We start from the raw sequence: 144,179 nt of genomic DNA on the forward strand, positions 1-144,179 counted from the left end.
AGCATACGCTTCCCAACATGTATTAGAAAGACATTTTAATACTTGGTCATTGCTTATATATGTTTTAAAAACTGCCAATCAGGGAGTACAAGCAGCAAAAATACTGAAGAGTAGGGAAAAGAAATCAACTGCTTCCAGACAACCACTACATCCTACAAGATTAAGTGAATTTGAAGCACATAGTATGAAATGGCACATTCATTATGCTCTAAAATTTTCTGTTGCTTGCCTTTATAATACCCTGAAGTATTGGTAGTATTGTCATAGGACTGGCCTTTACACTTAGAAAAACTAATTTTCCAAACTTCACTTAAATAGTGAAGTACCTGATTTGCAATTTCTTCACTGGTATGACTTTTTAAGTTAGTAAATGTGATAAAATGCTTCCATCTGTTGGAGATATGTATCTTAAAACAATATTTAGCTGATCTGCATGAGAAGTATCAGAACTGGAATCTACAGACAAACTGAAATATTGAGCTATCATTATTTCACTGAAAATAATTGATCAAATTTTATCACTTAAGTTTATTAATTCTTCACGTTATTTTAAACATATACAATGGGTTGCTCTTTCCTGTGTTACCATATTTTGAAATGTGACCTACTAAAAACGGATCAAACTGAACAACAAGTTCAAGTAAACCCCAGAAATTTCCATTTTGTGGGGACCCAAACATTTCATTTCTTCCTCAAAAAGGTAGTTGACATTCAGCAATTGTTATAATGACAGCAAAACGTATTGCAAACGCTTTCAAATACTGATGTTCTTCATTAATTCTTGTTTCCAGTTCACTGGGCATGTGATTATAGTGCTGCTGCTGCATTCTTATATGGTCAGTGAGAGGGAACTGAATGTGAGATTATACTCAATAGGTCCAAAATGAAAAGGAAAATACAGTTGTTGTCGTATGCAAAATTTATAAAATGTTATCAGTTTCATTTAGTGCCCTGCCAGTTCCCTTCCATCGTGGCACTTGCTTTTCCTGTGTCCTGTCTTCTTGGCATCTATGGGTCTTTGCTTTGGACTACTGGTGCCCCTGTTTTGTTGATTCCCTAAGCACATGTTTACCTTGCTTATTGGGTAATCCATCCTTATTGTGGAGCAAAGCCGGTCTCTTAGTACCTAATGCTACTGTATCAGAAGTATCACAAATGGGTGGCTTTAAAGAACAGAAATTTGTTTCCTCATAGCTAAGGAGGATAGAAGTTGGAATTCAGGGCACCAGCCCTAAGGGAATGTTCTCTGTTGGCTCTGGTGGAAAGTCTTTGTCTCTTTTAGCTTCAGTAGCCTCACTGTTTCTTGGTTCCCTGGTGATCTTCCCATGGCATCTATTTTTTCCCTTGTTCTTTCTTGTTTCTGTGTCTAATCTGCTCTTTTTATCACTCAACTGATTAGGTTTAGGATACACCCTATAATGGTATGGCTTTAGTAACATAACAAAGAAAACCTTATTTCCACATAGGATTACATCCACATATACAGGAGTTAGGATTCCAACACATATTTTGGGGGAACACATCTGATCCATAACAGCTGGTAAGGGAATAATTCTGCAGTTTGGCAAGTACCCTAAAATCCACCCACCATAAGCCTAGTAATCTGTGAAGACCATCCAGCATTCTGCATTTTACATGTGATAGCACATCTATGTCCTGGAGCCAAGTGCAAGGTGCTGCCATGGGCACCTCTATAGCCATTGGTATCTAATACTTCAGAGAGCAATTTACTAGTTACCCCCTGTCTCAATTACCTAGTTGCAGTGCAAGGGGTTTCTCATATATATGGCCTTCCTGGCCTTGAGTTTGTAGTTCTGCCAAGATGATTTGCTAAGGCCACAATCTTGCAGGGATTGGATAGTTTGCTATGCAAATAAGGTATGTAAAACCCTTGTAGGGATTGGACAGTTTACTATGCAAATAAGGTACATAAAACCCTTGCAGGGGTTGACTGATTACTAAGCAAATTAAGCGGCTGTGGCCTGGAGAGGGTAGTGGCCAGTTCTTGGTCTTGGTGGGAGGAGTAGGCTTATAAAAGAGTCAATCTCACAGAAGTTGAGGGGGGCCTCAGTACCATAAGAAGAAGAACCTGGAGTGGAACGCATCCTTTGGACCCAGGATTCCTGCCCTGAGAACCTCCTAGAACTCAGAAGCAGAGAGAACTGTAACACTGGAAAAGGTACAAGAAGTCTCGAGACAGTGGTAGCGTTATGAGCAGCAAGAACCAGGAAACCAGGGCAAGACAGCTGCAGTGCCGAATGCCTTTGGGCTGAAGGCTTGCTAACAGAGTAGGGTACCTCTGGGCACTTGTTGGGAGAGCTAAAGAGCTGTAATACTTGTCTAAGTAGGACAGAGGCCGAGAGAAGGCTAGTCTGGTCCAGAGGAGGCTACCCAGCACAGCCCACCTGTGGACACAGCCAAGAAGAAGCTGAGAGCTGTCCTGGTTGAAAGCTATCCTGACTGACAAACAGTATTGTATCCTGAGTTGTCCCTGTTACTTACAAGTTGATTCTGATCCTAAGTTATAATCTATTACTTCTCTAAAAAACCCCATAACTGTGAGTATGATCTATGAGTTCTGCGTGGCCACTGGAATGAGTTATCAAATCCAGCAAAGAAATACAGAATGCCTTAGGAGGGACAGCTGGTGTCAGAATTGGTAAAAATGTTGGAGAGTGGAGGTGTGTCTGACCTTCACCTCATAGAATCAGCTTTGGGCCGATGGTAATTCTTATCTCTCCCGAAGTTACATGAGTTCTGATGCCACTAGTTAGTACTAGTTCTGTGGTAACACAAATACCACAAGTGGGTGACTGTAAAGAACAGAAATGCATTTTCCCACAGTTCTGGATTCTGGAAGTCCAAATGAAAGTCTTGGTCCTGTCATTTCCTTCTGTGAGCCTCGCTCCTAGTTTCTGGTTTCTCCTAGCAACCCTTGGAGTTTCATTGCTTCTAGATGGGTTCTCACATGTCATCTGTCTTCTCCATGTACGTACTTGTGTCTATTTTGTTCTTTTTATAACTCAGAAGGGATTAGGATTACAACCCACCCTATACTGGTACGACCTCATTAATATAACAAAAGAAAAATCCTATTTCCAAACAGGATCACATCCACAGGTACAGGGGCCAGGATTGAATACACCTCATAGTACTCCCTAATGTATATATAAGGTCCCTAGGTGACACAAATAGTTTGTGTTCAACTGCTAACATAAAGGTTGGCAGTTCGAATGCACCCAGTTGTACTGCAGAAGAAAAGGCCTGGCAATCTGCTTCCATAAACAATACAGCCAATACAACCAATGACTGCCCTGACAGGGAACACAACACAGAATTCCTGAAGGAGCAGGAAAACAGTGGGATGCAGATCTCAAATTCTCATACAAAGACCAGACTTAATGGTCTGACTGAGACTAGAAGGACCCCGGAGGTCGTGGTCCCCAGACCTTCTGTTAGCCCAAGACAGGAATCATTCCCAAAGCCAACTCTTCAGACAGGGATTGGACTGGACTATAAGATAGAAAACGATACTGGTGAAGAGTGAGCTTTTTGGATCAAGTAGACTACATAAGACTATATGGGCAGCTCCTGTCTAGAGGGGAGATGAGAGGGCAGATGGGGACAGAAGCTGACTGAATGGGCACAGAAATACAGGGTAGAGAGGAGTGTGCTGTCTCATTAGGGTGAGAGCAACTAGCAGCATATAGCAAGGTGTGTATAAATTTTTGTGTGAAAGACTGACTTGATTTGTAAACTATCACTTAAAGCACAATAAAAAAAATTTAAATTAACTATGGCAAAAAAAAAAAAAAAATTACAGCCAAGAAGACCCTGTGGAGCAGTTCTACTCTGTAACACATGGGGTCACCATGAGCTATGATTGACTCAGTGGCAACTAATAACAACAATGTAGGTGTTAGGACCGTCTTTGTCTTTCAAATGAAGAAAAGAAAACACGCACACACAAGGTCACTGTAGGATGAGTACATTGGACTTCATATTGATGCTCATGGTAGAGGATGGTTTGCAGTGCTGTTGAAGAGGCTCCTTTTTTGATAAAAGACAAGCAAACAGTGGTGAGCAGGTGAAGGAGTCCCAGGTCTCCATCTAGAGTGAAAGTCCCATTTACCAGACATGTAACCGGTGGCACATTCCCCACTGACACAAGCCAGAGTAGAATGGCACTGGGAGGCAAAGAGGCTTGCCTCTTTGCCTCCCAGTGCCATTCTACTCTGGCTTGTGTCAGTGGGGAATGTGCCTCTGTCCCCATCTGCCCTCTCATCTCCCCTCTAGACAGGAGCTGCCCATATAGTCTTATGTTGTCTACTTGATCCAAAAAGCTCACTCTTCACCAGTATCGTTTTCTATCTTATAGTCCATCAACAGCTGCCTGAGATTTCAGAGGTGATCACAGACATATTCAAAGGGTGGGTCAGAGAGCAGCTGGCTCCGCTGCAAGGGTGCCAGGGTGACTGTGGCTTATAGATTCAGCAAGGACAGTGAAGGGAGGCTTGCAATGTTTACACACCATAGAGGCCTCTGTGGGAGATAGACTCACATTTTCTCAAAGATTTGCTATTTTTACCAGATGAACTCAGTGTCAAATGTGAAAGGGCATCTTTACAAGCATAAATACGAGTCTCATCTGATACTGTAAACAAGAACAGAAGGCAGCAAAGCCAGAATACCATCATTCTTTGTCTTCTTAACGTTCAACTAGACCTCATTGTTCTCTTCGTATTATCATCATTATTATACCATTGATTGGATCATCCAGTGAAACATGAAAGCTTATGGTAAAGACTGAATTTTCCAAAAGTGGAGCTGCAACAGTATTTGAGTTTCCTACTCCTTGATTTTCTGAAGTTCCCTCAGGGATGAACCCAGCGATCTGAGTTGTAGGTACAAGGATTTAGAGATGGCTTGTCCAAGACTCTAGCTAGTTGAAAATCTTACTGTTACAAATTCTATAGACACTTATTTTGGAATATTCTTGGCATGGCTTCTCTGACTGGCTGTCTGGGTTTCAGACAGCTTCCCTGCCTACCATGTGATTAAAAAAAAAAAAAAACCATGTGATTAGGAGTAAATATTTTCCCCACGGGTCAAGGGGTAACAAGACTCCCTCGCCAGCTCTGGAGGATCACGGAGATCAACACTGGAGAAGACCTGGTCTTTACCTGAGGTCATCATAGAAGCAAGGAGTTCCTCTGATCGTTCTCTGACAGATGATTTCCTGGGCTAATTATTTTCTCTTTTAAACAACATCTGTACAAGATATCAGGTCCCTGGGTGGTACAAACGGTTTGTGCTTGACTACTAACCTAAAGGTTGGCAGTTCGAATCCATCCAGTGGCACCACGGAAGAAAGGTCTGCTAATCTGTTTCCATAAAGATTACAGCCAAGAAAACCCTATGGAAAAAGAAGAATAAAGTGGGAGGCCTCACCTTACCTGACTTCAGAACCTATTATACAGCCACAGTAGTCAAAACAGCCTGGTATTGGTACAACAACAGACACATAGACCAATGGAACAGAATTGAGAACCCAGACATAGATCCATCCACGTATGAGCAGCTGATATTTGACAAAGGACCAGTGTCAATTAACTGGGGAAAAGATAGCCTTTTTAACAAATGGTGCTGGCATAACTGGATATCCATTTGCAAAAAAATGAAACAGGACCCATACCTCACACCATGCACAAAAACTAACTCCAAGTGGATCAAAGACCTAAACATAAAGACTAAAACGATAAAGATCATGGAAGAAAAAATTGGGACAACCCTAGGAGCCCTAATACAAGGTATAAACAGAATACAAAACATTACCAAAAATGATGAAGAGAAACCCGATAACTGGGAGCTCCTAAAAATCAAACACCTATGCTCATCTAAAGACTTCACCAAAAGAGTAAAAAGACCACCTACAGATTGGGAAAGAATTTTCAGCTATGACATCTCCGACCAGCGCCTGATCTCTAAAATCTACATGATTCTGTCAAAACTCAACCACAAAAAGACAAACAACCCAATCAAGAAGTGGGCAAAGGATATGAACACACATTTCTCTAAAGAAGATATTCAGGCAGCCAACAGATACATGAGAAAATGCTCTCGATCATTAGCCATTAGAGAAATGCAAATTAAAACTACGATGAGATTCCATCTCACACCAGCAAGGCTGGCATTAATCCAAAAAACACAAAATAATAAATGTTGGAGAGGCTGCGGAGAGATTGGAACTCTCATACACTGCTGATGGGAATGTAAAATGGTACAACCACTTTGGAAATCTATCTGGCGTTATCTTAAACAGTTAGAAATAGAACTACCATACAACCCAGAAATCCCACTCCTAGGAATATACCCTAGAGATACAAGAGCCTTCATACAAACAGATATATGCACACCCATGTTTATTGCAGCTCTGTTTACAATAGCAAAAAGTTGGAAGCAACCAAGGTGTCCATCAACGGATGAATGGGTAAATAAATTGTGGTATATTCACACAATGGAATACTACGCATCGATAAAGAACAGTGACGAATCTCTGAAACATTTCATAACATGGAGGAACCTGGAAGGCATTATGCTGAGCGAAATGAGTCAGAGGCAAAAGGACAAATATTGTATAAGACCACTATTATAAGATCTTGAGAAATAGTAAACCTGAGAAGAACACATACTTTTGTGGTTACGAGGGGGGGAGGGAGGGAGGGTGGGAGAGGGTTTTTTATTGATTAATCAGTAGATAAGAACTGCTTTAGGTGAAGGGAAAGACAACACTCAATACATGGAAGGTCAGCTCAATTGGACTGGACCAAAAGCAAAGAAGTTTCCGGGATAAAATGAATGCTTCAAAGCTCAGCGGAGCAAGCGCGGGGGTCTGGGGAACATGGTTTGCGGGGACTTCTAAGTCAATTGGCAAAATAATTCTATTATGAAAACATTCTGCATCCCACTTTGAAATGTGGCGTCTGGGGTCTTAAATGCTAACAAGCAGCCATCTAAGATGCAGCAATTGGTCTCAACCCACCTGGAGCAAAGGAAAATGAAGAACACCAAGCCCACATGACAACTAAGAGCCCAAGAGACAGAAAGGGCCACATGAACCAGAGACCTACATCATCCTGAGACCAGAAGAACTAGTTGGTGCCCGGCCACAATCGATGACTGCCCTGACAGGGAGCTCAGCAGAGGACCCCTGAGGGAGCAGGAGATCAGTGGGATGCAGACCCCAAATTCTCATAAGAAGACCAAACTTAATGGTCTGACTGAGACTGGAGGAATCCCGGCGGCCATGCTCCCCAGACCTTCTGTTGACACAGGACAGGAACCATCCCCGAAGACAACTCATCAGAAATGAAAGGGACTGGTCAGTGGGTGGGAGAGAGATGCTGATGAAGAGTGAGCTAATTATATCAGGTGGACACTTGAGATTGTGTTGGCAACTCTTGCCTGGAGAGGGGATGGGAGGATAGAGAGAGAGGGAAGCCGGCAAAATTGTCAAGAAAGGAGAGACTGAAAGGGCTGACTCAAGACGGGGAGAGTAAGTGGGAGTAGGGAGTGAGATGTATGTAAACTTATATGTGACAGACTGATTGGATTTGTAAACGTTCACTTGAAGCTTAATAAAAGTTATTATAAAAAAAAAAAAAAAGAAAACCCTATGGAGCAGTTTTACTCTGTAACACATGGGGTCACCATGAGTCAGAATTAACTCGCCAGCAATGGGTTTGATTTTGGTTTGGTACAAGATACTACAGGAAACGCGTTTTAGAATCTCTCCCATCATGGATCTCTTCAATTGCTTTTCAGTGAAATTTACATGTTTTACAATTTGTGGCACTTTTCCAAGGTCTAGTTTATATTTTTTCACATGCCCTTCTGGTCATTTGAGAAACTGTTTTCGGGGGATTGCCAATCTGCTATGAGGCCTGTGTCTACTCCTGTTAGAAGAATTATATTCCAAGGAAGTAAGGTCCTGGGTGTTTAATTTGGAGGGATTCATTGCTGTTCATCCTATTGAGGTCCTCCTCAAGACAGGTATCAAGCACCTTGATGTGATTTTATGACTCTCCCACCTAAGTACTAACATAGGCATCAGTAATCATTTTATCAAATAAACTGATTCAGAGCTATAATAAAGACTAATCCAAGTATGTTAAGACCTGAATTTACTATTTCTAATTTATTTGTTAATTATTTTTCCCAGCACCCATCTGTTGATATGTCATACTGTGGCGGCTTGTGTGTTGCTGTGATGCTGAAAGCTATGCCACTGGTATTTCAAATACCAGCAGGGTCACCCACGGTGGATGAATTTCAAAGGAGCTTCCAGACTAAGACTAGGAAGAAAGGCCTCATGATCTACTTCCAAAAATTAGCAGACGAAAACCATATGGGTCACAACAGAACACTGTTCAACTCACTTAACATTGCACAGAGGGATCAATCCCTAGAGGAGGACATCAAGTTTGGTGAAGTAGAGGGCCAGTGAGGGCAAGAGAGTCTTTCCGTGAGATTGGCACAATAGCTGCAATAATGGGCTTGAATACGCTGACGATCATGAGAATGACACAGAACTGGGCAACGTTTCTTTCTGTTGTACATAATATCAAAATGAATCTGAATTAATTTGATGACAGCTATCATCACCATCATTCTGTTTTTTGGAGTTTTTTTTAGCAATTACTAATTTATAGTCGAAAAGAAATACACCTACTCCTTATCTACCAACTTTCTCATTATCTGATATTTTGCATTTATGACAATAGTAAAAAATCTACTGACTGTTTTGTGAATTAAGGACATATGGCAGGCAGTAAAGAATACCGAGGTGTGAGGCAAGAATAATGCTGGCTGTGATGATTAAGGTTATGTGTAAACTTGTTGGGGCCATGATTCTCAGTAGTTTGGAAGTTATAAAATGATGTAATTTGGCAGCTATGTAACGATGTAGTCATTCTCCATTTTGTGATCTGATGTCATCATCCTCCATTTTCTCATAATGCCAATTTTCACATAACAACCTAGTCTTTGAAACCTAACCATATTGATAAGTGAGAAGTGGGTGTATGTGGTTGGATAATAAAGGTGGCTAAATTCTGGCACAAGAAACCCTCTAAGTAAGCTTTTTAAAGGAGCATAGATTATGGTTGGAAAAATGTAGGGAAGCAACCAGCTTTTAATTCTGTGACAAGTTTTCATCTCTCCCATTATTTACTCTTTTGGGTTCTTAATAGAAGATTTTTCTCTTCCTCTCCAATTCTCGCTCACCTGTAATTTAATAATAGTTAAGTCAGAAATATCTTAAATGAGATTTCCAGAAAATTTGAGTTCCATATGATTTGAGATTGCTTTAGGAGTCCTCTAATACCCACTGCCCTGAGTCTTCTCTAATCTCTAGCAGTGATTTATGTTTGATAAAGGGTTAACCTAATCACAACAGGTCATAAGCACAAAAAGCCAACTTGTTTGTCAGGATCTGTAGAACTTCAAATAATAAAAACCTACATTAAAGGGTGGAAAAGAGTGCTCTAACCAGTTCAATGGACTGTGGATGTGCGTACCAAAAACTAAATGACAATTTACCCCAGGAAGTGTGTTACAGGTCTACCCAATACCACATGTAGCCCACATAACCAAAATAAATAAATAAATAACCCAGGACCCCTGAGACAAGAGACCGAGTTGTTAGAAAAGAAAATAAGAAAAGGTCACCCATAATTTTAGTTATTTGTCTTTACTTTAACCAACCATGGCCTGTAAGTAACTTACTCATAAGTACGTGTTTCAATGATTGTAAAGGATGTGCTGAAAGGCCCTTACAATGAATCGGTACATGTATAAAATTGTATAAAAAGCACCTGAAAATTGTATGCTTTTGCATTTTGGTCTGTTTATAGCCTGACTGCTTACAGCCAATTTCTCTTTGTTTTCTAACATGTCACAATAAAGATCTCTGTTGCAGAAGGCTTTGGTAAATGTTCTTAATATACAACATGTTCTTATTCTACAGAGTTCCTTGATCGTTTTAATATAAATCCACCAAGTAATAAGCCAAAGTATTGGGGCCTTTGGACGATTTAGTGTCAGTTTATAATCTCTTCTGATAAAATTTTAGGTACTCCACTAGCGGAAATGAACCAGAACTTGAGACGATTTAGCTGCAGGGCTGTGCCTGCCTTGGAGGAGGTCTTATTGCCAAACTCTGTGGGGCGGGGAGGTACAGGCCATGCCTGTCTGAGGAGAGTCTGTCTGCTTCCTGGAAATGAGTGCTCCACAGCAAAAAAAAAGATGTCACTCTCTCTGCTTTTACTGTGGGGTCAAACCCAGTATATACAAATAATGTGTTGTCCTCTTCTGCTTTAATTTTAAAAACACTAAGGGATCAGTTAATGGTATCTGCCCTCCTTTCTCCTCAAACTTATTCCACGATACACTAGTAACTGTGAAACTGCTACTGAGGACAGAAGGGGTAGGACCTTTGAACTAGGAAGTAATAACGAGTCATGTGAAGCCTGCCTCTCCTGGTGAGGACCCTCTTTCAGAGAACATGTGGTCCTGCTCTGATGTTACTGTCTACTCTCTCGTAGCATCATACCACACCATGGCAAGAAATGGTTGAATCTTTGCAAATTTCCTTTTTTCAGAAAATGAGTAATAGCTATGTTTGAACACAGGGCTGCCGTAACAAAGCACCACAAACTGCATGGCTTAAAACATCAGAAATCCATTGTCTCACAGTTCTGGAAGCTAAGAGTCTGAATTCAGGGTTTCAGCAGGGCCTTGTTCTCTCAGAGGGCTCGAAGGGAAGATCATTTCTTGTTTCTGGTTTGTTGTCACATGGCTGTCTTCCCTTAGTCTGTCTCTCTGTGTCTCTTATATAAGGATGCTGCTCAAATTGGATTAGGACCCACCCTACTCCAGTATGGCCTCATGTTAACCTAACTGATAACATTTTCAAAGACACTATTTGCAAACAAGGTCACAGTCACAGGGGTTAGAACTTCAACATACCCTTTTGGGTGACATAATTCAACCCATAACACTGGAATCACAGTTCATAATGCAGTTGGGCTAAAAAAGGCTGGAGGAAAAAAAAAATCGAACACTATTCCTTGTTCTTGTTGTTAGTTGCTGTTCAGTCAATTCCTGCTTATGGTAACCCTATATGTGCAGAGTAGAACTGCTCCATAGGGTTTCCAAGGCTGTGACCTTTTGGAAGCAGACCGCCAGGACTATCTTCCAAGGTGCCTCTGGGTGGGTTTGAATTGCCAACCTTTTGGCAAGTAGTTGAGCACTTCACCATTTGCACCACCTAGGGACTTCTTTGAACATCATTCCTACCAACAATGAAGTGAAGATATTCAAATCAGCAGGAACATTTTGAACCTCTTCAGAAACAACTAGAAATTATTTAATTCTCCAAATAATTAGAAATTAACCAGGAGGTCTATGCAAAAAACTCACACTCTTAATTAGAAAATAAAATCACCAGCTGTTGCCTTTGCTGGGGAGGAGGAAAGGAAGTACAGAAGGACTCTACTGTGGACGCTGGGCTCTGGAGACAGGCAATACTTCCACTGTCAACACTGCCCCCACCCATGGCCTCTGCCTTCCCAACACGCTCTCTGTCACCAGGATGCCTGCCCTTCATTAAACACACACATGGTCAAGAGCCCTGGTGGCCCAGTGGTTAAGAGCTTGGCTGCTAACCAAAAGGTCAGCAGTTTGAATCCACCAGCTGATCCTTGGAAATCTTATGGGGCAATTCTACTCTGGGGTTGCTATGAGTTGGAATCGACTCAATGGCAACGGGTTTTATGGTCAGACATTTCAGTGTCTTTCCTCTACCCCCAGCACTCTACCTCCTCTACCTTCACAAACTCCTGCCTGAGCTCCTCCCCAGGGTCGCCATTGGCTGCTCCATGTCTCTGGGCAACCCACCAAGTGGCCCCCAGCACAAGCCCACACAGACCATATGCTCAGCAAAAGTTGGTGACTAAGGGCCCCCAGGAGGAGCCAGGGCTCCTCTGTCTTTTTCATGTACTGATGCTCAGCACCTGCTCTTGACCTTTTGCTCTGAAACCTTCTGTGTTACAATGTCCTCAGGTCCTGGATCCAAGCCAGGAGTCAAGCATCATTTTCAAGAGGTTTGTTCCAGCCCCTCTGCTCCGAGGGGGCCTTGAGTCAGAGGCTCTTAACCCTGACTGCTCCTAGCATCAGCTGGGGGAACTATTGAAACGTACCTTTGCCCTTGTCCCACTTCAGACCTATTAAATCAGGGCATCTGGAGGTGAGGCCCAGGCGTCAGTATTTTTAATACTGCCAAGGTCGAACGACCCAAATGTCCTTCGATAAATGAATGGATAAACAAAATGTGGTATATTCATACAGCAGGATATTATTAATCCTTAAAGAGAAATGAAGTTGTGATACATGCTACAACATGGATGAACCTTGAAAACATTATGCCAGGTAAAATAAGTCAGTTGCAAAAGAGAAATATTGTAAGATCCTACTTATAAGAACTAGTGAATAGGCAACTGTATAGAGAGAAAATAAATTAGTGATTACCAGAGGCTGGGGGAGAGGAGCATGGCGAGTGACTGCTAATGGGTATGGAGTTTTTGTCTGAGGTGATTACAAAGTTTTGCATGCAACCAGTAGTAATGGTTGCACAACATTGTGAATATAATTAATGCCGCTGAACTGTACACTTAAAAACGGTTAAAATGCAAATTTTTTATATATATTTTACTATGGTTAAAAAAAAAGATTATACAAGTGTAAAAAATAAGTGTCTAGGTGATTTAATGAGCAATCAGGGATGGAGAACCTTGGTCTTACGTGGATTGCAAGCAGGGGTGGATTACCCAATAGGCAAGTAAGCATGGTGCTACCTCACTAAATCATTGCAGTGAACAATTTCAAAGATTCTGCTTCTAGGTATGGCTGACATCTGTCTCTCTCCAATCCCACAGCACCTTTCTACAGAATCAAAGCCTCTTTTCAAATTTATAATCCCTGGTGGAAACCCTGGTGGTATAGTGGTTAAGAGCTATGGCTGTTAACCAAAAGGTCAGCGGTTCGAAACTGCCAGGTACTCCTTGGAAACTCTGTGGGGCAGTTCTACTCTGTCCTATAGGGTCGCTATGAGTCGGAATCGACTCTACGGCAGTGGGTTTGGTTTTTTTTTTTTTTTTTGGTTTGGACAGGTTTTATAAGCAAGGTAAGCACAAGCTTACTTGTGCTTACTTTCTAATCTGTAGTGAACAATTTTACATGTTTTTCACCACATGATGTGAAGAATTGTTCACTACAGCTTAGTAAATATACAAGAGTTTAACTACAGTAGAGTATTTCTCTCAATTTTCCTACCATGACTACCTATTAAAACATCCCTGAAAGGGGACATTATGCATTAAAATAAAATTTGCAAGACTTCAGACTTCTCTTCATTTTCGAGCCCTAGTGGCACAGGTTAAGAGCCATGGCTTCTAACCAAAAGGTTGGCAGTTTAAATTCATCAGCCGCTCCTTGGAAACCCTATGGGGCAGCTCTACTCTGTACTATAGGGTCGCTATGAGTTGGAATGGACTTGACGGCAAAGAGTTAGTTGATTCTCTTCATTATTGTGGGAGAAGAATGAGTTGGCTAGTACAACAGTTCAGTGCTCTCCTGGGGACAGGTGTTTTCTGGACTTGACACTATGTATCTTCAGGAAAATGTGACTATAAATACCATAGAGTATAAACCAGAATATCTAACATGTCAGCAATGAAAACATTGATTCCGGAAGAAAACTAAAGATACAAGGGAAAGATCAGTCCAAAGGACTAATGGACCACATCTACCACGGCCTCCAGGAGACTGAGTCCAGTACAAAGAGATGGTGCCCAGCTACCACCTACTGCTCTGACAGGGATCACAATAGAGGGTCCTGGACAAAGCTGGAAAAAAATGTAGAACAAAATTCTAGTTCACAAAAAAAGACCAGACTTACTGACCTGACAGAGACGGCAGAAACCCTCAAAGTATAGCTCCTGTATACCCTTTTAGCTCAGTAATGAAGTCACTCCTGAGGTTCACCCTTCAGCCAAAGATTAGACAGGCCCATAAAACAAAATGAGACTAAATGGGCACACTAGCCTAGGGCCAAGGAAGAGAAGGCAGGAGCAGACAGGAAAGCTGATAATGGGGAGCCCAAGGTAGAGAAAGGAAGAGTGTTAATGTGTCATGAGGTTGTTAACTAATGTCATAAAACAATATGTATACTAACTGTTTAATGAGAAACTAGCTTGCTCTGTAAAACTTCATCTAAAGTACAATAGAAAAAAAATTTAGCTACTTTCCCTATTTAAAAAAAAAAAAGAAAAGATTGATTCCCAACAAATATCACTAGCAGAACTTCCACAAGATTAACAAGGGGTTACCTCCCTGTTTTAACTTTTGGATATCCACAGTGTTCAGCACTGAATGCTTGGAAACCCTGACAAACAGATCTGTAGTTGGTGTTTCAGCAGCAACACAAACATCACAAGGAGTGGGTTTTCCCAGGGCCCAAACTGCTTTTTGGTTTGGACGAGCCTTTCTCATGTATGTCTTGTTAAATGACATATTCTGGAGTCCAGTGATAAAAATTTTAACCAAGATTTTATTTGGGTTTAAACAAAATTGCTGCATCTAGGAAGCCTGGCATTCAAGAGGAGATACCGAGGACTTTGAGAAAGATAGCAGTCCCATTTTATAATAATCTTTGAGGTAGTTGAGAAAAAGGGATAGGTTCTGGAAAGATGTCATTTAAGCCAAGGCAGGTCCTTTTGAAGCGGGCAAGTTTGTGACTGGGCCACACGTTCTCTTCATTCATTTGTAATAGGTATAAGGTTCTTGGCTTTACTATGAAGACGTCTCAAGAGCATGTGGGTTTGGAAAGTCCCAGTTAAGTAAGATTTGTAATTTTAAGTGGAAGCGTTACTGGAATAAGGTTCTTGCCTCTCACTGGTCAAGAATGAGCAGGTAAGGCACGTAGTTTTCCACACCAGCAAAGTTTTATTGAAAAGGCTTGCAAGAGGAGACAAGGAGGGCCTAGAGCTGCGCTTACCCCTGTCTCACAAAACAAAAGACTGGCCCAGGTTTTTAAAAGTTCTTGGGCGGGAAAAGATTCATGTTTATTCATAGACACAGGTGAGCATATGTTAACTATATTGCACACGCAGCAGCTTTCCAAGATGGCTCCTGTCCCAGAGGCCTCTGGGATTTGTAGCAGGACTTATTACGGGGTGTCGCGCCTGCGCAGTCTCTCACTCCCTGGGTTTGATTCTCCAGCTGGGGCTGTAGCCCCTCACTGCCCCTGGTGGAAGGTTACACAGTGGTCACAGGTGGATGTTCTGTGCATGTCCCTGGGTCTGGTTTTCTCCAGCTGCTTCTGAAAGGCAACTTTAAAGAAGTTTGCGGACTACTTTTTAGATACCCTGCCCCATTGTTCTGGGGAATGGCTTTGTTTCTGCACCCTGCCCCATTTCTGGTTACTTTGTTTGCAGATTTGGGGGCCCCTCTGTTCTCTGTCTTTCTAAGTCTCTAGGTTCCACACTCAACCCCCTATTACCTCCAATATTTTAAAATTATCTGAGCTGTCTTTTAGCAAGATTATAACTTTGATTCTTAAGTGGTAATTTCAGAAAAGTCTCCCTTATTTGCCCTTCATAATGATAAAATAAACTAACATTTCCTCTCTGCAGGCTTTACATGAATTATCATTTAATCCTCATAACTCCATGGTAGTATCCTCATTTTACAAATAAGGAAAAATGAGTCTTAAAAGAAGTGAAGAACTTGCCCCAAAATCTCAGTTAATAACTGATGGAGCCCATATCTGAACCTACAAAGTCAGCCTCCAGAGCTTGTACTCTTAGCAACAACCATATTTCCGACTTCTTCCCTATTTCCCAGCAAAGTTATTTATTCCTTCCTCTGCATTCCTCCAGAAGCTCTGCCATAACATATTGTGTACTATATTGTAGTTATCATTCTATGCGTGTGTCCCCTAATTGTGAGTTTTTTGTAGATAAGGGCCACATCATTTTTATCTTTATGATTCTAGTACAGGCCTGCCTTCATTTTTCCATTCATTCATTCAACAAATATTTATTGATCATTCTTTGGGAATAGTATAGCCTATTTCTCTTTTACTTGCTTCTCCTCTAACCACACCAGTCTCTTCACTATTTCTCAAACAGGCACCCTCCGATCTCAGGGCCTTTGCTCCCGGTCTTAGAAGCACCTAGGCTGGTCTCAACTGGTTATGGTCGTTTCTGGTAGAGAGTCTCTAGAGCAGTTTTGGTTGTCACAACTGCAAAGGTGCTCTAGTGAGTACAGGCCAGGGAGGCTGTTTAACATCCTATAATACACAGCACAGCTCCCCACTGCAAAGAATTACCTGGCCCAAAATGTCAGCAGTACCAAAGTTGAGACACCCTGGTCTAGAGTATCCTGGGTATTGTGATAGGTCTCCTTAGCAGTAACTTATGAGTTAATGCATATTACAAATTTCTGTACCAAGCCCCAGAATCTGACTTATGATTGAGCTCATTTTTCCCTTACCTTCATTATAAAAAGAGAGAGGTTTGCTTGGAGCCAAGAACCTGTGGCACTACATGCCCCATGCCTCCCATCACCCTTCTAAAAGAGCTTCCCTGAACTACCCTGAAACCAAGTAAGGCACTAATTGAAAAAAGAAGCCAAAGCTGCCCTATTCAGCATGGTATGAGGCTGGCTCATCCCAACCTTGGCCACATCCTCTTTTGATTCCTTCATGCAGTATAGTGATGTGATCAGAGCAACATACTATAATTTACCTAGGGTCCAGGATGGGTCTAGGGAGCTGGGTATGTGAAGCAGAACAGACACGAGGAGCACAGGGTATTCACTGCATAACACATTCACTCTCTGGGCCACTTGTTTAAGCACAGAAGGGGCTGTTTATGATATACCCAGAACCAGCAGTAGTATTATTACGTATTATAGAATTTTAAGATTATTTTTACATAAAAACAAGCATGGGTATACTTTTAGGCCAGTCCCCATTTGTGGCAGCTCCAGCTCCAACCTCAGTCTCCCTGGGCCCCCTGGCTCTTCTTTTAGATAAGACACTGAGGTATTCCATTTCTTCTCTCCTCTGTGGTAGAGTCACAATGCACACTGTGTTTAAAATACAGTGAAGAAATTTATTGAGAGAAAACACAACTATAGCCTGGGATGCAGTGACTCCCACAAAGTGAAAGTCAGAGCTCTGGAGAGCAGCAATCACATGGCCATGGTTATAGGGCTAAGCCAGGAACTTGTGTTACAACATTCTGATTGAAGTAGCAAAAACGCATTTTTTTTAGTGTTTTAATATTAGAGAGAATATATTTTCTCATTTGTTTTAGTATAGCTATATAAGCTGTGATTAATCTCTAGTCCTTGGAAAATGGTGCAGGGTCTGTTCAAAATATAGCTGAGCAGCCTGTTCCACTCTTAAAACATAACAAACCCCCTAATACCTTACAACAGGTTTTCCCCTACTCAAAATAGGTGATTGAGAGCTTGACATAACTAACGCCGTAACGATGCTCTAAGTAATCTCTAAACATTTTTTTATTGTACCAGCTGCACCGGTCTCTTCCAAAGGGGTGCGGAGCTCTCTCAGCTCCTGTGGCCTTGGTCTTTCTTCTTCTTTTTTTGTTCTCTTGAGAAATGGCCTTCACCCTGCAAACTGACAAGAAGGCTCTTTGGCATTTTTAGTCTGCAACTTTCTTTCTTGCTCCCTATCTCAGCCACAGTGGACTTGGCAAAACAGTTCCACTAGCCAAGAGATTCTTATGTGAGTTTTCAGCCTGTTACAAATATACTGATTAGAGTCCGCATACCTGATATGCACATCTTTAGCTTAATAAAGAGTTTTTTTTTGTAGTTGTTTGGTGACGTATAAGACCATCTGTGGACTACGTGCTCAAAACATTAGGTAACCCTGATCCTCCCCATATAAAACCCTCCCATCAACCCTTCAGGGTAGACAGAATTTGGGAGAAATTTAACCCCTCTGTCTCTTGAATACCAGTATTCAATAAAGCCCTCTTACTGCTTACCTCCTCCTGTGTCAGTATTGGCTTTGCGGCAGGCAGCTCGAACCTGCGATTTGAGGTAATATGATTGGGGTTTGGTGAGGTAAGATGGTCCAAGGTAAGAGCAGCAATCACATGGTCATGGCTATAGGGCTAAGCCAGGAACTTATGTTACAATATTTTGATTGGGACTTGGTGAGGTAAGGTAGTCCAGGGAGAAACATTTGGGAGGGGGGTGCGGGGGGAGGACTTCTGTGATTTGTTCAAAGGCTAGATGTGGGTTTAGTTGATTGGCTACTATGTGGTTTCTCTGGGAACATACTGACATTCTTTTTTTAACTGGGTTACAAAGACAAACATTTCCTTTAGATACCTTAACTTGGTTACAGAATATATGTTTAGACCAAACCAACAAAACCAAACCCAGTGCCATCGAGTTGATTCCAACTCATAGCAACCCTATAGGACAGAGTAGAACTGCCCCATAGAGTTTCCAAGGAGCACCTGGTGGATTCAAACTGCTGACCCTTTGGTTAGCAGCCATAGAACTTAACCAGTACGCCACCAGGGTTTCCAGGGGATTAGATACAGCACGTAATTGCAGAAGTACCTAAGGCAAAGGGGGTCACAAAATGGTCACAAACGATTGCATGATGGTTTTTCTGAGAACAGAGTGTAAAGATTAATTTGGTTAAGGCAAAGTTCTTTTTGAGAATATTTTACACAAATGGTTTAGATATTCTCCCTTCCCCTGGTTTTACATGATGTACTTTTGACATTCAGCAGCCTAGCTACAGAGAAAAACATTTCCTTGGCTGCATGATTAAGTCTGTACAAAGCTTAACTGTTGCTAAGACAAGAGTGGAAGTTACATGATAGAGTCAGACCCAAACCTTAACCAACCGTTTCAGATATGCCAGGCACCTCAATTTTAAAAGATCCTGCACACTTCTAAACTATGGCACTGAGAGGAATCTTTCCACTGTAAGGTGATATCTCCTGGGTCTACAAATTAACTCAGAGGAGAAAACATGGCATCTGATACTAATGCGAACACTTTGTGGCTTGGGAATTTTAGGAATCAGGAGAGGTCACCATACCACCTTTATAACTAACTGTGCAGTAAGGATCAATATGAATCCAATTCCCACCTGGAAGTGAATCCAGACTTTACCTCCCCACTGCTCCATTTCTCATCTCTAGTTGCTTCTGTGATACTTCCTGTCTCTGATCCTAAGCACCCAGAGTTAGGTCAGACTTCATCCCTGGTTACCCTGAGCCATGTCAAAACATCCCTGGTCACCCTGGGCCAGGTCATCAGGTACCAGCCGTAGGTCCAGGAGTCCACTCAGCTCCCTGCATTTCAGGTCAGCTGGCTCCTCTCTTTAGCCACATGGGGCTAGGACACAAGCTATAAGGACTCTATCCTCAGCTTTTCTCATTCACCCTGTCACCCAGAGCTGGGTCTTCACAAACTGACTGTCTGTGTAGCCGTTCTCTAACTTAGCCACCCCGAGCTAAGTCAGAGTCTCATTGCCTGGTTCATTAATTCTTTGTAACAGCTCACAGTCTACTAACCAATAGGTCATCAGTTTGAGTCCACCAGCCTGCTCCTTGGAAACCCTACGGGGCAGTTCAACTCTGTCCTATAGAGTCACAATGAGTCGGAATTGACTCCATGGCAACGGGTATTACCTATACTTACAATTACCTGTTTATTATATCCAGAGAGGATACAAGCTAAGAGATGCATTGGGCAAGGTCTAGGAGAGGTCCCACCTTCAGCCTTCTACTATCCCCAGGGACATGCCACCTTCTCTCAGGCATGAATGTTCTCAACACTCCAGGTAGCCCCAAAAGAAAGCTCCAAGGTCCAAGGTCCCTTGTAATAGTGCATATGCATGGATGGGCCTTAATGCATATGCATTAATTAATGAATATGTATGATCGGTTGCACCATGCCCCCTCCCTTCCTGAGATTTGCTGCCAGGGTGGGCCTGTGTAGCCCCAAGCTCATTTGCACAAGTTTAAGTGTTTCTTGGAGGCCTTGTGGCACAGAGGTTAAGAATTCAGTTGCTAACCAGTTTCTTGACTGTTTTATAAAAAAAAAAAGACACCTTGATTGTTCCAGAAATTCAGAAGGCTTTTTTCCAGAAACCGGGGACAAAGGCCAGAGTTCTTTGTCCCACACAGTCACACAGGCTTCTCACTGAGAAGCGGCATAGCAATGCTTCCAGAAGCCTTCAATGGCCCCAGCCTTGAAAGTCAAAGGAAAATGGGGGGCAGGGGGAGGGGAGGGAGGTGGTGGGTAGAAGGTAGAATGCGAAGTAGGAATCAATCTAGCCCACTATTGGGTAATGAGAGACACAAATCTGAGTGTTACTCAAGGTCCCAGGAAGTAGATTTATGGGTGTTCCCTCTCCACAGACTTCTGTGAATAGACACAGTGGCTGGAAAGAAAAGTAAGATGCTACAGAATCCCCAAGAGGTGATGACTGACCCACTTGTCCATTGAGGCTTTTCATGCACAGATAAAGCTGTGGCATAAAGTTAGGTCAGCAAGAATTTGAAAGAATTTAGTATCTATTACAGGTAGTAACATATGGTTCATTTATTACTGATACTGACTACAACATTTTATCAATATTATTAGGATATCATTGATTTGTTCATATTATATTAGAATACTATATTGTTTCTCTAGCACAATAAAATTTGAGTAAAGTTGTTAGAAAATTGTGAACTAGAGTTTGTTTTCCACATCTTAAGGTTTACACATAGAGAAAGCTTACTATACCATTAATTCGCAACCATTAATATTTCTGCAATTATTCAGTTCTTTGACATCCTCTTACTTGCAAAATTTTCTATCTAGGATCAAAATAAGCATATAAACCTCAACTACAGGATAATGCTTTACTATATTGTAAAGTCTTTTATACTTTTTTCAAAATGACTCTAAAATTTTTATTTGCTGCTCTAAACAGCTCAGTGAAATAAGCACCCTTATGTTGCCAGGTGGAAACCCCAGGTACTGCTCGGCATGACTTGTATGGGCCAATAAATGAGAGACCGAGGTGGGAGAGCAGAAAAGACACCTTTATTTCATTGCGCAAGGAAAGGAAGCAGTCAGAGCTGCTGCTGCCAAAACTGCTTCCCAAGGGCGAGGGGAATGGTTACTTTTAAGAGGTTTACAAGTAGGAAGTTCATAAAAGTTACAACAGCAACATTCTTAATCACACTATGAGGGCACAACGCGGTTTACATATGACTTCACGCATCACCAGGATTTTAATGTAAAATTACAGGTCATGCCAAGCAGGATTCTATGAAAAGCTGTAGGGGGAACTTAGCAAAGAAAACAGGATTCTGATGCAAAGCTGCTTGAGGCAATTTTCCACAGCCTAGGGATTTCTACCTTACTTACACTTGAAATAAATGTACCACAGGAATAGAAGATGTTAATAATAGGGGAAGCTAGGGGTCAGGGTGGGCATCAAGGAGCATATGGAAACTCTTTGTACTTTCTGCTCAATTTTCTGTAAACCAGAAACTTTTCTAAAAAATAAAGTCTATAAATATATATATATATATATATATATATATATATATATATATATATATATATATATATATATATATATATATATATATATATATATATATATATATATATATATATATATAAAACAAGCCCTTGTGTTAAGTTCCTCTTGTCTGCTCAGAATGTCCTAAACTACACTCAGAACCAAGGGGCTTCTTCTTCAGAATCCAAGCTCCCGGCAGTATGACGGGGGTGACCCTGAGATATAATAGTGTCCTAGGGTAAAGTCACCATAAAGTTACAGTGAAGAAGAAGAAGCATTTTATTGGGCATAGTTCCAAGAGACAAAAGTGGGAAGCAGACAACCATGCTGCCAGAGCTATGTCTGACTGAGTCCGAGGAATGTTACAGAATCACCAGTATATATTGACATTGCAAATGGATAAAACGGTTAAAGGTTTCACCTTTTCACAGATCAGCTAAATTACTGTGATTCTTGTCTCAGAACTAGACAACTTTAGTGCAGTAGGCATAATATTCTGACCATGCTATCTAATTTTAATCCAGATTTCTAGACTAACGGCTGTATTTTTTTTAAGAAAAACATGTTTTTCCTCAGTGGTCAGAACAAAGATGTGAAACCACGTGCCCCAAGAGGTCTTAACCAAGGGACAACCTGTACCCCTCAAAATATACGGACTCAGGAAGAGTGCGGTGTGCTGCTGCCAAGAAGATATTTTTGCAAGACAGACAAAGAAAATACATGTAAACATCTCATGACCATGATCGGAGCGTTCTGTGAGACTCTCTGTAATCACTAATTATGCTATTAATAATCAGTAACCAGAGTGTGATTATTACAATATTCATTGATTGTCCTGTAATTGCATTCCCATGGTTTGGTTCCTCTTTTACACCAGAAGAATACTTGTTTAGATGAAACTGCCTCTGGACCGCCTGGTTCCATTTCCATGGGCTACGCAGTCCCCCAGCTGCAGTTGTTTTAAACCCTTAATAAACCTCTCCGTTTTAACTTGAAACATTGTTCAAGTTTTTCTCTACAACATTCTACATTTTGAATTACCTTTCTTAATAATTATTGGTACAAATTTCAGTAACAACAGTCAGGAAGGTCTTCACTGGACCCACAAATCTTACTATTTACTAATTTGCTAATCGAAAAAGGTAACAGTGGAAAACACGTTGGTCCTTTGTGCTCTATCTAAGATTTCCTAAAAGACGTTTTCCAAGATTGTCTTTATACCTCAGCGCCCAGTCAATGTGTCCTTGTGAGTCCAGCTCCAGTTGGGTCACATTCTTTATACTCAAGAACAGAGAGTAATGGCTACAGTTTAACTCCTAAGTCAATAGGAAGACATGTTTTAGATGTAGTCAGTGCTCAGGTGGTGGTTGCTTTATCTGATAACTGTTAATCTCTCTGTCTCTTTTAACAGTAAATATTGCTGCAGAAACCCTGGTGGTGTAGTGGTTAAGAGCCACAGCTGCTTACTGAAAGGTCAGCAGTTTGAATCCACCAGGTGCTCCTTGGAAATCCTATGGGGCAGTTCTACTCTGTCCTATAGGATAGCTATGAGTGAGAATTGACTCGAGAATGAGTTTTTTGGGTTTTTTTGCTATTGCTGTTCAAGTCCAATGTTAATAAAAAATAACTGTTTAATTAATTTGTTTGGCTTTTGTCTTCTAAGTCTTTAGGAGGTTTTCCGTAACTGAAATTCTGCCACATTAAACATGGTCAGTGTTTGAAATTAGCTTCGTTTGTGAGAAAATGAAGCTCTTAAGTATGGTTAAGTGAACACTTCCTAGAGTCAATCTGCCTGGGCTGAGTTCTGGCTCCATCACTTCCTACCTGTATGACTTTGGGTAGTTCCTTCATTCTCTATTATAAAAAAGAAAAAGAAGGAGAAGATCACGGTGATTCCTCCTGAGGTTGAACATCTTGACGCATGGTTTTTGGCTATTCGTGTTTCCTTTGTTGTAAAATGTTTGTCCATTTCTTTTGTCCATATTTTTCTATCACATTGATTCTCATTTATTTATGGAAGCCATTTAAAGCTTTAGATAGTAATTCTTTGATGGTAATATATGTTGTAAATATATTCTCCTATTTTATGGCTTGTCATTGCTCTTGTGTTCCTACTACATATATTGATGGTCTTAATTATTAGCGCATAACATCAGATTGATTTCTCCTTCATATACTGTAAAATAGACAGGAACTCACAAATCCAGGATTATAGCAATGCATAAAATCAGCAAAAGGATCTTGACCCCTAAGCAAGGGGCCCCCTTCCTTTTACCAATTTACTTGCAAATTTAAATGCAAATGTTTTCACTCAAGATCAAAATAAGCACATAAATTCTAACTATAGGATAATACCTTATTATATTGTAGTCTTTTATACTTTTTCAAAATAACTTTAAAGGTTTTATTTGCTACTCTACAAAAAAAAAAAAAAAAAGAAGAAAACTGTGGACACTATGACCAGAAATTCCAATCTTAGGTATATACCCGATAGAAATTGTAATAGGTTCACCAGATGACGTGCACAAAAATGTTCATGGCAGCACTATACAGCCTCAAACTAGAAGCAACCAACTGTCTACCTTCAGTTGAATAAATAAATAAATGTAGTAATTCACACAGTGGATTATTGTTGTTGTTAGGTGCCGTCTTGTCAGTTCCGACTCATAGCGACCCTATACATGAGAGAACAAAACACTGCCTGGTCCTGAACCATCCTTACAATCATTGTTATGCTTGAATTCATTGTTGCAGCCACCATGTCAATCCACCTCGTTGAGGGTCTTCCTCTTTTCCGTTGACCCTGTACTCTGCCAAGCAAGATGTCCTTCTTAGGGGCTGATCCCTCCTGACAACGTGTCCAAAGTATGTAAGACGCAGTCTCACCATCCTTGCCTCCAAGGAGCATTCTGGTTGTACTTCTTCTAAGACAGGTTTGTTCGTTCATTTGACAGTCCATAGCATATTCAATATTCTTCTCCAACACCACAATTCAAAGGCATCAACTCTTCTTCGATCTTTCTTATTCATTGTCCATCTTTCACATGCATATGATGTGATTGAAAATACCGTGGCTTGGGTCAGGCGTGCCTTAGTCTTCAAGGCGACATTTTTGCTCTTCAACACTTTGAAGAGGTTCTTTGAAGCAGATTTGCCCAATGCAATGCGTCTTTTGGTTTCTTGACTGCTGCTTCCATGGCTGTTGATTGTGGATGCAAGTAAAATGAAATCCTTGACAACTTCAATCTTTTCTCCGTTTATCATGATGTTGCTCATTGCTCCAGTTGTGAAGGATTTTTGTTTTCTTTATGTTGAGGTGTAATCCATACTGAAGTCTGTGGTCTTTGATCTTCACCAGTAAGTGCTTCAAGTCCTTTTCACTTTCAGCAAGCAAGGTTGTGTCATCTGCGTAACACGGGTTGTTAATGAGTTTTCCTCCAATCCTGATGCCCCGTTCTTCTTCATATAGTCCAGCTTCTTGGATTATTTGCTCAGCATACGGATTGAATAGGTATGGTGAAAGAATACAACCCTGATGCACACCTTTCCTGACTATAAACCAATCAGTATCCCCTTGTTCTGTCCGAACAACTGCTTCTTGATCTCTGTAAAGGTTCCTCATGAGCACAATTAAGTGTTCTGGAATTCCCATTCTTCACAATGTTATCCATAATTTATTATGATCCACAGAGTCAAATGCTTTTGCATAGTCAATAAAACACAGGTAAACTTCCTTCTGGTGTTCTCTGCTTTCAGCCAGGATCCGTCTAACATCAGCAATGATATCCCTGGTTCCACGTCCTCTTCTGAAACCGGCCTGAATTTCTGGCAGTTCCTTGTCGATATACTGCTGCAGCTGTTTTTGAATGATCTTCAGCAAAAATTTGCTAGCGTGTGATATTAATGATATTGTTCTATAATTTCCACATTCGGTTGGATCATCTTTCTTGGGAATAGGCATAAATATGGATCTCTTCCAGTCAGTTGGCCAGGAAAGCCATCTTCCAAATTTCTTGGCATAGATGAGTGAGCACCTCCAGCACTGCATCTGTTTGTTGAAACATCTCAATTAATATTCCATCAATTCCTGGAGCCTTGTTTTTCGCCAATACCGTCAGAGCAGCTTGGACTTCTTCCTTCAGTGCCATCGGTATCTGATCATATGCTACCTCTTGAAATGGTTGAATATCGACTAATTCTTTTTGGTATAATGACTCTGTATTCCTTCCATCTTCTTTTGATGCTTCCTGCATCATTTAATATTTTCCCCATAGTGGATTACAATACAGCAATTAGAATGAACAAACTATAACAACACCCTGTTTCTACCTGAAAGAAAATTGCAAATGAATTTCCATCCACCATTTATTTGTTTGGATTCTGACAAGTATTTCTTCTTCTGTTGCAGAACCTGGAAGAGTTTTTACTTTCTTTGTTTTGTTTTTTAATGAAGCATATTATGCATGAAGCTAAGTGCATAAAAGATATAATTTTAAGTATGCACTCAATGAAATTTTACACATGTGTACACCCACCACAATCCAGATCAAGACATAGAACATTTTCAAAGATAACCACTCTTCTGACTTCTATCATCATTGATTAGTTTTGCCTGTTCTTGAACTTCATATAAATGAAATTATATAGTATGTAGTCTCTTGTGTCTGCTTTTTGTTTTGCTCTTTTTTGTTCTACTAGAATGTCTGGGAGATTCATCCAAGTTGTTGCACATAAGTATCAGCAGTTTTTTTTTTTTTATATCACTACGTAGTATTCTTGAAACCCTGGCGGAGTAGTGGTTAAGTGCTACAGCTGCTAACTAAAAGGTCAGCAGTTTGCATCCACCAAGTGTGCCTTGGAAACTGTATGGGGCAGTTCTACTCTGTCCTGTTGGGTCACTATGAGTTGGAATCAACTCGCTGGCAATGTTTTTTTGTTTGTTTGTTTTTTAATGTAATAGTCTACTATATGAATACGCCACGATTTAGTTGCTATGGCTGCTAACCAAAAGGTCAGCAGTTCGAGTCCTCCAGCTGGTCCTTTGGAAACCCTATGGAACAGTTCTATTTTGTCCTATAGGGATGCTATGAGTCGGAATTGACTCGACAGCAATGGGTTTGTGCTTTTAATATTGATGAACACTTGAGCTGTTTCCAGTTTCTGACCTTTATGAATAAAGTTGGAATGAATATTCCTGTATTTGTCTTTTGTTGATCTCATTTCTTCTGGGTATGTACCTTGCATTAATAGCAGCAGTCAAGCCCAGCTACAACCGATGACTGCCCTGACAGGGAACAAAACAGAGAACCCCTGAGGGAGCAGGAGAGTAGTGGGATGCAGACCCCAAATTCTCATAAAAAGACCAGACTTAATGGTCTGACTGAGACTGGAAGGACCCCAGTGGTCATGGCCCCCAGACCTTCTGTCAGCCCAGCACAGGAACCATTCCCGAAGCCAACTCTTCAGACATGGAATGGACTGGACAATGGGTTGGAGAGCGATGCTGGTGAGGAGTGAGCTTCTTGGATCAGGTGGACACTTGAGACTATGTTGGCATCTCTTGGCTGGAGGGTAGATGAGAGGGTAGAGGGGGTTAGAAGCTGGTGAAATGGACATGAAAAGAGAGAGTGGAGAGAGAGAGTGGGCTTTCTTTTTAAAAAAAAAAAAAAATTTTTTTTTTTCTTTTTATGGGGAGAGTAATTGGGAGTATGTAGCAAGGTGTATATAAGTTTTTATGTGAGAGACTGACTTGATTTGTAAACTTTCACTTAAAGCACAATAAAAATTATTTAAAAAAAAATAGTGGCAGTCAAGCAGAGTGTGATTGCTAAAGAAGACTCACAGGACCCAAAATGACCACGCTTACAAATCAGCTACAGCCTTAAAGTAAGAATTTGCATAGTAGTCAAAAGCTGCCTCCCACTAAGGGGTCCCGAGTCGTCAGGTACAGGCTTTTACTGTCCTCCCTCTGTCAGAGCCATGGCAGGATGCCTTTCTCAGGTCAGGAATCACCGATGTGCACATGGGACACCTCAGAACCTGGGCACCCCAGGAGGAATCAATCTCTGGTAGGCTTTTTTTTATATCTTACTGGCCACGTACTCTTATACTTGTTATCTAACCAGCTCCAATGGCAGAGAGAAAACATAGCCCATCCTCACCCCTCCAGGATTTTTTTCCAAGTTGAGTCACTAAGACTTCCAGAGCCTTACTCTAAGTAGCCTCCCTAAAAACGAGTAAAGACATCGGCAAAAGACCTTGATGCAGAGGGGCGCTGGAGCAGCCAAGAGAGGGAACTCGAGTTGTTTTGATTCAGTCTCGCTGCTATGAATTTTTAACTACCCCCTGCATGTACATAAAATGGCACATTATTTTCTCTAAATCAAATGAAATTCCACTCTGAGTCCCTTCCCACCAGGCCTGAAGGAAATCAGTCATTACTGGGACAAACATCTCACTCCCTTCTTAGAGCTGAGAGAAAACCCCAGGAGTCTGAATCATGTACAAGAACACACGCACACACACATACACGTATTTGAGGGTGACTTAGAAAAATTAGATCATACTATATGCATTTTGGAAACCCTGGTGAGAAGTGGTTAAGTGCTACGGCTGCTAACCAAAGGGTTGGCAGTTCGAATCCACCAGGCGCTCCTTGGAAACTCTATGGGGCAGTTGTACTCTGTCCTATAGGGTCGTTATGAGCTGGAATCGATGGCATTGGGTTTGGTTTTTGGTATATGCATTTTGTATAAAATGCCCATTTTTAACTTAAAATGCGTCATGCACAAGATATGACCTCAGTGAAGCATGGGTGGCACAGCTGTCAGAAGCAGGCAGAGGTAAATAAGGGGCATCAAGGTCAAAATGCCTTTGTCAAACTTACATGAGTGAAGCTCAGAGAGTGTGACAATTGCATGGGCTTTTCCATGAAACTTGAATCCTGGCTCCGTCACTTTCAAAATATACATTTAGGCCTTCGTTTTCACAGGTCAAAATGGGAATAATAATAGTTCCACATCATCTGGTTGTTTCGAGTATTAAATAAGGAGACGAATGTGAAATATCTGCAACAATGTCAGTACGAATAAATGTCAGTGCCTGTCCCTCGTGCTCAGGGTGGTTTTGATACGTCAAAAACTGGGGTGTTTATGGGGACCATGGATCAGCCTATGAGAAGTCAGAGCTCTTCGGGAATATTCAAGACCGCTAGGTGTTCTTTATGCTTTCTCCTCTCTTTGCATAAACCCTCTCTCCCAAGCCCTCATTCTTTTACCTGCATAATTTCAATGCGTATCTTTTTTTTTTATCTTACTTCTCTGTACAATCTGCTCATCAAAGAGGAGCCTGTTGCAAATATCACCAGCTTAAAACATGTCCAACATGTGATGTCCTGGGCTGTGTATCATACAACGAACTTAACTCCCTCCCTGAGATCACTAGCACGTTCAATCACTTGAACCTCATATTCACGATCACCCTCCTCAACTCTCTGTGCTGCTGCAAATTGCAGTTCTGAAAGACACTCTCCAAATTGCTGTTTAAAATACAGTGCGCAAAATAAACATATGAATGCTGAACGCTATCACCTTAAATTCCTCAACCACTGAGTGAAGAGCTAATTTTCATTTGTCTCGGAAAAAGATTTTTTTTTAATTACTTTTAAAAAATTTTTTATTATACTTTAGACGAAGGTTTACAGAACAAACTAGTTTCTCATTAAACAGTTAGTATGCGTATTGTTTTATGACACTGGTTAGCAACCCCACAACATGTCCATACTCTCCCTTCCTAACTTGGGTTCCCTATTACCAGCTTTCCTGTCCCTTCATGCCTTGTCCTTGTCCCTGGCTGTTGTATCCCTTTAGTTTCATTTTGTTTTATGGGCGTGCCTAATCTTTGGCTAAAGGGTGAACCTTGGTAGTGACTTCATTACTGAGCTAAAAGGGTGTTCAGGGGCCCGACTTTCAGGATTTCTCCAGTCTCTGTCAGGCCAGTAAGTCTGGTCCTTCTTTCTGAGTTAGAATTTTGTTCTACATTTTGCTCCAGCTCTGTCTGGGACCCTCTATTGTGATCCCTGTCAGAGCAGTCAGTGGTGGTAGCAGGGCACCATCCAGTTTTACTGGACTCAGTGTGGTGGAAGCTGTGGTAGATGTGTCCATTAGTCCCTTAGACAAATCTTTCCCTTGTATCTTTAGTTTTCTTCATTCTTCCTTGCTCCCGAAGGGGTGAGACCAGTGGAGTATGGCCGCTCACAGGCTTTTAAGACCCCAGACGCTACTCACCAAAGTAGAATGTAGAACATATTCTTTATGAACTATGTTATGCCAATTGAGCTAGATATTCCCTGAGACCATGGTCCTTCTCCACAGCCCTTAGGCCAGCGTTTGGGTCCCTCAGGGAGTTTGGATGTGTCTACGGAGCTACGATGACCTTGCCTTGTACAGGTTGTGCTGGCTCCCCCAGTATTGTGTACTGCCTTACCCTTCACCAAAGTTTCCCCTTATCTATTGTCTATTAAGTCTTTTTCCACCCCCACCCCTTCCCTCCCTTGTAACCATCAGAGATTGTTTCTTTTTGTATGTAAGTCTTTTCATGAGTTTTTACAGTAGTGGTCTCATACAATATTTGTCCTTTTGGGATTGACTTATTTCACTCAGCATAATGCCCTCCAGATTCATCCATTTTATGAGATGCTTCACAGATTCTTCGTTGTTCTTTATTGTTGCATAATACTCCATTGTGCGTATGTACCACAGTTTTTTTATCCATTCATCTGTTGATAGGCATCTAGGTTGTTTCCGTCTTTTTGCTATGGTGAACAACGCTGCAGTGAACATGGGTGTGCATATGTCTATTCATGTGAAGATTCTTATTTCTCTAGGATGTATTCCTAGGAGTGGGATTGCTGGATCATATGGTATTTCTATTTCTAGCTTTCTAAAGAAGCACCATATCACTTTCCAAAATGGTTGTATCATTTTGTATTCCCGCCAGCAGTGCATAAGAATTCCAATCTTCCTGCAGCCTCTCTAACACTTGTTATTTCCTGTTTTGTTGATTTGTGCCAGTAATGCTGGGGTGACATGGTATCTCATTTGAGTTATGATTTGCATTTCTCTAATGGCTAAGATCATGAACATTTCCTTTGCCCATTTTTTAATTGGATTATTTGTCTTTTTGTTGTAGAGGTGTTGGATTTCCTTGTAGATTTTAGAGATTAGACCTTTGTCTGATTTGTAATTGCCAAAAAATTTTTCCCAGTCTGTAGGTTCTCTTTTTACGTTTTGGTGAAGTCTTATGATGAGCATAATTTTTAGAAGATCTCAGTTATCTAGCTTTTCTTCTGGAGTTTGTGTGTTGCTGCCTATGTTTTGTATCATGTTAATGCCCTGTATTAAGGCCTCTAGTGTTGATCCTATTTTTTCTTGTATGAACTTTATAGATTTTGGCTTTATATTTAGGTCTTTGACCCATTTTAAATTAGTTTTGTATATGGTGTGAGGCATGGGTCCTGTTTCATCTTTTCACCGGTGGACATCCAGTTTTGCCAGCACCATTTGTTGTTAAAAAGATTGTCTTTTCTCCATTTGATGGTCTTTGGGCCTTTGTCAAAGATCAGGTGACCGTTAGTGGATAGATTTACATCTGGGTTCTCAATTCTGTTCCACTGGTCAATGTATCTATCATTGTACCAGTACCAGGCTGTTCTGACTACCATAGCTATATAGTAGCTTCTGAGGTCAGGTAGTGCAAGTCCTCCTACTTTATTCTTCTTCTTCAATAGCGCTTTACTTATCTGGGGCTTTTTCCCTTTCCATGTAAAGTTAATGATTAGTTTTTCCATCTCTTTAAAGAATGTTGTTGGTATTTGGATCAGAATTGCATTGTATTTGTAAATCACTTTCGGTAGAATTGTCATTTTCAGAATGCTGTGTCTACCTTTCCATTTATGTAGATCTCTTTTGGTTTCTTGCATTAGTGTTTTGTAGTTTTCTTTGTATATGTCTTTTACATCCCTAGTTAGATTTATTCCCAAGTATTTTATTTTTTTTAGGGGCTATTATAAATGGTATTGTTTTTCTGATTTCCTTTTCATCATTCTCTTTATTGATGTATAAGAATCCAATTGATTTTTGTATGTTGATCTTGTATCCTGCTACTCTGCTGAATCTTTGTGTTAGTTCCAGTAGTTGTCTTGAGGAATCTTTTGCATTTTCTATGTATAGTATCGTATCATCCGCAAATAGAGACACTTTAACTTCTTCATTACCAGTTTGAATGCCCTTTATTGCTTTTTCTTGCTTTATTGCTCTAGCTAGGACTTCCAGTGCAATGTTAAACAAGAGTGATGATAAAGGGCATCCTTGTGTTGTTCTGTTCTCAAGGGGAATGTTTTCAGCCTCTTTCCATTAAGAATGATGTTGGCCATTGGTTTCGTATAGATGCCCTTTATTATGTTGAGAAATTTACCTTCTATATCTATTTTATTGAGAGTTTTCATCAGGAATTTGTATTGGACTTTGTCCTATGCCTTTTTGCATCAATTGAGACAATCATGTGATTCTTTTCTTTCCTTTTATTTAAGTGGTGGGTTATGTTGATTGATTTTCTAATGTTGAACCATCCTTGCACGTCTGCTCTGAATCCTACTTGGTCATGGTGTGTTTTTTTTGAAACGATGCTGAATTCTACTGGCTAGAATTTTGTTGAAAATTTTTGTATCTATATTCATGAGAGATATTGGTCTCTAATTTTCTTTTTTTGTGCTGTCTTTGCCTGGTTTTGATATCAGGGTTATGCTGGCTTCATAGAATGAATTCAGAAGTGTTGCTTCCTTTTCTGTGTTCTGAAATAATTTGAGTAGTACTGGTGTAAACTCTTCTCTGAATGTTTGGTAGAATTCTCTAGTGAAACCATCCGGGCCAGGGCTTTTTTTGTTGTTGGAAGTTTTTGTTTTTAATGTTTTCAATCTCTTGTTATGGGTCTGTTCAGATTTTCAGCATCATTTTTTGTTAGTTTGGGTAGGTATTGTGTTTCTAGAAATTAGTACACTTCCAGGACTGATGCTTGTCTGTGTTTTACTTAGTTTTTCAAGTCTTTGATGTAGAGGGATGGCATGGTGCTTCTGTCTACAGCGCCATGTTGGCTCTGCCTTTTGGGAATATTTTTAATCAGAAGTAATTTGGTATGACTGGAGCCCTGGTGGTACAGTGGTTAAGAGCTATGGCTGGTAACCATGGTTGGCAGTTCAAATCCACTGGCCACTCTCAGAAATACTATCAGGCAGTTCTACTCTGTCCATAGGGTTGCTGTGAGTCAGAATCAACTTGACGGCAATGGGTTTGGTTTGGTTTAATTTGGTATGAAGCCTATTGAAATATCTCACATTTGCTGTGGGTGGAGTTGATTTATTCACAAACCTATGCAACATAAGCTGCTTCTGCAGTGGTTTATAACAATTCCAAGTTTGAATTAGCATTCCATTTTTCTGTTGCTGCTTCTCTGCAGGCTGCTGGTTTTCATTTTCACAGTGCTCAGAACTGAGGGCTCACTGTTTCTATGATTGCTAGCTTGTGGGTTAGCATGGCTTTTATTTTGGTTATTGGTCTCAAAGACGGTTATTGTTGTTGTTAATTAGTGTGGAATGAATTTTTTTATTAAAAATAGATATTTTACTTTTATTTCAAAAGGCTCTTTTTTTTTTTTTTTTGTCCATGAACTCAATAATCCCTGACCAAAGACTGATCTTGCCTGCAGCTTCACTGGCCTGTTTTTTTCACCCAATATTGCTAATCGATTTTGCCAGCATGGTTAAACTCTGCCCATCACCACCGCTGCTCGAAAAGAGCAGTCAATAACAAAACCATTACCGTGTGGTGTAATGAAAAAGACTCTGGCCTTCTCCAAATTTTAGTTTCATGAGATCTCGTAGTTAACGATGGGTAAAGGGCAAAAATTTTCGGGAGTCTATTTTTAATGCTAACTCGGTAACTGTTATGTACTTCATTGACATGGAAACTTATATTCATTAAGCAAAAAATTATTGAAGTCTCTGAATTCTTCATTCTCTGGAAGCTAGTTCCTCTTATGTGAGAAGAACACTGCCCCAATTTGCAAATTCTTTATTAAATCATAGAGCAATCAAGTATTGTGTTAGTCTTTTGTATTAATACAAGATTTTATTTTTTAACATTAGAAGAGCTGCTCCACAGAATTTTCAAGGCTGTGACCATTCAGAAGTAGATCAGCAGATCTGTCTTCCAAGGCACCTCTGGATGGGTTCAAACCACCAACCTTTTGACTAGTTGTGGAGCACTTAACTACTTGTGTCACCCAGGGACTCTATCACAGAAGGTACCATTTATCCAGCTGGAAAACAATTTTGCAGTGATATCGTCATATGCCAGCATCTAGTAAGACCTTTCGTAAACCCACATGAGCCTTTCCTCAACCCTTACTACTCAAAGGTCTTGTGGTCCCACACCAGTAGCATCTACATCACATGGGAGTGTATTGGAAATGCAGACTCGCAGGCCTCCAGCCCAGACCAACCGAATGAGAATCTACATTATAACAACATCTCCAGATGATTCATACGCACATCAGTGCTTGAGAGGCTCTATTCTAAACCACCCAAGGTTTTGCCATTTTTTAGAACCATTCTCCCAGGTAATTTCAGAAACAAGGTCCTATTCAATCCTTACAACAACCTAGTAGGGCAGCTGTTATTATCCGCATTTCACAAGGGGAGAAAAGGCAACTCAGCAAGATTGGCCTGCACATGTAAGAGCACTGACTGGTGGAGGAATCAGAATTCAATCCAGGCCTCTGAGGGGCTCTCCATCCTCCCTCAGCATCAGATTATACTGTGGACTTTCAAAAATCAGTTGCCTAGGTCACTTTGACTATTGACTTAGAATCTCCCAGGATGGATAGGGGTCATGGCACGTCTGTCTTTTAGGAGGCTACCAGACTTACACTGTCAGTCCAGGGGCCTCTGTGCAGGAACCATCACCACCACTTATCTATCAACTTGGCCGTTAGAGAAAACGAGATTTTAAGTAACTGGTAACTTTTGATATAGCAGCTTCAACACTGAGATTCAAGGATTTCAAATGGTATGTCAGTTTGTTCTGTTCCTACACAGCCTCTAGACTGAAAAGTCCAGGAAGGCATTATCTGACTAAGACTTATCTACTTTTGTACTCTCAGGACCTGGCACAGTGTCTGGGGCTTTGCAGATGCTCGGTGAGAGTTTGCTGATAAGTGATGGTCTCCAGTGACCCTCAACTACCTAACCTCCCAGCAGCCTCTGACACTGTTAGTCACTCCCTCCTTCCTGAACATCCTCCTCCATGGGCCTCAGAAAAATGTCCTTCCTCATTTCCCTATTGTCTCTCTCATCTGGCCCTGCTTCATCTCCCTTTTTTTAGGAGCCTCCTTCTCTACCCTACCATGAAATGTGGAGCTTGCCAAGACTTAGTCCTGGGTTCTTTTCTCATCACTCTGCGCTTTCTTCCCAAGGCAAGTTCGTGCTAATGATCCACGTTTAGATCCTAAATGAATAATTTCATAAGTAAGAATCAGCAAGCACAATGTTGGTTCCTATGAGGCAGAGATCAAATATATCCCAGATTTCCAACTTCTCCAAGCTGCTGTGCCAGTCCATTTCTGACACCAGCCATTCCCCCTCTCATCAGTACTCTTTCCTTCCCCACTTGGTTTGTTGTTCCACTGCAACGTCTTACGGAACTCACAAAGTGTACTTACAATTAAGTGGTTTATCAGGGAAGTAATAGGCTACAGCTTGGGGTCAGGATCAGCTTGGAAGTAACAGGCTACAGCTCAGGATCAGGATCAGGATCAGGAAGCATGTAGTCAAGGTCTGGAAGGCTCCCTTGAAGTGTATAACACATTCCTCCCTTCTTCAGTGCAGGACAGCTCTCTTAGCTGCTCTTGGCCACATAAGCAGACCCCTTTCAGCCATACAGGCCTCTCTGCTGGCAGGCATCTCTGCCACCAGGCACCCTTCTGGAACTCTCGCTGCCAGCTCTCTGCTGCCAGGCCCCTTCCAGGCTCCTTACCATCTTCAGTATTACAAGCCTTAACCCATATAACAGCTCTCTTTAGGAGGTTCCCCATGCAGGAACTCAGGGTCCAGACTGCTCTGCTCCAGGCTCTTCTTAGTCTTGAGGTTCCTTCCTTGCCATTCTTCTCTCTAAAAACTTCTGTGGGGCTGGCCTCTTATATAAGCAAATTCTTGTCAATTTCAAGGTGTGACCCTCCCAGTAGGTCCACCAACTGACCAATTCCCTCAATGGACTGCAAGTTGCTCAATCCTATTGGGTAGATTTTCAAGCCACTATTTGAATAGTAAATTGATCAATCCATTGCAAGATTGTGGCCCAGCCAGTCATTTTGGGAAAGTCATAAGCCCATGAGATGTCAATCAACTTAGGTCTTGTACAAAAGTAACATTTTCTGCCAGCAGGGATCGGTTTCTTCTCAGGGCAAAAATAACAACCATTTGGGGTAGAAAACAACCTGGAAGGTCTCCCAAGTAGTTTCTCCAAAGAACTAGGGCAAAGGTAACAGCTCTTCAGGCCTTAGGGAGGAAAACCTCTCAAGATGGTTTCCAAAGAACCAAAGCAAAAGACAGCATAAAAGTCATTTCACCACATATCCCAAACCTGGACTTCACCTCTGAGCTTATGACTTACACTTGCATACCCAGAGTCTCCACTAAGGTGAACCAGAGTCTTGGGTTGCTCATGCAGAGTTTCTGCATCAACACGTCCAAGATGGAACCCCTGACGCCCCTCCCTTAACCTGCTCCTTCTTATGGTCACTATCTCCATGAATGATACCGCTATCTATCCTGCATACAAAGCAGACACATAGGAATTCTCCATGACATTTCTCCCTTCCCCAGCACCCACATTCAACCTATCTCTAATTGATCACCTGTCTATGTTACCTCCTAAGCATCTCACCTATACACTCGCTTCTTTCTGTCACCGCTAACCTGTTGCTCTCGAGTCGATTCTGACTCATAGCAATCCTATAGGACAGAGCAGAACTGCCCCATAGCGTTTCCAAGGAGCACCTGGTGGATTTGAACTGCTGGCCTTTTGGTTAGCAGCCGTAGCTCTTAACCACTACTCCACTATCAACCACTACGCCATCACCACTACTACCTCCCTAATCCAAGCTACAATCTACCATCATCTTTCACCTAGACTCCTGCAATAACCTCTGAATTCTCTCTGCATTCAATCTGATCCCTCCAATCCATGCTCCACACCACAATAGGCAGCCTCTAAAATGGCTCAGTGATTCCTAACTCCTGGTGTTCACACTTGTGCATAGGCCTCTCCCCTATTCAGTTCTATGAATAGACTAAGAGAAAGTGATGGGATGTAATTTCTGGGATTAGGTTACAGATTGTGATATCTCTCTCTCTTTCTGCCTCACTCTGGCAAGCAGCCCTGTGAAGAGGTCCATGTGTCAATGAACTTATGTCTCCAGCCAATGGCCAGTGAGGAGTTTGACCTACCCAGGTGAGTGAGCTTGGCCATGGCTCTTCTCTTAGCTGAGCCTTGAGATGTCCACAGCCTCAGCTGACACCTTGATTGTAGCCTTGTGGGAGACCCAGAGGCAGAGGACCCAGCTAAGCTTGCCCAGATTCCTGAACCCTTTAGGCTGCTAAGTTTGGAGGTAATTTGTTATGCAGCAGTAGATAACCAATAAGATATACCTATCGTGTCAACCTCTGCTTTATTTCAAAACCACTCATTGTTTAAGAATAAAGACTTCAACCCTTAACATCTAAGAACGAGCCTAACTTGGCCTCTGCTGACCTTTGCTTCTCACCTGGCACTAGGCTCCCTGTTTCCAGTGTTGCATACATCTCATCTTTATGAAGTTCTTGAAGAAGTTCTGCTTCCTCTCAACAGAGGGCCTTTGCACATGTCCTTCTCTGGGTTCCCTCAACTTTCAACAGATATGTTACTTCCTATAGGAAGCCCTCCTGGACTCCTCTGGTCTAGGCTGGTTTCCATTGTTAGATGGTCTTATAAGCTTTACACTGCTGACCTGCTGACCTCATGTTCGGGCTCTTTCACCAGGGTCTATTTCCCTCACTAGACTATAAGCTGCAGAACAGCAGGGACCCTGGGGCAGGGATTATGTCTGTTTATAGCACCATTGCCTCCCCGGTACTTGTCACATTGAAAGTTCTCAATAAACATCTGATAAAAGAAAAAGTCTTGTGTTTGCTGGCACTTGCTTTCTATGTGCAGAAAAGCTTCCTGTTGTGGACTGAATTGTGTCCCTAAAAATTTGTGTTGTAAATCCTAACCACAATACCTGTGAATGGGGCCCTGGTGGCACAGTGATTAAGAGCTAGGCTGCTAACCAAAAGGTCGATAGTCAAATCCACCAGCCATTCTTTGGAGACCCTACGGGGCAGTTCTACCCTGTCCTATAGGGTGACTATGAGTCAGAATTGACTCGAAGTTATACCTGTGAATGTAATCCCATTTGTTATGTTATTGAGGCCATTATCAATGTAGACTGTGTCTTAGACCTAATCACTTTTGAGATATAAAAAGAGTTGAGTAGGCACACAAGTAAGGAAGCACAACGGAAAAAGACTGGTGCCACTTGAAGATCACCAAGGAACCAAGGAAGAGAAGTTGAAAGAGAAGTTGTCCCCCTGAGCAGAGAGAGAGAGAGAGACTTCCCGAGAACTGGCACCCTGAATTCAGACTTCTAGCCTTACTGTTCGCTAAAGCCACCCACTTGTGGTAGTTCTGTTACAGCAGCACTAGATAACTAACACAATTTCCAGCTCCCCTTTCCCAATCCACTTTCTCTAGGTTATTTCGAAGGACTGCAGTGAGATTAGAGGAAGCAGAGGCCAGTTATACAGAACTGTGTGAGCCAGAGTAAAGAGTCTGCATTTTATTTCAAGTGCAATGGGCATCTACTCTGTGCAGGCACTGGTTGGTGATGGCAATAAAGTGGTGAGTGAAACAGACCTGCCCTTGCTCTCGTGGAGCTTATAGTCTGGTGGGAGAGAAAGATAACCAAAGAATAACACTAATAATACATAATAACAGCCTGCGATGATAGCAATGTGCAGGCACTATGAAAACATGTCATGAGGGAGCTGAGCTAATCTAGGGACATTGGGTCCACATTATACATGACCCCAATCTTTCAACAAAATCAATGATCTCTACCACCACATAGGTTCACTATTCAAAGTACAAACATTATCATGACTAGCTCTGTAGTTTCCCATCTATCTTAGTACCTTAGTTTGGCTTCTCTAGAGGAATAAAACCAGTGAGATGTATATGTATATACATATACGGAGCCCTGTGGCATGGTGGTTAAGAGCTCAGCTGGTAACCAAAAGATCAGCAGTTCAAATCCACCAGCCATTCCTTGGAAACCCTATGGGGCAGTTCTACTCTGTCCTATAGGGTTGCTATGACTCAGAACCAGCTCAGTGGCAGTGGGTTTGGCTTGGTTTACATATAGAGAGAGAGAGTGGAAGAGAGAGATTTACTTCAAGAGACTGACTCATGCAATTGTGGGAGCTGGTACATCCCAAATTTGTAGATAAGGCAACAAGCCAGGGGTCTTTGCTGGCTCACAGGATTGCAGGGGCAAGAAATCCCAAATTTGCAGGTCAGGCAAAATGCCGGAGAATTCTGCAAGCTTATGTCCTTAGATCCGTAGGTCAGGAGATGAGACTAGAGCAGGGTTGAGAGAGAGCGAGAGGTAGCTCTGCCAGAACATCCATTTATAATCTGGAAGCAAACTACACCCCAAGAAAACTCCCTTTTCAACTGATTGGTTGACCACATCAGATCACATCAAGGCAAGTGATTACATTTCATTACATTACATTGCAGAACAGCAGCCAGTCTGGGGTCTGGACAAACCACTGGGAATCATAGCCTAGCCAAGCCAACACATAAAATTAACCATCACACCATTCCCACACTTCACCATTCCTTCACTTTTCATTCCCCTTCATTCACAAATGCTGTGAACAATTAAACTGTCATATAATAGGCAGGGCACATTCTCCTTGCCCTCTCCCCATATATTCACCCAGTAGTTGCAAAGGAGCCAAAGAGAATATGTATATTTCGCTCTCTGGCTCCTTTTCAACTACCGGCTACATATATATAGAGAGACAAGATCCAAACAAAGTTTGTGCTACATCAAAGTTCACTGCAGCACTATTCACAATAGCCAAAAGGTGGAAACAACCTAAACGCCCATGAACAGATGAATGGATAAACGAAATCTGGTGCATACATGCAATGGAGTACTACTCAGCCAGTAAGAGAAATGAAGTCCTGATACATGCACAGTAAGGATGCTACATTATGATGAGTGAAATAAGCCAATTGCAAAAGGACAAATTTTGTGTGACCTCACTTACATAAAAAGAGAAGAAAAGTCAAATACATAGAGACCAATGTTTATTAGTAGTTACCAGGAGCAGGGGGGAGGAGAAAAAGAAGGATTAATGGTGATGGAAAAATTACATTGATTAAGGGTAGGGTTGTACAGCCAATTATTGTAATTGCTGTCAATAAGTTGTGCACCTGTAAAAAATTGAACTAGCAAAAGTTGTGTGATAGATATATTTATAACAATGACCAAAAAACAAACAAAAAAAACCCAGCAGCTGCTGAGGCTACTTATATACAACCAAACACCTCATGGATTTTGGTTACTTGGTTTGGCAGTTTAAGGTCATGGTTTCATGGGACATCCCAGTTAATTGGCTTAACACTGTGTTTGGTGCTTCTGTTTTGCCTCCTAGTTCATTGCATAGTCCCTGAGGTCTTAAAATCTTGCAGGACGTCCATCTAAGGCACAGCAACTGGTCTCTATTCACCTGGCACAACAGAGGAAGGAAGTGAGGAATAGGAGTAGGAAATCGAAAGTGTGGCTAATTGCTTCCATGAACAACTGCCACGTTTGCCATGAGACCAGAACTGGATGATGCCTGGCTACAATTACTGAACATTTCAATGAAAGATTCCATAGAAGAATCCTGATCAAAAGGGGGAAAATACAGAACAGAGTTTCAAATTATCATGGACTCCAGACTTCCTAGAGCCATTGAGGGTAGGTGAAAATATTGTCCTGAGATAATCTTTTAAACCTTAAACCAAAAATATCCCCCGAAGTCTTCTTAGAACCAAACAATAGTTTAGCCTAACTAGCAAAAAAAGATCTGCCTTAAGCATAATGTTCTTTTAAGAACTAGCTAAAAGATTAGATAGGAACCTTAGGGGGCAATGAGTTTGTGTTAATGGGGGTGGGAAAACTCAGAAAAGGAGGGTGAGAATGGTTTCACAACTTGAAGAATATAAATTGTACATATAGAAACTGTTCAACTGGTATAGGTTTTGCTGTGTATGTTCTCAACAACAATAAATAAATTATTTTTTTAATTAAAAAATAAAATAGTGCATCTAGATGTGTACAATGAATGACTTCCATAAAATTAATCTTTGAAGATCTGTTAATGGGCAACCTTTTCACTCAGATTTTAAACTTTGGGCAGCCGATGCCCTAGAAAAATATTTTTCTTGTTAAACTAATGCAGTACAATAAGAACGGCTTCACTCTCTCTGTTTGGAGGTGTAAATGCCATGATAGAAAAGGCAGAAAAATATTTCTCATTCAAAAGCCATGACTAAAGAAATCAACTCACTTCATCAAAAGGTTAATTGACTAACAGCCATATAATAAAATGTGTATGTGAAATGTTTTAAATTCCACTAAAAAAGGAAAATAAAAACAGTTGCTCTTTAATGAGCTATTATAATGTCTTGCCTGATTCCTCAAAATCTAAATTAAAATTGTTGCTGTTGTTGCTAGCTACCATCAAGCTGGCCCTGACTCCTGATGACCCCATACATGATGGAACAAGATGCTGACTGGTCCTCTGCCACCCTCATGGTCAGTTGCAGATCATACTGTTGTCATTCAGAGAGTTTCTATTGGCCGATTTTTGGAAGTAGGTTGCCAGGACTTTCTTTTCAGTCCATCTTAGTCTGGAAGCCCAGTTGAAGCCTCCTCAGCATCATAGCAACCCATAAGCCTCCACTGACAGAAATAAAAAAAAAAAAAAATTAAGTTAAAATTAGCAGAAAATAAATGAGCCTCAAACTGCCAACTTCCTAGGAAGTTTTGAGGACTGCCACCAAGTGATTCCAGGTTTGAGGAATAGCAGAGGTGGGGGAAAGGGAAACAGATGTGGGGAAGAGGAAGGCAAATTGAAAGTCAACCAAGACATGGCAAGAGCAGCCAGGTAAGAGTTTGGTGGTTTTGTTTCCTTCTCAAAAGTCCGTGTCTAGTCGATACCCCACAGGCTGTTTGCTTCTGATTTTGAACTTTGAGGTGGTAAAAGTGTCATTCGGATATGTGAGCACTGACAGCAGTTTTCCACGTGATCTCACTCATCCCTGAACGTGATCAGCTCTGCTGCTCTGGGCTGATGGTAGTTTCCAAGAGTGATCCGAGCTAATCACAAGCAGAAGGCCGTCTGTCCTGGAGGAGGTGACAGGCCCGTGTATAGTGAAAAGTTCGTGTCCCTGAGGAATAACTGCCCATCTCTCTGGGATAGGAAGCATCCTAGCATGAATGAAGCTGTCTGCCCATATCATACTATTTTGCAAAATAAGAATACTTGACAGAATTAAGGAAATGGCTCTCCCTGGGCCCTTTTCAGACTTTCAAAAACTTCAGGAAATTCTATTTTTATTTCCTCCTTCCCAGCCTTCTAAATACACACTTGAATTCTCCACATCAGCCACTGTGAGTTGTATAATAGAAGCAAACAGCACCATCTAGTGTATTCCTCTTCCTGACTTCATCTCACAAAATAGAAGTTTTTGCCAGTCCTGGTTAACTAGGTATTCTATTCAACATTTGCTTTTATCTTCCTGTCAATCTGAGATAAGAAACATGGAAAACATTCTTATTTTTTTCTAGTACTCTAATAAAATTGCACCCAACTTTTGAGTTACACCCTTTCTATGTTTCTACAGTTAGCATCATCAGCTGCCATCGGCTCCTTTTCGAACTCACGTGTGTCCGAGCAGAAATGTGCTCCACGAGGTTTTCAATGGCTGACTTTTTGGAAGTAGATTTCCAGGTTTTTCTTCCAATGCAACTGTGGGTGGACTTGCATCAGGCTGTTGGCAACCATTGTCAGCCCTGGTAATTCGGTCCCTCAAGGAGTTTGGATGTGTTTATGAAACTTCCACTACCTTGCCTTGTACAAGTTGTGCTGACTTCCCCAGTATTGTGTACCGTCTTACCCTTCACCAAAGTTACCACCTATCTATTGCCTATTTAGTGTTTTTCCCTCCCCACGATGCCCCTCCCTCATAACCATCGAAGATTTTTTCTTTCTGTGTGTAAATGTTACCATGAGTTTTTGTAATAGTGGTCTCATACAGTGTTCGTCCTTTTGTGATTGACTTATTTCACTCAGCATAATGCCCTCCAGATTTATCCAACTTGTGAGATGTTTTGCAGACTCATCATTGTCCTTCATTGTTGCATAGTATTCCATTGTGTGTATGTGTGCTGGTTATTTTTATAGGGCTACAAACCCCAAGGGGCTGACAGTGGTTAAAATTTCCAGGTAGATCAAGTTTCTTTCTCTTCACACACTGATAACTCTATGTACTAACTCCTCCCCTCCGTGCAGCCAGCCCTGCCCCCTCCAACACTTAGTCTGCCCCCCCACAACACACTTGTCCCCTTAAACGCCGACAGTTCTGTCTCCTGCCTTCCTCCACCACCAGAAGCACTCCCAATCTTAGTGAGGTGTTCAGAGGAAAGCCTGCAGATCACACCTGCACGGGAGTGACTGAGGCTTCAGAGCAACTGTCCTGGTTGATACACCTGAATCTCTGTCATGAAGATTACTACCTAACACTTCTCTCCCAGACAGGGGCACACTCAAAAGCCCTCTGATTTGTATTATCCGTTTCCGTAGTGGAAATATCCACACCACGGCCGATTTCAAGCTACCAATGGTTGTCAGCTTGCAAAATTGCTAATTATTTCTCAGTTGGTCCTGGCTACCTGTTGGAGACTCTCTCTTTGCGGTGGTTAAGAGTTGCAACTGCTAACCAAAAGGTGGGCAGTTGGAATCCACCACCCGCTCCTTGGAAATCCTATGGGGCTGTTCTACTTGACGGTAATGGGTTTGGTTTTTTTGGAATCTGCCTACTACCCTCCATTGTTGAGTAATAATGGTTTATATCTCAAATGCCAGAAATTACCTATTTCTCCTGTTATTTTTAGTAGTAGTAATGGTAGTTATACAATCCAAGAGGAAAATTCAAATGCCTCTTAAGGGGGAAACTCTTTTCTAACGTTGGTACACTATTAATGAAAACATACTTGTTACAACCACATCCAGATATTCTCTCTCAGGTACTAACATCCTGATAACTTCCATGTGAACTCTCACATGCAACATTGGCTGCTTCAACTACAAAAGTGTACATGTACATGAACTTCTGAATATAAAGGTGTACATCAAGGTTTAGGCCTTAGGTTTTTTGTTTTTCTCTACAAAGTTCCACTTTGAAAAGACTTCCTTAACTGGAATGTGTAAAAACATAAACCCGTTACACTGGGTTTGGGTAAAAACTTAGTGCCTACTAAATAAAAAAAAAAAAAAATTTTAAGTAGCTTAACTTTAATAGCTTTAATCTTTTATAATTACATTACACGGAACCATATGAAATTGCCATTTGTTTCTAGTCCAAAAAATGATTGGATATTGGCATTTTACATGGTTGCACTTAATACATCGGAGGAGGGTAAAAGTTTGGAGGATTCTTACTCTGTGAAAGAATTGTCTGCATTGATACCACTTTCAGCAGAAATCTATTGTTTTCATGCACAAACTTCTGCTGTTATTCTGATATCCTAGAAGTCTCTAGGCGTCGCAAGAATACGGTACAAGAGTTTCATTTTGGGGGAAAAAGAAATAAAACATAAATAGTTTTCAATAATCTTACATGATCTTTTTTTCCTCCCAAAGGAATTAATTTCTGAAAGCAGTTGGGCCATCATTCTGCCATCAGGTAATTCTACCATTGAGGTAAATATCAAAACACTGGGGAAATGAACGATTAAGCCTACTCGTTTCATCCGTATTGAAATGATACCATCTCATTGTGTAGTGATGGTTGAGTTTGCTGACCCTGTTAAGCTGGTGTTAGTTTTTCCCTATTTATTTTTATGAAGCTCACAACTCTTTTCTTTTTTTCAGCCTTCCTGCAATCTGACGGGGATGCTCATAAAACTTATATAAGTCTAAGACAGAAACTTACAAAAACCTTAGAAAGAAAGAAGCAAAGAAATTGTTTCCTTGAGTAGGCCTGCCATTCTGTTCCATGTCCTGGGTGGAAAACACGTGTGGTTTCTCCTCAGATGAACACGTGTGCATAAACCATAAAAACCAGTTGCTGTCAGCTCCTACTCACGGCAATCCCACGGGTGTCACAGTAGAACTGTGCTCCGCAGGGTCCTCCATAGCTGATTTTTTAGCAGTAGGTCACCAGGCCTTTCTTCTGAGGCATCTCTGGGTGGCCTTCTGTCGAGCAGTCGAGCACATTGCACCACCCAGGGACTCCGCGTACGCCAGAGAACAATAAAATCATCAATTCAATTTCATTTAATTGTTCTGTCAAAGAGAATAAGTATTTCATGGGCTTTCTGCTATACCAGGATGTAGCTTATAGATTCATCAATTTGGTTGTAGTAACATAGAAAACAGTCTATGATATGAACCAAAAATCAAGTTGTAGAAAATATGCAGTCTGATCTCATTTTTATAAAAACAAAAACTTTAATAATCATAAACGTATATATTCTGTATGTGTGAAATGAAAAATGTTAGAATCATGTTCTGAGGTATGGGACTGGAGAGTGATGACTTAAAACACTTTTGTATTGTTTGCACTTTTAAAATGAGCACATGTTCCTTTTATAATGAATTGTTCAAGTTTATATATTTTCACCATTCAGTTTCATGGCCTTGAATGCATCTCTGGTCTCTTGACTAATGAAATTCTGCTCATCTCTTAAGGCTCAAGCAAATGTCTCGTTAATATCTCATTAGTCAAAAGTAATTGCTTTCCTGCACTGTCTTCAGCAACACCTGGTACTTACCGCTATTATGCCAATTAACTAAGGCACCTCTGGTAGGTTTACCTTGGTATTTTGGCACCTCCTGCCTTTAGCGCAATACCTGGCCCTTAATAAAAAACAAACCCGTTGCCAAGCCCGTTGATTTCAACTCATAGTGACCCTACAGGACAGAGTAGAACTAAAAAAAAAGCAGCTGGTGGATTCGAACTGCCAACTTTTTGATGAGCGGTGTAGCTCTTAACCACGAGACCATCAGGGCTGCCTGGTCTTTAATGGAGCTTAATAAATATTAGGTGAATGTTCATGTGAGTGTACTTTTCAGTTCCAGAATTTTGGCTTGGGTCCTTTTTAAAATTTGTCTCTTTATTGCTTTCCAAAGATAAATGCTAATAATAGCCCCTCAGGGTCCATTGCAACACATATGAGGAAAACCCAAAACCAAACCAGTTGCGTTGAGTGTATTCCACTTCACAGTGACCCTAAAGGACAGAGTTGAACTGGCCCATAGGGTTTCCAAGGTGCAGCTGGTGGATTTGAACCTCTGACCTTTGGTTAGCAACTGAGCTCTTAACCACTGCGCCACCAGGGTTCTCAAATGGGGAAGGGCTAATTTATAAAATGTCTTACACATCAAAGATAAAAATGATACAAACCCAATGAAAATACGAATATACGACATGAATAGTCAATTCACTTATCCCTCACGATAATAGTGGTGTTAAGTAGCGTGGGTTCCCATTCGCAACAGATCGCGGAGATGGCGCGGGACACCGAAGCATCAGAATTGGGCAACATTTCGTTCCCTTGGCATAAGGTCCCCATGAGTCGGGTCCCCTGAGTTGGGGCCAACTGGAAGGCAGCTAACAAGAGCTGTGGCGAAATAGCATTAACTTGGTACAACTTTTTTGAAGGCTGTTTAACATCTTTTAAATTTTTACATGTGTTCACATTTTAACTGAAAAATTGTATATTTTTGGCATTTGTGCCAGAAATAATCACACAAATATGCAGAGATGTATGGACAAAGATATTCACTGCACATTATTTATAATGAAAATTGGAAAGAAATTAAGTACCCATCAGAAAGGGGTTGATATTAATAAGTATGATATATAATGTGCAGCTAAGAAAAAGGATGAGATAGTTCCACACAGCACGACCAGACAACTGGACCCACAAAACAATGCTAAGTATAAAACCAAGTGAAGAAGTAGTCATAATGCTTTCTGAAAAATGTATGTTTGCTTGTGTCTGCACGATTAAAGTCTAGGGCTGAACACCAACACGGCACTGGGGAATTTTAATCAGTTGAGCACGTGCTTATAATTTAAAAATAAATGCTTAAGTGCATTTACATAAAATAATGAAAACAGGGAAAACATTATAAAGTGTTTAAGGAATAACAAGGTTTATTTAACAGCCTTGTTGAGCACAGAATTTAAGGGGGATAAAAAAAAAGTTGCAAAGCTTACTCTTGATTATCTAACGCAGTGTTTGCATAAAGTGAATGAATGTGGTTGGGCTGACAGTTTATTATATCCTTCCACATTTAGTTTTCACATTAAAGACTCAATAGGTCTCACGTAGAAAAATGAGTTTAATCAAAAAGAACGGTATTTCAAACCTAACAACTTGTTTATGGGAAATACGTGCTTGTTTGGTTCCCTTTTACTTTCTCAAAGGAAGCCCACATGATAGAGCCCATCTTTGCAAAACTCGAAAACTAAACCCATTGCCTTCGAGTCCATTGGACCCTATAGGGCAGAGAACTGCCCCACAGAGTTTCCAAGGCTATATGTACTCTTTTTTTTTTTTTTTTAATGTACTCTTTTTAGGGAAACAGAGGAAACCCTGGTGGTGTAGTGGTTAAGTGCTACAACTGCTAACCAAGGTATCGGCAGTTCAAATCCGCCAGGCCCTCCTTGGAAACTCTATGGGGCAGATCTACTCTGTCCTATAGGGTCGCTATGAGTCGGAATCGACTCCACAGCAGTGCGTTTGGTGTTTTGTTTTTAACGGAAACAGACTGTCACACTTTTCTCCCGCGAAGTCGCTGGTGAGTTCAAACCGCTCACGTTTCGGTTAGTCTCTGCTCGCTTAACCCCTGCGCCACCAGGGCTCCTCCATTTTTGCAAAGACTTCAGAAAATTCAGACCTTTTGGGAAGCTTGACCAACACAGAAGATTCGGTTTCCAGTCAGCGTAGACCGAGACTCGGTTCACGGCAGCCAGGCTCCGACCACTTGGAGGAGGTGGCGCCGCTCTGGGGACGCCCCGCTCGCCCCCTCAGGGCCCCCAGGCTGGGCTCGGCGGGGCGAGGCGCGGGGCGGGGTTTGGGGTCCCAGGCGGGAAGAGGGCGAGCGTTTGCTGGGAACGGGGCTGAGGAGTAAGGCTTTGCGCCCTATTGGCAAAGTTGCACTAATTTATTGCTTCCACCATTCCTTTTTTTCCCCAGTGTTAATTGCATCCAATTTTTTATCTATTATTACCTTACAAAAAATGATGAATGCTGTAAAATAATATCGACCAAATAAAAGTTCAATATATGTAATTTAGTAAAAAGAAGTGTTTACACTTTACGCCCACGTCCTTAATTTGGAGCCCTGGTGGCGCTGTGGTTAAAGCGCTGGGCTGGCAAGCGAAAGGTCTGAGGTTTGCACTCAGAAAGCAGCCCGACCGGGAGAAAGATGTGGCACTTTGCTTCCGTAAAGATTACCCATTGCGTGGAGTTGATTCTGACTCATAGCGACCCTATAGGGCAAAGCAGAACTCCCTTGTAGGGTTTCCAACAGCGGATGGTGGATTCAGAACCGCCGATTAGTGGCGTAGCTTTTAACTACTGGGCCACCAGGGCTCCCGCAAACATTACAGCCTTGCAAACTCTATAGGGCAGTTCTACTCTGTCCTATAGGGTCAGCATAAGTGCCGAAGGCGACTCGCCTACAATGGCTCTCCTTTGGTTTGGTTCTTAATTTGGTAATAAGAAGATGCTCAGGTAAGGTTTAAGGAGGGCTAAACCCTACTTAATTGAAAAATTACAGCTCCATTCTTTCAATCCTAAATATTTCAATAGGCGTACCTTTTAAAACTAAGTACATTCTCCTACATCATTCCAATATCGCTTCCGTGATTAACAAGAGGAACTGTAATTTTCCTTACTACTTCCAATACACAAATCTAACGCAAGTTTCACAGTGTCTCCAACCGACCGAAAAAGCTGGCAAAAGCACCACAAGCCCCGGCGCGGGGGGTTATGGGAAGTGGCGTTTTGGCTCCCGCCGGCGGCCTGAGCGGAGTGCAGACGGGGCTCTCGGGTCCTACTGCGCATGTGCACCCGTGGCGCGCCTGCCGACGTTCGCTTTGCTCGGCTGTGCGGTGGGCGGGATCCCCGAGCTTCAGTGTCTACGCGGGAGTAGATGGTGTGGACTTGGGGTGAGAACGCAGAGGGACTCGGAATCCACGCGTCTTGGAGACCACCCGGGATGGGTTGGCTTTTGCCCGGGGGAACGGGAACAGGGACCCCCAGGACGGACCCCCAGCGCCGTAGAAGGCCATCGGAGGGACTCAGGGCTCCCGGGCCGCAGGTGGACTGAGTCCTGGTCAGGAGATGCTTGGTGCGGCCCCGGTGTGAGGGGACCATGTCCCTGGCCCACCCTGCAGCCCGAGCAGGAAAAACCCACGCCGACAGCTGGAGCAGAATGTGCGTTTAATTGTGGACCTTGAACTTGCCAGAAAGCGCGGGCTCTGGAACTAGAAGGACCCAGGTAAATTCCATCTCGGTTACCTGTAGTTAGGGACCATAGAAGTAAACTGGAATCAGTTTTCTTACGTGAAAATGAGGGTATTACTGACTGCTACGTGGCGTTCTGAGAGTTAGATGCCACCTGAAAAGCATGTAACCAGGTGTCATCAGTAAGAACAAGTGATTACTAACTTTGTTTCTTTTGTTGGGTGGCTTAGTAAATGTCCCAACCATCCTGTGAAATTGGTATAATATCTGAACTGTTTTTTTAAAATAATGCAATGCTTTAAAAACCGAGATTCAGGTTAGTAAAATGGTATGCTCAAGGCACAAGCTAGCAGGTGATGGAGCTTGTAGTTAAAGACAGGTGTGCTTTATTCCTGGTCTCAGATCTTTTGTAGTATTGCACCTGCCTTAAAACCAGAGGTTCCAGCACTGAGCAGACTGTCTTATCCCCAAATCCTAAGGGATAAAATTGCAGGTGAATGCGGATGGAATCTCACCATGTGGCAAATGTATTCTTAGGTACTTAGGGTCTCTTCAGCATAAGTTGCAGGCCCCTCTTGCCCTGGCAGGCTGTGCATTTTATCTGATACTCCTAAATGAATATGATTCCTAGGCCCAAATCCCAGCTTCCTTGTAACAAAGCCTCTCGTGAGGTAGGAAGTAGGAGGCCTCTGAGAACAGGAATCTTATCTGCAAGAGAACGCCCTGCTGACCTTTGACTTCTCACCCAAACTTTTGAACAGAGGCGGAAGAGCCCAGAAAGGAGCAGGTCCTGATTTGCACAGCCAGAAGCAGTTCCTGATCCCTTTGCCCAGAATGAGCCAGATCTGGTGACGTAGCCATCCCCGGGAGTCACCACAGGCTATGTAACAGTGGAGAGTTTGAGTAAGGCTTGAGAAGAGTGAGGTGAGCTGGGTTGGTCCAGAGGGCTGACCAGCAAAGGCTGCTTCATTAGAGAGTGTCAGGGCATGGTGTGGGCTTGAGGCAGAACCAGCCAGAGGTGAGGAGACTGTCCCTACCTATCCCTAAACGACCCCCAAGCCATTCATTCTCCAGTAGCTCTTTTCGAATCTGTTGTAGCTCTCACACATTGTCGTTCATCACATGTGACACTGGTGACATCATCCTGACCTCACAGATCCCAGAATGATGGTTCATGAAAGATGTCTGTGGTTATCGATTTCTGACCCTTTTGAAAGCTTTAAAAAAAGAGAACCTGAGAGAGTCAGTGAATTGTCCAGGACTGCCCAGTTTGTGACAGAGCCAGGAGGACAACATAGTGCAGTTCGGTCTCTCACAGGTCAGTCACCAAAAGCCTCTTACCAAAGGGCCTTTTGAGAAACCGTAATTTGGTTAAAACGCTTAAACAAGGAATCTTGCTTTTACTGGGCTTTCTTTGAAACTTGTACCTCAAGGAATAAACAGTATTACTAGGAAAATATAAATGATGCAATCCAAGAATGTTTTGTACTATCTCAATTTTAATAAAAGTAAATTGCTTCCCAGTTTGTTTAGATTTGATTTAAGTCATGGATGTGAATTGAATTCCGTTGAATACTTTACTGAATAAAGGTATAGCTTCTTTACCCTCTGGTGTAATTTAATCTTAGTAATCCTGTTTTCTTAGTTGTTTCCGTTAATCAGTTGTAAGGATACATAAATTATTGCTAAATCAGTAGAAAAAGATTTTATATTCAGCCAGTTTAAAACTGCAAGTTCCCATGATCATTTCACAGTTGGCTGTGGACAGGTGCTGCCACCTCAGCACACTCATCCCTATGCCTCTTCCAGGGCTCACGGGCCGTGTTCCCACAGGGAGGCTGCTCCCCAGCTACCGAGATTTTGGGAGGTGAATCTAGTTGCTTTAAGATGGGCCAGATCTTGTGACCCCAGTCCTTCTCTGTCCCCACAGTTGAGCCTTCTCAATTGTCTACACTCTCCCAAGAGCCACAGAAAATGAACGAGTCTCAGGTGAGATCTTTATTTATTCCCCAGTTTGTATTGTAATGCATTTACGAGGTTTATAAGGGTCCATACATTAAATGGAAAAGGAAAAATATAAATAAATACAAGTCAGTCTTGAAAAAATGTTTATAATTTTCCTATTAATTCTGTTGTTTGCTTTTGGGTTTTCGTAGATGACCTTTGTCAGAACAAGTGGCTTCTCTCCAGTTACTGCTTTGCTTAGATTTCAGTGTAGTCATGGATGTGTATTGAGTACTTTTTCAGTATCTATTGGAATAAAAATACATTCTGTTTCCTTTAATCTGTGAATATTATGAATAGAATAATGGATTTTGTAATGTTAACGTATCATTGAATTCCTGTATGGACCCTGTTTACTACTGAGTGTGGTGAGTTACTTTTGCATATGTTGCAGGGGTGTTTTTGCAAATACTATTTTTAGGATTTTTTTTTTTTTCCTGTAGCAGAAGTTAGTTTAGCCCATAATTTTCTCTTATGTGCCTGTCCAGTAGTGTATCATGGTTATAGCCTCATAAAAGGAATTGGGGTATTTTCACATTGTTTCTTTTGTTTTTTCTAAAAATCTATACAAGAAAACTGCCTGTTATTTGTGGATCTTGTGAGACTCTTCCATGTGGTCATTGTGGGAACTCTAAGTGAAGATTTTGATTAGTAAATCATTTTATTAATAGTCATAGGCTTATCATTGATTTCTATTTTTTCTTAATTACCACTTTTGAAATGTTATTTGAACATGGAGACTGCCAATCAAAAAGGACAAGCTATGTTCTAGTTGGCCTAATCTGAACCCTTGGATTTCCGAGTCCATTTGTGGTTCTGGCATTTTCTGCTGGCCGTGCGCTGCAACTACTGACAGTAGAGGGGACACATGTCACCATCTTGGTGTCCTTCACTTCTGCACACCCAGCTGTCATTCTTTTTTTGTTTTGAATAAGTAACCTATTCATACTTCCATAAAACCTAGAAAGGTATACACTGATAAATCCTATTGCCATCCCTCTCCCCATCTGTCCCAAAGTCCTCTGCCGCCTCTAGCAAACCACTTCACTGTAGGTTTCTTGTATATCTTTCTAGCTTTATTTATGAAAGGGCAAGCAAATGTGGATACGTTTATCCTAATTTCCTTCCCATTCCTAGCCGACAGTTTGTATTCCATCTACACCTGTTCCGTATCTTTGTTTCCATGTATCCTGGATGCTTTCTCTAGGGACTTAGTGACCTTCCGTGTTGTTTTGTGCAGCTGCACATTATTTCATCATGTGAAAGTGCTGTGCATATCCTCATCATCTTCTTAGGAAGGGCACTGGAACTGTTGTCTAAAATGATTATGTATGAATAACTTTATATTTATAGATAAATAGGAGAGGTGATAAAACTATAGGGTAAATACTAGAAGTAGGATTACCCAGTCAGGTTAAATGCATTTTTGAAAAGTAAAGCTGCGTAATAACATGGAGAGGGTTGGGAAGGACAGGTTTTAATTTTAAATAAAGTGGCCAGGTAGGCTTTCTGAAGAGGGAAATGTTTGAGAAAACATTAAAGGAAATGAGAGCAAGCACCAGAGATACCTAGAAAAGAGTAACCTGCAGATTCCTTGGCGTGGGGGGGCGGTGGGGGGTGGCAGTACTACAAGTGTTCCAAGAATTGCAAGCAGGCCAGTGTGGCTGGGGCAGAATAAATAAGGGAAGAGTAACAAAACAGATGAATGGGGGCAGGTCATGTGGGGTATTGAAGGACACTGCAAGGAGTCTGGCCTCTGCTGAAATGGGATGTTGATCCAGTCATTGTGGAGGGTAACATGGCATGGATTCCCAAGACCTTGAGATGGTGACTTTTATGCAGGTGGTTAATGTTGGGAAGTACTCAAAGAGCAGAGGAGTTGGGATACAGGAAAGAATGAAACAGGGAAGGGAGGAAACCTGGTCTACTGGTTGACCCCATTCTCACGAGAGGTCCTAGACCCAGGCCTTCAAGGAACCCTCTGAGAAGCAGTAACAAATGCCCCTCAGAGGAGGCCACCTGTAAGAGGGGGTGGGCATTATCCACTGGCTTCTGTTCGTATTTAAGGGCTGACTGGGTGCCTTCAGTCCTGTGCACATGCCGTTATGTTAATTAGTAATAGTTTCTTGGGTGTGGTAAGTTTCTAAGGTGGCATCAGAGAAGACCCAGAGCAGGATTCATAAAGACACAGGGGCATCTGAGGGGAGATACTGGCTTGGGGGCTGGGCATGTGACACAGGGCACCTACATGAGTCTGGTACAGCCCTTGCCCCTTAGGTTCACTTGTGCCCACCCCACTCTCAATCCCTGCTTCTCCTGAGGTGGTGGTTAGATACGATTGTATGTAGAAGACTGGCTACAAAATCTATATTGTGCCCGGTCCCAATGACATTAATTATGTTCATCATCTTCTGTAACCATCACCAGTATTTGTTTCTATTTCCATCACCCTTAACTGAAATTAAATATGTTTTTGCAGGTACACTTCGAACTGTCTGTTTTTTTGTACATTTTATCGTTAATAATATGTACTACGTACATGGTTGCAGCATGTAATTTGCTGGTGTTATCATTTCTCAGATGGTCACCTGCAAATGTTCAATGTTATGATTTCAGTGAAAGGATTAACTGAAGTTTTTTCTAAACTAAATCAGGGGCTTCAGTTGGTTGAAAACATGGACCCAAATGTTGATCACTTTGCTAAAGTCGATAGGCAGATTTGGGAAGCAGTGAGACGTTACTGCGAAATATATGAAGAAGAAAAGAAAAGGACCATACAGACAACTCTTGCTAATTTCTTGACTGGAAATGCTGTTCCCATTACCAGGGATAATTCAGATGATCCAGAAGCTTCCACAAGTGGAGTTATTACCGAACGTGACAAAATGCCAGTGTTGTCCAACTCTTCTTCATTGTTGGAGTAAATTTTTATGATTTGTGTATTTTTTAATGTATGTGTGTATGTGTTAAAATATACCTGTAAATTTATATGTAATATTTCCAACCCCCCAAAACAAAGATCGGATTTGTAAAGATACAGGTAATAAAAGGCAGCAATAATGAAAACTAAAAAAAAAAGATATTCAACTTATGCCAGAACCAACTTAATGGAGTCCTTGGAATGAAACCCCATCATAAGTTGGAGACTATGTGTACTTTCTTCCAGTTCGTGGCTTGATTTTTCATATTCTTTACAATGTCGTGGAAAGAGTTGTTAGTCATTTTCAACTCATAGCAACCCCATGTGACAGAGTAGAACTGCCCTGTAGGGTTTCCAAGGTTGTAAATCTTTATGGAAGCAGACTGCCACATCTTTCTCCCGAGGAGCAGCTGGTGGGTTCAAACTGCCAGCCTTTCAGTTAGCAGCTGAACACTTAACCACTGCGCCACCAGGGCTCCCTTTGCAAAGAGCAGAGGTTTTTAATTTATTAATTTTTCAATCAACATTTTTTTCTTTTATGAATTATGCTGTTTTTCTCCTTTAAATAAACCTTTGTTTAACTCAACAGAGGTTTTTCCTATGTTTTCTTCTACAAGTTTTATAGTTACAGGCCTTACATTTAGGTCTGTGATCATTTTGAGTTAATTTTTGTTTATAGTGAAAAGAATGGTTAAAGATTAGTTTTTTTCTTTGCTTATGTATGCCTAATATTTCCAGCACCATTTGTTTGAAAGAATATGCTTTCTGCATTGAATTGCTACAAAGTATGGGAGTCCCCAAGACCACCCTCACTTCTGACACAAACTGCAAGCTCAGAGGTCCCCAAAATCATCCTCATTTCTGATACCAATTGTAAGTTCAGGGGTCCTCCAAGACTACACTGAGGTTTGATAATTCACAGGAAGGACTCAGCTCACTGAAAGCTGTGATACTCACGGTTACAGTTTATTACAGTGAAAGACTGTAGAGTCAAACCAGCAGAGGGAGAGGCATCTGGTGCAGGGTCCAGGAGAATTCCAGGGATGAGCTTTCAGGGTCCTCTCCCAGGAGTCATGGGCAGAGCTAACTTTCCCAACAGTGATGTATAATACTACATGTGGAGTATTGTCAACCAAGTTACATGTATTCCGTTAATGCAAATTTGAGTTAACAGTCAAAATCCCTGTCACTCATCTTGGTAACAGAGTAAAGGACAGAAATCTTATGTCATATGATTGTTATTACGTGTGGTCGAGTTGATTCTGACTCATAGTGACCCCAGAGTAGAACCACCCCACAGAGTATTCTAGGCTCTAATCTTTATGGGGGATCACCAGGTCTTTTTCCTGTGAAGCCTCTGGGTGGGTTCAAACCACCAACCTTCCATTTAGCAGCTGGGCATTTAACTATTCATGCCACCAGGCTTCCTTATGTCATATGATTAGATGTAGAAAATGAATTTGAGAATACTTTATACCTTAGTTATCTAGTGCTGCTATAACAGAAATATCACACATGAGTGGCTTTAACAAACATTTATTTTCTCACAGTTTAGGAGGGAGGCTAGAATTCTGAATTCAGGGCGCTGGCCCTAGGGGAAGGGTTTCTGTTTCTTTCCGCTTTGGGGGAAGGTCCTTGTCTCTTTGAGCTTTTGCTCCTGGGCAATCTTCATGTGCGTTGGCATCTCCCTTCCCCATCTCTGCTTGCAGTGCTTTCTTGTTTAATTTATTTTATATCTCAAAAGAGATTGAATTAAGAAACACCTTACGCTAATACTCCACAACCCATTCCCAAATGGACTTATAACCACCAGTGTAGAAGTTAGCATTTACCACACATATTTTGGGGGGCACAATTCAATCTATGGCAATATCCATTCATGATTAGAGTTCTTAACATATTCGGAATGGAAAAGAACTTCCTTGATCTGATAAATGATAACTATGAAAAAAAAAAAAAACCCCTACTGAAAATGTTATACTTTATAGTTTGATATCGAAGGCTTCTACCTGAGTTTGCAAACATTGTATTGGAAGTCTTAGGCAGTGAAGTAATGCAAGAAAAGAAATAAAAGGTATAAGGATTGGAAAGGAAGAAATAAAACTAGCTTTTTAGAGACACATGATTGCATATTAAGAAAATACAGAAGAATCTACAGATAAACTATTAGAGTTAATAATAGAAGTTAGCAAGTAGCTACAGACAAGGACAGTATAAAAAACTTAATGTTACATCTATATTCTAGTAAAAATTAGAAAATTAATTTTAGACTATGATATCCTCTACAGAAGCATCATCAAACATCAAATATGAGAATTGGTCTCTGTTTCTCTCTTTTGCTGCCTTATTTATACCAGAGTTCTGAAAGATTTCCCCCAACCTTATCTAGAGAGCTCTTCTCATCACTGTACCCTGCAGTTGTCTGCTGCATACACACAAAATGAGGGCCTCCCAAGGTGCTCTTGTGGTCCTCCCATTAATTGCTCTGGCAATCATTCATCCTAAGCAGGGCTTCCAATGGGTTCATTCTGGTTCGAATCCCTGCTGAGAATTTGCATTTCCACTCCAGATATACCAAAGCAGAATCTACATTTTAGCAAGATCCCCAGGTGATTCTTATGTGTAATAAATTTTGAAAACCACTTTTCTACTAGTAGTTCTTGGAAACCCTGGTGGCTAGTGGTTAAGTCCTATGGCTGCTAATCAAAAGGTCAGCAGTTTGAATTTACCAGGTGCTCCTTGGAAACTCTGGGGCAGTTCTCCTCTGTCCTATAGGGTCACTATGAGTCAGAATCAACTTGATTGCAACGGGTTTCTCACTAGTGGTCTCAGAATTGGTTCCTAACCAGCAGCATTAGCATTTAAGAACTTGTTAGAAATGCAAATTATCAGCAGGTGTTCAAACCAGAACTAACTGGGTTCAAAGTTCTGATTCTAAGGCATACTTTGATTCTAAATCTTGTTCACTTTCAGCTTGGAAGACTTTCTGGGATCTCATTAGAACTCTGTTCCTTTGACCATTTCTATGTTTTGTGTTAGATTATAAGCAGTGTTCCCATTTTTTCTTATCTGATACCATCTACACTAAATCTTGCAGAGTTTACTCAACTTCCTTGGCCTACCACTGTCCTACTTCCACGTATTTTTCTTTTGTCATACAGTTATAGTATTGTTATTGTTGTTAGTTGCCATCGAGTCCATTTCCTGTACTTCATCCACACTTCTTTCCCTGAATATAGGTGGCTGTCGCTTAAGTTGGCTTCTTCTGTTTTGTTACCACAGATGTTCTCCTCCACTCTTCTTTTAGAGCGTTCCTTCTAAAATACAGGTCTGGTCATGTATAATGACCGTGAGTGATGGAGTGAGTACCTTAGCAAATGCTCAAGACAAGCCAGTCAAATACAGGAAAAGATGACAGGAAGCCTAGTTATAATTTTATCTTTAAAAAGGAAGTTTCTAAGTTCTTGCAGTGTATTCATTTTCAATTGTTGCTACACTAAATGAGCACAAGCTTAAAACAACACAAATTTATTATAGTACTGTAGGTCGGAAGTCTGATATGGGTCGCACTAGGCTAAAATCAAGGTGGTGCTCAGAGCGTGGTCCTTTCCGCAAGCTCTGTGGGATCATCCATTTCCTTGCCTTTTCAATGCTTTTAGAGTCCACCCACATTCCGTAGCTCATGGCAACTTTCTTCCATCCTCAAAGTTAAGCTAGTAACATCCTAACTCTCTAACCCACCTTCCAGTATCATTCTCTCTCTGACCATAGCTTTGGAAAGATTCTCCGATTTTAAGGACTCGTGATTGGAGTGGGCCTACCCAGATAATCCAGGATACTCTCCACACATCAAGGTCCTTAATGTAATCTCGTGTGTAAAGAAAGTCCCCTTTACCATGGAAGGTAATACATTCACAAGTTAGTCTATGAACGTTTGTAAGGACGATTATTCTGCTTACCACAGTCAGTATTAATTGGCGGTGTATGTATATAATATAGATAAATTCAGATTAATTAGGGCATGAGAATGGTATTTGTACTGATTGCATTGGTACTCCTAAAGTATAAAACAAACTTAGAGCCATTATAGGCATCCTTTACAACATTTTGTTTCTAACTCTCAATGGTAAACATGACAGGAATTAGTTCTCAAAGATATTTTCCATGTCACCTAATTCTGAACCTTTCGTATTGATAAAAATATGCTATTACAGGCTTCAGTGTCATTCAAGGACGTGGCTGTGTTGCTGACCCAGGAGGAGTGGCAGCACATGGGCCCTGCCCAGAGGACCCTGTACAGAGATGTGATGCTGGAGAACTACAGCCACCTCGTCTCAGTGGGTGAGCAGACCTCACCATGCGACTCCATCTAGCGTGCATTTCCGAGTTTTTTATTTCCTAAGTTTTGTAATCATCGTTTTTTGAGGAGTAACGAAGAAAATAAAACCTGGCACTGTTCATTGTACAGCTCCATGAGTTTTGAGAAATGCATAGTTGATTTCCACCACCAAAATTATGACATAGAGTATTTCCATCACCCCAGAAAGTTTCCTAGTAGCTATATGTAGTCATTCCCCTCCTTCCATCTGGCGATCTTCTTTCTATCACAATAGTTTTGCCTCTTTTATCATTATATGTAAATGGAATTACACAGTATACACACTTCATTGTCTGACTTCTTTCACTTAGCACAGTGCTTTTGAGATTCATGCATCTTGTGTGTATGAATATGTTAATCTCTTTATTCTTGAGTAGTATTTATTTGTATGCATATACCACAATCTGTTATCCATTTACCAGCTGGTAGACGTTCGAGTTGTTTCCAGTTTGGGCCCATTATGAATAAAGCTACTACAAGTGTTTGAGTATAAGTCTCTGTGTAAACATATGTTGTCATTTCTCATGTGTAAATACCAAGGAGTAGACTTGCTGGGTCTTAGGATAAGTATATGTGTAACTTTTTTAAAAATGCCAAATATGTTTCCAAGGAATCGTGTGGTTTTTCATGCCTTTTAACAATAGATGAGAGTTAAAAATTGTACCACATTCTGCCTAACATCTGGTATTGTAAGTCTTACTACGTTTGCCCATTCTGGTGAAGGTTTTATATATAGCTTACTGGGTTTTATGTTTTCCCTGATGACTCATGATGATGTGCGTGCTTTTTTTGTCCTGTTTAAGAATTCTTTGCCTAATTCAAGGTCACTAAAAGTTTCTCCCAGGTTTTGTTCAGGAGGTTTTATAATACTAGGTTTAAATGAGGCCTGTGATCTGTTTCTAGGTAATTTTCCCATATGTGTGAAATTAAAAGTCCTAGTTCACTTTTTGAATCTTGATTTCCAATTATGTCAGCAATATTTGCTGCATAGATTATTCTTACCCCGTTCAACTGCCTTGGTATTTTGTCAGAAATAAACTATCTTTCTGGATATTCTGTTACTTGGATCTGAAGGTCTGTTTTAATGCTGATACCATTCTTTTGATTAAGTAAGTTTGTAATAAATTTTGAAATCAGGGAAGCTAAGTTCTCCAACATTAGTCTTACTTTCAAAATTGTTTGGTAATTATACTTTCTTTGCATTTCCATATAAATTTTAGAATTGCTTCTTAAATTTCTTCAAAAACCCTGATGATGGTATTATTGCAAGTGCCTTAAATCCGTAGCTCAATTTGGGAATGATTTACATCTTAACAATATTGAGTCTTCTGTTCCATGAAAATAATATATATCTTTTTTTTTCCAGGATTTTTGCTTTTCTTTGCAATATTTTGGAAACCCTGGTGGCATAGTGGTTAAGTGCTATGGCTGCTAACCAAAAAGTTGCCAGTTCAAGTCCACCAGGCACTCTTGGAAACTCTGTGGGGCAGTTCTACTCTGTTCTGTCCTGTAGGGTCCCTATGAGTTGGAATCGACTCATTGGCAATGGGTTTGGTTTGGTTTTTTGCAATATTTTAGTTTTCAGTACATATATCTGTGTTAGGGGTGCTCCAAGACTACCCTCAGGATTCACAGAACTTAGGAAAGCTGTTGCAGTCATGGTTATGGTTTCTTATAGCAAAGAGACACAGTGTAAAATCACTAAGGGCAAAAGGCACAAGCTTCTAGTTGACCTTTTCCAGTAGAATCTTATGGGCAGTGCTTAACTCTTTCATAATGATGTTTGACAATACTCATGAAGTATTGCCATCCTGGGAAGCTCACCAGAGTCCAAGGGTCCAGGGTTTTTATAGGGCATCAGTCATGTAGACCACACAGCACCAGCATGGATGACATTAGTTAGTCTCATTCTCCAGTCTCTCCATAGATAAACTGATACCACATGGCCTAGAGTCACTACCATAATTACATTGTTAGCATAGGCTATCTGCAATGGCCCAAGGCCCCAGGTAAACAAAGACACTTCTATCAGGCCAGATATTCCAAGGGTTTAGAGATTATATTCCAAGAGTCAGGCAAGGACCAGACCTTTCTTTGGAATATTCAGAACTTCGACAACCCAGGGCTGCTCCATTAATTCTTTACTGCACAGGCCATTCCCTGGCTTTTGGCCTAGGCTCTTTTACAGCAAAGCAGTCATATTTGTTGAACATCTACATTTCTTATAGCACTTATGTAATAGACACCACAATAGTATCAGTATGAATATGCCTAACGTTTGGCATAACATTTGTTCATTCTTAAAAAAGGAACAAATCTGTCTTGGAAGAAGTTTAGCCAGAACGCTCCCATGTGTGTCAGAGTAGAACTGTGCTCCATAGGGTTTTCAGTGACTCATTTTTTGGAAATAGATCACCAAGCCTTTCTTCCAAAGCACTTCTGGGTATACTTGAACCCCCAACCTTTTGGTTAGCATCCGAGCACATTAACTGTTTGTGCCACTCAGGGACTGTAGTGTTCCACATAGTCATTGACAGCTCGGTTTGTGATCATATCATATGGCCAAAATGTCTCATAGAGCAATGCCACTTGGGGGGTTTTCAGGCTTCCACTCAACTTTTTCAGGTTTCAGAAGCAGGGGTTATCTTCCCAAACATACAGTTTTACAGTTTCAGGCATCTGGCATAACTGAGCAAAGAGACAGTATCATCTATTCCTCTGGGTCTTCTTGAGGCACCATTGTAATACTGGGTTTCCCTTATTGCATTATCCATTTATTCATTCCTTTACCCTCCACTGCTAGTTCTCCTTCTCTCCATTTGTCATTGATTTTTGCCCAAACTTTTCCACCTTTGGAAGAAAAGTTAGATTTGGCCACTGTGTTGATCCAGATTGTCGATAACTATGATAGCCTAGGAAGCACCCTTAGTCCACTCCCGTTTATAGAACGTAGCATTACATGGGTATAGAACTAATAGGCTCCCTCCACCATTACACATTCACTGTCAGCCCCAGTGTTTTCAGATGGAGTAAAGGCACACTCTATCCCATTAAGCCCTTAGGAATTCTGACAGAACAGTTTAAAGGTGTAGCTTCTTGCTTACGAATTATCACTGATTCTGGCATCCACAGTTGCAGCCTTGAACTCCAGACCACTGGATAGTTCTTCCATCACTGCAAGGAAAACACCATGCAGTTCAGTCCACTGAGCTGATTTGTTCTCACGTCTTTCAGCCCAAGTTTTTTCATCAATTGGTCATACTCCAGCAACCTTCCAAACAGCTGTCTACCCACCTTGGAACTGCCATCTGTAAACCAAACAACTCTGTTGGTCAACAGAGCACTGTTCATAGGGCCCTGCTCAGGAGTCTGTAAGATCCGCCAGTCCCTCAGGTGGCTCCATAGTCAGCCCTAGGGGAAAAAAGCTCACTGCTCATGAATATGATTGTCCTCCCTTGCCATTCCCACAGTATCACGTTCCTGTGAAAACCAATTCCATTATATTTTGGAACTTTTTTGTTAGAGTGGTAGAGGATTCTAGGTTGCTTTTATTTTTTTTACTTTTCATACTTTAAAGATGTTTTATTATCTTTTGGTTTATATAGTTTCTGACAAGAATTCAGCTTTTATTTTTCTTTGTTTTGTTGTATATAATAATTCTGTGTTTTGTTTCTGGCCACATAAGATTTTCTCATTGTCGTGGATTGAATTGTATCCCCCAGAAATATCTGTCAACTTGGCTAGGTCGTGATTCCCAGTATTGTGTGATTGTCTTCCATTTTGTCATCTGGTGTGATTTCCCTATGTGTTATAAATGCTGTCACTATGATGTTAGTGAGATGGATTAGCGGCAGTTATATCGATGAGATCTACAAGATTAAATAGTGTCTTAAGCCAGTCACTTTTGAGATACAAGAGAGAAGCAAGCAGAGAGACACAGGGACCTCATACCACCAAGAAAGCAGTGTGGGAGCAGAGCCTGTCTTTGGGACCTGAGGTTCCTGTGCTGAGATGCTCCCAGACCTTACTCCAGAGCTGACAGAGAGAGAAAGCCTTCTGGAACTGGCACCCTGACTTTGGACTTCTAGCCAACTGGACTGTGAGAGAATAAACTTCATTTTGTTAAAGCTATCTACTTGTGGTATTTCTGTTATAGCCACGCTAGATGACTTAGACACTCATTATTATTGGTTTTCAGTGATTTGATTATAATATATTTTTTGTAGTTTTCCTTTATGTTTCTTCTGCTTGAGTTTCATTGAACATAGCTCTTTGGGTTTATAGACTTCATCAGCATTGCAACATTTTGGCCATTATTTCTTCAAATGTTTTCTTCTGTGCTCCCTACTCTCCTCTTTTCTTCAGAAACTCTAATTCTGCATAAGTTATACTGTTTGATATTGTCCCATAGGTCACTGGTGCTCTGTTTAGTATTTCCTTACCCCGTTGCCGTCAAGTCAGTTCCAACTGATAGCAACCCTATAGGACAGAGTAGAACTGCCCCACAGGGTTTCCAAGGAGCAGCTGGTGGATTCCAACTGCCGACCTTTTGATTAACAGCCTGAGCTCTTAATCCCTGGGCCATGAAGGCTCCTTAGTATTTCCTAGTCTTTATTTATTTTCTGTTTCTTTTTTGATATTGTTTATTCCTATGCTTTAAAGTTTATTAATCTTACTCTGCTGTGGTATCTAAACTCTTGTTAATCATATACAGTGTTTTTGTTTGCTTTTTTTTTTTTTTCATTTCAGATGCTGTATTTTTGGGGTCTAAAATTTTGATTTGGAACTTTTCCCCAAACCTCCATTCTCTTCTCATTTTCGTGTTTTACTCTGCTCTTGAACATATGAAGTATAGTAGCTATTTTAATATTTTGACTACTGGTTATATCATATCTGTCATTTCTAGATGTGTTTCTATTGTTTGGTTTTTCTACTGCTTAAAGGTCATATGCTCCTGGTTCTTTGTATATCTGGTAGGTTTTGATTAGGTTCTGCATGTCAGGAAGTTTACATTATTGGGTGTTAGATTTTATTGTTTGCTTTTTAATGTTTTTACTTTTCCAAAATTCCAACCCTGTCTCCTCAGCTTACTGAGATTGCCAGCCTGCGTTTGGGTGTTTCCTTTCTGTGTTTTGACCTAGAAACTTTGATTGCTGTGGCAATTGTAAGGCACGACTCATTTATTTCTCTTTCCTCAGCGATCACTGAGTCATGTAATGCCTATTGACCAATGTCTAACAACCATTATTTCATATATTTTGTATGGTTTTCCAGTTGTTTAACTTGGACAGGTGAATTGGTCTAATTGCTCCGTCATGGACAGAAGAGGAAGTTCACGTGCAGTGTCTTTTTAATACTTGAACTTTTATTAGAATTTAACGTTAGGTTGTCTGTGACTCAGGCAGTTAAGGGGATTGATCCCTTTTGAGCATAAAATGTTTTTGTTTTTACCTCTCCAAAGAAAGAGTCACATGAGTACCTTCAGTGTACTGTTCTTAAAGCTATACCTTCCCTCACATTTAGAAACATTGAAGCCTATTCAGCTGACCCGAATTTCCGCTTTACAGGATACAATTTTATAAAACCAGAAGTCATCATCAAGTTGGAGCAAGGGGAAGACCCATGGTTATTAGAGGAAGAATTTCAAAACAAGTGCTCCCCAGGTGAGTTATCAAATATTGGCAGAAGGTAGCCAAGGAAATTAAATACAAAGTGATCTGCTAGACAAAGATATTTTTGAGGCCTTTATGTTTGGGATATTAGAAAAACCATTTATCTTTTCATCTTTAAAACTGGGAGCCCAGAAATGTCAGTTATACTGAGAAATCAAGTAATGTAATTATATTTAATATGAAAAAAAGATAAAAATTGAACATATAAAAGCACCTAAAATTGGGGCCTAACATGAGAAAAAAGAAACTTTCTGATTTCATCTTTGGTTGTATAATAAGGAATGACTAGCTACTATCTAAGTAAATAGATGATTAAGAAATTACATAAGATTATGGTTGTGAGGATAACTACTAGAGCAGAAATACAGCCTTATTAGTTTTTAGAAGAAAAATACAGTGAACAGAGCAAATGAAAAACCTATTGCTGAAAAGGTTTTATTTAAAATTTGTAAGTATACAACATAAAGTAAGACAAACTTCTGTCATAGCAGTTTATGGAAATAGATTAAAGTCACCTATTAATAAAAATTGGTGTGAGATTTTATCAAAATGATATACCAAAGAAATAACTTGGCAAGTTTGAAATACAAAATAATAATTAAGCCAATAAGCATACAAATAATTTAGTTAAATCATCTAACTACTTCTCAAAGTTCAATTCAGATCAAAAAACATCAAATGAGAAAAGGTACATTTAAATAATGCTAAAGAAGACAGGTTAAAAAGGGGATAGAAACATTTTGAATATCTGTGCAACAAATACACCATCATAAAAATAAGCTTTTTGTTTTATAACAAACTGCAAGAGATATAAAGAGAAACAGAAACATATTAAGTAGAGTAGACCATATTATACCTCCCTGATTTCATACCAAATCCAGTGCACAACAACTGTGAGACCCTATCTAGCACTGGGGTCACCAAACAGCAGCCCTTGGGCCACGTCCAGCCAGCTGCCAATTTTTGTAAGTGAAGTTTTATTATAACTCAGCTGGACCCTTTTGTAAACATACTGTGTATGGATCCTTTCACAAAACAGTGGCAGCATTTAACAGTTGCAACAGAGACTGTATTACTTATAAAGTCTAAAATATTTACTATCTGGCCCTTTACAGAAGAACTTTACCAACTCTTGCGCTAGAAGATATAAATAGCACGTTTTATAAAGTGAATCAAATATATGCCTGCACTAAGCTAGGGTCACAGTGGGTACCTCCCACTCTCGTTGCCAACTACATGATGATCAACAAGAATCCATTTCCTACCTGGAAATGGATCCAGTCCTCACCTTCCCACTCCTCCATCCTCATTGTCAGCCAGTCAAAGCAGCACTCTGTCATCCCCAGTCACTCACGGTTGGATCAGGAGGACATAAGTTTGGAGGTTCCCCAGCCTCCTCACATCTGGGCTGTCATATTCTTCTCTCTCTCGTCCCTACCTGGCCAGGGCCAGGTCAGTGAGCACTGGCCACAAGCTTGGAAATCCATATGATTTCCTCCAGTTCAGACCAGCAGCCCCCCTTTGATCCTAGCCACCCCTAGCTAGGTCAGAATAAGTTAAAAAAGACACAGTCCTACAAACTGCCAAATAGACAGACCCCTGCCTCTGCTGGCTTTCACTTCCCCCATGGTTTTAATAATTCCCTGGAAAGACTCAGAGAGTTCATAGTTACACTATATTTACAGCTACTGATTTATTAAAACCAGAAAGAATACAAACTAAGAGACACATTGGGCAAAGTCCAAGTGGGGTCCCAGTGTGAGGCCCCCAGGCCCCCAAGGATACATGACCTTATTGGCTTAATTGCATACTTATGATTGGGGCCTCATTGCATAGTCATGACTGATTGAATCATTGAACATACATACCTTGATTACCCAGGAAATTTCAAGGTTTATCTTTCAGAATACAAAGTCCAAATCTAATTCTTTGTCTCACAGTTATCTATATCTTTCAAATTTTGTACTGTAAAAATGGAATAAACATTTTAAATAACATCGGAATATTCACAAAATGTAAGTAATTTAGATCAAAGGAAAACTTCAATGAATTTCACAAAGTAGAAATATAGTCCAATAAAATTAGAAATTACAGGCAATATGAGAAAAACTAAAATCCTTCTATCGAAAATAAGTATGTATATTTTTAAAACCTATTTGAGCAAAGAGTAAATCAAAATTGCAGAATATCTGGAAGTATATAAAAATGAAAAACATGTTATAGCCTTTGGGCTACAGATAAAGCAATGAGCAGTAGAAAGTTTGTAGTCTTACATCCTTCTTTTATCAAGCAAGAAGTTTGAGAAGAAGACTAGATAGGGCTGAAGTATTTTCAGAAAGATAAAACTAGAAATTAATGCATTCCTAAGATATAAATAATAAAGCCAATAGATGATTCTCAACGTAAAAATAATTAAAATTGTTAAACCAGCTCACCTACACTAGACAAATGAGAAACACCACCATGTAAGAAAAATTCTGCAGACACACCGTGGTGCAAATATTTTGAAATAAGTATGATGGAAGACATCTAAACAGAAGTCAAAAAAGAAACAAGACATTAAATAAAAACTACATAGTGTAATATACCATGTTCACAGGTAGAACAACTCTGTTTTAGAACACTGATTTCTTTTCAATGTGGTTATATGTTAAAAATAATCTAAACAAAATTCCACTATGTTTTTTTTTTTTTTTTTACCTTCAAAAGCTGATTCTAAAATTTGTATGGAAATACAAAGGCCCAGTAACAGTTGAAACACATTTTGAGAAGAGCAAGGTGGGAAAACTTTCTCTACCAGCTGTTATGACATGTTGTAAAGCTGTCATAACCAGTACCAAATGGCACTGTTGTGTGGGGGTAATTAAATAGGCCAGTGAAACAGTAGAGAGCACAGAAACAAACACATGCTTAATGATAGCAGAATCCTGGAGAAAGCTGCTCATATGAAAAGTGACACTGCCTTTCATCAGACAACAGAGAAGAGAAATCAGTTGTAGGTGGATTCAAGGCTGAATTGTATAAGGGAAAGCTAGAAATGTTTTAGAAGATAATACAGGAGACGTTTTAGCCCAGTGAGGCCCATTTTTCACTCCTGACCCCCAGAACTGTAAGATAATGTATTTGTGTTATTTTATGCCACCAACCGTGGTGATTTGTTACAGCAGCCATAAGAAACGATTCCGTAGGCTGAGAGTGAATGTTTGTTGAGTGAATGAGCTTTGATTCCCAGCCCTTCTCCTCCCCCTGAAATCTTTCCCTCTCTCTCTGAACAGACCGTGCTCTGCTCTTCTTCCGTATGGCAGCTCCGGCATTGCCTCATCCATTTCCATGATTTCAGCTTTTTGCTTTATCCTGATTGCTGCCAACTTGTTACTTGCACATACTTTGTCTCACCTACACTCTTTCCGTGCTTCTTGTGCCTTCAGAAATCTCTACGGGAGTGTTAATGGTCCCTTTGTTCTCAAAATAGGAAAATGAAAACTAACTTTTAATCTCAAAAATCCTTGTCTTTCCCTTCTTCCCCTTAAATTATTTTCTTTTGCCGTTCTTCCTACTCTGATAACGGACAACCATGAAGTCACTTTACATTTTTTGATCTGCCATCTCTAATATCCTTTTACTGATCTTTCAGCAGTTCCTGGTGTTCACTTCACATGGACACAGCCTCTCATATTCTCACGGTCACTGACGTGACCCAAAACTAGAGTCTTGCCTTGGTAATTAGAATTATTATTTAAATACAGCATCCAATTCACCTTGCTCTGTGGTGACAAAATAATCTTATAGTTGCCTCTTATTACTTAATATGAAAAATTTAAACTTCTTGTATTTAAGTGACCCCAACGTTATGAGCTCATCTTGCATTTTAAGATCTATTTATTTATCTTGCCTACACTCATGCCAAACTCTGTGTGATCCAGGCTCCTAAATATCGCGCAGGCGTGTGACATTCTTCCCTACATCACACCTTTCATCATTGCATGCTTTCCCTAACCAATTCTTGAAGAAATTAGTTTATTAAATTTCTTACTGTGCCTGGCACATGGGATAAGCCTGGGTAATTGTTTTTTTAGTACATGCTTTGTTTTGGTTTAAATTGCCACTTCCACGAATGGTTTTGGAATACTTTAGCCTACCTGAATCTCTTGCATTTGAAAGTTCCCAAAACGCTTCATGGCTGTATAACAAGAAGATAAGATTTACCCCACAATCTATTCCGGATAACATAGTTATTGAATGAGGCTTCTTTCCCCACCTGGACTATAATGGCCTCTGTTTTACTCTTTGGTAGTAAATATTTCATAATTACATTGTGGATTGACTCCTAACCCAGACTGGGGATAAAAAAAAAAAAAAAAAACAAACCCAAAACCAAACCCATTGCAGTCGAGCCGATGCCAACTCACAGCAACTCCACAGGACAGAGTAGAACCTCCCCTATAGGGTTTTCAAAGCTGAAATCTTTACGGAAGCAGACTACCACATCTTTTCATGTGGAGCGGCAGGGGGTTCAAACCTCTAGCAGCCTATCATTTTAAGCTCTGCACCACCAGGGCTCCATAGATTGGTGATAAAACCCAGAACAACTCATTGCCATCCAGTCGATTCCAACTCATAGGGACCCTATACGACAGAGTAGAACTGCCCTATAGAGTTTCCAAGGAGCAGCTGGTGGATTTGAACTGCCAACCTTTTGTCTGGCAGCCAAACTCTTAACTACTGTGCCATCAGGGCCCCAAGATTGAGAATAGTTACTTCATATTGATTCATTCAAAAAGCGCTGTCCCTAAATGTAGATCTCCAAGTCAGATTTCCAGGACTTTTGAATCACGAGGTGCAGATTGGCATTGGGCTTAAGCCATTGTGTGGCAAAGAGCTCTCTAGGTAATTCTGAGACATACTAGCTTTAAGGATATCTGATTTAATCAACATCCAGACAGATGCAAATAAATCACAGTGACCCTTTTATTTAGGAAATGAGTAGAGCTGCATAAAATATATATTTACAGCATCTAAGAGTGCCACTACTTGAAGATGAACCATTATTTTAGGTACAACTACAAAAATCCTGCCTCTTTAACTATGGGCATGCAGTCAACTTAAAGAAGCATTCTAGTTTTAGTGACAGTGACTTGCTTCAGAAATCGTGTGTCCCTGATAGCATGAGTTTTATCCAGGTATCCGCTGTTAAAATGAATGACACAGGCAGTAGTTACTTTAACAGATGTTAAAGTAAATGGTGGTTAAGTTTGTGAGAAGATATAAACCTTTTTTTTTTTCTTTTTTGACAGTTTGTGAAAGTAGCTTTGCCTTGAGGGGTATCTAGATTTTAAGGCTGGAATGCACACTAATTTAAGAATTTAAAGAGTATCAGTATGAGATTATTGTTGCAAAGGGACCATTTAAGGGTGTTGAAAATCAACAATTCAGAACACCATAAACAGATTGCTGTGCAGGTTTAATAGGCCATTTGCAACTTGGAAGCACATCATCACCAAGTGAATCAGGGCTCTGATGAATTCATGTTTTCAGAGTACAGGGAGGCCTCAGCTTACGACATATTTGAATTACGATGAACCACACTTATGACTGTATGTTTGTTTTTGTATATTTTATCATTAGTAATATGTTCTACATACAGTGCTGGAACCTGTAATTTACTGATGTTGTCACTCACAAATGTTCAGTGTTATGATTTACTGTTGAAAACACTGCTGTATAGCAGGGTATAAGTAAAAAAAAAAGTATTCAACTTTGGTCAGTGCCAACTTAAACGATGTAGTCATCAGAACAGAACCCCATCATAAGTCAGGGACCACCTGTACTTATATATATAATTTTACCAGGAACTTTGAACAAAAAATTTTTGATGGCTGACATTTATGTCAGAATACATAAATCTTATAAGAGAGCAGAATGTGCTTAAACATTATCAAAGCTTGAATAGGAACCTTACTAAGACAGTCACAAGATCAGTGAACCATGGTTGCAAGACTTCTGGAGTCTTGGAAACAGGACATATTCATTCATTAATCATTGATTGTTTTCTGAAAGAATAAGTTTCAAGTGTTTCAGTGAGCCTGATCACCTAGATATGTAAAAATAAACAAGCCACTTCTAAAAGTTATAGCTCAAGGCATAGCTGTAGGCATTTAAAATATTATATATATGTTTTTTTTAATTCAGTCACTCATTCAGTTATTCAGGCATTCATTCAATTTATTTATGATAATACAGCAACATAGGTTTCTAACATTTAATAAGATGACCTTGAGTGTCATGGGCAAGAGAACTCTCTCTGTTTTTATTAAGTAAAACCTACCATTTTATTTCAAAGGGATAAAAATAGCCTGGACAGACTAGAGCAGAAAATACTATAGACTTGTAGAATGACAGCATAAACAACTATTATGTGTTCAGTTGGAGCCCTGGTGGCATAGTGGTTAAGAACTATGGCTGCTAACCAAAAGGTCAGCAGTTGGAATCCACCAAGTGCTCTTTGGAAACCATATGGGGCAGTTCTACTCTGTCCTGTAGGGTTGCAATGAGTCAAAATCGACTTGACAGCAGTGGGTTTTTTTTTTTTTTTTTAATGTGTTCAGTTAGTATAAAACTTTGGTTTTCAAAATGATGCCACTTCTATTCTGCTGGTCCTGGGGCAGTGGACTCAGGATCTTCAAAGACATTTATTATATGACTTTTAAGTAGTATATTGTTGAATGGAATATGGTTAGCAGCAAAGTAATCAGTCAAATCTACACAGAAACTTTCATGATAAATAAATAAATGTAAAGGATATTTCCAGAATTCCTGGGAACAGGTTAAAATATATGAGCCATAAGGCTCTTTTAGTCACTAGAAACTTTAGAAATTTTTATGTTGACAGGTAGATGGAAAACAGAGTTAAGGATTGGGTGGAGGCAAACTGATTTCAGGAAAATGAGTGAACAAATTGAAAGGGATTGTTTTAGTTACCTAATGCTACCATACAAAAAATATTACAAGTGAGTGGCTTTAAAGAACAAAAATGTATTTTTTCACAGTTCTGGAGGCTAAAAGTCCAAATCAGGTCTCCACTGTGCCAGTTCTTTCTGTGGACCTCTCTCCTAGTTTCTGGTGACTGCCAGTAATCCTTGGTGTTTCTTTGTGTATTGAGGGTATTCATGTGGCATCTGTCTTCTCTGTGTGTGTGTATGCATCTGTTCTGTTTTTATAAGACACCACTTAGAAGTCATTAGGTTTAGGACCCACCCTACTCTGTGTGGCCTCATTTACATAACCAAAGAAAACCTCAACTTTCAAACAGTGTGATATTTATAGGTACATAGGTTAGGACAATACTTCAATTCATAACAGATTAAGATTTGATAATTGAGAGGTTTGTTATAAAATAACACTGAAAAATACACCAGTATAAAGACACCGAAGCCATAATAGGGCAGTAAGTCCAATCCATATGGAAATGTGGCTTTTCCTCTTGTCAGTGTTGTGCTTGCCTTGTGTATTTGTGTTCCTATATATGACAGCTAGAAGACTTAGAGCCTGGGCTTTAGGATTCTTCCTTTAATCAAGAGGAAGTTGGTACCAAATCTGTTTTGGTGTTTATGTGTAGAATGGAAAAGAGTGCATTCCCAAGGAAGCATTTAGACTGATAGATATCCTCCTATTGTAATCTATAAGGAGCCGTGTGGCACAGTGGTTAAAGCACTCAGCTGCTAACCGAAACATTCGTGGTTTTAACTCACCAGCCAATCCTCAGGAGAAAGATGTGTCAGTCTGCTTCCGTAAAGATTTACAGCATCAGAAACCCTGTGGGGCAGTTCTGCTCTGCCCTGTAGGGTCGCTATGAGTCGGAATCAACTGGACAGCAGCGGGTTTCAGTTTGGCTTGAATTTATTGTAATCTATACTTGATCATGTAAAAACGTAGACACTGATATTCCTCCCCAGCCCAAATAAATCCTCTGAATTACAACATGAAAATCTTTGCTAATTTTTCTTGTCGTTATATTTATTGTTCACAGTCCTTGTTGAATTCATCCCATTCACAGATTTTCCTGTCCCTAAAATAAATCACTCTGAAATCACTCCTCTAGTCTAAATTCACTATTCCTTTTATGTTCTTTCCTCTACCCAGTTTTGAGAATCATATTTTAAAATGAAAACACGTATGTGTATTCATTACCAATTTTTTTCCTACTATAAAATTTTACTCCCAAAGGAAAGAAATAGAGGGAATGCAACTTCAGATTACTTTGTTGTTGAGAAACTGTGATGGAAACTAGAGTCAAATAAATACATAATAGGGTGTGTGTGTGTGTCCTATTCCTTCTAAGAGATGTGTTCAGTTTCACTGTCATACAGTATTCCTATTTTTTTTTTTTTTTTTTCATTTTTAGAAGTCTGCCAACTTGATTACTTTGCAGAGACTTGCCAGAGAAACAAAGACAAACATTTGTGGCAAATTTTGTTGACCAACAGCAATACACTGACTACAGAGGAAGAGAAACATTCAAGAGCACCATGTAATCCAGGCATTGGCAATTATCCTTCAAGAAAATTGCACTATAACCTTGACACCACAGTGCCTACTTATATGGGTCTTATACCATTGGATCCACATTTTAATTCTTCAAGAGAGAAGGATGATGAGTTTAATGTATGTGAGAAATGGCTCAACATTAGGAATGAGAGAACTTATACTGAAGAAAAATCTTGCGAATGTAATAAAAATGTGGAAGTTCTTAGTCATAATAAGGAAGGTATTCAGTATCAGAAAATTCAGACTTTGAAGCAAGCTTTTGAATATGGTGAACATGGAAAACCTTTCCATAATGCAACTGCCCTCATTACACTTAAGAGTGCCCACACAAAAGGAAAATCTTATAATAAATTTGGAGAAAGCATACGTCATAAATCAACCCTTACTCTGTCACAGAACATTCTCTTAGAGAAGAATAATTATGAACTTAATGGTTATGAATGTAGTGAAAATAGGAATAATTTCAGTGGGATCACTCACCTTCAGAGAATGGACACAAGAGGGAAAATTTTTAGCCATAAACCACACTTGAGAGAACATCAGAGAACCCATACAGGAGTGAAACCCCTGGAACATGGAAAAAACTTCAGCAATGATTCAGCAGTTACAGTACATGAGACAACTCACACAATGGAGAATTCCTGTGAGCATAACACATACAGGGAAAACTTCAGCTCCCAGTCAGCCTTCACTGTACATGAGAGAACTCATACAAGGGCAAAACCCTATGATTGGAAAGAATGTGGGAAATCTTTTACAAAGTCATACTTCATTTTACATAAGAGAAGTCATATAGGTAAGAAAACCTATGAATGTAATGAATGTGGAACAGTTTTCCTCTGGGAATCATTCCTTAAGACGCATCAGAGAATGCATTCAGGGAAGAAGAACCCCTATGAACATAGTGAATGTGAGAATGTTTACAACCAGAAGTCATATTTCAGAGAAAATCAGAGGACTGACACAGAGGAGAAACAGTATGAATGTAGCAAGTGTGGAAAATTGTTTTGTAAAAAGTCACTCTTCATTCTTCATCAGAGGACTCACACAGGGGAGAAACCCTATGTATGTTTTGAATGTGGCAAAGCTTTCAGCCAGAAATCAGGCCTACGAAAACATCAGGGGACTCACACAGGGGAGAAGCCCTATGAATGTATTGAATGTGGGAAAGCTTTCAGACAGAAGGCAGGCCTAGTCATACATCAGAGAATTCACACAGGGGAGAAACCATATGAGTGTAATGAATGTGAGAAAACATTCACCCACAAATCACACCTCAGAGTACATCAGAGAACTCACACAGGTGAAAAACCCTATGAATGTAATGAATGTGGGAAAATTTTTAGCCATAATTCAAGTCTCAGAGACCATCAGAGAATTCATACAGGGGAAAAACCATATAAGTGTCAAGAATGTGGAAAAAGTTTTGGTGATAAGTCAACCCTCATACTACATCAGAGAACTCACACAGGGGAGAAACCATATAAATGTGATGAATGTGGGAAGACTTTCAGCCAGAAGTCACACCTCAATGGACATCAGAGAATTCACACAGGGGAGAAACCCTATGAATGTAGTGCATGTGGGAAAACTTTCAACCTGAAATCAGGCCTAAGAAAACATCAGAAAACTCACACAGGAGCAAAACCCTATAAATGTGATGGCTGTGGGAAATTTTTCAGCCAAAAATCAAACCTCCGAGTTCATCATAGAATACACACAGGGGAGAAACCTTATCAATGTGATGAGTGCGGGAAAACTTTCCGCCAGAAATCTAACCTCAGAAGTCATCAGAGAATTCACACAGGAGAGAAACCCTATCAATGTAATGAATGTGGAGAAGCTTTCACTGTGACATCAGGCTTAAGAAGTCATCAGAGAACCCACACAGGGAGGAAACCCTATGAATGCAATGAATATGGGAAAACTTTCAGTCAGAAATCATATTTTAGAGATCATAACAGGACTCACATAGGAGATTAAACGTGAACATGGGAAAACTTTTAGTCAAATTAAATCTCAGATATATCAGAAAATACAGGAGAGAAACTATGAGTGTAATGAACGTGAACATGGGAAAGATCTCAAGAAGTCAAGACTTAGAAAAGATTGAGAACTTGCACACTGGAGTAGTCCTATGAATATAATGCTCACGGAAAGTTCCTGTCCAAGAAATCAGCCCTCACTAAACGTCAGAGAACTTACACACAAGACAAATTCTTGAAGTGTACATGGGCAGTTTTTTCAGACCGAGTTCATTCTTCATTGTATATCAGAGAACTCAAGAGAATGTCGTAAAAATACGCAGACTTTCTTCCAGAAACGAAACCTCATTGAGCACCACAGAAATCTCAGTGAAGGAAACTTAGAATGTAATTTGTTGGCCAAAAGCCAACTTCTTCAGTATGACAGAAAATAAATACTATATCAAAACACACACAAAAGAAACCTTATGTTTGGGAATGGATATAGAAAATACTCCTCTAAAAGGGATTAACCCTCACCTTAACTTACACATAGGTAATTTCCATGTGGTATATACTGACTACTTTGTCACCAGCCCTCTTCCAAGGCCCCCTCTTATCCAAGTGGGATCATTTTACCAGTTCGTAGCTAGTCACTTTGAGGACTAAGGTGTACCTGACCCAAGCCATGGTATTTTCAGTCGCCTCCTATGCATATGAATAAGGAAGACCAAAGAAGAACGATGCCTCTGAATTATGGTGTTGGCAAAGAATATTGAATATACCGTGGACTGCTAGAAAAATGAACAAATCTGTCTTGGAAGAAGTACAGCCAGAATGCTCCTTAGATACGAGGATGGTGAGACTTCGTCTCATATACTTTGGACATGTTATCAGGAGAGACCAGTCCCTGGAGAAGGACATCATTCTTGGTAAAGTCAGTGAAAAAGAGGAAGACCCTCAACGATTGTGGGATGGCGGAGGACTGGGCAGTGTTTTGTTCTATTGTACATAGGCTCTTTTATGAGTCGGAACCAACTCAACGGTGCCTAACAACGTCAGTGACATTGTCTCCTGTCTCTGGTCAGAATGGTCTCTCAGGGCAACCTTGAGAGTCTGCACTGAATGCAGATCATTATGAGGTGAAAGGAACCAGGGTCTAAGAATATGTGGAGAAGGCTTTATTCCTCTACCTCTGATACTTAAACTTTCTGTGAGGAAGAAATAAACATGTTCTCTGCTGAGATGTTACCATTTGGGTGTACTTGTTACTAACATATTGTAGCCATCCCTCAGCTAACGCACCCTTGAATAGTGACTTCTGTGAGAACTCAGCACTCAGTGTATATTACAGATGCCACAAAGGACAAACACCTGACAATATCTTGAATGATCATAAGCGTTTATTCACAAGTCTTCATTATTAATGAAATATATGTAGTGAGAAATCCAACATTTCAATATATATATGAAAGCCCTTACCAAGAAGTGATGTCTCATTAAATATCAGTTAATTAAAGGTATAAATGTTTTGAATGTGTGAAAGTTTTCAACAAACATTCCTATCTTATTATTTATCAATGAGTGTTCTGAGGGAAAAATACTGATTTGAGAAATGTAAGTAAAAGCTTTTATCTAGAAATTGTTTTATCAGAATTCTTCATGTATACTATCAGAACATTTAATAACATATAACAAAATATTCATCGATATTCATTAGAATAAGAAACTTTTTAATGGCCAGAAGAACTTGCATAATAGAAACAACAGCATCAATTTATTTGTGAGTATTCTGTAGTGTTTCTTATGTGAGTATGTATGTGTGCATACCACTTAGCTATTTGTTTGGTATGTGTATTGGAACCCAGCATCACTGTAGTAGAATTATGTTCCCTTCACTTAATTATTATAAACTATGATTTCCCCCAAGTATATTAATAACAAATAAACTCTTGCGGGAAAATAACTGAAAAGTTTAAAATACCATACCACATCATGTTATCTTTTAGTATGTGTGTACATATACAACTGGTTTGTAAAACAAGCCTGATTTTAAGAGCAACTCTGAACAGTGGTGGTCAGCAAGAAAAGTATCTCTTTCCTCATATTCCTGATATGTTCCCTGAGGTGCGTACATAAACTGAACTGATTAAATCCTAATTATAACGCCTGCAGTATCTGCAAGTTGTACTTCCTATGACAGAGTGCCGTATGGCGTACTGCGCAGTTTTCTGTCTGGTGTTGACCTAGTGGCTAAGAACATGTACTTGGAGCCAGACTACCTGTTCTGAAATTTTTAATCCCTGTGGGACATTGGGTAAAAAAAAAAAAAAATTTTAATCCCTGTTGGACATTGGGTAGGTTACATAAACTGTACCTTAGTTTCCTCATTTGCAAAGTGGAGGTGATGTCATTTCCCTCATCAGGTTATTATGAAGATTAAAGTTGTTTATGTAAAGTAAATGGGAGAATGGTATCTGGTAAGTTTTATGTATTGTTAAGTATTGTTATTACTGCCACCATCATAATGGCCAATATTTCTTGAATTTGTGTGAATAAATGCTAAAAGATTGAACAGATTCAGTTGGTTGGCTGTCTAGGACCCATCCCTACTTTTTCCTCACTATCAGAGCAACTCCTCTCTTGGTGATTCAGGGGTAAGACTTGAGCCTGGATTAAGCATGAAAATATACCTTCTGTGGAGTAGACTTTTAAACCTTTTTTTCATTATCACCCCCAAAGAACCCTTTCAGATTTTCCTTGTTGCCTCCAACTCAATATTTTCGTACCAAAGATGTCCGTCTATATACTGTGTTTCTACTTTATACATAAGGCTTTTTTTTTTTTTTTGGTCCCTCCTCCCCTCAAGAACGTAAGTTTTGCCTTCCTGGAGGCAGTATTTTCCCTGTTGGGATTCCACAGCTTAGAGTGTGACTAACTCAGCTACATCCAGGGAGAATTTTGAAGAACATTTTTATGGATTTCCTCACTGATAAGTTATTCATTATGCCGTTGTGTAAAAGAGGTTTTTCTGCTTCATGAACAGTCATATTATCTTTGGGCACTTAGCATACTGTCAGGCGTGTCTCACATATTAAATATATGAAACACATTAAATCATCAACCAACATATGTTGTGGCATTTGTGTGTGTGGGGGGATATGTGGTTAAGTATTAACATCTATTTCTTCAGGGTAATAAATAGCTAGCTGTTTTTATACCATTAGTTTATTTCATATCATTCCCTTTGATTTGGAATACTTTTTTTCTTGTAATGAATTATCACTTGTGGTGTGGCAAATGTCTGCTTTGTGCTCCTTTCTGACATTAATAACAAATCCTGCAACAGGGCGGCAGGTAACCCATATGAGACAATCATAGTATCTCATCCTCCTGCTTCATTTATTCCAGGGAAGGATGTTTAATCCAAAATCCACCAATGAATGACCTTCTAGGGCTTCTGAAATGCAACAGGAGAAAATAAGGTGGTATGTAGTGAGAAGCAGATGTAACAGAATTCTTATATCTCACAAGTCCAGGCAGTGTATGTCTCCCTGAAGACTACAATAGCATTGGTCTTTCAGTGGTTTTATTATATAGCCAATAAACACGGGTAACATGTATACACTTTGATTTGTTTCTGAGCTAATTTTTATTTTAATGTGATCTACAGAAAAGTTGCCAGGAAAATACAAAGTATTCCTTTTGACTCCCCCAAATGCTAACATTTTATCAGATTTCTGTTACTCTCTCTTGAATGGATGGAGTTCATAAGTTTTCCTGAAATGTTGAAGACTAAGTGACAGACATGAGGCCTATTTTTACTAAATACTTCAGTGTATATATCCTAAAAGCAAGTAATTTTCTTAGGAACCTCAGTACATTTATGAAAATCAGGAGATTAACACTAATAAAATAGTATAGTTCTCATTTGGCACAAATTTCGTATTTGCAAATTTGCGTACTCACAGTTGCAAACTGAAAGATTGGTGGTTCGAAACCACCAGCAGCTAGTCAGGAGAAAAGACCTAGAAATCTACTCCCGTGAAGATACATCCTAGAAAATGCTATGGGGCAGTTCTATTCTGTCCTATTGGGTCAGTGTGAATCGGAACCAACAGCACATGACAACAATGACCCTGTATATAGTTTCATATTTGCTAATTTACTGTGGCAATGCTAGAATACAACTACTGTGAAGAACAAGAATCGACTGTATTATGTAATGTATATACCTTATTCACATTTTACCAATTGTCCCAATAATTCGGTTATAGCAAAAATTAAAATCCAAGACTGTGCATTGCATTATGTTGTCCTATCTCTTTAGTCTTCCTTATTCTTAAGCAGTTTTTCAGACCTTCTTTGCATTTCATGACATTGGCATATGTTGTAGATTGAATTGTGTCCCCCTAAAATATGTGTTGTAATCCTAACCCCTGTAGAAGAGCCCTGGTGGCACTGTGTTTATGAGCTCACCTGCTAACCAAAAGGTCAGCAGTTCGAATCAACCAAGTGCTCCTTGGAAACCCTATGGGGCAGTTCTACTCTGTCCTGTAGGGTTGCTATGAGTTGGAATTGACAGCAGTGGGGGATGCCTGTAGAAGGAGCCCTGGTTGTGCAATGGTTAAGCACTTGGCTACAAACCAAAAGGTCGGCAGCTTGAACATAACAGCTGCTCTGAGGGAGAAAGATGTGGCAGTCTGCTTCCGTAAAGATTACAGCCTTGGAACCCCCAAGGGGCAGTTTTAGTCTGTCCTATAGGGTTGCTATGAGTTATAATCAACTTGATGGTAATGGATTTTTTATTCCATTTCTTTGTTAATGAGGCCGTATTACTGTTGGGTGTGTCTTAAACCTAATTACTTCTGAGATATAAAAGGAGCAGATTAGACACAGAGAGGAGTGAACACAATGGGGAAAATGGATGTCACATGGAGCTCACCAAGAAACCAAGGAACACAAGCTGAAAGAGACAAAGATTTTCCCCTAGAACAGACAGCCTTCCCCTAGAGCCAGTGCCCTGAATTCGGACTTCCAGCTTCCTAAACTGTGAGAAAATTTCTGTCTGCTAAAGCCACCCACTTGTATTTATATTACAGCACCAGGGGTGGGGCCAAGATGGTGGAGTAGTCAGACACTTCCTGTGGTCCCTCTTACAACAAAGACCCGAAAACACAAGTGAATCAATTATATATGACAATCTAGGAGCCCTGAACATCAAAGGCAAATTTGAGGAATTGGACTGAGCTCAGGGGGAGGGAGAAATGGTTCAGAAGTAGTGAGGAGTTGCCAGACCTGACGCAGCAGGAATCGACACCCCGCAGGCCAGATCCACTATGTGATGAAACAAGCAGTGGCATTTGAGGTGCGTTTTCCACATCAGGAGAGACCAAGTGGCAGAGAGTCCACTCACACCTCCAGAATCAGTGAAAAGCAGTGTTGAATCCGCAAAAGATTAAGTACATGTGTCTAACCAACTGCGCGGATCAAAAAACACCCCTGTGGGAAAAACCTCTCTCACATTTACCTGCCCCCTCTCATTCTGCACTGGGATCAGGCCAGCTTCAAAGATTGCCACCTCCCGTGGGCCAAAAGTAGGACCTGTCATCCACCCTGAGTCACTCTTCCAGCCTTGGAGAGGGGACAAATTAACAAACAGGAAAAAATAATCTGCCAGCTCTCCTAAGCCAGGAACTCAGGGCAGAAACAGCTCCTTTGCCTAGGCACAGGCATAAGGGGTCCACGGACTTTGAATCCCTTGCACCCTGTCTAGGACTGTAGGTGAAAGCCTGGACCACACACTTGGTGACCGACTACCTGGACACCTGAGCTGAATCCATACAAGAAAAGTAGGAGGACTCCTGGTCTCACATACCTAGTAACAGGTCTAACTACCTGGTGACAGGATGTTACAGCTTCAAGGTGCCAATAATCAAACCAGCTCACATAAGCAGCCTATTTGGGCATATCAAAACAAAACAAGAAGCTAGGACACAGTAAGCAAACATAAATACAATAACTTATTGATGGCTCGGAGACAACAGTCAATATCAAATCACGTTAACAGGCAGACCATGATGGCTTCAGCAAGCTCCCAAAACAAAGAATCAAGAAATCTTCTGGATGAAGAGAATATCCTGGAATTACCAGAGGCAGAATACAAAAGATTAATGTACAGAACTCTTCAAGAAATCAGGAAGGAGATCAGGCAAAATGCAGAACAAGCCAAGGAGCACACAGACAAAGCAATAGAGGAACTTAAGATTAGAGAGGAGCATAATGACAAATTTATATTACAGCAGCACTAGATACCTAAGACAGCATATTTGAAGAGTTCAGGACATGTTCTGAGGAATGCCCCTCAGTTTAGTTCTATCAGATATTTCTTTATAATTAGATTTAGGTTATGCACCCTTAACAGCAATACCACAGCTGGACAATGAATAAGGAAGACCGAAAAAGAACTGATGACTTCGAATTGTGGTGTTGGCAAAGAATATTGAATATACCATGGACTGCCAAAAGAACGAACAAATCTGTCTTGGAAGAAGTACAACCAGAATGCTCCTTAGAAGCAAGGATGGCGAGACTGCGTCTTACATACTTTGGACATGTTGTCAGAAGGGATCAGTCCCTGGAGAAGGACATCATGCTTGGCAGGGTACAGGGTCAGCGGAAAAGAGGAAGACCCTCAATGAGGTGCATTGACACAGTGGCTGCAACAATGAGCTCAAGCATAACAATGATTGTAAGGATGGCTCAGGACTGGGCAGTGTTTCGTTCTGTTGTGCATAGGGTCACTATGAGTCGGAACCAACTCGACGGCACCTAACAACAACAATGCTGGGCTCTCCTCACTACAGGAGGTGTATGCTGTCAGTGCTATTACTGATTGTCTTAGTTACCTAGTGCTACTGTAGTAGAAATACCACAAGTGGTGGTTGGGGGGGCCGCTTTAAAGAACAGAAATTTATTTTTCTCACTATTCTGGAGGCTGAAAATCCAAGCCAGGATCTCTGGTGCACTGATTCTTTCCTTGTAGGTAGTCTCTGCCATTCCTTGGTTCCTTGGCTTGTAGATGATCCTCCCCCTCAGACTTCTACTTAAACACCCACCCTGGAAAAACTACATTTCTCACTGACTGTACTGGAAAGGGGGAATGGGAGCAACCCCAAACAAAACCTCAGACTCCCACTGTTCTTACCTGAATTTCTAGCAGTTATTCATTAATAAATGCTTCTAAATTATTGCATTTTGATCAATTTCTGAAATTCTAAAATGGTTGTTTTTGACAATGTTGTCCACTTTTATACTTGTATTTGTGGGAGAGAATTCACAGACCTGTTCATGCTTCCATAGCCAGAAACCTACCTTTGAAATTAATTTTAATACTATATTTTATGGTATTACAGCTGGCTTCATATAGCCCCACCAGACTTTTATGGACTTATAATATGTGATTCATTAAAAACGAAAAAAATTATAAATATAAAAAGCAAGCAAACTTGACATTACGGACATTAAAACCCAAGATTATTAATACAACATTTAGTTGAAACTATAAGAGAATTCAACAAGAAATAGTATTAATGCATATAAACCAACAGCTTTCCTGTCTACGGATAAGAATGTATTAGAAAATATATTTAAACTTCTATTTACAATACAAGAAGGATAAAATTAAATATAATAAACCAAATAAGAATTGTTATATGTGCATTTATGTCAAAATGAAGACAATAAGAGGTACTCAAGAATAAAGGGCAACTATGGTAAATACTGTAACATATACAAGCTTTCAATAACAGTAATAAGCAAAAAATACGTGAGTGGTTACATATATATATGCTATATGCGTGTGGGAAGGCATATGGGAGTATATGCGTCTGGATAATATGTGTCTGGATATACAGTTATGTTTGTGGGCATATGTATATACAAGCTTGTATGCACAGCATATATATTCACATATACAGTAAACCACATGGTGGCACAGCTAACAATAATGCTTCCTAGACATGGGCAAACACTTCCTAGGATTGATTTACTGAGCTTGAAGTCTCCAGACCATAGGCTTGTGGGACAACTAGGTCAATTAGCATAACTTAGTTCGTAAAGATAATAATTGTGGGGATTGTAACCAATGTTGTGGAACAATTTATGTATGAATTGTTGATTGGAAATCTAATTTGCTGTGTAATTTCCACCTAAAACAGAATAAAATATATATTTCTAGTGGGATGCAAAGTCTAAGCTCTGGCACCATAATCAAGTTTCAAGATTAAAAAGAAAGCAAGTGAATGTATAAGAACGACACAGATACCAAGGACAAAAGTGTAAACCTTACTATGTAAAAGCTTAACATTGTGATTGACCAAAATCAACAACAAGAAGTTATAAATAATATCCAAGACAAATTCAGGGACCATTGCAACACATATGAGGAAGGGCTAATTCATAAAACATTTTACACATCAAACAGAAAAATGATACAAACCCAATAAAAAATGTGGATATACAACATGAGTAAAACCAAAAAACCAGCCCTGTTGCCTTTGAGCCAATACCAACTTATAGCGACTCTGTAGGACAGAGTAAAACTGCCACATAGGGTTTCCAACGAACTGCTGGTGAATTCCAGCTGCCCACCTTTTGGTTAGCAGCTGAACGCTTAACCACTGTACCACCAGGGCTCCAGAACATGAATAGTCAATTCTTTTATCCTCCATAATAATATTCACTGTTGTAAAGGGTGTGGAGAAACAGCATGAACTAGTACATCTTTTGTGTGTGTGTGTGCTTAAGGTAAAGTTTACAGCTCAAGTTAATTTCTCATACAAAAATTTACAAACTTACCGTTTTGTGACATTAGTTGCAATCCCCATGATGTGGCACCTTTTCACCCCAGACTCTGTCCATTCAACCAGTTCCTCTGCCTTCCTGCCTTCTCATCCTGCCTCCGGACAGAAGCCGCCCATTTGGTCTCATGTATCTGATTGAACTAAGAAGCACACTCCTCATGTGTATTATTTTTTGTTTTATATTCCTGTCTAATCTTTGTCTTAAGAATGGGCTTCAGGAATGGTTTCAGTTCTGGGTTAACAGAGCCTCTGGGGGCTGTAATTTCAGGCGTTCCTCCAGTATCTGTCAGACCATTGTGTCTGGTCTTTATGTTTGAATTTGAGTTGTGCTCTGTGCTTTTTTCCCCGCTCCATCTGGGACTCATTGTTGTGTTCCGTGTCAGGGCAGTCATGGGTGGTAGCCAGGCACCATCTAGTTTTCTTGTCTCAGGCTGGTGGAGTTTCTGGTTTATGGGGACCTTTAGTCTCTTTGGCTAATATTTTCCTTGTGTCTTTGGTTTTCTTCATTCTCCTTTTCTCCAAGTTGGATGGGACCAATTAATGTATTTTAGATGGTCACTTGCAAGCATTTTAAGACCCCAGACACTGCTCACCAAAGTGAGATGTAGAACATTTTCTTAATGAACTATGTTATGCCAGTTGACCTAGATGTCTCCTGAAACTATGGTCTGTAGGCCCCAGCCCCCAGCTGCTCTGTCCCTCAAAGTGTTTGGATGTGTTCAGGAAATTGCTTTTGCTTTGGTCCAGTTGTGCTGACTTCACCTCTCTTGTGTGTTGTCCTTCCCTTCACCGAAGTTGATCCTTGTCTACTATCTAGTTAGTGATTTCTCTTCCCCCTCACTCCCCGCCCTCATAACCATCAAAGAATGCTTTTTTCTGTTTAAACCTTTTCTTGATTTCTTACGATAGTGGTCTCATACAGTATTTGTCCTTTTGTGATTGACTTATTTCACTCACCAATGTCCTCCAGATTCATCCATGTTGTGAGATGTTTTGAGGATTCATCATTGTTCTTTGTGGTTGTGTAGTATTCCATTTTGTGTATGTACCACAACTTGTTTATCTATTCCTCTGTTGATGGTCATTTAAGTTGTTTCCATCTTTTTGCTATTGTGAATAGTGCTGTAATGAACATCAGTGTGCATATGTCTATTCGTGTGATGGCTCTTATTTCTCTTGGGTATATTCCTAGGAGTGGAATTGCTGGATCATATGGTATTTCTATTTCTAGCTTTTTAAAGAAGAGCCCTATCATTGTAGAAAGTGGTTGTATCATTTTACATTCCCACTAGCAGTGCATAAGAGTTCCAAACTCTCCACAGTTTTTCCAACATTTGTTAGTTTGTGTTTTTTGGATTAGTGCCAGCCTTTTTGGGGTGAGATGGTATCTCATTATAGTGTTGATATGCATTTCTCTAAAGGCTAATGATTGTGAACATTTCCTCATGTGTCTCTTAGCTACCTAAATGTCTTTTTTGTTGAAGTGTCTGGTCATATCCTTTGCCCATTTTTTAATTGGGTTATTTGTCTTGTTGAGGTGTTGCAGTATCTTGTAGGTTTTAGAGTTTACACCCTTATCGGATATGTCATAGCCAAATTTTTTCCCAGTCTGTAGGTTCTCTTTTTACTCTTTTGGTGAAGTCTTTTGATGAGAATAAGTGTTTGATTTTTAGGAGTTCTCAGTTATTTAGTTTCTTTATTCACACCATGTATAGAGGCTCCTAGCATTGTCCCTATTTTTTCTTCGATGATCTTTATCATTTTAGATTTTATTCTTAGGTCTTTGGTCCATTTTTGAGTTAGTTTTTGTGCATGGCGTGAGGTATGGGTCATGTTTCAATTTGCAGATGGATATCCAGTTATGCCAGCACCATTTGTTAAAGAGACTGTCTTTTCCCCGTTAACTGACTTTGGGCCTTTGTCAAATACCAGCTGTTCATGTTGTTGTTGTTAGGTGCTGTTGAGTCAGTTCCAACTCATAGCGACCCTATATACCACAGAACAAAACACTGCCTGGTCCTGTGCCATCCTTAAAATCGTTGTTATGCTTGACCCCGTTGTTGCAGCCACTGTGTCAGTTCATCTCGTTGAGGGTCTTCCTCTTTTCTGCTGACCCTGTACTGTACCAAGCATGATGTCCTTCTCCAGGGACTTATCCCTCCTGACAACACGTGCAAAGTATGTCTTGCCATCCTTGCTTCTGTAGGTGCATGGACTTATATTTGGGTTCTCAATTCTGTTCCATTGGTCTATGTATCTGTTTTGACTACTGTGGTGGTATAATAGGTTCTAAAATCAGGTAGTGTGAGGCCTCCCACTTTTTTCTTCTTTTTCAGTAATGCTTTACTTATCCAGGCCTCTTCTCTTTCCATAGAAAGTTGGTGATTTGTTTCTCCATCTTGTTAAAAAGTGCCACTGAAATTTGGATCAGGATTGCATTGTATCTGTAGATTGCTTTGGGTAGCATTGATATTTTCACAATGTTGAGTCTTCCTATCCATGAGCATGGTATGTTTTTCCACTTATGTAGCTATGAGTTGGAATCGACTCAACAGCACTGGGTTTGGTTTTGGTTTGGTCTCCTTTGGTTTCTTGCATTAGTGTCTTATAAAATTCCTTTACATCTCTGGTTAGGTTTATTCCTAAGTACTTTATCTTCTGGGGGGCTATTGGAATGGTATTGATTTGGTGGTTTCCTTTTCAAAGTTCGCTTTGTTGGTATAGAGGAATCCAACAGGTTTTTGTATGTTTATCTTGTATCCTGATACTCTGCTGAAATCTATTAATTCCAGTAGTTTTTTTGTGGATTCTTTGGGGTTTTCTGTGTATAAGATCATATCATCTGCGAATAGGGATACTTTTACTTCTTCCTTACCAATTTGAACACCCTTTATTTCTTTTTCTTGACTTGTTCCTCTTGGCTAGGACCTCCAGCACAACACTGAGTAAGAGTGGTGATAAAAGACATCTTTGTCTGGTTTCAGTTCTCAAGGGGAATGCTTTCAGACTCTTTCCATTTAGGATGATGTTGGGTGTTGGTCTTGTATAAATGCCCTTTGTTACATTGAGGAATTTCCCTTATCTTCCTATTTTGCTGGGAGTTTTTATCAGGAATGGGTGTTGGACTTTGTTAAATGCCTTTTCTGCATCAAATGATAAGATCATATGGTGCGTATATTTGTTTTATTTATGTGACAGATTATATTGATTGTTTTTCGGATGTTGAACTATCCCTGCATACCTGGTATGAATCCCACTTGGTCATGATGAATTGTTTTTTTGATTTGTTGCTGAATTCTATTGGCTAGAATTTTGTTGAGGATTTTTGTGTCTATGTTCAGGAGGCATATTGGCCTATAATTTTCCTTTTTTGTGATGTCTTTACCTGGCTTAGCTAACAGGGTTATGCTGGCTTCATAGAAAGTTTGGAAGTATTCCTTCTTTTTCTATGCTCTGAAATGCCTTAATCAGTATTAACTCTTCTCTGAAACTTTGGTAGAATTCTCCAATGAAGGCATCCAGATCAGGATTTTTTTAGTTCGGAATTTTTTTTTTTACCTCTTCAATCTCATATTTTGTTATGTGTTTATTTAGTTTTTCAACCTTGGTTTGTGTTAGTTTAGGTAGGTAGTGTATTTGTAGAAATTTGTTCATTTCCTCTAGGTTTTTAAATTTGTTGGAGTACATGTATTCATTGTATTCTGTTATGAGCCTTTTTTTTTTCAGTTGGGTCTGTTGTAATATCACCCATCTCATTTCTTCTTTGGGTTATTTGCTTCCTCTCCTATTTTTTCTTTTGTCAGTTTAGCCATTGGTTTATCGATTTTGTTGATCTTTTCAAAGAACCAGCTTTTGGTCTTATTAACACTTTCAATTGTTTTTCTGTTCTCTGTTTCATTTAATTCTGTTCTAATTTTTATTATTTCCTTTCTTCTGGTGCCTGAGGGCTTCTTTTGCTGCTTTCTTTTTATTTGTTTGATTTGTAAGGTTAATGTTTTGACTTTGCCCTTTCTTTTTTTGGATGTGTGCATTTATTGCTATAAACTGACCTCTGAGCACTGCTTTTGCTATGTCTGTTCTGATAGGAAGTGTTTTCATTCTCATTTGATTCTATGAATTTCTTTATTCTGTCCTTGATTTCTTCTATAATCCAGTAGTTTTTGAGCAAGGTGTTGTTTGGTTTCCATGTATTGGTTTTTTTTTTTTTTTTTTTCTTGCTGTTTCTGTTATTGATTTCTACTTTTACAGCTTTATTGTCAGAAAAGATGCCTTGTAATATTTTGATGTTTTGGATTCTGTTAAGGCTTGTTTTGTCGACCAAAATGTGGTTATTCTGGAGAATGTTCCATGTGCATTGGAAAAGAATGTATACTTCACTGCTGTTTGGTGAAGTGTTACGTATATGTCTATGAGGTCAAGCTGATTGATCGTGGCATTTAGATCTTCTGTGTCTTTATTGAGTTTCTTTCTAGATGTTCTGTCCTTCACTGAAAGTGGTGTATTGAAATCTCCTACTATTATCGTCGAGCTGTCTGTTTCTCTTTTCAGTGTTGTTAGAGTTTATGTATTTTGGAGCCCTGTCCTTGGGTGCATATATATTTTTTATGGCTATGTCTTCCTGGTGTATTGACCCTTTAATCATTATATAGTGTCCTACCTTATCCTTTGTGGTGGATTTTGCTTTAAAGTCTATCTTTTCAGAGATTAATATCACTTCTGCTCTTTTTTGGTTGCTGTTTGCTTGACCTATTTTTATCCATTCTTTGAGTTTTAGTTTGTGTCTTTGAGTCTAAGGTGTGTCTCTTGTAGGCTGCATATAGACAGATCTTTTTTTTTTTTTTTAATCCATTCTGCTACTCTCTGTCTCTTTATTGGTGCATTTAGGCCATGTACATTCAGTGTCATTATTGACAGGTATGAGTTTACTGCTATCATTTTGATGTGTGTGTGTGTGTGTGTGTTGTTGACAGATTTTTTGTTCCATTTAATTTTCTATGCTGAGTCATTTTTCTTTATGTATATTCTTTTCATCTTTTTCATTATTGTTGATTTTGTGTTTGCTGAGTCTTCATGTTTTTCTTCTTTTTATTTTGATGGGTAAATTTGTTAGCTTCCTTTGTAGTTACCTTAAAATTTACCTTTGTTTTTCTAGGTTCAACCTGATCTGTTATTTCTCAATACTGCCCTAACTTCCTGTGCATATGGAAGTTCTATGACTACACCACTTATTCCCTCTTTTTTGTTTTGAAATTGTCATCATTTACATATTGACATCTCTGTTTTCCTATTTTCAGTTTTTTAGCTTTGATTTGGTTTTACAACTTCCCTATCTGGGTTAATATCTGGTTGTTTTGTCCTGTGTTCTATTCTAGGGTTGTTGTCTGATATTGCTGATTCTCTAACAGGACTGCCTTTAATATTTCTTGTAATTTTGATTTGGTTTTTAAAATTCCCTAAAGTTCTTGAGATGGTTAAGATTGTGTGTAAACTTGGCTGAGCCAAGATTCTCAGTATTTATTATGTAATCACTCCCATGATTGAATCTGCTGTGAGTAGCCAATCAGTTGAAAGGGAATTTCCTTGGGGGTGTGACCTGAATCCAAACATAAGCAGACGTTCTGGCTTTTTTCTCACTCTGGATCCTGCAGCTGTCTCCCCTTCATCTGTCCTCCAGTTCTTGGGACTTGAGCTATCAGCTTATCTGCCAATTTGGGATTTGTCAATCTTCACAGCTTGTGAGCAGAAGCCCTGCTCTCCAACCTACCGATCTTGAGTTCACCAGCCCCTGCAGCTACATGAATTGAGAGAAGCCTCTATCCTGATCCACAAACTTTAGACATTCTAGCCTGTACAATCCTGTGAGCTGTTTCCTTGATATAAATCTCTCTCTATATATATACACTTTACTGGTTTTGCTTCTCTAGAGAACCCAGCCTAAGACACTTTTGTTTATCTGGAAATGACCTAATTTTGCCATCATATTTGAGAGAATTTTGCTGGACATATAATTCTTGGCTGGCAATTTTTTTCCTTCAAGGCTTTATATATGTCATCCCATTGCCTTCTTGCCTGCCTGCTTTCTGCTGAGTAACAAGAGCTTAGTCTTGTTGATTCTTCTTTGTAGGTGAGTTTTCATTTATCCCTAGCCACTCTCAAGATTCTTTGTCTTTGATTTTGGCAATTTTGATTATAATGTGTCTTGGTGACTTTCTTTTGGGATCTGCCTTGTGTGACATTCATTGATGGTACATCTTTTTTGAAGGATATTTAACATCTTTTACATTTTTACATGGGTTTAGAGTTTTTACTGAACAATTCTCTATTCTTGCATTTTCATAGTGCTTTAAGAAAAATGTATTATGCTTGCTTGTGTCTGCAGTGAATAAAGTCTAGTTCTAATCACTGGTTAACACTGGTTACATTTGGATAATGGGATGGTGAAGGGGAAACAGACTTTGCAAGGCCAAAATGAGCACCCTCAAGTGGTCCACTAGTTCACTACAGTTTACTCAGTCATCCTTATGTAGGTCCCTAGCGTGTAGCCATTATTGTCCACCACTACTATAAAAACCTCTGCCCTCCACTGCAGAGTGTGGAGATCTGCTTTGGGCCTGCAGCCACCCAGGACTCACCTTTTTGTAAGTCTCCCTAATAAACTCATTTGCTGCCACCCTGGATTTGCCACCTCTTTTTTCGGTTTCTTGGAGCCCTCCATTTTTGGAGGCAAGTTTCATGTTACTGGCCCATCCTTGGACAGATGGAAAAGGAGAGAAAGAATCCATTATCACATCATTCATTGGGAAATTTTTATCAATTGAGCATGTGCTTATAATTTAAAAATAAGTTCTTAAGTGCATTTACATAAAATAAAGAAAACAGGAAAAACTAGGAAGTGTTTAAGGAATAACAAGATTTATATAACAACCTTGTTCAGCACCGAACTTGAAGAGGAATGAAAAACACCAAAGCTTACTCATGATTTTTCACAGAATGTAATGAGGAAGAGTGTCCTGTTTGAATAAAATTTATAAATAAATTTAGGTTGACTAAGTATTTTCATATTTTGTTTTCGCATTAAATATTCAAGGGTTTTCATATAGAAAATTGCATTTAATTAAAAAGGATACATAAAACTTATCAATTTGTTTATGAAAAATACTTGTTTTTCACACCATCTATGACTTGGAGTAGGTGGCAGGTGGGTCTGGCAGCAGCTCTGCCTGCCCCTCTCAGCACCCCCAAGCCCAATTCTGGGAGTGCATGAGGCAGGATTTGGGGGCCCAGACATGGCAGGTGGCTGGCATCTGCTAGGAAAGGAGCTGAAGGTTAAAACTTTGCACTTTTGTTGACTTATATTGTACTAACTTCTTGATGACACTTCTTTTTCTTCCCCTAGTGTGAATAGGATCAAATTTTTAAACAATCGTTGTTTTAGAAGAAATGATTAATGTAAAGTATTGATCAAAAACATCCTCAATGCACGTAGTTTAGTAAAAAGAATTTCCTAGACCATTGTGCCCACATGTCCCTAATTTGGTAAAAAGACAGTAGGATGTGACATAAGGTTTAAGTAGGGTCATCTTTGGAATATGTATGATCTGCATGATAACCATTTTCTTATTTTCATGCTATAAATTTTCAAGGGTTGCTTATGTATTTTTTAAAAGCTGTTTTGTTTTCTTCCTGAGGTAAACAAGATTTCTTCCTGAGGTAAACAAGATAATCACAGATACTACTCTTGTATGGAACTGCTATGCCCACTTTTCTACTATTTAATTCACAGCCTTATTCCCATGTGGTATTTCTATGTGCCTTGACTTCTCTTGGCAGCTTTTAGTATAAAAGACACACTGGTGGAAGAAAATCTATACATGTTCTTCTTTTCTTTGTTACATTCAAAAAATTATTTTACATACAAAAAATTAATATATTGTGAAATAAGCATCCACATGTGTATATTTTCTCAGTTTAAAACACCTTAACACTTTGCTTTATCTTATTTGCATAATTGTTTTGTCTGAAAATGTGTAGAATTATATATATATAATTTCAATTCTATATACATCAGTACATATGACTTTTAAAATAAAATTTTCCTGCTGAGAAACCATTTTAATTCTCCTGGAATACAGATTTCTAGGGTCCTTGGAGTTGAGATGACCCACCCAGGCTATTTGCCCTTAGGTATCCTTTTGAACCTTGACGCTCTCAGGAACTGATTTTCCCGATGTCACCTTCAAGTCAAACGATAGCCTAGGAAGCACTGGAGACTGATTTGAAGAATTATCTATGTGCAGTTTCGAGATGCATGAATCCTGGGTCTGACTGGGAGCTGTGTTTTAGGCTATATGGCATATCCTTAATGACTGTTTTCACAGCTGATTGACCCTTAAACCCTGCACGCTCTCTGATGTTATCTCCTGAGAAACCAGTATGAAAGGAATTTGTAATGACCTTCAGGAGACTACCCTGCAGGACCCGTCTATGTAATGTGTTTTCACTAGCCCTTCAGAACACCTTTTGGATTCTTTCAGTTTGATGCTACCTGATTCATATCTGCTCACAATAAATATATTCTGTTACACTAATTTCTGGTGTTTCCCTGCGCTTTTAGTATTTTAACACTACGTAATTACAATATTGTTTTCACGACTAACAAGAGGAACAGTTCTCCTTAGTATTTCTAATAACCTGTTACCATGGAGTGGACTCTGCCTCAGACTGACCCTGTGGGACAGAGTGGAACTGCCCCATAGGGTTTCCATGGGACAGCTGGTGGATTCAAACTGCGACCTTTGGTTAGCAGCCGATCTTTTAACCACTGTGACACCAGAGCTCCAATATTCCTAATACACAGACTAAATGCAAGTTTCACAGTATTCCCAACCTTCCAAAAAAGTGGGCAAAAGTCACCACAAGCCCGGGCGCAGAGAGTTATGGGAAGTGTCATTTTGAATCGCGCTGGTTGCCAGTGCCGAGTGCAGACAGGCCTCTCGGATCCTACTGCGCATGTGCATCCATTGCACCGCCTGCTGTCCTTGGTGTTTCTCAGCTGTGTGGTGAGGATGGTTCAAGGAGCTTCAGGGTCTACATGGGAGTAGATGATGCAGACTTGGGGTAAGAGCGCAGTGGTACATGGGATCCACACGTCTTGAGACCATCTGGTATGGGTTGGCTTTTGCCCAAGGGGGCTACAGCGGGAAGCCCCAGGAACCCTCAGGACGGACCTCCAGCGCTGCAGAAGGCCGTTGGAGAGACCCAAGGCCTCACGGGCTCCCAGGCCACAGGTGGACTGAGTCCTGGTCAGGAGATGCTTGATACGGCCCTGGTGTGAGGGGACCATGTCCCTGGCCCACCCTGCAGCCCAAGCGGAAAAAAACCCACGCCAACAGCTGGAGCAGAATGCACGTTCATATCGTGGACCTTGAACTTGCCAGAAAGCAAGGGGCTGAGACTAGAAGGACCCTGGTAAAGTCCATATCGGTCACCTGTAGTCAGGGACCATTTAAGTACACTTGAATCAGGCTTCTTATCTGAAAGTGAGCATATTAATAATGACTGCCACGTGGCGTTCTGAGCGTTAGATGTTACCTGTAAAGCATGTATCCAGGTGTCATCAGTAAGAACAAGTGATTACTCCCAGGAGACACTTTGTTCCTTTTTTTGGGTGTCCTAGTAAATCTCACAACCATCCCATGAGATTGGTATAATCATCTGCTTTTAAAAAAATAATGCATTATTTTAAAAACTAGATATTATTATTATGATTTAGATGAAGGTTTACAGAACAAACTAGCTTCTCATTAAACAATTAGTACACATATTGTTTTATGACATTGTTTACCAACCCCACGAAACATGTCAACACTCCTTCTCCACTTTGGGTTCACTATTACCAGCTTTCCTGACCCCTCCTGTCTTCTGGTCCTTGCCCCTGGGCTGGTGCGCCTCTTTAGTATCATTTTGTAAAAACTGAATTTTAAGTTAGTGAAATGATACGCTCAAGGCACAAGCTAGCTGGTGATGGAGCTTGTATTTAAAGGCAAGTGTGTTTTACTCCCAGTCTCAGATCCTTTGTAGTATTGCACCTGCCTTAAAACCAGCTGTCACAGCACTAAGCAGACTGTCTTATCCACAGATCCCCAGGGATAAAATTCAAAGTGAATGTAGATGGAATCTCACCATGTGGCAAATGTATTCTGAGGTATTTAGTGTCTCTTCAGCTTCCTTGGGTCACTCTGAAGCTTCAGGATCCTCTTGCACTGACGGGCTTTGTTTTATCTGATATTTCAAAAGAGCGAGATCTGTGATCCTAAATGTCCCAAGCTATGGTGTTTTCAATCACTTCATATGCATGCAAAATCTGGACAATGAGTAAGGAAGACTGAAGAAGAACTGATACCTTTGAATTATGGTGTTGGTGAAGAATATTGAATATAACATGGACTGCCAGAAGTACAAACAAGTCCATCTTGGAAGGAGTACAGCCAGAGTGCTTCTTGGAAGTAAGGATGGCGAGACTTCATCTCACTTACTTTGGACATGTTGTCAGGAGAGACCAGTCCCTGGAAAAAGACATCATGCTTGGTAAGGTAGAGAGTCAGCAAAAAAGAGAAAGACCCTCAATGAGATGGGTTGACACAGTGGCTGCAATAATGGGCTCAAACACAGCAATGATCATGAGGATGGCACAGGACCAGGCAGTGTTTCATTCAGTTGTTTCTTTTCATTCTGTTAGGTTCCTTCAAGCTGATTCCAGGTGCTATGAGTTGGAATTGATTTGATGGCACCTAGCAACCACAACAGCTTTATCAAAAGGGTTGGATTTAAAGCTACCATATTGTTGTTTGCTTTCCATTTTTACCTCTTACTGTTTTTTTTTCTCTCACCATGCTACCTTGTGATGAGAATTATGCTTTTATCTATATTATTGACTTATTAACTATATCTCTTTTTTTGTGTACGTGTTTGCTATAGGGTTTATAATTAGCATGGGAGAAAAAGATCACTGACACAAATTTAATCAAAAGATATTTTTATAAAGCCGAGACAAAGACAATCATTGCAATGAGGGGACCTGTTAGTGTGCACCAGGCACCAGAGATTGGCCGAATCCACTGAATCACAATCAGGGAGTTTCTAATCTTACAGAAGGAAGTAAAGATACATCTTTGTCAAAGGCGGGATAACAAAGTGGGACCTTAATAATGATTGGTTACACAGCTTTTGTTGAGTAATTACCTACTTACTAACATTACATTGATTGGTAGCTTTCAATTTTATTTTAAGGTTTCCTGGGAATAAACTGTAGACATGAGATGCTTGTATTAAGGCTCCTTTGGCAACCAGTTAACAAAATTCTGATTGGTGTTTGGTGAAGTAAGATAGCTACTGATTAGTAATGTGGGTGCATTGTTGATTAGTTGCCACTTAGTTACCGTGAAGAGTTCACAGAGTGGTCACAGGGTAATTGGGAGGCATTCTTTCTAAAAATGTAGATGTTACATAAAAGCTTCTTGGCTTTGTTACAAGGAAAAAACACATTGTCTTAGATATAAAGATAGCAGAGAGAACTGCTCTAACGATCTTAGTTTTCTGGTTCTATAGGTTTTCTACAAGAGTGAATTCCAAGACCGGACCCCACTTTAGCTTCTCTTATTCAGACTAGACACTTCATAACAATTTTAAGGGACTCTTACAGCATGATATATATCTTTCTCTTATCACAAAACCCAAGCCATGATATTTTCATTCACTTCTTAAGCACACAAAAGCTGGACAGTGAATAAGGAACACCGAAAAATTGATGCCTCTGAATTATGGTGTTGGCAAAGAATATTGAATATACCATGGACTGTCCAGAAGAACAAACAAGTCTGTCTTGGAAGTACAGCCAGAGTGCTCCTTGGAACCGAGGATGGCAAGACCTCATCTCATGTACTTTGGACATATTGTCAGAAGGAACCAGTCCCTAGAGAAGGATATCATGCTGGGTGAAGTAGAGGGTCAGCCAAAAAGAGGAAGACCCTCGACAAGATGGATTAACATGGTGGCTGCAACAGTGGGCTCAAACATAGCAACGACTGTGAGGATGGCTCACGCTGGGGCAGTGCTTCGTTCCATTGTGCACAGGGTCGCTGTGAGTCAGAACCCACACGACGGCACCTAACAACAACAGCAACATTTTGAGAACGTTTCCACTGTACAGTTCATTTTCTGTCTTACATCTTCTGTGCCATTGTTGTCATATATTTTATTTCTGTAAATATTATAAACCTCATAATACATCGTTACTGTTTTCTTTAAACAACCAATTTTTTTTTTACATGATTTAGGTGAGAAAATGTATATTTATCACTTATTACCATTTATAATGCTCTTAAACCTTTGTGTAGTTCTCTATAAGTGATTTCATTTTTCTTCTGTCTGAAGACTTTCCTTTAGCTTTTCATGTATTACAAGTCAGCCTTTCCCTGAAAATGCCTTAATTTTCTTTCATACAGAATTTTAGGTTACATTTTTTTCTTTCAATGGTTTAAATATGTTGCTCCCTCGTCTTCTGGTTTGCATAGTTTTTGACAAGAATTCAGATTTCATTCCTATGTTTGTTCCTCTGTGCATAATAAATCTCTGTGTGTGTGTGTGTGTGTCCCCTGGTCCCTTAAGATTTTCTCTTTATTACTGGTTTTCAGCAATTTGATTATAATGTACTTTTTATTTATTTATTGTTGTTTTAGTGTTTTTTTCTTTTTGAGATTCACTTCATATGTATCTTTAGGTTTATAGACTTCATCAACATTCCCACATTTTGACTATTATTTCTTCACATGATTTCTTCTGTGCCCCCACTACCTCCTTTTCTCCTGGAGCTCAAATTCTGCATAAGTTAGATTGCTTGATATTGTTCCACAGGGCACTGATGCTCTGTATAGCATTTCCTAGTTTTTATTTTCTGTTTTCTTTTTAATAGTATTTATTGCTGTGTTTTCAAGTTCAGTAATATTTTCCTTCTGTTGTTATTATTATTGTTGTTGTTGTTGTAGTTGTTGCCATCGGGTCAGCTCCAGCTCATGGTGACCTTATGTATAACAGAAGGAAATGCTGCCCCATCATGCACCATCTCCGTGATCTTTGAAATGTTTGAGCCCACTGTTGAGGCTATTGTGTCAATCCATCTTATTGAGTGTTTTCATTTTCACCTACCCTTGACCTTACCAAACATGATACCCTTTTCTAGTGACTTATCTTCCCTCATAACATGTCTAAAGTAAGCAAGGCAAAGTCTCACCATCCTCACTTCTAAGGAGCATTCTGGTTGTATTTTGTCTAAGACTGATTAGTTCATTCTCCTAAATATACCATGGTATATTCAGTATTCTTTGTGAACACCACAGTTCAAATGCATCAATTCATATGTCTTCTGTTTTCATTGTCCATCTTTTGCGTGTATGAGGCAATTGAAAAGACCATGACTTAGGTGAGGCACACCTTAGTCATCAAAATGATACCTTTTCTTTTTAGCAGCTAAAGAAGTCTTTTGAAGCAGATTGCCCAGTGTAGTACTCATTTGGTTTTTTGACCACTGCTTCCATGAACATTGATTGTTTTTCCAAGTAGAATGAAATCCTTGCCAGCTTCCATTTTTTCTTCATTTATCATGATGTTGTTTAACAGTCCAGTTGTGTCTTTACATTCAGGTGTAATCTATGCTGATGGCTGTGGTCTTTGACCTTCATCACTTAGTGCTTCAAGTTGTCTTCATTTTTGTCAGACAAGGTTGTGTCATCTGCATATTGCAGGTTGTTAGTGAATCTTCCTCAAATCCTGATGCCATGTTCTTCTTTATATTGTTAGGCTTCTCCGATTTTTTAAAATAGTATTTTATTGTGTTTTCAGTGAGTTTACACAGCAAATTAGTTTCCCATTTAACAATTACTACATAAATTGTTCAGTGACATTTTTCAGCCATAAATCATACCTCAAAGACCATCAGAGAAATCACACAGGGAAGAAACTCTGTAAATATGATGAATGTGGAAAAACTTTTGGCACTAAGTTAACCGCCATACTACATCTGAGAACTCACACAAGGGGAAAACCCTATAAATGTGATGAATGTGGAAAAACTTATAGGTAAAAATCAGTTCTCAGAAACCACCATAGGACTTCCACAGGGGAGAAACCCTATGAGTGTTCTGAATGTGGCAAAGCTTTCAGCCTTAAATAAGGTCTAAGAAAACATCAGGGAACACACACAAAGGAGAAACTCTGTGAATGTATTCAGTGTGGGAAAGCTTTCAGATTGAAGACAGTCCTAGTAGTACATCAGAGAATTCACACAGGAGAGAAACCCTATGAGTGTAACATATATGAGAAAACTTTCACCAACAAAACACACTTTACAGTACATCAGATAACACAGTGGTGAAAGATCCTATGAACTTAATGAATGTGGGAAATTTTTCAGCTTTAAGTCAAACCTCAGAACCCATCAGAAAACTCACAAAGGGAAGAAACTCTATAAATGTGACAAATGTGGGAAACCTGTTGGTGAAAAGCCAAGCTTCTTAGTATATCAGAGAATTCACACAGGAGATAAACCCTATAAATGTGATGAATGTGGGAAAATTTTTGGTGATAAGCCAACCCTCATACAACATCCGAGAACTCACACAGGGGAGAAACCCTATGAATATAAAGAGTGTGAGAAAAGTTTCAGTGTGAAGTCAGGCCAATAATACACCAGAACACACACACAGGAAAAACCCTATAAATGTGACAGCTTGGAGAAATGTTTCAGCTGTAAGTTATACCTCAATGAACATCAGAGAATTCACACAGGGGAAAATTCCCAACCTGAGGTCAGGCCTAAGAAAACACAAAATTCACAACGGAACAAAACCCTATAAATGTGATGGCTGTTGGAAATTTTTCAGCCAGAAATCACACCTCTGAGTCCATCATAGAATACACACAAGGTAAAAACCTTATGAAAGTGATGAATATAGGGGAAGAATTTTTTTTTAACCAGAAATCACACCTCAGAGTCCATCAGATAATTCACACAGGAGAGAAACCCTACCAATATAATGAATGTGGGGAAAATTTCAGCATGACATCAAGTGTTAAGAAGTCATCAGAAAACTCACACAGGGAAGAAACCTTATGGATGTAATGAAGGTGGGCAAACTTTCAGTCAAAAGTCATGCTTTACAGAACATAACAGGACTCACGTAGGGGATTAAACATAAATGTGGGAAAATTTTCAGTCAGAAATCAAACCTCAAAATATGTCAGAGAATACACATAAGAGAGAAACTCTGAGTGTAATGAAAGTAGGAAAGAGTTCAACCAGGAATCAGAGCTTAGAAAAGATTGAATAACTTGCACACAAGAGCAGCCATATGAATGCTAATGTACACAGAAAGATCCTCTGCAAGAAATCAACACTCACGAAGTATCAGAGAACTTACACAGAAGAGAAACCCTTGAAATGTATATGAGCAATTTTTCATTGGATATCAGAGAATCTTGCAGGAAAGCCTATGAAGGTAATGACTGTGGGGAATATTATGTATGCACTCAAAGCAAACTCACACTGTGAAGAAAGTCATAAAAATACGCAAATTTTCTGCCAGAAATGAAACCTCGTTGAAAATCACAGAAATCACACAGTGAAGGAAATTTAGAATTTAATAAATTTGTTGTCCAATAGCCAGCTTTCTCAGTATGACAGAAAATACATGACGGTAGAGACCTCCAAGTATATCAAAACACAAATGAAAGAAACCTTGTGGAAGTTTGGGAATAGATGTGGAAAATCCTCCTACCAAAAGTCAGCCCTCAGCTTGATTTACACATGGGGAATTCCCATGTGGCATATACTGACTACTTTGTCATCAGGCCTCTTCCTAGGCCCACTCTTAGTCTAAACTTCCCAACCACTCTTTCATTCAAGTGGGATTATATTACCAATTTCTAGCTAGCAGAAAGTGGACATCGCTGACAAACAAATCTCATAAAACTTATCCTTCAAAATCCTTCATGTTCTCCTGTCCCTGGTCAGAATGGAACAGAGACCCTCAGAGCAACCTTGGGAATACTGCACTGAACACATTCGATTACCAGATGGAAGTAGCTAGGGTCTAAGAGTGTGTGGAACAGGGTTTTCCTTCTCTACATCCAGCACTTAGACATTTTTGTGAGGAATATGTTCTCTGCTGAGATTTTAACAGTCTGCATGTATTTGTTATATACCCTAGCCATCTCTCAGATAGTACACCCTTGAATATAACTCCCATAAGAACTCAGTACTCAGTGTATATTCCAGATATCACATAGAAACCCTTGACGTGTCCTGCATGATCATAAGCTTTTGTTCACAATTGTTCTTCGTTATTAATGAGATATACGTGAGGAGAAATCCAAACTCTCAATATATATAGAAAATTGCTTGCTGTACAGTGAATTATTTAGTATGTATGGCCCTTCTAGTCTTGGTCTTATGACTCCCACAAAATGATTGGGTGACTATGCAAATGAGACATCTTTGGTGGGCTTCCTGGCCCACACAGCTAGGCAGCTACAGGGGGCATCCTGACTCACCAAGCGAGAGCTGAGTGCCTTTGGCCGAGGTTCACTGGCAGAATGGGGGGCATTCAGGCACTTATTGGCAGAGCTAAAGAGCCTTATGACGCTTGCTGGAGTCGGGCAGAGGCCAGGCTGAGGGTTGAGGAGCCAAGAAAGAGGCCTGCCTGTGGGCATGGCCGAGAAGCTTTCCTGACCAAAGAACTGTATCCTTGTGTCATTCCTGATCCTGAATACCTGTTACTTCCCTAATAAACAGGATAACTGTGAGTATAGTCTGTGAGTTCTCTATGACCATTGCAACAAATCATCAAACCCAGCAAAGAGTGCCGTGGGAGGGACAGCTGGTGTCAGAATTGCTGAAAAGATTGGAGAGAGGAGGTATGTTAGCCTCCACTCCATAAGAATCAGCTTTGGGCTGATGCTGACCTTGATTCTCTCTCCTCCCCCTGGTGAAATTAGATGAGGTCTGATGCCACACCATTTTTACATTCTTTAACAATAAATGATATTGAATATCAGATAATTAAGGGTATAAATGTTTTGCATATGTGAAAATTTTCAACAAACCTTCAGATTTTATTCTGTCAATGACTGTTCTGAGGAAAAACTATCAATCTGAGAATAAGTAAAGGCTTTTGTCCAAAAATGGATATATAAGAACTTTTGTTTCATGTGTAATATCAAACATTTGATAACATATAACAAAGTATTCACAGACATTCACCAGAATAAAGCAAATGTTACAGACCAGGAAAAATTGTATCATTAAAACAACAGGGTCAACTTTATCTATGAATATTCTTTGAACTCTGTAGTGTTTCCTATGTGAGTACATACATGTGCCTGCCCCTTAGCTATTTGTTTGATATATGCATTGGAACCCAGCATCACTGTAGTAGGAATTATGTTGCCTTTGTTTAAGTATTATTATAAGCTATGCTTTCCCACATTATCTTAAAAACAAATAAAATCTTTACGAGAAATCATTGAAAAGTTCAAAACGCCGTATCACATTCTGTTGTCTTCTGGCATATGTGTATAGGAAAGGCCAGTGTTACTGAACTGCCTTGTCTTAGTTATCTAGCCCTGCTATAACAGAAATACCACAAGTGGATGGCTCTAACAAGGAGAAATTTACTTCCTCACAGCAAAGTAAGCTAAAAGTCCAAGTTCAGGGTGTCCGCTCCAGAGGAAGCCTTTCTCTTTCTGTTGGCTCTGGAGGAAGGTCCTTCTCATCAATCTTTCCCTGGACTAGGAGCTTCTATGTGTGGGAACCTCAGGTCCAAAGGATGTGCTCTGCTCCAGGCACTGCTTTCTTGATGGTACGAGGCCCTCTGTCTCTCTGTGCGCTTCTCTTTTATATCCCAAAATAAACCAGCTTAAGACAAAACCCAGTCACGTAAATTGAGTCCTGCCTCATCAACACAACTGCCACCCATCCTCCCTCATTAACCTCATAGAAGCAGGATTTATAACATATGGGAAAATCACATCAGATGACAAAATGGTGAACAATCACACAATACTGGGAATCATGGCCCAGCCAAATTGATACACACGTTTTTGGAAGACACAATTCAATCCATGACATGCCTCTTCAGCACAGAAGACAAACAATATTTTCTGTAAACTTTTGTTTTGTCTCAGGGCCAGTAAAGCATTTAGTGGGAACACTACATAAAATATTCAAAGGTTACATGCACAGTTGTTTGTAAAACAAACCTCATTAATTTTAAGAGCATGTATGAACAGTGGTGCTCCCCAACAAAAATTTTCTCTATCTTCTATATTCCTGATGTGCTTATGTAGATTGAATTTTGTAAATCCCAATTTTCTATAGCCTGTGCAGTATCCACATTTGTAATTTTTAATGATAGAATGCCATATAGTGTACCTCGATACTTTTCTTTTTGTTGTTGACATAGCATAGTGGCTGAGAACATGTACTTGGAGCAAGACTACCTGTGCTGAAATTAAGTTCCTTTGGGACAGTGGGTAAGTTACATAAACTCTTTCCCTCAGCTTCCTCATCTGCAAAATAGGGATGATATCACCTCCCTCATCAGGTTATTAAGAGGAGGAAATTGCATAATCTATCTAAAGCAAATTGCAAGTGTTATGTACATATTACATATTGTTATTACTACTATCATCGAGTCCTATGGGGTCGCTATGAGTTGGAATCGACTCAACGGCAGGGGGTTTGGTTTTGGTTTTGATTACCACCATGTCATTGTTGTTAGGGGTCATCAAGTTGATTCTAACTCATACTGACCCTAGGTACCACAGAACGAAACACTGCCCAGTCCTGTACCATGCTCACAATCGTTGTTATGCTTAAGCCCATTGTTGCAGCCACTGTGTCAATCCACTCGTTGAGGGTCTTCCTCTTTTCCGCTGACCCTATACTTTGCCAAGCACGATGTCTTTCTCCAGGGACTGATCCCTCCTGACAACATGTCCAAAGCATGTAAGATGCAGTCCCACCTTCGTTGTTTCTAAGAAGCATTCTGGTTGTACCTCTTCCAAGACAGATTTGTTCATTATTTTGGCAGTCCACAGTATATTCAATATTCTTCGCCAACACCACAATTCAAAGCTGTCAGTTCTTCTTCAGTCTTCCTTATTTGTTGTCCAGCTTTCACATGCATATGATGTGATTGAAAATACCACGGCTTGGGCCAGGTGCACCTTAGTCTTCAGGTTGACATCCTTGCTCTTCAACACTTTAAAGAGGTCCTTTGCAGCAGATTTGCCCAATGCAATGTGTATTTTGATTTCTTGACTGCTGGCTGCTTCTGTGGGTTTTGATTATGGATCCAAGTAAAATGAAATCCTTGACAACTTTAATCTTTTCTCCATTTATCATGATGTTGCTCATAATGGCCAATATTTCTTGAGTTTATGTGAAAAAAATGGTAGAAATTTGAACAGATTCAACTGGTTGAATGTCCAGAACACACCTACCCTTTCTCCTCATTATTAGAACCACCTCTTCCTTGATGATGCAGGGATAAGGCTTTAGCCTAGACTAAGACTGCCTTGCTTAGAGTAGTGTTTCTCAACCTTTTTTATTTTCACTCCCCACAAGGAAAACTTTCAGATTTTCCTAGTAGCCCCGACTCCAATGACATTTTCATACACCAAAGATATACTGTATATGTATGTACTGTGTATTTGTGCTTTATACATGAAAAGTAAGATTTTTGTCCCCCTTCTAAGAGCTGGTTTTTACCTCCTTGAGGGCAATATTCTCCCTGTTGAGAAACCATGGCTTAGAGTGTGACTGTAACTCAGCTACGTCCAGTGAGACCTTCAAGGAATATTTGTGAGGGTTTCCTCAGTGATTAAATAAGTTATGCATTATACCATTGTATAAAATAAGCACTTCTGCTTCTTGAACTGTCATAATACCACCACAAATAAGTTCTTTTGGGTACTTAGCATAGTGTCAGGTATGTCTTCCATTTAAAATGTATGAACCACAGTAAAACGAACCATTTACCAACCAGTGTATGTTGTAGCTTTTTTTTTTTTTTGATGGGGTGTTATGGATTGGATTGTGTCCCCCAAAAATGTATGTCAACTTGGCTAGTCCATGATCTCCAGTATAGTGCGATCATCCACTATTTTGTCATCTGATGGATTTTCCTATGTGTCGTAAATCTTACCTTTATGATATTAATGAGGTGGGATTAGAGGCAGTTATGTTAATGAGGCAGGACTCAATCTACAAGATTACATTGTGTTTTAAGTCAATCTCTTTTGAGATATAAAAGAGAGAGGTGAGCAGAGAGACATGGGGAGCTCATATCTCCAAGAAACAAGAGCCAGGAGAATAGCACATCCGTTGGACCTAAGGTCCCTGTACTCAGAAACTCCTAGAGCAGGGGAAGACTGATGACAAGGATCTTCCCCCAGAACTGACAGATGAAGTCTTCCCTTAGAGCTGGCACCCTGAATTCAGACTTCTAGCCTCCTAGACTGTGAGAGAATAAATTTCTCTTTGTTATAGCCATCCACTTGTAGTATTTCTGTTATAGCAGCACTAGTTAACTAAGATGTGGGCTGTGAGGTAAGCTTCAACCTTCAGTTGCTTACTTTCATTTTCTTCAGATGAATAGTCAGTTGTCCTTATAAAAAAAATACCATTAGATTATTTCATACCATTCCCACTGAGTTGAAGTATTTTATTGGAGGACAGAATTTTAGACTGAAAATATACTTTCTTTAGTATTTATTTATGATCCTTATTCAAATAAATTTTTATGGTTGCCAAAAGTGACTTTTTAATTTCCATCAAAGCTATCTACAAATATAATGCAATCCTGATCCTTATACCAACAGCAACAAGATGGAAAAACTAATCACCAATTTTATATGGAAATTTGCCTCAGATAAGCAAAGCATTATTGAAGAAAAAGAACAAAATAGGAGGCCGCACACTACCTGACGTCAGAACCTACTATACGGCTACGTTGATCAAAACAGGCTGGTACTGGTACAGCGACAAATAGACTAATGAAACAGAATTGAGAACCCAGACATAAATCTATCTGTGGTCAGCTGATCTTTGACAAAGGACCAAAATCCATTAGATGGGGAAAGACAGTCTTTTTAACAAATGGTGCTGGCAGATCTGGATGTCCATTTGTAAAAAAAAAAAAACAGAGAGAAAGAAACAGGACCTATACACAAAAACTAACTGGAAACGGATCAAAGACCTAAATATAAAACCTAAAATGATAAGGTTCATAGAAGAAAAATAGTAACAATGGTAGAGGCCCTAATACATGCCATAAATACGATACAAACCATAATTAACTATGCACAAATACCAGAAGATAAATTAGATAACTGGGAGGTCCTAAAAATTACACACTTAAGCTCATCAAAAGACTTCACCAAAAGAGTAAAAAGAGAACCTATAGACTGGGAAAAAAAATTTTGGCTACAGTATATCCAGGAAAGGTCTAATCTCAAAAATCTATAGAATACTTCAACACCTCAACAACAAAAAGGCAAATAATCCAATTAAAAAATAGGCAAATGATATGAACTGACACGTCACCAAAAAAAGACATTCAGGCAGCTAACAGACACATGAGGAAATGCTCACAATCCTTAGCCATTACAGAAATGCAAATCAAAACTACAATGAGATATCATTATGGGCACTAATAAAAATTAAAAAAAAAAACAGAAAATAACAAGTGTTGGAGAGGTTTCAGCAAGATTGGAACTCTTTTGCAGTGCTGGTGGGCATGTAAAATGGTACAACAACTATAGAAAATGATATGGCACCTCCTTAAAAAGCTAGAAATAGAAATACCATATGATCCAGCAATCCCATTACTAGGAATATATCCTAGGGAATTGGAGCTGCCACACAAATAGACATATGCACACTTACATTCATTGCAGCATTATTCACAATAGCAAAAAGATGGAGACAACCTAAGTGCCCATTAACAGATGAATGGATAAACAAATTATGGTACATACACAGAACAGAATACTATGCAACGATAAAGAACAATGATGAAACCAGGAGACATCTCTCAACATGGATGAATCTGAAGAGCATTATGCTGAACGAAAAAAGCCAAACACAAAAGACAAATATTGTATGAGATCACTATTATAAAAATCCAAGAAAAGGCTTATACAGAAGAAAAAAACAATCTTTGATGGTGTCACGAGAGAAAAGGGGTGGGGAAGAAAAATCACTAACTAGATAGTAGACAGTGTTAACTTTGGTGAAAGGAACGACAACATAGGGGAAGTCAGCACAACTTGACCAAGGCAGTCATAGAAGCTTCCTAGACACACCCAAACACCTTGAGGGACTGAGTTACTGGAGCTGAGAGCTGGGAACCATGGTCTTGGGGAACATCTAGATCGATTGGCATAACATAGTTCATAAAAAAAATGTTTTACATCCTACTTTGGTGAGTAGCATCTGGAGTCTTAAAAGCTTGTGAGCAGCCACCTAAGATACATCTATTGGTTCCATCTCATCCAGAGCAAAGGAGTATGAAGAAAATCAAAGACACAAGGAAAATATTAGTCCAAAGGACTAATGGACCACATGAACCACAGCCTCCACCAGCCTGAGTGCAGAAAAACTGGATGGTGCCCAGTTACCACCACCAACCGCTCTGACAGGGACTGCAATGTAGGCTCCTGGACAGAGCAGGAGAAGAATGTACATCAAAATTCAAATTCACAAGAAAAAACTAGACTTACTGGTCTGACAGAGACTGGAGAAACCCCCAAGACTATGGTCCCCCGACACCTTTCTAACTCAGAACTGAAGCCACTCCCAAAGTCCATTTTCCAGCCAGAGATTAGACAGGCCTATAAAACAAATAATAACACACATGAAGAACATGCTTCTCAATTCAATCAAGTGTAGGAGAACAAATGGGCAACACCTGACAAAAAGTAAGGATGAGAAGGCAGGAAGGGGCAGGAAAACTGGACATGGGGAATCAGAGGTAGTAAGGGGGAGAGTGCTCATAACGTTGCAGGAATTTCAACCAATATTACAAAACAACTTGTGTGTAAATTTTTGAAAGAGAAACTAATTTGCACTGTAAAATTTGATCTAAAGTTTATTAAATCTAATTTAATTAAAATTAAAAAATGTATTAAATAATACAAGTTGTTTGTTGTTAGGTGCCGTCGAGTCGGTTCTCACTCATAGCATCCCTATGCACAACAGAACGAAACACTGCCTGTTCCTGCGCCATCCTTACAATCGTTGTTATGCTCGAGCTCATTGTTGCAGCCACTGTGTCAATCCACCTCGTTGAGGGTCTTCCTCTTTTCCGCTGACCCTGTACTCTGCCAAGCATGATGTCCTTCTCCAGGGACTGATCCCTCCTGACAACATGTCCAAAGTACGTAAGACACGGTCTCACCATCCTTGCTTCTAAGGAGCATTCTGGTTGTACTTCTTCCAAGACAGATTTGTTCGTTCTTTTGGCAGTCCATGGTATATGTGTATAATACTTGTATTATTTTTTTTAATAAAAATAATATTGAATATTGAAAAATAATACAAGTATTATACACATATATGTATGTATATAGGGATATGTTGTTGTTAGGTGCTGTGTTTGGTTCTGACTCATACCAACCCTGTGTACAACAGAACAAAACAGTCCTGTACCATCCTTTCCTCACAACTGTTGTTATGCTTGAGCTTATTGTTGCAGCCACCATATCAATCCATCTGTTCAGGGTCTTCCTGTTTTTTGCTGACCCTCTACCAAACATGATGTCCTTCTCCAGGAACTGGTTTCTCCTGATAACATGTCCAAAATATGTGAAACAAAGTCTCACCATCCTTATTTCTAAGGAGCATTCTGGCTGTACTTCTTCCAAGACAGATTTGTTCATTCTTCTGGCAGTCCATGGTATATTCAATATTCTTCACCTATATATAGGTGTATAGGTATACATTATATAATACAACTAAATAAAGTATTAAAATGTATTTTAAAAATATCATGCAGTTATTTTCAGGCATTGCACAATAGGCATTTAGGGACAGTGATCCTTGGGGGAAAAGAAAGGCATGGTTTTAGTTCCTCAAACCTCCTTCTCTTTGCCTTTTGTACACTTTCCTAGTGAGGGACAAAGAGGTTGAGCTCAAGTGGCATAATGGTATTGCTGAACTGCTGAAGTAGCTAGAATTTGGGTCAGCATGCTTAAAGAAAAGTCCCTGGGTTGTGCAAATGGTTAACGTACTCAGCTGTTAACCAAAAATTGGAGGTTCATGTTCTCCCAGAGGCACCTTGGAGGAAAAGCCTGGTGATCCACTTCCAAAAAATCAGCCCTTGAAAACCTCATGAGGCACAGTTCTACTCTGACACACATGGGGTTGGCATGAGTCGGAATCAACTTGATGGCAATTGGTAGTAACTTAAGAAGAGGAAATTCTAGTATGTGGGGTAGGGGAGGAGTATGGCAAAGCTTTTGTTTGCAATTCTTCATAGAATCTTGGCCCAGGGCTAATTTAGCAGACTGAGACTCCAGGAGGCCTAGCAAAGGTCTCTAATGACCTACAGAAAAGCATCAATTTACCAAACCTACATGTAATTGGAAGGAGCTCTAATGGCACAACGGTTACATGGTCAGCTGCTAACCAAAAGATTGATGGTTCAAACCCACCCAGAGGCTCCGCAGGAGAAAGATCTGGCAATCTGCTCCCATGAAGATTACAGCCTAGGAAACCCTATGGGGCAGTTCTACTCTGTCACATGGGGTCACTAGGAGTCAAAAATCGACTTCATGACACCACCACCAAGAACTGGAGTCAGAGAAGGGGAAAAGCTACTGACAAAATCTTCAAAGAAATAACAGCTAAAGACTTCCCAAACAGGAAGAACATCAACGTATAGATCCAAGAAGCTCAGTCAAACCCAAAGAAGATAAATCTGAAGAAAGTCACTTCTAGGTTATCATAGAAAAACTTAAAAACCCAAGATAAAGAGAAAATCTTACAAGCTGCAGAGGGAATACATGGTGGGGAGCACCCATAGAAATCATGGCGGACTCCTCCTCAGACACAGTGATGCCAGAATATAAGGGAGCAACCTCTCTAAGTGCTGAAAGAGAAAAAAGAACTCTACATCCAGATTCCTGTATCATAGGAAAGTATCTATCAGAACTGAGGGTGAAATAAAAATATTTCAATAAATGAAAGCAGAGAGCTTGCATTACAGATTTGCACTAGGAAAAAAATGATAGTTTTTCAGGCTAAAAGGAAGTCGTATCAGACAGCAACTTGGATCCACAGGAATGAGTGAAGAGAATTGGAAGTGGTAAATATTTTCCTTCCCTTGATTTTTTGAAAGACAGCTTGATCTTTAAAGGACAAATGATAAAATTAAATGATGGGGTTTATTAAATATGGCCCTATAAAATACATCACATCAATAATAAGAAGGAAGGGATAAGTAGAAATTAATTGTTGAAAGATTCTTAGATTTAATGTGAAGTGGCACAGTATTTAAGTAGATTGTGATATACTGAGGATGCATGTTTTTTAATCTCTCGAACAAACACTAAAAAAACATACAGAAAGGTACCCAAGGTTGTATATTATAATCCCTAGAATAATCACTAAAAAAAATACAAAGAGGTATAGCTAAAAATTCAATAGAATAAAAATGGAATACTAAAAAGTATTTGATTAATCCAGAAATGGTAAGAAAAATGGAACAGAGGCACAAAAGAAAAAAAAAAAAGCAAGATACCGATGGGACAAATAGAAAATGAGAATCAAGGCGGTAGTCTTAATTGCAACTGTATCAATAATTTTATTAAATGTACTAAACACCCCAATTAAAGATTTTCAAACTGGATAAAAATACAAACTATATCTTTTTTATAAGACATGTACTGTAACTACAAAAACAAAGGCAGATTTTTTTTTTTTTAAGAAGGACAAAGATGTATAGACTGCAAATGTGAAAAGGATAAGAAATTTGAAGTAACTGTGAAAACTGAGGTAGAGACAGTGGTTACCAATAATAATATTACAAGAGACATTTCATGATCTTAAAACTGGACAATTTATCCAGAAAAACATAATAATCATAAATATGTGTTCCCTAATGACAGAGCCCTAAAACACATGATGCAAAAACTGAGAGAACTAGAAGTAGACAAACCCACATTCTTACTTGGAGAGTTGACACCACTTCCTCAATAACTGATAGAACTAGATCAAAAATAAAAACAAAAAAACCCTACAAGGATATCAAGTAGTTGAAAAATGCTTTTAAGCAACTGGGTCTGACTGATCATTTTAGAACACTATACCCAACAACTGCAGAATACACATTTTTTTCAAATGCATGTAGAACATTTACAAAGATAGTCTTTATTTGGGGCCATAAAAAAGTCTTAGTATTTCAAAATATTGAAATATTATAGAGACTTTTCTGACTGCCATAGAATTCATTTAAAAATCTATAGTTTTGCATTATTGGCCTCTAGATTTTGTACGTCCAAATATATTCTCGTGTGGTGTTTCATGGCACCTTCCACAGGCAGTTTCTGGATTGGGACTCAGTAAAATAATGAAATTGTGTTCAAGTGGTGTTTATCTCATGAAGGCAAAGCTACTATGTAGACTGTGAGGTTGACTCTGCTAGTTTGATGCAACATTCTCCCCAATAAGAATGGTATCTTCCTGTTTCTTGGGAAATGCTAAGTGTATGCAGAAAAGCTTCACATAAGAATACATCGGGCGAGATGGAGCAGACCACTTTCTAAACGCAAGCCTTAATTCTGAGGACCACACCAATCCCATCTCCCAAGACTGTTTTCCAATGCAAAAGGTTTTATGGGTGATCCATCTATGTGCCAGGCTATTATTTTGTCTATAAAGCAACAATACAAACAAAAAAAAAATTGCAGTCAAATCGATTCTGACTCATGATGACCCCTGTTTCAGAGTACAACGGGACTCCACAGGGTTTTTTTTTAATAATTTTCCACGTTATTTTCCTTTCGCAAATTTGTTGTTGTTGCTGAGAAAATACACAGCAAAACATACACCAATTCAACCGTTTCTACATGTACAATTCGGTGACATTGATTACATCCTTCGAGATGTGCATCCATTTTCACCTCCTTTTCTGAGTTGTCCCTTGCACTCCATAAGGTTTTCAGTGGCTCTGACCTTTCGGAAGTTGATCCGAAAAGGCTTTCTCCGAGGTGCCCCAAGTGCTTTACCATTTGCCATCCAGGGACTCTCATTATTTTGCCTACGTTGTTGTTGGCCGCCATCAAGTTGGCCCCCAATTCATGCCCACCCCATGCTTTAACGGGAATGGACTGGTGTGATCCATAGGGTTCTCACTAGCTGACTTTTTGGATGTAGATTGCCAGGCCTTTCTTCCTAGTTTGTCTAGTTTGAAAGCTCCGCTGAAACCAGGGCTTTGAACTGGAATGGAACCAATAATCAAAACCGAAAACAAACAAAAATTAACAAAATTTTCGCAGGAGTGAAACTGGAACCTGAATTGGAAAAAAAAAAAAATGTTTTTTTGAACCTGAACCTAAATTAAAAAAATTTTTTTTTTTTTGCTCAGCCATTCTCAGTTGAATGATAATTTTTAATTTGTAAGCAAAACCGTTGGACCATTTATGTTTGATTTGCGCCTGGTGCTCATGTATGCCAAATGCTTCTCGGGTACACGGCTGGTGAGGGCACAGCTCACTGCCGCGTTAGCAGGTGGTGATTGCTGTCACACTAGACGGTTCACCCGCCAGTCGGAGTTCGCGGTTTCCCCTTGGTGCTTGGCCTCGCACAGGAACTCTAGCTGTGTGCATCCAAGATGTGAGAAATGCTCGGCGGCTGAGAACACTCACAGCCAGAAACCTGAAAGCTGGTTAAACTGCAGAGAGTTCCAACGGAGGTGCACGTGAACGGAAATTTGTCAGGTGACTGTAAACATTTTAAATGTTCATTATATACATTTTTTAAGTGTGATATTTAAATTCAAGGACTAGAAAATAGCTTACAATTTTTTGATTATTCCATTCTTGTATTCTTGTATTGAATCTCAATTTAAATATACTATCCCCCATTGTTTGCACTTATATGTTTAAATTTGATATTTATCTCACGAATTCCATTGTCAACCAACATCAGCAACTAGCAGGAAAGAAAGTGTTTCGATTGCGGTATATCGTTATTTCACTGAAAACAACTTGATGGCATCACTCTGAAGGGACATTTTTCTTCAGAAGGTGCTAGATACATGTACAAGAATGTTGTAAAGTGGGATTTGGAATGGAAGAAATTGGCAAACCCTGAGAATGTAAAATTGAAGTTATTCCGATTTTTCTAATATACTGAGGATACATGGCTAGAAGCATTTTAATACGTAATGGCTCTAATTCATTTCTACAAATGTATTTATGCATTCTAGTCTCTTTATGTTATCAAAGTTTTTATTGTAATATAACCCCTCCCCCCCCAAAAAAAAAAAACCAAACCGTGGCTGTCCAGTCGATTTGGACTCATAGCAACCCTATTGGACAGAGTAGAGCTGCCCCATAGGGTTCCCAAGGAGCCGCTGGTGCATTTGAACTGCAGACCTTTTGGTTAGCAGCCAAACTCTTAACCACTGTGCCCCACGGCCTGTAATGTAATATAAAACTCGAAAACTCGTTACCATCGAGTCGATTCCGACTCATAGCGACCCTATAGAACAGAGTAGAACTGCCCCATAGAGTTTCCAATGAGCACCTGGTGGATTTGAACTGCCGACCTTTAGGTTAGCAGCCATAGCACTTAACCACTGTGCCACCAGGGTTTCGAATGTAATATAGTGACTATAAAAAATGCCCTAATGTTATTATTATTTCCTGTTCCTTGAATTCTAGTATGGGATGAACCAGAGAAAATCCATGTCGATAATTTTTCAACTATGAGAAGATTGAAAATAAAAGCACATTTAAAATCTGCAGCACAGATATGGTTGGAGACCATGCAGGCAATCTCGAGAGGCACCTGAAGCGTCACCGCACGGATGAACACCATGTGGTGCAAAGCACGAAGACAGAAGACTGGAGAGTGTCAGCAGGGCTCCAAATTAGCACCACCAACAAACAACAAATGCCTTAGGGTGAAAGTCAGTGGACAGTCATCAGTGCAAGTGTTGAATTAGCGGTTGTGTTGGAGTTAATTGAATATTCAAGATTCTGTTAAATTTAAAATCCGATTATTGCTTCAATTGGTAAAATCTTCCAGTCAAATCAGAGAATATTAGGGAAATGACACCTCACTTGTCCTTAAAGCTTAGCTCCAAAATTAGTATAATCCATAAAAAATGAATATTGTCTCTGAAAGTGGGATGTTGCCAGTAGATTGAGTTGATCGGTCTGAGGAATTAATGCTCGGTTCACACTAGATGGTAAGATACATCTGTTGTCACTGGGAATGAAACAATTAAAAGAAAAAAACACAGGTCTGTATATTAAAAAAAAAAAAACTATCAAATTTTAGAGACGTACAATATTGATTTAAATCAGATTGATTCTGTAACCACGGTTAAAAACCCAACCCAGTGCCGTCGAGTCAATTCCGACTCATAGCAACCCACGGTTAATGACTCTAATATGCTTAAATGTGTTGATTTGCTCAGAAATGATCGTCAAATCGAATGGCAGATGTCAGGGCAAAAAGACAGTTTTGAAGACTCTGACTTAGTGCACTCTGACTAGCAGACAGGAACCATCGCAGAGCGTGGGGAAAGCAATAAGGTTGGTAAGAAATGACTGGTATAAAGCTGCTGCACACACACTTCAATCAGTTATTAAAGACGCAACAAAGAATGCAGAACTGGAAGAATTTTTAGGAGAATGGTATGAACTCATTCGAATACTTCATATTCCGACATTGTCTACTAAAGTTTTGGCAAATAATTTAAGGAAAACTGTACTGGATTGATGAACAAGATGGAACGGTATATACACCATGTTAGAAACTTTACTAAAGCTGTTGCCCTCAAGTCGATTCTGAAACCTTACCAGGATGCAAAAATCTCTGAAATGTGTTAGCTGAGAATAATATGAAATACTACTTTTCTAATGACAAATGGGAGCCCTGGTGGCGCAGTGGTTAAGAGCTACAGCTGCTAAGCAAATGGTCAACAGTTGAATCCACCAGCTGCTCCTTGGAAACTATGGGGCAGTTCTACTCTGTCCTATAGCATCACTATGAGTCGAAATCCACTTGATGGCAACAGGTTTGGGTTTTTTGGTTTTGGTTTAATGTCAAATGGGCATATGTCAAATTAATTTTGGAAACTTTAAAACATTTAAAGAAAGTTATAGTAAGATCGAAAAGGGAACAATTAACCATGAGTGACGTTTTTGTTACACGGGTGGAAACTAAGCCAAAATTAACTCTTAGTTACACATCTGGAAACACAGTGATTGAAAAATTTACTGTCACGGAAAAAGTTATCATTGAAAATGATAGTGTATTAGGAGCAGTTTATCTAGATCCTTATTACCAAATTCTAATTAGTCCTGAACTTAAGGTAAAGGCCATATGACATTTAAAAAGCATTTGGGAAATGATAGAAAATCTGAAAAGGAGCAATACTTAAAGTGTAACAAAAGGAAAGCAATTCAGGAAGTACTCATTTCAAATGGTGATGTTGATGAGATGGAATTATTTCTCAAAACGAAAAAAAAAAGTTAAATTGAGATCAAATGACTACAGTGTTAACATTGACTCTATATTAACAATCTTTGATGGTGTACAAAGAGTTGAGCGAAAAAAAGTCTTCTTGAATTTTGGAAAGAAAACCGTTCACAATACATGAAATTGCTGTGGTAGTTTGGGGTGCACCAACTACAACTCAGGTCAGAGTTGAGAGCTTAAAGGAAAAAATATTAGAGGACATTCCTTTAAATTAGGTGTAATTATGGTTTATTGCAATGATGTTTTCTTAATGAACTGTGTATGTGTGGATGAATTAAGTCTACATTAATTTGCATATATTAAATCTATATATATCTATATATATCAACGGTAGTGGGTATATCTATACGAATCCATATTTGTAATAAAATGTTTATTTTTTGTAATGTTATGGCAACTCTTCAGTTTAGAATTAGGGTGAATATTAAAGTATTAAATATTTTATTGAGCTTTGCCTTTATGGGAAACCCTGGTGGCATAGTGGTTAAGAGCTATGACTGCTAACCAAGAAGTTGGCCATTCGAATCCACCAGGCTATTCCTTGGAAACTCTATGTGGCAGTTCTACTCAGCTATGAGTCAGAATCAACTTGACAGCAATGGGTTTGTTTTTTTTTTGCTTTTGTTTTGCCTTTATTGATGTATTAGGTATGATAGCACACTTTGTGTTTCTAGTATTTTGTGAATAAATTCTTATCAATTCTACGTGACTATTGTTAGTCATCATGATGAATGGAGAAAAGATTGAAGTTGTCAAAGTGGATCCACAATCAACAGCCATGGAAGCAGCAGTCAAGAAATCAAAAGATGCATTGCATTGGGCAAATCTGCTGCAAAAGACCTCTTTAAAGTGTTGAAAAGCAAAGATGTCACCTTGAAGACTAAGGTGCGCCTGACCCAAGCCATGGTGTTTTCAATGCCCACGAATGCATGCAAAAGCTGGACAATGAATAAGGAAGACCGAAGAAGAAGAGTTGACACCTTTGAATTATGCTGTTGGCAAAGAATATTGAATATACAATGGACTACCAAAAAAACGAACAAATCTTTCTTGGGAGAAGTACAACCAGAATGCTCCTTAGAAGCAAAGATGGTGAGACTACGTCTCACATACTTTGGACATGTTATCAGGAGGAATCAGTCCCTGGAGAAGGACATCATACTTGGTAAACTAGAGGGTCAGCGAAAAAGAGGAATACTCTCAATGAAATGGATTGACACAGTGTCTGCAACAATGGGCTCAAACATAACAATGATTGTGAAGATGGCCCAGGACTGGGCAGTGTTTCCTTCTGTTGTACATAGGGTCACTATGAGTTGGAACCGACTTGATGGCACCTAACGACAACATTAACTGTTAGCAGTGAAATGTCACCTACATCAAAATTAAGTTTGTTTTCAATGTATTTTATAGTGTTAAGAATTTCCTACTATAAAAGTATTTCATATCTTCAGTTTAATATTTATACAGTATGTTGTGTTTTTATCACAATACTATTTTTAAAGTGACTCAGTGCTGCAGTGAACTCTATATATTTAAAAATAGAATTAAAAAATAACGTATTTTACATCGTGTTAAGACAGTGGTTAAGACTGCGATTAAAACTGAAGTTTTAAGACAGTGATTAAAACTGAACATCATTGTCACTTTAGATTTAATTATTAATGAATGTGTAGGAAGAAATATTTTAATATTGCTACTTTCAAAACTACAAAATCTTGGGAGGAACAAAATTCAAGTTAACATAAAAATATTTGCAATATAGCCATATTTCTTCAGATGAAATTGCTCCACATTATCCATTTGCAGAAGATAGATTTGAGATCAGAGATTAAAAAAACAGGTTCAAACCAGTTCGAACTGGTTCAGTCATGATTGATGAGGCGAAACCAGAACAGAACCGAATTTTCACATTTTTGGTGAACCAGACTGGAAAAAAGGTACAGTTCAAAGCCGTGGCTGAAAGCTCTTCAGCATCATAGCAACACGCAAGCCTCTACTGAAAGACAGGTGGTGGCTGCTCTTCACGTGCATTGGCCAGGAATCAAACCCAGGTCTCCAGCGTGGAAAATGAGAATTGTACCACTGAACCACCACTGTCTCCTAACCAAACCGGTTGCCATCAAGCTGATTCCTACTCATGGTGACTCCATGTGTTTTAGAGTAGAACTGTACTCCATAGGGTTTTCAATGTCTGTGACCTTTCAGAAATAGATTCCTCAGGCTTTTCTTCCCAGGTGGCTCTGGGTAGACTCAAACCGCCAACCTTTCAGTCAGTAGCAAAGCGTTTAACCATTTGCACCACCCGGGGACTCCATTATTTTTTCTATAGAACCGTAGAAATGCCAAGATTCCTGTTCTTAAGGACCCTCAGTATCCTGGTGTCTTAGTTACCTAGTGCTGTTACAACAGAAATACCATAAATGGGTGGCTTTAAAGAACAGAAATTTATTTTCTCACCATTCTGAAAGCTGAAAGTCCAAATCAGGGTCTCAACCACATCAATTTCTTCCTCATAGGAAGTCCCAGGCATTCCTTGGTTCCTTGGCTTGTAGACTGTCCTCACATGGCATCTGTCTTCCCCGTGTGTGTCTAATTTTCTCTATAACTGAGAAGTGATTTGGGTGTGATCTAGTAACATAACAAAGAAAATCCTATTTCCAAACAGGATTATGGCCACAGGTATAGGGGTTAGCATCCCATCACACATTTTTGTGGAACACAGTTCGGACCATAACACCTGGGGACATAACTTCCTGAAGGCATTCTGTAGTAAGTTATGTACATGCAGATGAGCTGAGGCAGATCTGTTGCTCTGTTCCAAAATAAGAAGGATAAGTTCAGGAAGCAAAGAGTCAACCCTTGAAATGAAAAAAACCCAGATCTCTGAGTTGTGTTATCAATTGCCAACTGATAATCTTTTAACACCTCTTTTGTTCAGCTGCCAGCACAGTTAACCCTATCTGTCTCACTCCCCCCTGAGACATTTCATACTCATGATTCTTTATGAGGGTGTAGGAGCAGAGGTCTCTTCTTCTGTAACTTTTTCAAGCTGACACTGGGTTGTTGGCCTGCCTAGCAGAGTAGAAATCTCTCCGGTCTAAAGTTTTGCAAGGACTGGTGGTCTCACTTTCAGGAATGGGCTGGAAACCCTGCATCATCTTGGAATTGTTGTAACCTAGAGGACACAAACTTTATCAGAAGCTTGAGGAGACAAGGCCCAAAAATCAGAAGTAGAAGTATAGCAACTAGGGGGCCCAAAAAGGATAGAAGCCAAGTAATAGAGGGGAGTGCCTCCTGTACTGTCTATCAAATATCTTGGCCTCCCCTCTCTCTTTTATTTCTCAATCTCACATTGTTCTTTCTTTTCTTTACATTCTCCGTGTCTCTCTCTTTTCTTATGGGCTCTCTCCTTCTCACGCCCTCACTTTCCAGAACTCTCCCCAGTCTCACTTTCTCTCTCTCTCTAATCCTTGTCTCTCTCACTCATTCTCTTCTCCTCTATCCTCCTGTATCACTTTCTTACTCAACAGTTTTGTTTATTTTAGTCTCACTTTTTCTTCACTAATTTATATAGGGGCCGTAGGGTATGGGCTACATGGGGTAAGAAGGGGCACCAATATCCTAGGAGCCTGGCAAATGCCTGTGGTTGCTTCACAGTTTCTGGGCTGGGGTAGGCTTGGACCTTATCACCACTTCAGGCATCACTCCCATCTTATCATCTTATCTGACCAGATAACACTCAAGTACTTGACAAGCCAAGCCCCTGTATTTTTCTATGTTCACCGCCCCTCCCCACTACTGGAGGTGCATGACTATCTCACCAGCTGCAGTCTGGGCCTCCATCCAGTTTCTGGAGTTTTTTTGGGTATCTATAGAGCTTTGTCCTATGAAGATGGTATTAACCATTCGTTGATTTTCAGTAACTTCAGGATCTGTGTCAGTGTGTCTCTGGAAGGCCTGAAAAATTCTTTCAAGAAACTCAGAGGGTCTTTCTTTAGGTCCCTGAATTACTTCATAAATTTTCGAGAGGTTTTTCTGGTTTGTACCCGTTTTAAAGCCTTTTAGTAAGCACTTTCTATAATGCCTCAGCCTACTCATGTCCTCCTTTGGATACTAGTCCCACTCTGGATCAATTCCAGGGACTGCATTATTGGCTGGCAATTTGTCAGGATTTTGGGGGTTTTATTGGTCCAACAAATTTTCTGTTTACTAAATGCTAACAGAAAAAAGGTAAGAGTGGAAAGTCTTTTGTGTTCTGTTTGATTGGCTTTATGTGAAAAGTTCTCTAAAAGATAATTTTCAGGATTGTCTCATCTATTGTCTTTACCTCAGGGGTCAGTTGATGTGTCTTTGTGAGTCCTTGTGAGCCTAGCTCCAGCTGGGTTACATTCTCTATGCTCAAGGGAACACATCGATGATCAATACCTGGACTTAGTTGAGCTCCTAGATGGCCGCCACCACAGCCTTTTTAAACTCACGGTGCTGGCTTTTCACCGGATACCATCTGGATCTTCACCGGGATCTTAAGTAAGAGCAAGTTCTCATCAACATTTTAGTCTGAGGCTTTTCTTTTGCCTTTTAAGTGTGTAAGATAATAGGGGATAAATCTTATTATGTCTAATACTATCAGAACTATCCCTTGCAGTAGTGACCTAGCACATGTACTTATTCTTGATAGTAACCAACCCAATCTGGCATTTATAAGGGTGTTACAGTGTATAACCAAGTAGCTTGTTGTCCAATTCTATGTGTTCTACTTTTCTTGTGTTATTTAACAAGAGGTATTTGTTACGGCACAGACTACACTTTTCTTGGACCAATAAATAAAAACCTAAGGCTATCCTGTTATGTCATGTCACCTTGGCTTAATGAGGCCAGAAATCACTGTCGTGTTTCCATCCCACTAGCAACTTTGTCTGTTATTTGTCCCATAGCGATTGATAAATTTCTTAAAGATTTCTCCAACTCAAGTATACTGTAAATAGGAATTAAAGTTACCCACCATACCCTGAGTGTTGGACCAATAGGCTTTTTTTTTTTTCTGACTCTTGTTTTACAAAGGGTAACAAATTTAACATTACCTTTCTAATATTTACTATGGATATCTAAAGATAATCTTAAAGTTACCAAAGTGTACTGTCTATGCATTTATCAGGAATTTAAACAAGAAATTGTCTACATAAATTCACTATCATTTGAAAACAGATCATCTAAACTAGGTATATAGGTGAATATATCGCATAAAAAACACGTCTAGAAGGTACACATGGTTTGTCCAGAGAAAGCAGAAAAATATAGAAAAACTTATATATGACAACCAAGTTTTCATTAGAGAATTCATGATTAGCAAGATAATACAGGATGGACTTCTCTTGTTGGAGGTGTCCAGTTAATCTGTCTAAAACATAGTTAGTATTCTCCCTGAGGGCAAGTTGCCCCTCCTTGGTTTACCTATTAACAGTTATGGGTCACTCTCTCAGAAGCAGAAGTGGAATCTAAGACAAAATGGAATCTGACTCATGAGATCGATCTCTGAAAACCTGGTTTTCTTAAGATACATAATTTTCTGTATAGCAAGAGGGTGAGAGTTTGATTATAAACATTAGACAAGTATTTCATACAACATTGTCTTGAAGACTGATTAAACCGATTACTGATTTACCCTAAACTTAACTCTATTTACTGATTTTGGGAGTCAGTTTCTCAGAACAGACTGAATTCTTTAAAAAAAAAAAAAACACAATGCCCAGAGCAAAAATAGTCTTGTTAGTTTATCTGGACAATTGTTTACCTCAAAGTGGCTTCAGAAATTTTTTTTTTTTCAAAGCTCGATGTTCAAAAGGACACCCAAAGGTGATGGCCTGTGTGGGTTGCCCCAGCCTCTATGAAAGCCAGAAATTGGGATTCTGGGAGAATTACATACAACTCTCTCATGGTTTTCTCTTTTGGATCATGATCTTGTTATAGAATCTTTGATCAAATATGCTCAATTACTATCTGTTTTTAAGATCTCAGGCACCATACAGCAAATCAGGAGGAAGGATGGAAACACTAACATTAGGCCAACTGTCTGAAATAACCAATGAAACCATGACCCTAAGGTCTTTGAACCAAGAAAACCAATCTCATGAGGTGTTTGTGCATGAGCAGCATCAGTAACTGCTTCCCATGTGCCTCAGCAGCAACTATATCCTGCCAAACCTGAGATTGTTGATTCAGGAGTTACAATATCTAAACACACTAGGTAGATAATTTAGGAGAAAAGAGGACTATGGGTTCTTATCTCCAGAAAGTAGGACCTTAAAGCAGTTCTTATTTCCAGAAAGAAAGACCTTAAAACATCAGCAATATTCCCACATGAAACCTATAGTATCATATCGTCTACTCAGCCTTATGTAGTTAACTTCTGTTAAATTTTGATTGAGTCTAGTCACAGTCCCTTTTGTAAGTCCAATATACTCCATCTTTTTTTTGTTGAGATATTCTGGTCAAATGTTTTCAGAAAGTAAAAACTTCTCTGTAGATGACAAAACTTAATATGGTCATGATCAACATATAAACATAATTCTTAATGGTGAAAGACCTGATGGAAATTAATTACAAGCACAACACAAAGGCCAAATAAAATCAGTTAAAAAAAAGAAGTTTTAGAACCATATTTTTAAAGAACTTCGGAGGTAACACATAATAATCTTGAAACATAATACCATATAGTCAGGATATATCAAGAATATACCAAGACCATCAAATCTCCAAATACCTGAACAGCAACAAAAATAACTTCATGGGTAAATGATGTGAATTCTCCGATCAAACTATTGACTTTAATGATGCTAGATTCAAAAAATAAATACATTTGCAACCAAGTTAGCAATTAAGATGACATAATATCATGCATTTATTGTCTAATATCAGGCAAAAACACAAGAGGGAATACTAACATATAAATTTCAACCCAAAGAGAAAGAATCAGGCACTTCTAATGATTTTAACACTTCCTATGTAATTTATAACATGTTAAATAAGGCTTTTTAGCACTTTTTCTTTACAAAGATTTTTGTGGCTTTCAAATTTGTCAGGAGTTTATCATAAGTCACCAAGAAACAATACTTTAGTTATTTGACCCAAAGATCATAAGATAAAACTTCAGCTTTTTCTTAAAGCCATGTGGCTTGGTTTCCGACTCAGGAATCTTATTCTAATGACAGACTGAGCCTTTGTCTTTGAAGCAGATTCAATTTAACATCGATAAGTTACCTAATAGATCTTAGAAATTATTTTAAGCCTGTAAACCATAAAATATAACTAATTGAAATAAAGTTTCTTTAAATATTCCAAATTTTCATTCGATTTTTTACTACTTCTCATATTTTTCCCATTTGGAAATCACAAGGTTTCTGTTCAACTGACTAATTAAACATTTCTCCAGGCCATCTCATTGTGATTTCTATTTGACCTTGGCAGCTGAGGGCCAGGGGCTAAGGAGGCCTGATTTTGCCCCACCCTACTTACCTTTTAAGTCAAGGTAGAAGACAAGATTAGCCCATTCTGATTCATTTACATACAAAGGCATTTTGAAAGGGTCTCTATCCAGTAAATACCAAAGCCGTTTAGCAATTTTATAAGAGAATCCAATTCTTAGCTAGGGAGACTGGAGGTTGGAGAGAATCATCCCAATTCCAGATATTTTGAAAGGAAAAAGATAACAATTTCTTTTTTGCTGTTCTGGAACTGTTACTTTTCTCTTAAGACAAAATTATCTTTTTTCTTTAAACCATGTAGAGCAAAAGATGACCAATTGTTCAGTAAACAGCCCAACTGATAAATTTTCAGAAGTCTCCACAGGCATGTTCCAATTCAACCTGAATTTTTCTTCATCAATTAGTTTCTATGCAACACACACATTACACATAAGACACAGACAGAGTCGGCTGAGATAATCTTGTGGTCTCAACCTTCCCAGACAGGCCTGGTCACACATCAGACAAACAGAGAGCGCTCGGACTAGACAAGTCAGAAAGGGCTTAGTGAGGTCTAACACATTACTAGGAATATCTGAATCTCCACTTCGATCTTTTAGATACCTCTTATCTCCAATATTAGTTTTTTTTTTTTTTTATCTCCAATACCAAACGGAGGGGCTTCAATCTCTCAATCTAAACAGAGACCTCTAAATCCATTCCCCAGAAGCAGGGTGCAGCAACCAGAGACAGACAACATCCAGACACACAAAAATGACAACCGCCACACACTCATACGGCTGCCAAAACTCTAGAGTCACCAAGACCAAGAATGGTTTAAAAATAAAAGAAGAAAGAAAAAAAGGTTAAAAGGTCAAGGAAGTAGCCTATCGGAGCATTCTTCTCAACCTCCTGCTGGGGGTACGTGACCCGCTCTGGAGCACTCTCTGAGGCCTCCTCCTATTGGAGGTTCACGACCCGCTCAATTTACCATGTGCTCTCCCAGATCCTCTGCTGGGGTGCCCGACCCACTCGGTGGGTGCTCACCGTGGCTCTCTCCAAGGTCCGAGACCCACCCTTGGGATATGGGGTCATCACCCCTAACAAGGACTCACTCCTTGTCCCCAAACTGTTTCATGAAAGTCAAATGACCTGAACGCTGTCCGTGAAACCCCCTTCACTGGGGATCGCAACCCGTTCAGCGGAAAGAGGAAAGAAGAAGAAGCAGGAGAGAGAAAAAGAAATGGAGACAAGGTATGCAGAGAAAAAAAAAAAAAGGATAATAAAAGTTGCTGAAGGGGGAAGAAGGACTGAGAGGGAGAGTCGCCAGAACTTACCACTTCAAAGAGACACCAGACAAAAAGGTCCGGGTGGCCGCTTGTCTCTGAGTAGGAGTCTGTTCCGGAGGCTCAGTCCCTCTAGTCTGTGTCCCCTAATGGGGGGCTAACTGGAGCCCCTAGTCTCCTGGCTGGCTCACCAAATATTGTTACCAATTGCCAATCTGACACAAAGGGTCATTGTCTTTTCCCAAGTAAGAATACATGGAAAAGATAAACTTCATCTTCAGCAACCTTTATTTTGCTTGAGTCAAGCAAAAGGAGTCAGCGGGGATCTAAGCCTCTCCAAAAGGCTGACTTGAAAAGTGAAGCAAGGCTAGGGCTTATATGGGTTCAGTGGAGACAATAGAGTAATGAATATTTAGTGGGCTTCTTTCAAGGGGCGGGTACTTCCCAGAATGGCAGTGTATGTTAATTAGGTCGCGCATGCATCTGGAATCCAAGAGGGAACCCTCTGATATTCAAGATGGACTCCTCTCGGCAGCCCTTGGCATCACTTGTTATGGGATATAATGCAAGTGCGCTTGACCTTCAGCACTACATCACCATCTTTGGAGGGCTAAGGAAGGTCAAACAGCAGTCACACTCTGCTCCTCTGCACATATGGAGCCTGCAAAGGAGGGGACTAGAAAGACACTAAGAAGGAGAGAGTAATTCACAGGCTGCCCTGATCCTATCTCATGTTGACAGGGTGGGTTCCTGTGTACCCAACTTCTAGATGGTAATCTTTTTAAAAGCTCTTTTGTTGACAGGGTGGGTTCCTGTTTACCCAACTTCTAGATGATAATCTTTTAACGCCTCTTTTGTCCAGCTGCCGGCACAGTTAACCCTATCTGTTTCAGTTGGACTGCCAACCAAAACCAAACCCACTGCTTCCAAGTTGATTCCAACTCATAGCAACCCTACAGGATCAGATAGAACTGCCCCCACAGGGTTTCCAAGCCTGTAAATCTTTACCAAAGCAGGCTGCCACATCTTTATCCTGCAGAATGGCAGGTGAGTTCAAATTGCTGACCTTTCAGTTGGCACCTGAAAGCTTTAACCATTGTACCACCAGGGCTCCTTGAGTTGGGCTACAGAGGGAGAAAATTCAGACCTATAGTCTAATAGACCAATAAGAGAAGTACCCTTCTATAGGTCTCTACTGAAAAGAATCGGATAAAAGTGCTGGAATATTTAAGTACACTTTTACCAACTGATGGAAATGAACAGAGAACATAAGTAAAGTGGAGAGATTCAGTTCCAGGACTTGAGGGTTTCTCCAAAGCTAAATTCATTTGAGCTCTGCTTCAGTCTCTGTGTGGTGGGTACCGTCTTGCCATTCAACTGTGGAGACTCACAGTTGGCTAACTCCCCTCCCCAACAAGCTGACCATAGGAATTTAGGCAGAGAGACATATCATGGAGGGACAGCTGCACTGACCTACTTGTAGACCCACCTGATGAACTCTAGCTTCCCTGGAAAATGGACACTGGAAATAGCCACTCACTTTGTGGATGATGCACAAGAGTGACCTTAATACCACAAACATGTTAAACACAGCACAGTAGTCTTCATCCACACAAGACACACCCAGGTCTTAGTTCTTCATTCTTCTCTGACTATGACTTCTACGTTCTCCTTGTGACTGGCCCTCACTATGATGAAAGGCATCCTCATATCAGGGCCAGGAATTAGGTGGCAATTTTCCAGCCCCCCTCTTAGAACTGTTTCTCAAACCTGCTTTTCTTGGTTTTTGTTAGTGGCAGCACCATTTGGGCTTAAAACACCACATTAATCTTGGACCCTTGTCTTCCTGAACATCCACACCCAACATGAGACAGATAGGGTTAACTGTGCTGGTGGAACAAAAGAGCTGTTAAAAGATTACCATCTAGAAGTTGGGTAAACAAGAGCCACACCCTGTCAACATGAGATAAGGCTGAAACAACCCGGGAATTACTATCTCCTTCTTCTATTCCAACTCGATGGCACTGGGGGGTTGGGGTCTTACTGTTTTTTCTAGTCCCTTCCCCCTGTACAGGCTCTGCCATGCACAGAAGAACAAAGTGTGACTGCTGTTTAACCTTCCTTAGCCCTCTGAAGATAGCAACGTAGTGCCCAAGATTAGGGCACTTGTGTTATATCCCATAATAAGTGATGCCAAGGGCTGCCAAGAGGAGTCCATCTTGAATATCAGAGGGTTCCCTCTTGGATTCCAGATGCATGCGTGACCTAATTAACATACACTGCCATTCTGAGAAGTACCCGCCCCTTGAAAGAAGCCCACTAAATATTCATTACTCTATTGTCTCCACTGAACCCATATAAGCCCTAGCCTTGCTTCCCTTTTCAAGTCAGTCTTTTGGAGAGGCTTAGATCCTCTCTGACTCCTTTTGCTTGACTCGAGCAAAATAAAGCTTGCTGAAGATAAAGTTTGTCTTTCGTGTGTATTGTTACTTGGGAAAAGACAATGACCCTTTGTGTCAGATTGACAATTGGTAACAAACCTGGTTCCAGATCTATCCCCATATCAGTCTCTCACCCCTCTTCCTTCTTACTCATTTCTACTACTTAATACCTAAAAAACCAAACCGTTGCTGTCGTGTCGATTCTGACTTATAGCAACTCTATAGGACAAAGTAGAACTTAACAGATTTCTAAGGAGCAGCTGACCTTTTGGTTAGCAGCCAAGCTCTTACCCACTGTGCCACTTACACCTAGTTGTTATTGATTGAATTGTGTCCCCGAAAAAGAACTGTACCTGCGAATGTGACCTTGCTTGAGGATACAGGGCCTCTCCTTGCAGATGTTATCAGTTAACAAAGTCATACACAGTAGGTCGGGTCCTGATCCTAATCCCTCCTGATTAGTATTTTATAAAAGAGAAGGACAGATAAGGGGACAGACACACAAAGAGGGAAGAGAACTTGTGAGGATCTGACTACAAACCAAGAATGCCAAGAAACACCCGGGACTGCAGAAGCTGAAAGAGAGACGGAAGGCTCTTCCCCCCGAGCCAACAGACCGCTCTAGCGAGGCCCTGAATCTGAACTTCTAGCCTCCAGAATTGTGAGAAAAATAATTTCTGTTCTTTAAATTCACCCACTTTGTGGTATTTTGTTATGGCAGCCCTGGGAAATTAAGACACTAGTCAAGGACCTCATTACCTGCCGCCTGGCTTGCTGTCATTAAAAAAAAAAAAAAAAATTTTTTTTTTTTTGCTGTCATTACCTCCTAATTAATCTCCAGTATGTTCCTTCTGTAATCGTTTTTCACTCACCATTTGCCAAGTGTTACCTTAAGTTTGTATCACTTTTGACAAGTAGCTTGGCATTACAGGGGTACAAACATGACCTTGGGGTGGAAAGGAGGGGGTTAAAATTATAGTTATGATGTAAGATTTGCTTGCATGAAAACGATTGAGCCTTAGGTTTATCATACATCATCTGAGGATGATAACTGCCTTGAATGGTTGTTGAGAGATTAAATGAGATACCAGATATCAAGTATCTAGAACAATTCTTGGTACACAGTTGTTGGTAGGTGCCGTCAAGTAAGTTCCAACTCATAGCGACCCTATGTACAACAGAATGAAACACTGCCCAGTACAGCGCCATCTTCACAATTGTTGCTGTGCTTGAGACCATTGTTGCAGCCACTGTGTCAATCCGTCTTGTTGAGGGTCTTCCTCTTTTTCACTGACCCTCTACTTTACCAAGCATGATGTCCTTCTCCAGGGACTGATCCCTCCTGACAACATGTCCAAAGCATGTAAGACCCAGTCTTGTCATCCTTGCTTCCAAGGAGCACCTAACAACAACAACAACAAATATATATATATATATAGAAACCAAACCCACTGCCGTCGGGTCGATTCCAACTCATAGCGACCCTAGAGGACAGAGTAGAACTGCCCCATAGAGTTTCCAAGGAGCGCCTGGTGGTTTTGAACTGCCGACCTTTTGGTTAGCAGCCGTAGCACTTAACCACTACGCCACCAGGGTTTCCATATATATATATATACATTTTTTTTTTTTTTGGAGACAGATGCCCACATTTCTTACAAATGATGGCAAACTCAGACTGACCTGAGTGGGAGACATCCACGCTTTACACCAAGGATGCAGTTTCCACTCACCTTCGGGGGCCATATGTGTTCTTTCTGTAGCTAGCCTTCTAGACTTTGATCCAGTATCCCAAATGTCCAAAGATAACAAACATAAACCCTTGGGAGTATTGTAATAGAACTTGAAGTTGTCTACTATAAGCACAACTTTGAATGAATTGGAATATATCACGGTCATTGTTCAGAAAATAGGTTATGCAGCCCACACTGTAAAAGTGTATCACTACCTTTCACCCTAAATTATCTAGAACATGTTTAAATAACATGTTAAAAGAGAATATTGTTTCTGGGGAGAAGGGATGTTCCTAGAAAGTACAGCAGCTATATTAGACAAAAACCAGATGGGTGAAGATTTTATCTGTGGACTTCTAACAGGGATAGACTACTAACATACATGCTGTAGATGTATTTACCATGAATAACAATGAATTACCCAAAACCCCAGGCCAACGGGTGAGAGAAAGAAAATCATCAAGATCACATTTGAAAGCATTTCCTTCTTGAATTTAATAGAGATGAAAGGAAAACCCACGGAAGCTGCTACATACTTAGGAGTAGAATTAAGACCCAATTGTTAAAAAGAGTTTATTTGTAGGAATAAAAAATATATATATTGAAAATTCAATCAAGGAAAAAGAAAATTATACAATATTTTCAAATTGTCTCTGGTATACATAGGGGTATTCTCTTCTGGTATTTATGAAATTACTACAGAAGCTGATTCACCACCCAGCATGTTGCCACAATGCTGGACGCTATGCCACTGGTATTTCAAATATCAGCAGGGTCACCTATAGTGAACAGGTTTCAGTGGAGCTTCCAGACTAAGACAGACCAGGAACAAAGGCCTGGCAATCTACTTACAAAAATTAGCCAATAAAAATCCTATGGATCACAACAGAATATTGTCCAATATAGTGCTGGAAAATGAGCCCTCTAAGTTGGAAGGCACTACACAAGAGCTACAAAAATGGACTCAAACATGTCAAAAGTCATGAAGATGGTGCAGGACTGGACGACGTTTCATTGTGTTGTACCTAGGATTGCCACGAGTTCCAACCAACTCAGTGGCAACCAACAACTAACAATAGAAGGTATTATTGAAAGATTAAAAAAATAACGATGAGCATCACAGAATTCCATATATTTCTCAGAAAAGAACAGCATTAGAGAAAGAATTCTGTGTCTGTGTTTCAAGACCAACCTCAGGCTCAGTGTTTTCCTAGAAGAATTCACAGGACCCGGAAGTTGTTATACTTACAGTTACTGTTTATTAAAGTGAAAGAATACAGAGTAAAATCAGCAAAGGGAAAAGGCGCATGAGGGTAGTCTAGAGGAAACCAAGGGCAAGCTTCCGAGAGTTCTCTCCCAGTGAAGTTGCACAGGACATGCTAATTCCTCCAGCAATGATGAGTCTCCTAAGAGACTCGGTGCCCAAGATTTTCATTAGGAGCGGGTCACACAGGCACCCTCTGCTTAGCACATCACCAAAATTCCAGACTCCCAGAAGGAAAGAAGATGTTCAGCATAAGCCAATTTTGGGAAACAGTTTAGGTAGAGTAAACAACTCTTATCCATTAGGGAATGATGGGAACTGACATGGGATATAAAATCAAAAGAGGCATCTGACCTAAAATAAATGGCTGAACTCATGCTAAGTAAGGCTCCATGTAACCTTTCATACAGATTCAATGCCTACTGCTGTCATCAATGAAATGCTTTATTTGTGCTCAGGCTAAGGATGTAGATACTACATGTCATAGTGTCTGTAACCAAACCTTATCAAAATCCTTTGTTCCAGATCTCTCCAGGAGATGTCATGCCCCGGAGGAGGAACTTTTTAACAACCTGTTCACAAAAGTATCCATCGCGCCACCATTCATGCTGTAAGTATCCATCGTGCCATCATCTGTGACCAGTCACGAGACCACATCTGCGACCACATACCTTCCAATTACGTCTTTTAGCCAATCAATGTATGTCAGTTGTGTTGTTAAAATAATGTTAAAAATCTTGCTTCACTTTGTCCCGCCTTTGACTGACCTCAATCACTGTAAACCAACCAGAATATTGAAAGCCCTGTTCTTTGTTTTAGCCCTATAAAAATACCCTTGTAATGGCTGTGCCTCAGACTTCATGATTCCATTTCATGGGCTACGTAGTTCCCTCTTTAACAGCCTTGAACGTTTAATAAACCTCTTTATTTTAATTCAGTTTAGACTATGAGTTTTTCACATGTCAACAGAACCAACCCAAGTTCCAGGTTTCCAGATGCCAAGGGCCAAGTTTGCAAGGAGTCCTTTCTAAGGATGACAGCCTCAGGCCTGCTATGTTAACTGTCTTCAGCACAGTGCATACCCTTGTCCCTTGGCCAAGGTGTCTTTATAGTGAAATTATTTTTTTATTATCAATAGGGTGATAATATTATTATCAATCGTGCAGTAGGGTGAGACCAACCTGCAGTATTGATTTGATCTCAGTTATGCCTTTTAGGAATCCTGGGCTTAGCCAGTTAAATTCCATAAATCATAAGAAATCCTCCTTAAGTTCCCGTAAGAACCTTTTTTATTTGGCCTGAGGCATCAGTTGGACACAGCACAACTCTGGCCATTAAGCTAAAGCTGACCTGAAAGCCTTCCAGGGCTGAGGTAGTGTCACAATAGGTACAACAGACAAGAAGTACAATCCCAGAGGACACACACATCAGTTGTTAATGCACCCCAAACTCATTGCTGTTGAGTGGATTCTGACTTATGGAGACCTTACAGAACAGAGTAGAACTGCCCCATAGGGTTTCCAAGGCTGTAAATCTTTATGGAAGCTGACTGCCACATCTTTCTCCCACAGAGCGTCTGGTGGGTTTGAACCAATATTTTCAGCTGCATGGAAAGGCAGCACCAGTAGGGTAGTTTTCTTTAGGAAGAGAGAAAAACTTTCTGGGAAGGAACAGTTTTTCATAACAAAGATTATTAATGCCCTCCCCCTTCTCTAGCACCTCTCCAGGTGGCAAGCCTTTGTTTTTTCCCTGTTACAGAATGAGTGTGTCCCATTTAGTAATTACAGCTTAACATTTTTTAATCATCCCCTATTCTCACCCAGACCTTTCATCTGGAAGGGTTGCATGCAAGAGGAACAAAAGCATTTCATGGGAAAACATTTTGATACACCTTCTTGTTCATGCTGTAGAGTTGCTGCGAGGTGTCGTAGAGTCAGTTCTGACTCACAGTGACCCTAGGTACAACAGAACAAAACGCTGCCCAGTCTTAGGCCATCCTCTCAATTGTTGCTGTGTTTGAGCCCATTGTTGCAGCCACTGTGTCAATCCATCTCATTGAGGGTCTTCCTGTTTTTCGCTGACCCTCTACTTTACCAAGCGTGATGTCCTTCTCCAGGGACTGGTCCCTACTGATAACATGTCCGAAGTATGTGAGACCAAGTATTGCCATCCTTGCTTCTAATGAGCATTCTGGCTGTACTTCTTCCAGGACAGATTTATTCGTTTTTCTGCCAGTCCATGGTATATTCAGTACTCTTCGCCAACACCATCATTCAAAGGCATCAATTCCTCAGTCTCCCTTATTCATTGTTCAGCTTTTGCATGCATATGATACAACTTAACCAGTGTTAAAAATAATCAAAACTCATCAAAATTTGAACATAAGGTTTATTCTGAGCAGTTATTCTATATGCATATACGGAGACCATTCTGATTCCAGAAAAAGCAAATGGCTGGAAGAAGCTAGGTACAATGAGGCTTATTAAGAGAAGAGGAGGGAGAAATATCTTAACATGTTTGACTGAACTCTGCGCTCCCCCTTTTGCTGAGATCATTGGGTACCGGTTTACAAGATAGGCTCTGCCCCACCACCCGACCATATCTTTTGAGATTTAAATTTAGTAAGCTTGGCTTCTAACCCTGGTGGCTATGTAGTGGCTAAGTGCTAAGGCTGCTGACCAAATGGTCAGCAGTTGGAATCCACCAGGGGAAGCTCTACTCTGTCCTATAGGGTGGCCGTAAATTGGAATGAACTTCACAGCAACCGGTTTTATTAGGTTTTTTTTTTTTTTTTTTTTTGGCTTCTAACAGGGAAGAAAAGATAGTGAAACAAAAGCTGCTGTCCGATGAATTTTGGTCAGGGATTTCTTCAAAGTGAATGTTTAGTTTCATGGTTAAGAAAACCCCCAAAATCAAAGCAAGATATCTGCTGTCAATTTCTTTCTTTGACACCAAGAAGGCACACTATGTTCAGCAATTGGTAAGGACAAAATCGTGAATTTTTGAAAATTTCAATATAAGTTTACATACTGTCCCACGCCTTTCATCCTGATCATTTAGGCAGCCAGCAGCCTAGAAAAGATTAATCCCTTTGGGATGTCCTAGTGAAATCACCAGACCCAACACTCCAATTCAATATTAAAAAAAAAACAAAAAAACACCAGTGCCTTAGAGTCCATTCTGGCTCACAGCGACCCTATAGAACGGAGTAAAACTGCCCCATAGAGTTTCCAAGGAGCGCCTGGCTGATTCGAACTTCCGACCTCTTGGTTAGCAGCCGTAGCACTTAACCACTACGCCACCAGGGTTTCCAACTCAATATTAAAAACAAATAAAATTTATTGAAGGAATGAACCGTGGGAGAGCATGTGTTCAGTTTACCTGTAGGGGTATGGCTCTGCCTTATGGCAAAACCAACCGGCATTTAACAAAGTAGAGCACAGGTAACAGTTTCACTTTAAAGCAACGGCTGGAAACAAAACAAAACTCGTTGGCGTCCAGTGGATTCTGACTCATAGCGACCCTACAGGTCCCTAGAGTTTCCAAGGAAAGGAGGTGAGATTTAGAAGCGTGGCGATTAACTGTGAAACTTTCTTTACATCAGTTTCTAGTCTAACACAAATCATCTCTCCTTACTGATAGAATTTAACTAAGAAAATATTTCTAAAATGAAAAGTATAAACAATTTCAACACGACAGTTTAGTGATACATTTGCAGCTGGGCCAACTTAATTGGAATCTTTGGATACACAACTGACCATTAGTTCCTACAAGGAAAAGCCACACCGGTTGCAGTCCAGTCAATTCCCCCCTGAGCGACCCGAAAAGACGGAGTAGAACCGCCCCACCCGGTTTCCAAGGAGCGGCTAGTGGACCTGAACTACTGACCTTCTGCTTAGCAGCGTATTACTGAACCACTGCGCCCCCAGGGCTCCTCCCAGCTCCTAGGAAAGTACAAATTCTGCTTATTTAGCTGAGAGAAGAGATAATGTCTAGGGCTGCTGAGGAACTTCTTAAGGTAGTGAAAACAACGTGTTTATCTACAGGCTCTAATTTACTTTAACAACTCAGTGAAGCTTTTTCTAAGGCCAGCTGCAGGAATACCCTTAACAAGCACGACTGAGCGTAGTTTTTCAAACGGCAACTTTAACAGGAGTCGAACGGTTTACTTTCAGAATGGAGTGTTTAATTTTAGTTCTGAAATTCCCTCAATGAGACCTACCGGCAACTTAAAATTTAAAAGTTCCTCACACAGGCGGGACAGTGGCATTTGCTAATCAACGTGATTTACCCAAACCAAACCCGCTGCCGTCGAGTCCATTGCGACTCAGAGTGACCCTACAAAACGGAGCACAGCTGCCCCAGAGGGTTTCCAAGGAGAGCCTGGTGGATACGAACTGCCAGCCTTCCGGTTAGCAGCCAAGCTCTTAACCACTGCGCCACCAGGGACCCAAGATATGTGTAAATACGGGAGAGAAGAGAGAAGTAGAGTCGGCTTATCAGCCTAGTGTTGAAAACTACAACTTACAACTTAACCAGGAAAGCCAAATATCATCAACGGCAGTGAGACATTTATGAGAGGGGTCAAGAGTCCAGAAGTGGGCAGAGGGGTCACAGTGCCTGAGATATGTCCTCCCCCAGCTTGTGGTCTGGGGCAGGAATCACACGTTAGGAATGCAATCAGCTCTCCTGTCAGAAATGTAGCGCCTGTCAGCAGCTCCATTTCAGATAGCTCCATCAGAGAACAAATGCTTTCCCGTGGTGGGCACTGCCTGTGACCCAGATGGTCCAACCAGCACCCACGATGTTTTCATAGTTTAGGAAAGGGGACACCAGGGGCATGGTAACTCTGCAGTGGTTCCAGCGTTATGTGTCTGCTTTTAGTTCAGCACTTTTTGTGCTGAGTCTGAAATAGCCCACAGGAGAGAGTATCAAGTTCTGACTTAGAATCAAGTCCGGGCAAATAAAAAAAAAAATAGGATCTGTGAATTCAGGATTCCAAGTGACAAGGAAGGAGTTCTTAAGGCCTCCCTCGTTATCTTGTTCCTTAGACTCTAAATGGACCTGTTCAAAAATATGCACCCCAGGCCAGAGAACATCAGCTTCTACGGATCAGACATCTGATTTTGCAAGAGCTCATTAGTCAGTAAAAACTGCTTTTTAAAATTCCAAAAATGTACTCTATTTAGAGATTGCCTTTTTTTATCTTGTCTCCATTTTTTCAGAGGCGCCAATAAGCAAAAATTATAGCAAACTAAAGGCAGTTATATACTTGTTTTGTTTTTAATACTCAAAGACTTAAAATTTCAATTCACTCACCAAAAAAAAAAAAAAAAGAAAATTGGTCCCTTTTTTTTTTTACTTTGGCAGCTTTCCTGGTTAGGATTATCTATCTCTCTAGCATGTATGAAATTTTAAGTACATAATATTTTGTAGCAATTTTATCATATATCTAGATACAATATCATGGGCACAGTCCTAGGACATATATGGCTAATTTGGGAGCATAACTTAATAATGTTAATTAATTTTATCTTTGCTGTTAATATATATGCTTGGTTATTGCAATGACTGTTTGATATATTTGACCAATTTGGTAACCTGGTTCATAGGAAGTAAAGAAAAAAGTGATGACTGCCTGTATGTCAAATTCTCAAATAATATTTTCTTAACTAATCAAGACCCCTGAGAAGGATTTTGTCTTTGACCCCCACAATAAATAGTATTAAATTAGCCCTAGAAGTACATGTAGGAGTTAAGAGCTACGGCTGCTAACCCAGAGGTCAGCAGTTCAAATCCACCAGGCACTCCTTGGAAACTACAGGGGCAATTCTACTCTGTCCTATAGGATCGCTGTGAGTTGGAATCGACTCGACAACAACGGGTTTGATTTTTGGTTTTGGGGAAGTTAATGTCTGCTTCTAAGACTTCCACTACAGATGCAAGAAAAGTTTCCTTGCCCTTTCTGTTGGAAACCCTGGTGGCTGGTGGTTAAAAGCTATGGCTGCTAATCCAAAAGTCGGCAGTTCAAATCCACCAGGCACTCCTTGGAAACTCTGTGGGACAGTTCTACTCTGTCCTATGGGGTCACTATGAGTAGGAATCGGCTTGATGGCAATGGGTTCGGTGTTTTTGGTTTTTGTGCTATCTGATTGGAAACCCTGGAAATGATAGGAACAGGTTCAGTTCGGTTATCTGATTATAGCAGCCAAGACTGAATGGGGTGGGGTGGATACAGGAATTACTAAAAACATGGGCAGTGTGTGTGGGGGGTGAGATAATTTTTGCAACTCAGAAGTAATCTTGTAAATAGCAAACAGCCTGTTTTACTCCACAAAATAGATCTGAAATTTTGAGTCTACAAGACAAAAATATAACCCTACTATGTGCTAATGCTTGATATATGTCATTTAATTGTCACGTCAATCCTCTGAGGAAAGGATAATTATTATCCCCATTTCCTAACTGAGGAAAGTAAGACTCGGGGGGCTACTAACCTGCCCAAACTCCCAGAGCTGGAAAGCGGCAGTGTGGCTACTCACCCTCAGCCCTGCCTCCAAGCCAGTGCCGCCCACCACCGAGGCTGTGTGTACTGCTCTCTGAGTACAGTGCGGTGCAAGGGCAGATACGTGACCAGGTCACCCAGGAGTGTGCTTGCCAAGGTGTTTCAGGATAAGGAGGCCATCACTGTCTAGGGATGTGGGATTATCGTTCTAAATAGAGCAAAATTAGCGCTCACAAGGCAACTCTATTATTTACTGACTTCTTTTTTTTTTTGCCTAAAATGGCTACTTTTGTCTCAATCTTTGAAATATTGCTTCGCTTCCCAACTGCTGCAAGTGGCCACCACCTTTGTGAATGAGTAACTCCTCCCTACAATGGCAACTCCCACCCAGCGCCCACCTTCTCATTCATTTTAATTTGAAAAGAATGCATATCATTGTAAAATGCTTTTTTACAAATGATACAAAAGTATAAAGTGCATTGTTAAATGGAAAAGAGATGTTAAATAGAATAGAATATGTTACCTTTTGTGGAAAAGAAAAAGAGTGAATAAGTAATCTGTATTTTTATTTGTTTTTATATGCACAACTGTATTCTGGAAGGATACATAAGAAACCAACGGTGTATGTTACACGTATGGGATAGAGTGGGGACTGAGAGATGAGAGGAAACTTTTCAATGTATACCTTTATCTACTTTATTAGGATTTGAACCAGTGACTTAATTACCTATTGAAAAAATAAATTTGTTTAAATAAAGCAAAACACTGAACAACATAAAAAGAGAACATAAAGTTAAGGAGCCCTGGTGGCACAATGGAGCCCTGGTGGTACAGTGGTTAAGAGCTATGGCTGCTAACCAGAAGGTCAGCAGTTCGAATCTACCAGCCGTTCCTTGGAAACCCGATGGGACAGTTCTACTCTGTCCTATAGGGTCACTATGAGTCAGAATCGACTCAACGGCAACAGGCTTGGTTTTTGGTTTGATTGCACAATGGTTAGGTGCTTAGCTGCTGATCAAAACGTCAGCAGTTTGAACCCACTGGTAGCTCTGCAGGAGAAAAGACCTGGTAATCTGCTGTCATAAAGATTACAGCCAGGGAAACCCTATGGGGCAGTTCTCCTCTGTCATATAGGATCGTTATGAGTCAGAACGACTCGACGCCACACAAAAACAGCACTACCAGAGGTAATTGTTAATAGTTTGTTGCACAGTCTGGATCAGGGTCTCCCCACCTCAGCACTATTGACATTTTGGGCAAGATAATTTTTTGTGGTGGAGAGCTATTCTGTACACTGTAGGATGTTTAGCAGCATCTCTGCCTTTTACCCACTAGATGCCAGTAACACACACACACACACAAACACACCAAAAAAAAAACACAAAAACGTCTCGGCAGACATCGACAAAATGTTGCCTTGGGGCAAAATCACCTGTTTGCTGAGGACCACTGTCCTAGGTGCAAGGAATCGCTCTGATAGGCCTTTCTAGCCATGGTCTTGTAACTCCCACAAAATGAGTGGCTGGAAATACGCAAATTGAGTGACTTATGGTCTACCAAAGTGATCGGTCAGTTTGTGGTACTGCTGGGAAGACCATGCCTTGAAATTGACAAAGAGTAGGCTTATCTAAGAGCCAAGTCCACAGAGGTTGGGGGAATTCCACTACCATCAAAAAGACTCTGGAGTGGAGTGCATCCTTTGGACCAAGGACCTGGGCTCCCTGCACCGACAACCTCCTAGACCCAGGAGAAATGGCTGTAGTACTGATGATGGCATGAGATGGTGCAGGGTGGCTGCAGTGGGATGGCTGGCCCACAGAGCAAGAGCTGAGTGCCTTCAGGAAGGATGCTTGCCGGCAGAGGTAAAAGAGCTATAGCACTTACCTGTGCAGGGCAGACGCCTGAGAGTGCCCAGTGCAGGGGTCTTCCTACAGCAGGGTGGAGCCAGATGCCTCTGAGCAGGAGGCTTGCTAGAAGAGCTAAAGAGCTGTAACTTTGCCTGTGCTGGGGAGGAGGCCTGAGTGTGCCCTATGTAGAGGCTGCATGCCTCCCCCTGGGCCCAGGTAGCAAGAGAGCCCCACAGGCCCAGGTAGTGTGGCGGGAGCTGGCCGCAGGGACCAATGAGCCAGATGCACAGAAGCCTCAGGAGCGGTACAGGTCCCTAAAGCAGAATGGTGGCAGTGACGTGAACACAGCATATAACCTGAAACACAGACACTTGCCCAGAGACATAAGAATCGACATGGGTAATCTGGGAAGGGTAAGTGCTTCCCCTTTGAGCATCTGTTGTTATTGTTTACTGCTTACTTTCTATTAATAATAATAATGGCTTTCACTCTGCCAACACTGTGTAAATGTCTCATGTTTCCAGCTCAATAACAGAGGAACATAGCTCTCAAAGAATGGTTGATGCCAGTGGGTGTATGCATCTCATTCCTGGCTGTCTAATGGCTGCCTGAAAGTTTGAGGCTAGGCCTGTCTGTCTGTGCAATGCGGGTAGACAGAGCATGCAAATGTAGAGGTGGTTTTCACTTTCTAGCTATTATAAACAGTGCCACAATAAAAATCTTGGACTCTCTGAAGTGTGTAATCTCCATGCTTATGTGACTATTTTTGTAGGGTAAAAATGGATTTTCTTAGGGACGGGGCCAAGATGGCGAACTAGGTAGACGCTACCTCGGATCCCTCTTGCAACAAAGACTCGGAAAAACAAGTGAATCGATCACATACATGACAATCTATGAACCCTGAACAACAAACTCAGATTTAAAGAGTTGACCTGAGTGACAGAGACGGAGAACAAACAACTACGGGGAAGCAGCGACTGTTTTCGGAGCCTGGAGCCAGTGTCCCAGTCAGGTAACCTTGGCACCGGGCTTAGGACTAGCCGCAGGGGGGCTGAACACGACATCTGTGAAGGCGCAAACACGGGGCGCAGCCCTAGCCCCCTGAACTGACCCCAGGAGGGGGCCCAGCCGGTCCGCACAGGCAGCATGGCCACGCGGCTGGCAGGACAAGAAGTCCCCAGGAGACAGCGACTGATTTTGGAGCCGGGAGTGCAGCGTCCCAGCAGGGGAACCTTGACGCTGGGCTTGAGACTGGCAGCGGAGGATCTGACCACGGCTTCAGTGGGCCAGACCTTTGGGGACAATCTCCACACAGCCAGCACACATAGGCGACAGGCCCCTCGGGAATCTCAGATAAAATAGTCATCCCAAGCAAGATAAGCAACTTTGGCTATATTCCAGGGTGTTACTCTCTGCTCTTTTTCTGAACCCTCCCCTCCCCTTCCCGGGCGACTTCATTAACATTGAAATTTCCTAAGCCAGAGGGAGAATGGCTCCGGCTCCGCGGCTTTGCTTCCCCCCCTCCTTTTTTTTTTTTTGGTCTTTTCCTAACCCATTCTTCTGGCCTGAGAGAAGCAACCACAAAAAACCCAGGGACCAAAAATCCTTCCCCCCAATTTTTTTTTTTTAATTGGACTAAAAACACAGAACCAGCTCCAGCCAAGCATATATGATCCAAATCTCGGGCTTTCATCCTTACAGGGAACAAGGTGGCGGTTATAATCCAAAGGCAGCTCTAATAGGGATCTGACTGCATTTTTTTTAAGCAGATTTACTGGAAAAACAAGTTTCCCAGGTCTGATACCTCTGCTTATTCAACAGAGCCCTAACTGACCCACAACAGGGAACTGAGGGCTGAAGCTCCCCCCAGACCACCTAGCCTCTTGCCTTAGGGGTCTAAGGAGGGTGACACCTACCAATCAGTAGAGGTACTTGCATTGGGGGCCTATGGTACAGCTGCAGAGCGCTCCCACCAAGGTGCTATAGGAATAGAGACACACCTACCTCACTGACACTTGGGGGAAGCCTGTCAGCATCCTGCCCTCCCCCCGGAGTGTGAACCCCAGCTGCTAATAGAATCTGGTGCACACAATTATCACCACTACTTCCCGAGGTGGATAGGTGTTAGGGTGCAGCACACACCTGATGACCCAAAATCAGATTCTACTCAAGAATAGTGAATAGACTCAGGCATATATATCTGGCAACAGCCCAAACCACCTGGTAATAGGTCATAAGTAAGTCAAGGGCTACAACAAACAAGACAACACAATCTAGTAGTGCATCCACGTATATTGAAAGAAAACAAAACAAGATAAGACTCAGTGAGCAAATATAGAATAAATCACTACTATATCTTTGTGATGGTTCAGAGACAGCAGTCGATATCAAACCACATAAAAAAGCAGACCATGACAGCTTCTACAACCCCCCAAACAAAAGAATCAAAATCTTTCCCAAATGAAGATACAATCCTGGAATTATCAGATACAGAATATAAAAAACTAATTTACAGAATGCTTCAAGACATCAGGGATGACCTCAGAAATGAAATAAGGCAGTATGCAGAAAAAGCCAAGGAACACACTGATTAAACAGTTGAAGAACTCAAAAAGATTATTCAAGAACATAGTGGAAAAATTAATAAGTTGCAAGAATCCATAGAGAGACAGCATGTAGAAATCCAAAAGATTAACAATAAAATTACAGAATTAGACAACGCAATAGGAAGTCAGAGGAGCAGCCTCGAGCAATTAGAATGCAGAGTGGGAAATCTGGAGGACCAGGGAATTAACACCAACATAGCTGAAAAAAAATCAGATAAAAGAATTAAAAAAAATGAAGAAACCCTAAGAATCATGTGGGACTCTATCAAGAAGGATAACTTGCGTGTGATTGGAGTCCCAGAACACGGAGGGAGGACAGAAAACACAGAGAAAATAGTTGAAGAACTCCTGACACAAAACTTCCCTGACATCATGAAAGACGAAAGGATATCTATCCAAGATGCTCATCGAACCCCATTTAAGATTGATCCAAAAAGAAAAACACCAAAACATATTATCATCAAACTTGCCAAAACCAAACATAAAGAGAAAATTTTAAAAGCAGCCAGGGATAAAAGAAAGGTCTCCTTCAAGGGAGAATCAATAAGAATAAGTTCAGACTACTCAGCAGAAACCATGCAGGCGAGAAGGCAATGGGATGACATATACAGAGCACTGAAGGAGAAAAACTGCCAGCCAAGGATCATATATCCAGCAAAACTCTCTCTGAAATATGAAGGTGAAATTAAGATATTTACAGATAAACACAAGCTTAGAGAATTTGCAAAAACCAAAGCTACAAGAAATACTAAAGGAAATCGGTCAGAAAACGAGAAAACCAATAATATCAGATACCAGCACAACACAAGGTCACAGAACAGAACATCCTGATATCAACTCAAATAGGGAAATCACAAAAACAAATTAAGATTAATTAAAAAAAAAAAGCTCAAAACAGGGAATCATTGAAGTCAATACGTAAAGGATCACAATAATCAAAAAGAGGGACTACATACAGGTGGCATAGAACTGCCATTTGGAGAGGGATGCAAGGCGATATAGGACAATACAAGTTAGGTTTTACTTAGAAAAAGAGGGATAAATATTAAGGTAACCACAAAGAGGTATAACAACTCCATAACTCAAAATAAAAGCCAAGAAAAACGTAACGACTCAACAAACATAAAGTCAAATACTATGAAAATGAGGATCTCACAATTTACAAAGAAAAACGTCTCAGCACAAAAAAGTAAGTAGAAAATGAAATTGTCAACAACACACATAAAAAGGCATCAAAATGACAACACTAAACACTTACTTATCTATAATTACGCTGAGTGTAAATGGACTAAATGCACCAATAAAGAGACAGAGAGTCTCGGACTGGATAAAGAAACACGATCCATCTATATGCTGCCTACAAGAGACACACCTTAGACTTAGAGACACAAACAAACTAAAACTCAAAGGATGGAAAAAATATATCAAGCAAGCAATAAGCAAAAAAGAAGAGGAGTAGCAATATTAATTTCTGACAAAATAGACTTTAAACTTAAATCCACCACAAAGGATAAAGAAAGACACTATATAATGATAAAAGGGACAATTGATCAGGAAGATATAACCATATTAAATATTTATGCACCCAATGACAGGGCTGCAAGATACATAAATCAAATTTTAACAGAACTGAAAAGTGACATAGACACCTCCACAATTATAGTAGGAGACTTCAACACACCACTTTCGGAGAAGGACAGGACATCCAGGAAGACGCTCAATAGACACACGGAAGACCTAATTACAACAATCAACCAACTTGACCTCATTGACTTATACAGAACTCTCCACCCAACTGCTGCAAAGTATACTTTTTTTTCTAGCGCACATGGAACATTCTCTAGAATAGACCACATATTAGGTCATAAAACAAACCTTTGCAGAATCCAAAACATCGAAATATTACAAAGCATCTTCTCAGACCACAAGGCCATAAAAGTAGAAATCAACAACAGAAAAACTAGGGAAAAGAAATCAAATACTTGGAAACTGAACAATACCCTCCTGAAAAAAGACTGGGTTATAGAAGACATTAAGGAGGGAATAAGGAAATTCATAGAATGCAACGAGAATGAAAATACTTCCTATCAAAACCTCTGGGACACGGCAAAAGCAGTGCCCAGAGGCCAACTTATATCGATAAATGCACACATACAAAAAGAAGAAAGAGCCAAAATCAGAGAACTGTCCCTACAACTTGAACAAATAGAAAGTGAGCAACAAAAGAACCCATCAGGCACCAGAAGAAAACAAATAATAAAAATTAGAGCTGAACTAAATGAATTAGAGAACAGAAAAACAATTGAAAGAATTAACAAAGCCAAAAGCTGGTTCTTCGAAAAAATTAACAAAATCGATAAACCATTGGCTAGACTGACTAAAGAAATACAGGAAAGGAAACAAATAACCTGAATAAGAAACGAGATGGGCCACATCACAACAGACCCAACTGAAATTAAAAGAATCATATCAGATTATTACGAAAAATTGTACTCTAACAAATTTGCAAACCTAGAAGAAATGGATGAATTCCTGGAAAAGCACTACCTACCTAAACTAACACAATCAGAAGTAGAACAACTAAACAGACCCATAATAAAAAAAGAGATTGAAACGGTAATCAAAAAACTCCCAAAAAAAAACGCCCTGGCCTGGATGGCTATACTGCAGAGTTCCACCAAACTTTCAGAGAAGAGTTAACACCACTACTACTAAAGGTATTTCAAAGCATAGAAAATGACGGAATACTACCCAACTCATTCTATGAAGCCACCATCTCCCTGATACCAAACCCAGGTAAAGACCTCACAAAAAAAGAAAATTACAGACCTATATCCCTCATGAACATAGATGCAAAAATCCTCAACAAAATTCTAGCCAACAGAATTCAACAACATATCAAAAAAAATAATTCACCACGATCAAGTGGGATTTATACCAGGTATGCAAGGCTGGTTTAATATTAGAAAAACCATTAATGTAATCCACCATATAAATAAAACAAAAGACAAAAACCACATGATCTTATCAATTGATGCAGAAAAGGCATTTGACAAAGTCCAACACCCATTTATGATAAAAACTCTCAGCAAAATAGGAATTGAAGGAAAATTCCTCAACATAATAAAGGGCATCTATGCAATTTTTATGCAAAGGCAACAGCCAACATCACTCTAAATGGAGAGAACCTGAAAGCATTTCCCTTGAGAACGGGAACCAGACAAGGATGCCCTTTATCACCTCTCTTATGCAACATTGTGCTAGAAGTCCTAGCCAGAGCAATTAGGCTAGACAAAGAAATAAAGGGCATCCGGATTGGCAAAGAGGAAGTAAAATTATCTCTATTTGCAGATGACATGATCTTATACACAGAAAACCCCAACAAATCCTCCAGAAAACTACTGAAACTAATAGAAGAGTTTGGCAGAGTCTCAGGTTATAAGATAAACATACAAAAATCACTTGGATTCCTCTACATCAACAAAAAGAACATCGAAGAGGAAATAACCAAATCAATACCATTCACAGAAGCCCCCAAGAAGATAAAATACTTAGGAATAAACCAGATAACTGGGATCTCCTAAAAATCAAACACCTATGCTCATCTAAAGACTTCACCAAAAGAGTAAAAAGACCACCTACAGACTGGGAAAGAATTTTCAGCTATGACATCTCCGACCAGTGCCTGATCTCTAAAATCTACATGATTCTGTCAAAACTCAACCACAAAAAGACAATCAACCCAATCAAAAAGTGGGCAAAAATTCTATTATGAAAACATTCTGCATCCCACTTTGAAATGTGGTGTCTGGGGTCTTAAATGCTAACAAGCAGCCAACTAAGATGCATCAATTGGTCTCAACCCACCTGGATCAAAGGAGAATGAAGAACACCAAGGCCACAAGATAACTAAGTGCCCAAGAGACAGAAAGGGCCACATGAACCAGAGACCTACATCATCCTGAGACCAGAAGAACTAGTTGGTGCCCGGCCACAACCGATGACTACCCTGACAGGGAGCACAACAGAGAACCCCTGAGGGAGCAGGAGATCAGTGGGAATCAGACCCCAAACTCTCATAAAAAGACCAGACTTAATGGTCTGACTGAGACTAGAGGAATCCCGGTGGTCATGGTCCCCAAACCTTCTGTTGGCCCAGGACAGGAACCATTCCCCGAAGACAACTCATCAGACATGGAAGG

The 144,179-nt window shown here is 40.1% G+C and overlaps 1 protein-coding gene across 4 annotated transcripts; it reads left to right on the top strand.

The window, feature by feature from the left end:
* Nucleotides 1-49,231: 49,231 nt before the first annotated feature.
* Nucleotides 49,232-78,001, top strand: LOC100673859 (zinc finger protein 782-like). 4 transcript variants are annotated; one of them, XM_064291111.1, is made up of 6 exons: nucleotides 49,232-49,691; nucleotides 50,814-50,975; nucleotides 51,588-51,646; nucleotides 58,796-58,922; nucleotides 64,527-64,622; nucleotides 73,033-78,001. In XM_064291111.1, exons 2-6 carry the CDS (start codon nucleotides 50,822-50,824, stop codon nucleotides 75,156-75,158), a joined length of 2,562 nt encoding a protein of 853 aa, XP_064147181.1. In that variant the 5' UTR covers nucleotides 49,232-49,691; nucleotides 50,814-50,821; the 3' UTR covers nucleotides 75,159-78,001. The 4 variants fall into 4 exon arrangements, with proteins under 4 accessions (XP_064147181.1, XP_023400434.1, XP_023400435.1 ...); XM_023544666.2 differs by having other exon boundaries at nucleotides 49,233-49,691; nucleotides 50,756-50,975; XM_023544667.2 differs by lacking the exon at nucleotides 50,814-50,975 and having other exon boundaries at nucleotides 49,233-49,691.
* The last annotated feature ends 66,178 nt before the right edge of the window (nucleotides 78,002-144,179 follow it).

This window comes from Loxodonta africana, chromosome 9 (genome assembly GCF_030014295.1).
Source record: "Loxodonta africana isolate mLoxAfr1 chromosome 9, mLoxAfr1.hap2, whole genome shotgun sequence".
Classification (NCBI taxonomy): domain Eukaryota; kingdom Metazoa; phylum Chordata; class Mammalia; order Proboscidea; family Elephantidae; genus Loxodonta; species Loxodonta africana.

Coding starts and splice junctions, on each gene's coding strand:
- LOC100673859 (XM_064291111.1), top strand. CDS start 50,822: ATGATGGTTCATGAAAGATGTCTGTGGTTATCGATTTCTGACCCTTTT. Junction 51,647..58,795: donor AGAAAATGAACGAGTCTCAG/GTGAGATCTTTA, acceptor ATGCTATTACAG/GCTTCAGTGTCATTCAAGGA. Junction 64,623..73,032: donor TCAAAACAAGTGCTCCCCAG/GTGAGTTATCAA, acceptor TTTCATTTTTAG/AAGTCTGCCAACTTGATTAC.